The 144,179-nt window shown below is 40.1% G+C and overlaps 8 protein-coding genes, 1 non-coding gene and 1 pseudogene across 10 annotated transcripts; 6 read left to right on the forward strand and 4 right to left on the reverse strand.

The window, feature by feature from the left end:
- The first annotated feature begins 1,581 nt into the window (after positions 1–1,581).
- Positions 1,582–12,767, forward strand: shisal2a (shisa like 2A). The gene is made up of 3 exons (XM_006790512.2): positions 1,582–1,849; positions 8,112–8,248; positions 11,928–12,767. The coding sequence occupies exons 1-3, from the start codon at positions 1,668–1,670 to the stop codon at positions 12,113–12,115; spliced, it is 507 nt and encodes a 168-aa protein (XP_006790575.1). The 5' UTR covers positions 1,582–1,667; the 3' UTR covers positions 12,116–12,767.
- A 6,654-nt stretch (positions 12,768–19,421) lies between these two features.
- On the forward strand, positions 19,422–19,493 carry trnam-cau (transfer RNA methionine (anticodon CAU)). Its single transcript has one exon. It is a non-coding gene; the product is annotated as a tRNA-Met (tRNA).
- Positions 19,494–20,057: 564 nt separating this feature from the next.
- c23h19orf44 (chromosome 23 C19orf44 homolog) lies at positions 20,058–33,048 on the forward strand. Its single transcript, XM_006790513.3, has 10 exons — positions 20,058–20,526; positions 23,847–24,014; positions 24,145–24,266; positions 24,361–24,886; positions 25,328–25,694; positions 26,899–26,978; positions 29,497–29,968; positions 30,698–30,787; positions 31,666–31,832; positions 32,032–33,048. The coding sequence occupies exons 1-10, from the start codon at positions 20,407–20,409 to the stop codon at positions 32,119–32,121; spliced, it is 2,202 nt and encodes a 733-aa protein (XP_006790576.2). The 5' UTR covers positions 20,058–20,406; the 3' UTR covers positions 32,122–33,048.
- On the reverse strand, positions 33,011–40,002 carry akr1a1b (aldo-keto reductase family 1, member A1b (aldehyde reductase)). 2 transcript variants are annotated; one of them, XM_035907528.2, is made up of 9 exons: positions 39,863–40,002; positions 35,998–36,093; positions 35,564–35,683; positions 35,242–35,393; positions 34,764–34,959; positions 34,475–34,674; positions 34,041–34,113; positions 33,862–33,948; positions 33,011–33,313 (listed from the first exon to the last, which is right to left on the reverse strand). In XM_035907528.2, exons 2-9 carry the CDS (start codon positions 36,076–36,078, stop codon positions 33,248–33,250), a joined length of 975 nt encoding a protein of 324 aa, XP_035763421.2. In that variant the 5' UTR covers positions 36,079–36,093; positions 39,863–40,002; the 3' UTR covers positions 33,011–33,247. The 2 variants fall into 2 exon arrangements, with proteins under 2 accessions (XP_035763421.2, XP_006790577.2); XM_006790514.3 differs by having other exon boundaries at positions 39,728–39,863.
- Positions 40,003–40,985: 983 nt separating this feature from the next.
- On the forward strand, positions 40,986–53,036 carry uhmk1 (U2AF homology motif (UHM) kinase 1). The gene is made up of 9 exons (XM_006790515.3): positions 40,986–41,729; positions 42,323–42,452; positions 43,284–43,470; positions 44,260–44,457; positions 44,564–44,658; positions 44,737–44,813; positions 44,938–45,036; positions 45,171–45,259; positions 45,746–53,036. The coding sequence occupies exons 1-9, from the start codon at positions 41,429–41,431 to the stop codon at positions 45,890–45,892; spliced, it is 1,323 nt and encodes a 440-aa protein (XP_006790578.1). The 5' UTR covers positions 40,986–41,428; the 3' UTR covers positions 45,893–53,036.
- Positions 53,037–54,091: 1,055 nt separating this feature from the next.
- Positions 54,092–62,498, reverse strand: mep1ba (meprin A subunit beta a). The gene is made up of 15 exons (XM_006790517.3): positions 62,457–62,498; positions 62,289–62,316; positions 62,036–62,086; positions 61,901–61,944; positions 60,994–61,072; positions 60,787–60,904; positions 60,177–60,355; positions 59,800–60,018; positions 57,740–57,889; positions 56,041–56,256; positions 55,549–55,805; positions 55,021–55,231; positions 54,755–54,931; positions 54,312–54,568; positions 54,092–54,202 (listed from the first exon to the last, which is right to left on the reverse strand). The coding sequence occupies exons 1-15, from the start codon at positions 62,496–62,498 to the stop codon at positions 54,158–54,160; spliced, it is 2,073 nt and encodes a 690-aa protein (XP_006790580.2). The 3' UTR covers positions 54,092–54,157.
- Positions 62,499–65,359: 2,861 nt separating this feature from the next.
- On the forward strand, positions 65,360–66,172 carry LOC148096025 (uncharacterized). Its single transcript, XM_087836101.1, has one exon. The coding sequence runs from the start codon at positions 65,401–65,403 to the stop codon at positions 66,112–66,114; it is 714 nt and encodes a 237-aa protein (XP_087692227.1). The 5' UTR covers positions 65,360–65,400; the 3' UTR covers positions 66,115–66,172.
- An 11,001-nt stretch (positions 66,173–77,173) lies between these two features.
- LOC148096026 (uncharacterized) lies at positions 77,174–78,426 on the reverse strand. Its single transcript, XM_087836767.1, has 5 exons — positions 78,411–78,426; positions 78,226–78,307; positions 78,064–78,126; positions 77,902–77,964; positions 77,174–77,790 (listed from the first exon to the last, which is right to left on the reverse strand). Exons 1-5 carry the CDS (start codon positions 78,424–78,426, stop codon positions 77,262–77,264), a joined length of 753 nt encoding a protein of 250 aa, XP_087692893.1. The 3' UTR covers positions 77,174–77,261.
- A 17,197-nt stretch (positions 78,427–95,623) lies between these two features.
- LOC102779839 (neoverrucotoxin subunit beta pseudogene) lies at positions 95,624–105,114 on the forward strand (annotated as a pseudogene).
- Positions 105,115–125,005: 19,891 nt separating this feature from the next.
- Positions 125,006–142,975, reverse strand: LOC102781980 (sodium- and chloride-dependent GABA transporter 2-like). Its single transcript, XM_087835604.1, has 12 exons — positions 142,876–142,975; positions 142,649–142,736; positions 138,809–138,941; positions 138,567–138,701; positions 138,392–138,495; positions 138,171–138,295; positions 127,711–127,823; positions 127,497–127,634; positions 127,244–127,346; positions 125,658–125,758; positions 125,411–125,581; positions 125,006–125,147 (listed from the first exon to the last, which is right to left on the reverse strand). The coding sequence occupies exons 1-12, from the start codon at positions 142,973–142,975 to the stop codon at positions 125,079–125,081; spliced, it is 1,380 nt and encodes a 459-aa protein (XP_087691730.1). The 3' UTR covers positions 125,006–125,078.
- Positions 142,976–144,179: the final 1,204 nt, after the last annotated feature.

A 144,179-nucleotide genomic window follows, 5' to 3' on the forward strand; every position in this document is an offset into this window, starting at 1 on the left:
AATCAACTCAGGATGTAGAGTGGGACTGCAGTCCATTTTTTTTTCAAGTCATGGAGATTTTTATAAGGGATCCTCAGTGTGACAGAATGAACCAACATTTTAGTCATGGCACATACAGATCTGCTAAAATTTGAAAAGACAAAAAAAAGTGAGACAAAAGGCAGGTTCAAATATAACACATAGTAAAACAAGAGACCACTGGGAAGCAATGACGTAACAGTGACAATTTTGTATGGTGTGTTAAATCATCAGTTTTGTGGATTGTCAAGAAAAGAAAAGGTGACAGAGGTCATTGGAAATATGCCCAGACTGGTTGGAGCTGACAGAAAGTTAAGTTCACTTTACAAAAGTGCTGAACAGAAAAGGTTCTCCACATGCAAAATCCATCCAGTCTTGTGAAGAATGGGCTTAAAAAACAAAAGACCATGTAAGCCACAAACAGAAGCCTGAGTCTGCAGTGGGCAGAGGCCAAATAAAAATGGACATTAAAAGACTGCTGCAGATAGTAGGCTTGACAACACAGACAACAGCATCAATCCATGGACCAAACCCGCCCGGGGTCAACAATCCAGGCCGCTGATTGTGATGTGGGGAATATTTTTTTTTCTGCACACTTTGACGCCCCTTAATTGCAATGAATCGTGGTTTGAAGGGCACAGTCTCAGTGTTGTTGTAAACCATGTGCATCCTATTATGACCACAGTTTACCAGCTCATAATGGCTGCTTCCAGCTGGATAACACACCATGTCACACAAGTCAGCACTTCAGTTTTAAAATATTAAATGTTCAATACAATTTTTCATTATTAAAGGTGACTTTTATAATGATATCAATTTTAATAGCAGGAAATAAACTAGATGTATAATTATTTTATTTTTCTCTTTTTTGCCACATTTTTCAAGTAACCTATATTTGACAGCAGCATAATAAAACTGGAAATTCCATTTTTATTAAACCACCATAATATTTGTAGGGGCCCCCATATCTGCACGCCTATAAACAAAATTCTGGAGGCACCCCTGTAACCTTGGTCTCTTTAGCACTTTTACAGAAGAGATTTTGGTATCGTAGCGCCATCGTGCTTTACTTTCATGTTAAAATAATTAAACGATCGATTTAATTTGATTTAAAACGCTTTCACACGGCATTTCCAGACCAGGAAAGCCATAAGAAGGAGATTGGTCATGATTGCCACATCTTAAAGGTACGTTAATGCATTGTTTCCAATTCACCTAGCTCGCCACTGTGCTTATGGTCGCAGGGTGACAAGAGAAATGCATCTGGCACGTGCTTGGCGCACTTGATTGTCACCTGTGCCATGAGGGCAGAGCCCTCAGCTTTGAATTGTCTTTATATGTGGTCAACAGCTACCTGCTTCCTGAATGCATACTGCAACTTAATTAGGTAAATCTTTCCAAATTTATCATTTAGGTAATGTAGTTGATCATTAACATAGATTAGTTAAAGATATCGGGGATTGGATTATACGAATGCACTGTGTACCATGACGACAGGGTGGGGGAGATAGAGAGGGAGTGCGGTGCAGCTTCTGGATCACACTGTTTGACGGTGATGAGAAGTTGCGGCAGTGGGAAATGGACGGAATGAAACCGGGTTTTAATCACCGCGCATCTGGCTCTCCGAGTGCGCGCAGTTTACGTCTGACATGAGTTCGGACTGCGAAAGTTACTACACCGAAGAAAACGTGCTCGTGGAGAACTTCACGTGTCCGAAAGCGGACGGTGACACCACGGCACTCTACTGCTGCGGTTTCAGTGACTTGAAGTACTGCTGCGCTGACCCCAACAGCTTTTTCCCTTACGAATATGGATACATGTGGTGGTTGAGGTAAGAGCATGTAAACTCCTAAATCACTGATGAATTTTCAGATTTATAGATGGTACATGACACTGATGTAAATCAACATGTATCAGGCAATCTCCAGAGCGCAGTGAGAGCAGGAAGCATGCGATGCCAGTTTTCTGGCATCTCTTGGATTAAACAGAACCGCAGAGGGAAATATAAGGTAAACGCGTGCATGGGTTGAAAAGCGCAGAATCATTTAGTGTTCCTATTAGTGCTTTGTATTTAAGAGCCAACTTGATGACATTTTGCGTCTCGTGTCTGTTTAACTCCAATCATGGTAATTGGCTGTTATAATGAGAGACTATAGACTAGAGGGAGTTTTGAGACAGAGAACACGGGTAACCTTTAGAACAATTTAATAGCGCAGAGACGAATTTTAATGGATCTGAAGTTTTAACTGCAATACGGTGCAGAGGAAATTATGGAGGTGTACCACAAACAAGCAAGCAAATGATGGAAGATAAATTGATGACTTATGCGCTGCTCTCACGCATGCGCGCGCATACTGTATATTAATCATTTAAAGTAAATGAATTGAAACGGAAATCAGAAACACGAAAATAAAAATATAAGAAAAAAATATAAGTGTAAATGTTCAAATCTGATGTAACTTCTGAAACAGTAAATGAGAACTGTTGAGTTTGTTTGTTTGTTTGTTTGTTTGTTTTGTTTTGCTTTTTGTGCTCAGGGGCTCCTCTATGCTTGATGTTCAAGAGATATGGTTAAACCAAAATTTCCTGCAGGGTTATTATACATAATTGGATCATTTCTGCAATTTGTGTTATGACTCATAAGCCACAACATAAAATGGATGCTGACCCTGGAGGAAAACAGGGGCTTTGTGTCAACTGCAAGTTAAAACCAAGAGAGCATGACTGGCATGGCATGGTGGCCATGTTAAGTTGCCATAGGCAATTCAAGTTGTGGACAATTGTCAATTAAGCCCAAGCACCTAGACACTCTTGCAATGCCAGTAGGGGATGTAGAGGGGCTATGTTGTTATGTTTCAGTTTTCCTATTTTGGGTATTTAAGATTTGTGATTATGTTCTTATTTTGTTCTCAAAATTAATGTAACATATTTCAAAGCCCATTATTTTTCTATTTCCTTTTTTAAAATATTTGACAGTAAAATATTACATTATCCTCCATTGTTCGACAGTGGGGAGATTCCCATACCTAAACCTTGGAAAAGAACATCATCAAAAGAGAGTGCAACATCACCTATTCCGCACAAAAATCTCAGTAGCTGTGTATGTGTATGTGTAAAATCTATCCTTGCTTTCATGTCTGTGGGAGTTAAGGTCAGTGAAACTAGCCAACAGCGGATACCATATGGCTACTCTGCATCATTATATGTCATTATATGTAATAAGAATTTCAGTGAAACACTGGTGCTTTAACGCTTTTAAGCCACAGAGTATGCATTCATATCATCATGGAGGAAACAGAGAGCATAACTCACATACTCTGCTGCTCATATCTGAATCATTCTACCAACTCAAAGATCTAATGTTTAGGACATCTTGTTCCTTCCTTTGAGAATGTAGTAAATGTGCTTGTAGTCTTTAGTGTGGGGGAGAGAACAGAGAATAATAATCAGGCTTCTATTCTGTGATTTTTTTTTATTTATTTTTTTACTTCAAGTACATTCTATACTCTGGATTCTCAGACAGTAAAGTAAAATTTTAATTAGGAAAGATGGTGATTTTCATCAGTTCTCACATTCTTCCTGCATATACACTGCATATATACATATACTGGCATTTTCATGATGCTGCAATTAATTATGTAAAGTGTTAATGAACTATAAATGTTCTGCATAAACAGTGTTTCCAACTGAGAGGCACCTTTTCAGGTTTCGAGGGGCGCATCCAAAGATGTTTTTAAATACATGATTCAGTTGAAAAAGAAAAGTTTTGAGAAGAGGTGTCAAACGTAAGGCCTGGGGGCCAGAAAAAGCCTGGCCAAGATGCCCGCTGGACATCTTTGGAAAACGTGAAGGAGGGCATACATTTTTACCAATATTTTCATAAACTTTACAGCTTGTTCTGCTGACAAATACTTTCAATTTATACACACTAACAGTAATAAAGTAATAGATAAACAATTAACAAAAAACAATAGATACACATTGTGTATGTACAGTGTATTCAAATTGAAACAAATAAATAAAATATATAAATATTTACATAAATCATTTGCTTCAATAAATGAACTACCAGAACCTTTTCTCTACACATTGATTTCAGTTGAAGCCCAAAAAGTTGCACAGACAGATTAATTTTATCAACTACAACTGCACTTCGGTTTACTTCTTTTTCTTATATGGCGATGTCTCAGAGATTAAAGTGCAGTTAAACCTCCGTACACTGAGAGAAAGGGGAGTTTCCCTTTGATCTTAAGTCCAGCCCACCTAAGATCAAAGTGAGCTGTATGTGGGCCACAGTGCAAAATGAGTTTGACATCCTTGCTTTAGAGGCAGCTCTTTTTTGCTTTTTTAAAAAATTATTATTTCTATTTGACTCTGCATCAAAACCGGGTTTATCATGTGGATTTTGCATTAATACATTTTACATTAACATGGAAAATGCATCTCCCAAATATTAAATTAAATGTCACTGCCACCTTCCAGTGGTGATTTGCTGCTAGAGCCTGGTGGGTGGGCAACACGTGCAATCCCACACATTTTGTGAGTTCCTGCTACGCCGTTAACTAACATAAATAAAAACAAACTTAAAGGGGACATATGATGCTAATTTTCAACTCCACATTTTCATTCTTGCACTCTTGGGTTTGATGCTGCCTTTCCGTTCGACGTTTGTCTGCAATGAGCCATTTTAGCTCCTCCCCCCTTTAAGGCCTTACTCTGACTGGCTGCTACTAATAAACAGACAGTTTGGACAAAAGGTGGGTGAGGCTTCTATGGGTCGGCAGAGGTAAACATTAGAATCTTTCGGTTAATTATTTAATGCTCACTGACACGCTCTGCAGGGGTGGGGGCGGGGGGTAAGCCACAGAAGATCTGAAAAGGCTAGCTGTTTGTGGAGTGCTGTATTGAAACACATTAATGGAACGTTGGTAGGAAAATGTACAAAAGCAACAGGAAAGACCGCAGCCTTGAGAACTGTCAAGAAAAATCTATTCAAGAATTTGGGCAGGCTGATTAAATTTGGAAATCCTATGGAAATCCTAGAGTCTGGAGGAAAAGGCACTGAATCTAAGCTATTGAAGTCCAGCCATACATTTCCAGCCATTGCTGACCATGTTATTACTGTGCTTGTGCACGGCCAGCCAAGTAGCAGGACCTGAACGCTTTCAATTCTCTGTGGGGTATTGTTAAAAGGAAGATGAAAAACACCTGACTCATAAATGTAGACGAGCTGAAGGCTGGTACCTTATCAATTTAACCTGAGGTTCAGTAACACCTCAGAACTGCCACAAATAATTTGTGAAAAAGAACCCCAAGCAAAGTATTGTCTGTATAAATGCATATACATTTCTGATGTTGGACATTTTGGTCTTATGATCTTAAGGAATTATTCTAATAATTTAAGACATTGTATTTCTGATTTTCATGAGCTATAATGTCATATTTTCCATCAAAGTCAACGCCTCACAGCAGTTTTTACTGAAAAAACTTTAATTGTGAGGTCCAGACCTCAGTAACCTCATAACTGGTTTTAACCAGGGGCGACCATGGCGATTCGATTTAATTCGATTCGATTCACTTCGATGTGAATCTGGGAAATTTTGACAGTCAGAAATATTATAATTCAGATCAGTACATTTACATATTTTTGTATCTATAAAAAGGAAGCTGACACACGCAAGACTTTATCAAAGGTGTAAGCATCACAGCAGATGCCTTTGTGTCAAAGTAGCTGAGGATAAAACACAGAAAAACATGAAGGCAATTTTCCTGGCCTGGGATTTTATAAAAATATTCTGTAGTACATCAAAAACGAAAGAAAACCATTAATCAACACATGAACATTACCTCTGAAGTTACAGCGGTTTTATTAGAGACATGGCTTAGCGTTTTGCATTTTGCATAATTTTAAAAAGTTTAAATTTGTTCAATTTGTTGTTGCCGTATTGAACGGCAGAAATTAGGTTTTCTTTTCGGAAGTATATAAAACGGAAAAAAAAAGGGGGTTGGGCTCAGGGGGTTGGGAAGCGCATCTGTAACCGGAAGGTCGACAGTTCGATCCCTGGGCTCTGTGTTCTGGTCGTTGTGTCCTTGGGCAAGACACTTTACCCTACCGCCTACTGGTGTGAGCCTCACCTCTGTCAGTCTGCCCCAGGGCAGCTGTAGCTACAACTGTAGCTTGCCTCCACCAGTGTGTGAATGTGAGAGTGAATGAATAGTGGCATTGTAAAGCACTTTGGGTGCCTTGAAAAGTGCTATAGAAATCCAATCCATTATTATTAACCATGGTACTGATATCAACAGTGCTGTGAGGTTAAGTTTGAGATTCAGAGTCACTGCTTTATAGCGTGCATAAGCAGAGGCTACATTTATTCTGAATGAATGAATTTTTTTGCATTTGCTGTTTCTCAGAATTAGTCCTTTTTTCACTGTGCTTGTGCCTCATAATAGGTTCAGATTCGTTCAATAAGTCCTTACCTTAACAGAATGCATTAAGAAAAAGGCCAAAAAAAATAAAGGAAAAAAAGAAAATCACTCCATTCACTAAGAAAAACATCCTGTACTACTGGAAGTAGAGCACAAATAGAAAAGACAAAAGGGACCACATTGATTTACTTAAGGAGGATTGAAAAAAATTATGGGATAGTAGTAGTAGTCAGTAGTGTAAGTGTTATGAACCATAGTGTTGAAGCCAAATGATTCATTCATGCTACCTGAAGTCCACTGGAGTGCAAGATAAGAAGTCTAAAAATGTAAAACTCAGGGTCTTAGACCCTCAGTCATGACATGGGGAGGCTATTATTGGTTTTTCTATTCAGGTATGTTTCTATGGCATTGACAGTTGTTTGGGACCACTGTCACTCGGAAAAAACAAGCCATTAGCACTTAGATGCTCTCCAGATATTTTGATTCATGCTCAATCATCCAGGTAAGTAAATCCCAAACAACTGCCGAGGCTATTATTGGTTTTTCTATTCAGGTATGTTTCTATGGCATTGGCAGTTGTTTGGGACCATTGTCACACTGAAAAAACAAGCCATTAGCAGTTAGATGCTCTCCAGATATTTTGATGCATGTTCAATCATCCAGTTAGTAAATCCCAAAAGTTGATTCTGTTCATCTGGACGTAACGTTTTCAATGGGAAAAACATCCAAGTGACTTCTTCGGTCTCAGCTGACTGCAGGTTTCCCCAATCTTATAAATAGTCCAAACTGTACTGTTGAAAATGTTACATTCAGATGAACAGAGTCAACCATATGCTTTCCAGATAGTTTTGTATTGTGGATTTAAATCTAACAATTCTTTTCTGCATTCATAATTACATACATTTTTAAAACAATTTGCAAATATTCAAAACTGCCAAATTCTGAACCCACAGTTTGACACTTAACAAAACCGTAGCACACGTAGCATCAGTGCCTAATAATAATGATCTGCTGCCAGGTTGGTATGAGAACCGAATGAGCTGAAAATGAGGCTGAGGAGTCTACAGTGGTCCAAACTCAAATTTCTGACCTTCATGAGACTCCATCCAGGTGCTTAAAGCAAAACACCTGTATCCATATTTGTGCGAAAGTAAAATAGCAGGTGTTCAAAATGCAGTGAAAAGAAGCAGGGATGATTGTGAAGGTGTACCCGAAATGATTACTACAACAACTGTCTGCTTATTTAAAATATAAAAAAGAACAGACAGTGCTAAATTTCAAGCAGTGACTCTTGATAAGGTGTACACATACCAGACAAGCAGAAATTAATGATTTGTACTTTGTTGTAGGGGAGCTCCTAGTAAATGGTCCTTGTCCTCCTCTACATCTCAGCTTACTCAGTGTGCCAAGCGACATTAGTTTAGGAGTTTGTATTCTGTTTAACTTTCCTCACATATGAGCACAATGGCAACATTTGTAACCAGGACTGGCGAACAAAACAAGCAGTCTGGTAGTTTGTGTGAACTGGGTAACCATGGATGAGCCAAAATTGAAAGCCTGATGTTGTTCATCCTGTACATTTCTAGCCATCAGCTATATTGTTACCACTCTGAGCTACAGTAACCAGGAAGTGTCTTTCTGGCGTGTCTTTGTTCTGTGTCTTCTAGTCTCGGAGCCCTCATGGGTCTGTCAATAGCAGCTGTGGTTCTTCTCGCCTTCATCATCACTCTGTGTGTCCTCTGCTATCTGTTCATCACCACCAAACCCAGAGGTCTGGACAATGGACTGCCATTGCGAGCACCAGGTACAGAGTGAAACTTTCTGCTAACATATCAATAAAATACACAGAGTTAAGTAGAACTGGGCCTCTGACAAAGTCATAGCCAAAGGTGCTGAAATACGTCAATTAGTATCTTCTCTATTTATTATTAAAATAATGCTCATTTCTTGCCTTGCCTTGGTTTATGGCCAGTCTTTTTGTTTTATTGTAGACATTATTAATCTACTTGATGAGCAAGAAAAAATCCCAAAAGACTTCTGATGAACATATTCATAAGCACAAAAGTTATTACTACTCAACCCATGAGAGATGCTTTGCTTTGGATCGTTTCTTGATCTGGAAACAAAACCTTTTGCTTTTTTTCTTAATTACTGAAGCATTAAACTGTAGAATGCATCAGCCACAGAGTGTGGGTGGATGTTACAGTTGAATTTTCAAAAGTTTTATCTCAAATTTGTGACCTCTACAGTGTGCTACTCCAAAGAAGTATTTTGAATGAAAAACCAAGAACACGGCATTTAGGAATACTAAAAGAACCTGGTGTGATTTCCTTTCAAAAAAAACTTGAAAACCTTCTTTGACAAGACAGCCGAACTTTGTTGCTGAGCGAAGAGGCAGCCTTGTACTAGATAGAAATGTTCGTGTGTAGTATTTTCATTTCTGTTGCATTAAATTTGGTGGAGCTGTGCTTGAAATGTTTTAGAGCAGGTGTTTTTTAACCGCTATCTCCAATTCAGTTTTGATTTGGCTCAAGTTTGTGTTTGGGCAATTACAGGTTTTCTGTCTGGCTTTCTTTCCAAATGATTTTAAGTGTCAGTAAAACGGTTTCCATGTTGTGCCTCACAATTGTGGAGCTGTGACTGACTCAGGGAGGGTTTGGGTGGATATTTTGAAAGATAAGTCAGAGCTTCTTTTTTTTTTATTCATGTGGGCTGTTTGAGAAATGGCCACAGTATAATAACAGAAACAGCCTGGTACTGGTACAGTTTGTCATCACCTTTTTATTTGTGGGAGCAGACTTGTATGGAAAGTGGAAGTTGATGCAGTGACTACAGCTCTGCAGCTCTAGATTGCTTTTAAGTCTCACTGTGCACATTGTTTTGATTTTATTTCACTGCTGTCTTCAGCAATTTTTTTTTGAAGAGCTTGTGCTGTCCTTAATAAAGGTTCTGGTAAATCCATTTTTGTTATGTATGCAGGACCAGAAAACAGACAGTTAATTAATAATGACCTACATGTTCATTCCACTATTTATTAGACATAAAAACGAACTGAAAATAGAGTGAAGTTATTTTTTTCTTCTGTTCACATGCTTTATTAGACTTGCATGTTTTTGTGATGACTCAAGCTCATGTAGCTGGTGTTGTTATTGTAAATGTATTTGTTCAGCTTCAAGCATTCCCTTCATATTCAGGAAATATGCAAAAAATCTTCTGACCAAACAGTATATTGAAAAAAATTGGCATCATTCTGCTTCCAAGTTTGGAGACATGTTAATCAGTGTCTGTTGCGAATTAAAATATGCTGCTTAAACCAGATATCCATAATCACATGACTCACACTCCTCCATGCTTCAGGGTGGAAAATACACATGCAGGTATCAGGTTTTCACTAATCTAATATTTCTTTCCTGTCTTCCTTGGTCTTAGCACTTCTTTTCTACTTCTTGATAGTTTTGCATCTGTGTTTTTAGTTTCCTGAAATTTTCCAGATTAACTAATGTGCATGTATCTAATGTGCAAGCACTTATGGACTGTTTTTGTTTAAAATATGTCACACTTTTTCTTAAAAACTTTGTTTCCTGTGTGTTATTTCATAGTTTTTAATGTCTTTTGTTTTGTTCTACTCAAAATGAGTTGATATGTTCATTGTTGTTTCAACCCTGTTGTTGATTTGGCAGGTCTAAGATGCTTAGTTTGAACTTTTTGTGTGCATTATAGCAGTCCCTTTGAAGATTTAGTTGTGTGCGTGCTCAGATATTAAAGCGACCTGTCTCCAATCATATTTAAGGTCAGAAACTGAATTTGAACAAAGAACAATGGGGATGGAGTTCTGAATTTAAGAAAGAGACATGTTGTCATTCTAATCATTTGCTCCAAACAAAGCTTTAATTCCACAAGCAGACGCAAAGTGCACAAAGTGTGTAACCCCTGTCTCCTGTGCTGTTCGGCTTTGCCCATGCATATAAATGATTAAATATCTTTAATGTTGTTTTCACTCGAGTTGCCTCATTAGATTTCTGCACAGGTCTTCACAAACATCTACAACCTGCTCTTTCATTCACCCCGCTGTGGGGTTTGTTGCACCTGTTAGACACTGCTGTCATTATAATTGGTCGATGGAGTTTGGGAACATCGTGTAATTCCAATCTTCCACTTGAATGGAGGTCCAGTCTGCCAGAGTAATTGACAGCACTGGTGTGGGTGTGCAGGGCATTCAAAAAGTATATCAGAAACTCTGTCCGTCCACTCACTTTACACAGGTGGCATTGCAGTCAGAAAAAGGAATATTTGCATTTTATAGTGATATCTGTAGAGGCCGTATAACCTAACTCAGTCGGAAAGCTCAATTTAAGGCTTAACGTTTCAAACAAGATTAACATTATGGGGTGAGATGGGGGATTAAGATGTTCCCAATACTCTCTGGTAATTTATCATTAGCCAAGGTTGAAGTCCACAATTTGAAAAACAGCATGTGAAAACAGATTTCGTTCTTTATTTTCTGTGAATTTGTAACTTGAAGATGTCACACTATGTAAACTCTTTGAATTACTGTGGTTTAGTAACAGTGCAAAGAGATAAATAGTAACTTGTAACACATTTGTAAATGATCAAACTTCTAATTACAAATGCCACTGGGTTATCAAGAAACAGTCCACTGATCACAACTCACATAGTGTTGTTGTCTGGCTGACTCAACAGGTTACTCCCCAAGATATGTGTGCCTGTGCTGAGCAGGGGAATATCTGAGACAAAATAATGTGCTGTTTATTTGCAGTTTATGCGTCATCAAGTGTTCAGTTAGCCATATTTTTCTGACATAGCTGTGAGAGTGATTGTGGACAGTGAAGTTGCCAGTTTGACACACTGCGTTAACACACAACGATCTCTACAGCAGCTGGGTAGACCTGAGATGGCGTGGCCACGCCTGCAGCCTGTCTGCTTGGTGCATGTTGTACTGCGGATTGTGCATGTAACAAATAAAATTTGAAGTTAGGATAACAAACATGTCTTTGGTTGGCTTTTCACATGCTGTGTCACATAAATAGCAAAGAAAACACATGAATTTGCAATATCCAACAAAAAACTCCACTTCTGTGTAAAGTTTGAATGTTCTCCCTCCCATGTCGGGTAATCTGGCATGAATGCTGGGTTAATGGGTGATTCTGAAGACTGGTGATCTGTCCTGGGCATCTTGCTCTTTGTAGGCTCCAGCACCCTCATGACCCTAAATTGGATCACTTAGAAAACTGATGCTTAAATAAAGATTGTCTAAGTGATCATGCATTTTGGTCATTCTTGTTGACAGCCAGTATCCATGCAATATTATGGACAGTTACCTCATCATGCTGAAAGTGTGATCTTGTGTTAGTTTTTGTTTCCTCTGATTTCACTTTACAGATATCATCAGCGTTATCATAGTAAATGGTACTAAGTGGAACCACAAGCCTTATCTTTTCTTGTCCGTGAACTTCTTCTTCCAGGTTCTACATCTAGCCCACAAGCACCAGGGCCCAGTAACAGCAGTGTCCCACCTGGTCCCCAAGGCCTCAGGAAACATTTCCTGAGAGGCAGGCTGGACTGTGACAACCAACCCCCGGACCCTGACCGCCTTTTCCAACGTTGTTTCTTGGCTACGGTTACGTCTGTCAAAGTGGAGGGTCCTGCTTAGCCAGAGTTATTTCTTGGTGTTTCTTGGCCGCCTACCTGTCACCACTCCACTATAGTTTTCTGCATTATAACAATCCAGGCTGAGCTTAAGTTTGATCTCCACATCATTACATTTTGTCATGTTTGATTCAACAGAACACAAATGCAAACATTTCTGTTTGAGCCCTGAGACAAATTATTCCTGTTTTAGAAAAAGAACAAACTGAAAAAGTTTCAGCTGATTAAAAATGTAGCCAAAGATGCAAATGTGATTTTGATGACGTAACTTTTTGCATGTATTACTTTTAGTTTGAAGAGTCACAACTATTATGTGTTGCACTAAAACCCAGAAGTTATTGTTCCACTTAATCAACAGAGACAGCAAAACCTCTGACTGGAAATCATTATTTTGCTGCCTGTCCCAAAAGGCGTTATAGTCTGCTTGAAGGAATACAACTAAACAGTACAATTACAGGCTGCTACTTTATGGATAGTTGAATATTTATATGCTGGCAAATCACCAGCAGTGAGTATTCAAAAGAATATATTTACTGAAAAATGCTGATTGCACATTATTTAAAATCCACAGTTTGAAATGGCTTTAGGTGGATGAGCTTATTTCTAATACATTTCTTTAAATGATAAGTAACCCCAACATGGACCTTGAGGGGAGAAAACACAAACAAACTCATTGACTCATTTAAATAACGGGGGGTTTGGGGTGGGGGCGAGGGGCGCACTAAGTTTGCCCACATGCTGTGTGTTTGATTTATTTGAGCCATTTCTTCTCATTTAACACAGTGGCTCTAAACTCAGTGAGAAAGGAGACATTCAATAAAGAGAGGGCTTGAACTCTGAGTTAAAATGAACCCGAAGCATGTCACTGCTACCGAATCCTGTCTGCTTTTTTTTTTTTTTTTTTTTTTTACACATTTTAGACATTTTTTTTTATTTGTAAGTCCTTTTAAGCATGTGGCAGGTAACATTACTGGCTTTGTCAATCTCTTAAAATGTTTTTTGTCTTTCACACATGGGTTACTTTTATGCCAATTTCTCTCATGGAATGAATCTATGAATGAATCTAATGGACACATTACACTCATGACCCTGGCTATGAGAGCTAAAGTACATGTGCAATTCTTGCCAAACAGTATGTTCAAAAAACCTGTTGCACTTTTGCCAGTCAGCATTGTGTTTGTTTACTGTAGTGAAGCGTAACCATTACAACCACCACACTTTTGAAAATGTTGTTGTCCCCAGCATTGTCACTAAAGAATGGCCGGGTGCGTATATGTCTGAACAGTGCAGCAGCAATGGCTGCTCCTGCCACTCTCAATCAGGCTTTCATAAAGACAGAGCTCTTTGAAAGAAAAAAATATCATTTTTATTGCAAATGAGAAATTCCATTTTTTGTTTGGCCTTTTTCTCCTTTTTTGTTGAATGATAGTAGACCAAGTTTATTTAAAAATAGGATAAGACAAAGTTAAGTAATAAGAAATCCTAAATAAATGATAAAACAATGGCGACAAGAGAAAGAACCAAAGTGAGATGAAAATGACTGAAGGAAACATACAGACTAAATGCACAAAAAGGAAAGTGACAATAAGACACAGGTGAAGTGAATCAAGACAGCTGAAAGAGACGCAAATAATTTGCACAAAGAAACAAAGTACAGACAAAGAGAACTGCAGGACAACAAAGCGAAGAAAAACTAAGATGTAACAAAAACCAACAACCATGACAGATTAACATTTGTGATTTTAAAGGAAATGTCTACAACACTCCGAAGATCGATCACCAGTATCAGGTCAAATGTTCACTCTGGGGGCTACATTGGTTTGTTTTGTATGCATATATTTAGTGCTATTTAACAAGCCAAACTAAAACAGTTGGTGATCATTATTCTTTCTTAGCAACTACACCTTAGCGTTGTCATTGTGAGCATGTTACAGTAGTATTAGCACCTGTCTCACAACAATGCTGTGCCTTAAATTCAGGCTCACAGAGCTGTTAGCATGGCTGCAGCCTCTTACTTTGTGTTGTACAAGAAACTATAGCCATCCATGCAGACCTGAAATACTGGAGTATAAAGTAGGCACCATGCATGTGGTTGATACTGGCAGTCCAGCTCGAATGGCAGCAGTGTGTCTCTGGCAGCTGCCACTGCACAGCAGAGGAGAGCAAGGGTGTGTTAAAACTGCATTTAAAGCAGTCCAACTGTACATTGTGCTTTGTTCAGCAACCACCAAATGAAAAGAAAGCTACGGATTTTTCTTTTTTTTTATGTGCCTTTATGTTTGCTGTTTTTATTTGTTTTCAATCCAAAACATTTGAATTATGTGATTTGACTTTGTAATTTCAGTGTTTTTGAGTCAGCTGTAGGAATGAAAACTAGGTCTGGCCGCGTTTTAATCCATCAGTGTTGTTGTGCTTTGCTGAGTGTGAAAAGAATCTGGAGGAATTTCAAACCCACTTGTATATCTCCTGTTCACATTATGGAACAGTTTGTGTTTACTTTGCAAAGAAAGAAAGAAAGAAAGAAAAATAAATCAGCTTTATGTTGTAGTTGTGGGTTTTCATGTTAATGCAACTGCTCAGTTTATTTAATAAATGATAGATGTCAGGCTTATTAATGACCTCATTACAATAAATTGTTCTTATTGTTGAAATGTACTTACAGAAAAATGTTTGGCAGCTCAAGTGCCTATTACTGATAAATAAGTTATTAAAGATTATGAAGCTATATGTGTGTGTTTGTATGTGTGTGCATACTGTTTGTTGCTTTTATTACATAACTTTGAACTTACTACACTCTTTTTCAACATACTTTTTTTCAATGCTCATCGTGAATATTTTATAGTTTGAAGCATCGGAGCTGCTGTTGGAGTTTCACTGGTAATTTACTCCCTATTATAGGATGTTTTTATGAGTCATTCATATCAAACCACATGTCAGAAGAGAGCCCCGCTCTTTACATTTGCAACAGCACCATCAAGACTCCAAATGTCTTTCCAGCAAACTCTTAGTCCTCTGCAATCCAAGCGCATATTTTAGTAGCAGTTCATGGTTTCAAGTTATACCTAAATGTATGTGTATGAATATGAAATTTGTGCAAAACAGTTCAAATGTAGCCACAAATGTTTTTATTTTTAAAGCAGTCAAACTTGAGCCTCTTCATCCAGGCTTCAATGCAAAAGCCACACTACCATCTTCATCCTCTCTGTGTCTTACAAATACAACAATTCCGGCTCATTAGACCATTTTCACTGGTGTAGTGTTCACCTCATGGTGTTCCTTTTATTTATTTAATTTTATTTTGCCTGATTGCCACAGTCTATTCCAGACAATTAATGTTGATGTGTCTGCTGCTTATCTGCTTATCGACTCTTACCTGGGGTAAATTTAATTGGTGATTTCTGATGCTGGTAACTGAAATGAATTTATCCTCTTATCTACAGCAAAAACGGAAAAAGGGGGAAATTCAGATCTTTCTTTCCTGTAGTGATGTGAGAGCCAGTTTTATCACACTGTTTGATGATTTTTGGAACTACTTTTAAACAAACGTTCTTGAAATGGTTCAGACCTATTTACCTTTTGCTTACTTACCGTCTGATAGCAATCATGGTGCCATGAGTTTGGTGGTCTTACAAGACGGGCTATCATTTAGACTAATTTTCACGACCCACAACATCAATATATAAACATCTTATAGTTAAAATTCATTCTTGTAGGTTAGTCAAATAAGTGAAATCAAACAGGTGGTGAGCTAATCTGAGAGACCGGGACGATGGTAAAGAGCTGCAGCTCAAAGTAGTGAAAGCAAAAACTGAGTGAGCAGGTGTTACAAATCTTTTGAGTGATGCCTTACTTAATGGTAATTTTTAGTTTATATGTTTTAATATAAGGCATTACACAGCTTGTGCTTGTGCTTTGATCTTTTGGAGGCTTCCAGACAGTATGTGATGTTTAGCGGGGATGAAGGTTCAACACTGTCATAAGTGTGCAGTGTAGTTTCACTAGTGGAATGAAAAGTGTTGCACGTGGAAGGTGATGCAGCCAAAGAACTGCAGTGAATTTCTTTTGAGATCACAATAATTAAAAGATGTTTCATTTTGAGGCTGTTTAAAAACACTCAGAAAATGAAGTATTTCATTTTGGGTACAGCAGCTTGCCACTGAGGCAATACCCTCTAAGGTACTGCTGCTGTACACTTGACAGGTAGTGCTCATTTGTTCTCTTGTAATTTGAAGCTACCGTACTGAGACCAGTCTGAAGCCTAGTTGGTTTGGAACAGCACTTAGTATGTCAGATCCTTCACTCAGATACATAATTAGCACCAAATGTAGGGAGAGGAAGTAGGTGGCAGATCTGAAATGAGTCATAGTGTACTCTTGTTCCTGAGGCTTACTCCTGCAGGAAGCGCTAGTTTGATCATTTACGCCGACTGCAAAACTACCAAGGGAAAAGGTTTCATATTCACATTCATCTTCAATCTTATTTAAGTAATAGCATTAACCTGAAGTGTACTTAAGGTTCCATAAAAATGATCTTTCTGCTTATTTCTCGAACAGTGTAAAATTTCAGTCCGACGGGGAATTCAAATTAAACCCATCACTGGTTTCATTGTTTCGAAACAGATGAGCCAATTGTAGTGAATGATGACAACAAAATCTCAAGAAGTTGAAAGAGGCCTCTCCATGAAATTATATCGGTCTTGGAAGTGTACAGAGACACAATTTGAACTCACAGCACTTTAAATTTCCAGCCACACGCAGATGGTTAAGTAATACAATGATGATGAAAATAAACAATGAAATGTGAAATTCTGCTTAATCAAAAAGAAAGTAAAGGAAGCAATAACGCAGGACTGAGGAGCTGCTGTATCAGATATAGAATACGGATTCATAAAGACAGTATGGTGTGTGTAGGACTGAATGAACTTACTTTATAGTGCCATGGTGTAATTTGTAAATGACTTGTGGCAGGTCAGCACACTGGATGGATGGATGTGTGGGATGGCACTGCTCTCTGGCATAGCACTTATCCAATAAGTGGGTCTAATGAATTTAAGGAGAGGCATGAGTCATTTTAATAAATGTTCTCCTAGTAACATCACAATGAAACAAACAAAGGAAGAGATTTGGGTTGACAAAATGCTGGGGAGACTATTTTTGTGTTCTGACCAGACAGTCAGTACTGCTCTTTTTCAGTCCTTTCCAGTGCTATAGGTATCCCATCATTACAAATACTTTCCAACAGCAAGTTCTGTTTTGTCCTGATGACCATTCTTTGATTGAGGTTATAAAACGTGTGGCCTTTTAGACATAAGTAGTGACTTTGCTAACTGTTTTTTGTGGGTGTTTTTTATTTTTGAAATAAACTGGAATTAAAAAGCAAACGCAGGGTCCTTTTTTCCTCCAGTTTTTCACAGCTGAGTCAAGCATTGTTACAGACCTAGGGACAACCTCCACCTTCAAGACACCAGCACTCAGCAAACGTTGACCTCTCTAAGCCACACTTGCAAAAACTGCTTAGAAATAGTTTAAGGACCGAAGAACAAGAGGTGTTGACCTTACCTGAGCTCACCAGCAAATTATATGGCGACATTCAACTGCAATCCCAGCAGTTCACTTCAGTGCTATGTCACATAATTCCCTTCTAAACAGCTGGCAATTATAGGCTCATATAGGGTGTGATATTTTTAACTCTTTAAAACTCTTTCTACAATGCTGTTATGCTGTATCAGCAACCCACTTTAAAACCCAACTTTACCCCAGATCCTCCTTTTAATGTATGTACTCACTTCACTAAGGTCAAATCTGTCTTCACTCCTGCCTGATTTGCTCTGTTGTCTTGGTTCTATGAGCAAACAAAAGTAGACTCTATTATCCAGAAACAGCTGTGCTCTCTGTAAGTCTCTGAATAAACCATTTCCAAATATAGATCACTGCAGATCAGATATAAAATATAGTCTTCTGAGTGCAGAAGTGCTGACTGAAATCAAATTGATTTTATGTATATTGTGGATTCTTTTGGTACTGTAACAATATCTTGTCTCCTTTGTTGTCTAGCACTATCATCACGTCAGAAATTCAATTTGTCCAGTGATTTTGTTTATGACAAAATACCTGCAAAACAAATGACATTCCCATTTGTCTAATCTGTATGTTATCATGCTAGATTCACTGCTGGGACTATGCCCAGTCTCACAGAGCTGCTAGTGTGACTGAAAACCCTTTCTTTCTTTCTGCCTTTCTTTAAAATTATGGAACACCCCCATGATGTTGAAACTCAAAAACAAGATCGAAGGCTTGATTTGATCTTCCTCATGGGAAACAAAATGTCCTGAAGGGGATTCTATTTTGTCATTAAAGAATCAGCAGCCTGATACAATAACAGGTGATTTCTTAGCAAACAGGCTGATAATAAATAATGTTGACTGGGTGCAGAGCTAGCCTGGCACAAGGACATGAAAGAACAACATAAACTCAATAATACAGAACATCTCCAAGGCCGGGGCCATTGGTGACTCCAGCCCTGTGTGGGAACTACAGCATTTCCTGTCAGCTTATTGAAGACCAAGAATTGCTCAAATGAGGTTACTAATGTTACACACAGCTGCAAACACAGAACTCTAAGACACTCACTTTGCCAGTCACGGGTCTCTGAAGGATCCAAGCAGCTTTTAAGCTCTGTCACACCAGGCAACTGTGTGACTTTTATGCTGCCACAATCTGACACAGGGAGGAAAAAAGTGAAAAAGACAGACTGTGTTTATCTCCGGGATGTGAGAAGCCAGAAGAAGGCAAAAAAATAATGAAAAACCTGGAACATCTTAGTGTCATCTGCACTGAACCTCTGCAGGCAGCCAGATGCAGGTACTTCATATATCGATCTGTTTGTTTAGTTTATTTGCACAATTCAGCAGCATCTGTGAAGCTATTCCGAAATATTCATAGAAAAATGCGTACATTTAATTGAATTCATTTTAAATTGCCCCTTTGTCTCATAATACAAAAAAGATTATCTCAAAACTTCCGATAGTCGCCTCACAACATTTGAAAATAATTAGTAGAAACTCAATAAACACAAAGCAGTTGTTAACGATTTGTTTTGTCTTTGTCTTGCTGCTATTGATCGCTTGAAAACTCTGATATAAGAGCACGATGTAAAAAAATAAAATTAAATTCTATCTTTCATATTAGCAGCGAAAATATGTAATCATATATATAGACAGAGAGACTATATATTTTCTTAATTAACAGCAATTCAGATCACACAATATACTTCAGCCTGTTAATATTGCTTAATCGGATCGTCACCTCCGCAGCAGAGTGGCGCAGCGGAAGCGTGCTGGGCCCATAACCCAGAGGTCGATGGATCGAAACCATCCTCTGCTATCACATGTTTTAAAATCAGCTCATGTTCAATTTCGTGTAAAATTAAACATGCTCATCATAAAGACTCACATTTACCTGCTGGATCGCACAGGACCAGGGTTACCTACAGGCTGTTTAAGATATATTACTATTTCCATTTTGCATTTTCTTGCCATTCTACCATGATTTTTGTATTATTTGTGCAATTATAGAATAATAACTAAACTAGTTTAACTTACTATTATAACCAACAAAACAATACTAATGTGGAATGGGGGGAATGGAGGGAAATGGGCGCATGCTTGGACACAGGGGTATAAACAGAATAGATCGCAAATTACGAACCGACTTTGATCATGAATAAAACATAGCAGCCAAATAGCTTTAAATATAATTAAAGTAAACATAAAATAGCAAAGCTTAGATTTAATTTTGACTAAAGTACAGAGATAAAAATGGACTGAATGAAAAAAATAAAATAAAATAACGGTGCCCGTGTAGGACACGTACACGTAGCTTCTGTACTGAACTGTAGGTGGCGCTCCAAGGAGAACTTTCTTACTACCAAGAAGAAGAAGACGGAGGCAGAAGCTCTTCCATGGAAACAACAGACGCTTCCAACTCATACTCGTTTATGTTTACGTAGTAGGTGGGATATGGAAATAATGTAGTTTAATTGGGAACTCCTGAATGTTGCATAATTTATAATTAACTATACCGACAGGAAAGGCATCTAAATGACTCTATGTCGAATTTTCTTTGTGCAGTTTGAAATTTTAGCTTTAGCTACTTGCTAGTCAACAGTAGTCTCTCGTATGCAGGATAAATGGTGCCCAACATGGGTTAGCTACTGTGGAAATTGCGTACAAAACATGTGATATTACATATCGAACTGTATCAAGGAGCATTTTGCCAGAAAGTGGGTGTTTTAAAAATGTGGAAACTAGGCGGCCGAAACTCCGCTGTGGATCGAGCTCAGGCGTTGCTGTCCGCAAAGAGGAGCAATGGAGGAGACGCTCAGGGCTCCAGGCAAGAGTCCTCATCCAAAACACGGGTATGTACAGAGTTTTCTTTAGCTGTCGCCTCCCTCCCTTTTTAAGAGCTGTCTGTTCTTACACGGGAAAGTTACCTTGTCTGTGGTAAAATCAAATGTGAAATTCTTCAGCATCATAGTTAAAAGCGATGAAATAATTTAATTTGTTTTCTTGCGTTACGTTTGGTAACAATAATATCAGAATCTTTATTGTAACTTTACTCTGATGCAATGAAATTTTGCATATAAGATAAGATAACCTTTATTAGTCCCACACGTGGGAAATTTGTTTTGTCACAGCAGGAAGTGGACAGTGCAAAAGTTATATAGCAAAAATTAGAATACAATAAGAATAAAATACTGTACACAACTGTACAGAAGAGAATAAAATAAAATACTATATACAGTAGAATACATAGAATAAAATATACAATAGGATAAAAATAGAATATAAATGCTGTATACAACAGTAAAAATACAACTTTGTCAGAAAAAGAGTATTGCACTTAGTGTTATTGCACATGTGTGGGTGTGTGTGTTTGATCAGTTGGAGTCTTTGTTGTGGAGTCTGACAGCAGTGGGGAGGAAAGACCTGCGAAATCTCTCCGTCCCACATCATGGGTGCTGCAGCCTGCCATTGAAGGAGCTGCTCAGTGCTGTCAGAGTCTCCTGCATGGGGTGGGAGATGTTGCCCATCAGGGATGACAGCTTAGCCACCATTCTCCTGTCACTCACCACCTCCACTGGGTCCAGAGGACATCCTAGAACAGAGCTAGCCCTGCGGATCAGCCTGTTCAGTCTCTTCCTGTCCCCGGCAGAGATGTTGCCACCCCAGCAGACCACACCGTAAACGATAGCTGAGGCCACCACAGAGTCATAGAAGGTCTTCAGGAGTGGGCCCTTCACTCCAAACGACCTGAGTCTCCGCAGCAGGTACAGTCTGCTCTGCCCTTTCTTGTAGAGGGCTTCCGAATTATGAGTCCAGTCCAGTTTGTTGTCCAGATGAACACCAAGGTACCTGTAGCTACCACAGCCTCAATGTCCATACCTTGGATGTTCAGTGGTTGCAGTGGAGGATGTTTGTGCCTGCAGAGTCTACCACCAGCTCCTTGGTTTTACTGGTGTTGATCTGGAGGTAGTTCAGCTGGCACCAATCCACAAAGTCTTGGGTCAGTCCTCTGTACTCCTTGTCGTCCCCATCAGTGATGAGGCCGACTATTGCAGAGTCATCAGAGAACTTCTGCAGGAAGCACTGTTGGAGTTGTGGGAGAAGTCTGCAGTGTAGATGGTGAAGAGGAACAGAGCCAGAACCGTTCCCTGTGCCCCCCCCCCCCCCCCCCCCCCCCGTACTGCAGATATGAATAAACAAATAAGTTAAATCTAGATAAAAATGTATAATTTTAATGAAAATGATCAAATAGAGGTTTAAAAGTGGTTTTGCATTGCTGTTCACATCTCTGAGGGCAGTATGTATGTAAATTGCAGATTGTGGGGGTGTAGTTCTACTCCTTACCAGTGCTTTAATGGAGCAGAAAAATGGAGTGTCATAGAGGTTGTTTCTCAGCTTGTTGATACTAGTTTACAGCAGTGGTTTAAACAGGCTGTGAACACGGTGGGTGGTATTTTCACTCCTGGCCCTCATTCTCAGTTGACCGTTCTGCTGCTATTCAGGTCTAGGAGTTTTGTCCCACTGAGCTGTGCTTACCACGTGATGCAGGTCCTTCCTTTCAATAGCAACACTTCAATGTGACATTCTCAGTGGTGCTCTTGTAGAAATTTACCAGCAGATTTTCCATTTAAGCTTTCTAAAGAAGTATTTCTTGTGAGATACTATAAGTGCATTTGAGCTCTTTAAATAATTATTTGATTTGTGTAATTTTAAGTCTTTCATATTTTGATGGAATCTTTAATCTTTCCTAAAGACCAGCTTTATTCTATGTATGTATCTATCTATCTGTAAACAATGGATTATATAGTATTCATATTAAAGGTATGATGCCTTCTCACTCTGCCTGGATGGACGCTGCTGGTGAGGCACCTGCTGCTTCGGTAGCTGCTAAGTAGGACCTTTGAAGCCTACATTACACCCTCTTGCTGCCTGGGCAGGTAGGCGGAGGCTGGCGTGGTTTTATGAGGAAGCCAGAGGTCAAAAGCTTTACCCTGCTTCTTCTTCAGGTCGCTAACCTGCTGCATAGCAGTTAGTGCCTCCTCAAATGATCCCCTAGCTCGTGATGGCTTATACGGAGAATTCATAATGACCTTGTCTTGGCCAGGAAGGCTGGAGAGATTGAGCCTTGGGGTACCCTTATCCAGCTGGGGGCCCATGTCCTGAAACAGCTCAGCTTGGTAGGCTGAGAGCAGGATGACCACGTTCAGATTTTATATTGACTGCGCTTCTGATTTATAAACCTTTTGGTACATGGAGGCTGTGAAATACTCCATCTTACCTGGAAGGTTTGATCCCACCGACACAAGTGAACGTCTGTTTGGATAGAGATGAAATTCCACTGACTGCTCCACACTAAAAAATGAACCCCAAAATTTGAGGAAAATGTTTAGTAATGGCTCATCTTCTTTAGACACACTGGGACAGCAGTCATGAGCTGCTTGGTGGGTGCCTGGCGAGTGGGCAATATTTTTCTGTCTTACATATCCCTCTCCTCCCCCCTGATTGCCATACAGGCAATGCAGAGGGGATGGGGGTTTTTCTCCGAGATGGTCAAGGGAAAGTAGGGTGGGACACGACATCCTTAACCTTGCCGCCACTGGCGTTACCCTGAGAGGAGCCAATATCCATGATTACTAAAGGTTAGATTTGACAACTAGCAATAGCCGCAAACACAAACCACAAGCTACTTGTCTAGCTAGTTTTTTTAACATGCAGTTTGCAGCAACACAACAGCTGCTATTATAACAAGATATTTCCTTGACAAAAATATATAATTACATTGTAAAAGATGTTCCTGAAAACCAGTAAAACCCACATTCGGACTACCTTAATGGCTGTGTCAATAAACAGATTAATTAAATTATCCTGGTCCATGACTGCTGAGGAGCTCTTAGAGAATGAGAATGCTTGGTGTGGGGCCAGTTAAGGGGTCAGGGGACCCCGTATCCTTCAAGTGATTGGTCTGTCTTAGACAGATGTGGTGGTACTGGAGCTTCCATGACTGGTCATGCCAGAAGTTTCTTCCCAGTGAGATTCAGAGTGAGGTTTGATAGAGATGTCATTCAAGTCGTTGTGACTCTGAAGTATAATTCACATGTAGGAGCAGAATGAGGTGCTACAGTAATTAAATCTTAAAGCACTTCTTAGATAAATATAATCTGTTTCTTTGTAGGTTTCTGTAGGGGAATCTTTCAAACCCAGATCTGCTCCCCCCGAAACACACAAATTATTCTCAGATCTGAGCGACTTGTCCTCAGTCAGTTCAGCTCCTGAGTCTGGAGGGGATGTTAAAGCTACGGATGCTGAAAAGAACCATGGAAGAGAACTGGATTCAAACAAGGTAACTGCTAATTGTTGCTGTTGCTCAATAATGGAAGACTACACATTAGTGTTGTTGAACCCAGTAAATCCAACTTGACATGAATTGTATACGTTTTTAATAATTAATTAATTTATAATTTTTTGGTTAGGGTCTCAGGCCACAGAGCTCTCTGGGAGGAGGAAGCAGGTTTTTGAAGAAGGCTCCACCACCAACAAACAGCAGCCAGTCACCCGTCAACAGGGACCAAATGCACCCTGAATCTGAATCAAGGTAAGATTCAGCATATAAAAATTTGGTTATTAATTTGCACAAAGAATAAAACGTTTTCTGATGTGAGGTTACCTATTTTAATATCTCTGGTCAGAAATGCATCATCTTCACGGCGTGCCACTCAGACTGCATCCTTGACTAGACTGGCTGAAATTGAGAGTCGCATCCGGAGCCGCAAGCAGGCGCAGGAACAGGCAAGACAGGAGACAAAATCTGCCCTCATTCTGACTTCAGATTTGGGAGTGTCATCATCAGCACCAGCAAGAGTCACCCAAACCCCAGAGACATCTGTGCAACAGTCTGTACAGTCTAGCAGTGACCAGAGCCTGAGGGGAACCCGTTTCCTTAAGAAGAAAGCAGCTGGAGCTCTTGAAAACACTAATACATCTCTTACTATGGCTCCAAAAAGTGTAGGTGTTAGTGTGAGAGTCAGGTCCAGAGCAGCAGATCGTGTAGCATCTTCAGAGCGTTTGGAGACAAAGTCAGTTAAACTAACAAGTGGTGTCAGTCTGGAAAGTGATGAAGAAGACATGAAGAAACTGCTTGGAGACTCGCAGGACTCGACAGACTATAGCTTCTTAAGACCTGGGAGACCTTCCTCCATGAAAAAGTCAGATAAGGTACACTTGGGTGTTTTTTTTTGCTTGGTTCACTCTCATTACTTACAGCCTATAAACTGACAGCATCATTCTGATAGGCATGAAAACAGTTTTAATAAGAAAAAGAAACATTTTGAACCCAGTTTTAATAAAAGAAAAAGTTGTTTATTACAGGAAATTGGAAATTGTCTAAATTGAATGATTACGAAGGCAGAGCTAAATCATTTTAACATAATAGACAGACTTTTATGCATGACAGACTTTCATTGTGGAAATAATGACAAGCCACATTCACACAGTGGTTGTTAATCATGCCAGACATGTACGTGGTTAAGCCATCAGGCCGTTTTCCTGCAACCTGCACTTTAAGGGTTAGAGTGAAAACCTGATAACGTTTTCACTTTGATGGCTCAGAGACACCGTTTTATCAGCTCAAAGCAGCTGTGCTTTCTACTCATACAGGTATTCCCCAAAAGCAGTCATGAAGTTCACTCCACTCCACTTACTGCCGAAGTAATTACTTCACCACCCTCCAACACAGCACCACCTCGCTCCTCTGCTTCTTCTAACCGGAGTTCTCCTTTCCGATTCACTGGCCATGCCCAGGCCCGCTTCAGCCCCTCTGTGCTCTCTTCTTCTCCCTCTCCACCCCGTGTCTCCTCCCCACATCCTCCGGAAAGACCGGGCACCTCCTATAGGCCAGAAAGCCCACAGCGATCCCTGTCCTCCCTCTCAGGACACAGTGAAGTGCTCTCTCTGGACGAGCTTTTCCCTGTGGAGACGGGATCTGAACACCCACTCAGTGAGATGAGTTCAGTTTCTTCTGAAGGTGAGAGGTGCTCATCAAATGCATTTAGTCCTAGTGTTCAAGAGTTGATTGGACTCAGCTGTGTTCTTTGTGTTTAACTATTAATAGCAATCTAGGAGTGTGATGTATTGATCACTCCTAGGAAAGAGAGGGCAACATGGTGCTCATTCCTTTGTACATTAACGACTTTATATCTAAAATAAAATCACTAATGTCCAAACGAACATCTCAATACTGCTCGTATAAAAGAGAATTTTACAGTGTGGTCATTCTTCTGTTCAATAATGAAGTAATGTTATACTTGAAGAAAAATCACTAATGACAAAATGAACTCACAGGATGAATCTAATTTGTTTGGCAGTTCTTGGAAAGCTTTTCATGAAGGCAGAAAACAACATTTGTGCTTTCAGAGGGAAAAAGGGGAATAAAGCATGTATTATCAGTGTCTCGAGGACCTTTTTATTGTATCGAGCCACTGTGAGTTTTAACAAGCTGCTGCATTTGATAGTGGATTAGTTTAATAACAACAGGACAAGAATAGATTTTATCTTCTGATGCACAATGGCAAACACAGGTATTAGTTAAACCATTCATCTTTCAAGCATGTCCATATTTGCAGCATCATCATTCATTCCCTCAAAACAGACAGTTTTTTTAAAATTACTACAGTTTAACGTGCAAAGAATTAATTTAGTTTAGACTATCTGTGTTTTGGGATATTCTTTTTTAAAATTATATATGTATAGATAGTTCTTTTTTAACTATTCCTATGTAGTGAAGTGCTTTGTAAAAGTACAAATAATGTAATAGTTTGGTTTAATAACTGTGATCTAGTGTCCCTGTCATTACCACATGGGAGGTACAACTTCTAGGCCCAAAGACATTGATAATATTCGTAATAAATGTATCTTTACCAGTAATTGATACTGTTGGAGCAGTATGCTACTGGCAGTCATAGTGACCTGAGCTTTATTTCTAGTACCCTGACGTGCATTGTAATAGACTCCGATATGTCCCAGTTTGTCACATAAACCAGTGTTATGAGATTGTCTCAATTTACAAGTTAGCCTCTTTTAATATTCAGTTTTCAGTTTTTAATCATCAGGTGTTTTTAGTGTAGCCTTATGCATTGCACTGTTAGCAGCTATAAACTGAGTAACATGTTATAGTCGGCTACATGAATATACACTCTAAATTCTGTCATTGTGGTTTTATGTTTCTGCAGACTTCAAGATTAATGTGATGACACTGGATGACCTTGTACCTGCTCGCCTTGAATTTAATGCAGAAACGCCAAGAAAACAGGTGGGAAATGACAGGAATTAGTTCCAAACAAGTATAAAGTGAAGAAGAAAGGAGAAAGTTTTCCATTCAGTGTAGCATAATTTAAAGAGGACCTATTAGTCTCATTTATAGCACCATATTTGTATTCTTGAACTCTGCCAGAGTAGCTTTGCATGATTCAGAGTTCAAAATAATCCATATTTATCTTCGACTCATCATATCTGTGCCTTGGTGCAGCCCCCTCTGTTCATACTCAGTCTGAAAAAACCCATCCAACCAACTCTGCTCTGACTGGCTACCCCTCATAAACTCATGATTTGAGCAGCAGGTGGCTTGGGCTTCTTCCACACAGCTGTGTGCCAGAGATGACCATATTAGACTACACTTGAGTTTTTGGCCCGCATAGATGACTTGCACATATGACCTGACTAAACTTTGAGCATTTTTAAAATGAATGTTAGCCACTGTAATGGTAACTGCATGAAAGAAAAGAGCATAGCAGGTCCACTTTAAAGGAAATATTTGTTGAATTGCACTCATTATATCTATGAAAACATGTTATACACAAAGTCAAAACAAGCTTTGAAAACATCAAAATATCATCTTTTCAGGTATGGGGAAACAGGTGTGTTTTGGACCATAAGACATAATTGTTGCAGTTAAAATTATTATAATTCTGATTTCCTCATCAGCTCCAAATGGAACATCCAGGTGTTGGCTGCTAAATGCTTCACTATGATCCCTAGCTGTTGCTTACTTTGTGTGCTGTTGGGTTAGGACTGCTGCTGCCACAGACAAAGAGCAGCAATGATTACCAAAAGAATTTGGTTAAATAACATAAAATAAAAACAATGAGTTTAATGAGAAGGACTTCATTATAGACACTGAATTTGTTGTTTATATAACACGAATAGCTGGCCACCTAGGAAGCCACCAGCTAGAGTAGTGTCAAAGAAAAGGAAGAAATATTTTAAATTGCTTGTGATGTGATTTCACTGACTGCCTGATGTTCCTTACGGCATTAAATAGTGAGAAAGAAAGCACAAGAAGCTGTGACTCGGGTATTAATCACAGGTTCCTGATGTTATGTGCAAACATTATTCCACAGTGCACACACTAAATAAATCCTAATCAGAAAAAGATAATAACTATATGTATGCAAAGCTGTATCCTTGAGTCTGTGATAGTGATGAACGATAATCGACACCCTGAAGTTAATGTAACGCCACTGATATTAATGCTGGAGACTCTAAATTCTGTCCACAAGGACATTTTCTCCTTGGCGTGGTGCACTGAAATTTGCATTAATAACGAAACCAAAAAATCTTACATCATAAAACAGCCACGTGTTAAAGCCTCACATTAATAACCACAAGCATTAAAACACATGTGCAGTAATCTGGATATTTACATGTGATATCCTAGGGGATATGATTATAAGTTTGTTTTCTTTCATATCCTAAATATGATTCTTTCTCTGCTCTAAAATGGTCAAAAAAAGTTCTAAAGATTTATTAGAATAAACTAAATAGAAAAAAACTAAATAGAAATAGAAATTTTATTCCTCTGTGGCAGTGGAAAAATGAACCTTTGACTTAGTTTGAATTCTAAGAGGCCCACAGAAATGAGATGGTATAAATGTTGCTTCCTGGACTGAAGAGTGAGGCCAACACATTTTTTTCAGTTTTAAATAGACTGAGTATAACATTAGCATTTGTAACTTTTTTAACAACGCTATCCTATACAATAAACCTATATCATAAGATACATTTATATAGAGGGAATCAAACAGATTCACTCTATATTCTAGAAGTATCTGCTAATTAGTGCTAAATAACCGCACTAATTAGCTGTGCTAGAAAGTTCAGTCACCTACACTAGAGCACAAACTTCTTGTTGTGTTGTACCGCACACCAAGCCGTATTATTACCTGTATTATTATTAGTGGGGTGGCTGTAGCTCAGAGCAGGTAGAGCAGGTCATCCACCAATCAGGTTGGTGGTTCGATCCCTGGTTGCTGCAGTCTGCTTGCCAAGTATCCTTGGGCAAGATACTGAACCGCAATTTGAGTGGATGTGTGAATGTTAGATAGAAGAAGTTAGGCACAGAAAACATGCTGGTGTAAATGAGTTGATGAGACATGTTGTATAAAGTGCGCAAGTAGAAATGCTCCAAAAATACTAACAACACAAATACTGTTGAGTGGTCCAGTTTACAGACTTTAATTGAAGGAGGTGAACCAGCTGACAGCTGTTCTGCTGAGATATATACAGTGAATTATAGTTATCCTGTCTCAAGGAGATAAATGGGGTAGTAGTAATGCTCCTATTCTTGAGAGGATGAACTTACATTTTGAGATACTCTTCAGCTGGAGAAAGCAACTGTTTACTGCATTTTATCGTGTTTGTCAAATTTCCTTGCATGCAGGTGAAGGCTGAATGTTAGTATATGTATAATATTCTTCAGGGGACCCTTTGTCTGAGATCTCTAAATTCTCTGAAGGACTCCCTAGACTGATATCTTTGCTTTCATGAAACAGGGTTGCCCTGTTCCAGGATCTCCAGACAGAAAGCAGCAGCTACACGAGGAGGAACAGCAACAAGACCAGCTGCTGGATTACCAAAGTGACTTTGAGAGTGAGAGCAAAACAGAGCCAGATTACAGTGCCAGTCAAGTGTCAGAGGATCTGCAGAGAAATGGAGGTGAAGAGAAGATGGTGTCAGAAGTCAGAGATGGGGGTTTGGATTCAGACATGTTTGATGGGAGGACAGAAGATGATTATTCGAGAGCTTTCTCAGAAGCAAGTCATTCCTCCACCTCACGGACCTCAGATCGCAGTCACACTTCCAAGTCAAACAGCCAAGGCAGAAGTGAGGACTCCAGATCGTCATTATTACATGAGGGCCAGGCTTCATATCAACAGTCGAGGAGACGTACTTCAGCCAGAAAGGTTTTAAAAGAGACTGCAGTACAGACCCATTCTGGTCCACTGGCTTCAACATGGCCAACAGGTTTGTCTGCTACACATAGTATTTGTCTATCTAAGATGTGAGAGAGACCACCATTTCTCACCAAAATTCCTTTAAATCATCTTATTAAGTGAAAGGAGATCTTGTTTGTATGAAGGCGCTAATCCGAACCTTATCTTGCATTGTTCTTTGGATCTAAGAGAAATACTTATTTACTTTTTAAAACCCTGTAACTAAAATGCCAGAGTAAACTGATATGCCTGAAGCTGAATTAAAAAGTCCACAGAATCCACAAACTTCAGAGCATTTTAAAGGTCAGGCTCCGTGGCTTCAGGCATGTGCAGAGAACTAGGAATAATTTTGTGTTGTTGGACTTGAGTGAGCGAGATAAAGAGTGAACTTGGCTGTGCAATACTCTGTAGGTAGGTAGGAATTTTAAATTGGATCCTTAATGCAACAAGTGTCACGGGAGCAGCCATTTGGCATTTGCGTTGCCTGCGAGCACTGGAAGGCAGATTTAATGAGTGACGAAAGCAGTGAATTGCTGAAATCAGTACAAGTTAAGATGAATTCATGAGTGAATATCTGAAGCTTCTTTTCACAAACGAAGAGAAGCTTGAAAGCTGTTTCACGTTGGTGTTGATTGACAGGGACTAACATAAATGAGTCGATGATTATGTATGCCGATGTGAACCAGAGAGGTCCCTGTTTTCTGAGTGGGCAACTAGAACTTGTGTCTTATCGCATTGAGCTTTAATTTTCTTTTTTCAGATATTCCTGCTGTGGACCCTATGGTGAGCATGACCTACATAAATCCTTCTCCAGTGGTCACTCATACCCTCAATGCAGAAATGGTAGAAGGTGAGAACCAATAAAACTAAATAAAATAAAAAATAATAATAAAAAAAAACATTATATATTTTTTAACATATGTACTCTTCCCATGGTCGATGTTTAAAATTTTGCTCTTTCACGTGCTTTTTTACCCCTCAGCTGTAAAAGTCTGATTGGGTATTGTTGTCACCCTGCCAGGCGGGCAGGCATGCTGTAGGGGTTTTCAAACTGATACCATAGAATCACCTCCAAAAAATCTTCGATGAGTTTGAATCTCAGTGACATTGACCTCAAAGTCAAGGTCAGAGGTCAAGTTTTCAGAAAATCTTATGAATGCAATAACATGAGAACAAAGCGATGTAGTATTTTAAAATTCATACCATAGGTGTACCTACTGGGGTGTACTAATACATCAGGCCAATCATGCTCCTCATTGGTTAAAAAAAAAGTAATCATGATTTTCTCCAAAATGCTTCAAAAATAAGATTTTTGATGGCATTTTCCACATGATCTTGCTGACAGATTAACTAACAGACGGCTCTGAAAACACACTTTCACTGAGACTCTTCACTTTGTCAAGAAAACTAGAAAGTTGTCAAATTTTGGATTTGTCACACTGATAACAGAAAATCTTTTAAACCTGGATCCAGACGGTAATTCTCAGGGATTATCAGGGTTTATACAAGGATGATGGCAAATTTCAAGTGAGTCATACTGATGGCTGTGGTGGGGCCATTTTAAAAAAAATATGTATGAAGCTGTAGCGCCATCTATAGGTGATATACTGGGAGACAGTGCCTTCCAGATCAGTTAAATAGTTAACGACATTTTTTGTTACTGTCATTTAAACATTCATAAATATTTCAATTTAACCCTGCAATGTGTATCCCTTGGTTCTCAATCAGCAATCAGCACCTTCAATCCAGCTGTATTTGTTCTCAATGAACTGCTAAAACAGCAGCTTGCCATCACAAGGCGGTTCATTGAAAGCAACCGCCATCTGCACTCCAGCCTGGTGCAGAGTCTGGAACCACCAAACTACAGATATACCACTCTCGAGGACACCAAGAAGGTAAAGTATACTCACGCACTGGCTGTGAATAACACTTATCTGTAGCTTTTTGGCTCAGTAATGGAAATAACAGACATTTAAAGTGTACTCATTGTACTAATTTCCAGCTCATTATTTTTATTTTTCATCTCCACAAAAGTAATTGCAAAGCAATACTGGTCAAAGTGTGACTTAGTGAAACTTTCCCCTCTGTTTTCAGCTTATCCACATGCACAGATCTCCCAAACTGACAATGAAGGAAGCTTTAGAGGAGGTACTGCAGGAGATGAGAGAAGACCATTGTATGTGACCACTGTGATTGCAAGGACCAGAAGCTGGATCGTGTCTTTATTTTTAAAGACATTTTTATACACATTTAAAAACTTTCCCTCCTCAGTAGAAAATTACTTTATTATTCATAAAACACTGCATGGAATTTTATATCAAGTGTCAAAATCAAGAGCTGGCAGCCAAATCCATCACTTTAGGTTCTTAATACTGGAGTGGACATTATAAGGCTGTGGTCTGCTAATGTAAAGATGGGCACACCTCCACAGCACCTGCAGGTTAATGTAACTAACACAGAATGCAACAAAGTTGAAAGCTGATGCTGAAGGTAGATAAATTCATCAAAAGTGAGAGATTTAATAGCCTTAATAGTTATTTATATGCCAGAAGACAACTTCTGTTTTCAAAGAATGTAATTTTTGAATTCATACACCATCAGTGATTTGGAGTCATAGATGGAGAATGGAGGCATCAAAGTCACAGAATTTAAAAAAAAAAAAAAAAAAGGCATGGAGTTACAGCACATTTCTCAACATTAATTTTTATGTGGAGTTAGTTTCATGGCCTGCATTTTTAATGAAATTTAAGTTTCATTAGGATGCATTTGGTTTTAATGCTCACCCCGAACCATGGATGTCATATTCATGCTTGTGAAACAGGTTGTTGGGTGTATGTAAGCCTTCTTGTAGAACTGCACTCACAATTCACAAATTACTATTAATTACTTGACTGTATTATACAGACTTGTTTTTTTTTTTTGTTGCATGATTGAGGTGGTCATGTAGACCAGATGAAATGAATGGGTTTAAATGGACACACCAAACAGAATCTTAAAAGCACTTTCTTCTAAGATATAATATTAAAGAGACAGCTTAAGCCAATAATCATTCAGTGAAATAAACGCTTGCAAGGGAAGTAACAAAATGTTTATTAAAAAATTAACACATAATGTAGGGTGTTTTTACAGTTACCAGTTTTTCAATCTCAACCACCAATATTAACTTGAATTACTCTAACGGCAAGTGCAGATTTGAACAAAATCTAAAGACAAACTTCGATGGCAGGACCCAGGAACATTTATGATGTGATGTGGGAAGGTGTGTTGATGGGGTTGTTGAAGGCACAAATTCAGGCTGTAGTGTGAGTTGTCAATATGGGTCATTGAAAGGGTAGAAGGGATGTCCGGCATCCCTGGGAACACGCTTTCCTTCCACCTGCAGGAACAAAAGTTAAACACATTTAGCTTTTTTTGTTTGCATTTTGCAAGTTCATGTGTTAATTCTTGACATCAACTGCTTTTTCCTATTTAACCAAAACTGTCTGAAAATACGTATTCCACTATGGCTTAGCTAGTAAAAATCAACAACCATCTCCTTTGAATAAATACATTTTTTATTTTTTAAAAATGAGCCAACTTAATAATTCTTTAATGACTTTATTATATTCAATGAAGAGATGGAACATTTAATATTCATATAATGAACATTTTCCAAACAACAGGTTTCCAAATCACACATAAGAGCTCCATAATCCAATATAAACTAACTTCAACCCACCCCCAACTTCATAATCATAGGATAGGTATAGTATTTTTATTATTTTCAGCTCGTATTTACAAGATTTACACAAACATTGTGCACAGTGTTGCACTCATCACTTTGTTGTCTGCTCATCACTGCAGAGCTGATGTAGACAGTAAGAGCTACTTAGCGGTTATGTCCCAACATAAAGATTTATTAGAGTACTGATTAAGTCCACTTACTTCGATCATTGGTACGATGTAGCGCCAGCCTCTGGTCAGTGCTGCGATACTTTTCATTTCTTCTGCTTCAAGGGTAAAGTCGAACACCTGACAACATAACAAAACCCTTTACATACAACACAACATACCTCACTGTAGCTGGACCACAAAATGTAACATTTATTTAAATCTCACTTCACCTGTATGTTTTCTTTGATGCGGGACTCGGTCACACTCTTAGGGATTGTTACGACTCCACGTTGTGTCTGCCACCTGGAAATACAGGATTTGTGTTGATGTGAAGCTGCTGAAGGGTTTCGTCACCAAACCAGTGTGCATTTCTGCCCAGAGCATCAAGCACACAAGTTTTATACAAGTAGTATACTTCTTTTTTAGCTTTAGTTTGCTGTTTTAAAACTACAAATGTGAGTAAAGGTGCCATGCAGTACACAGTTTAGATGCATACTGAGCTACAGACTAACAAGCTGAATCTGGATGTGTTTTGGATGATATCATTTGAAATGTAAAATTGGAAACCTTAAGAAACAAAGAATGTAAAAAGGTCGAAGATAAACAGAGACAGTGTGATCTTTGCTAAAAAACTACTTTTAGATATTCTGATCTATAGATTTACCTCAGGAGAATCTGAGCTGGAGACTTTTTATATTTCTCTGCAAGGGAAGAGATCACAGGCTCCTCCAGCAGGATGGGTTCGTTCGGATGTTTCCAGGCTCGATCGGCAGACCCCAGTGGACTGTAGGCCGTCATCACCAGGCCCCGATCCCGACAGTGGGCCAGCAGTTCTACCTGGGCCAGATAGGGGTGGCACTCTACCTGTCCAGCAAAAATGAAGCAATACCAGGGTCACCTCCAGCATTTTACAAACACCTTTTATTACCATCAACATCACAAACATCCTGTACCTGAAGGACAGTTGGTTTGACACTGGCGACCGACAGGATGTCATCAATCTGCCTGCTGTTGAAGTTGGACAAGCCAATGGCTCGGACAAGACCCTTTCCCACCAGTTTCTCCATGGCAGACCAGGTCAGCTTGTAGTCTGTGTCATCATATAGCAAGGTGCCATCCTCCTTTCTGGGGAAAGTAACGTCTCCTCGTCTAGGAGCAAGCCAAGAAGGTCTTAAAATACAGGCTTGTTTATCAGTTTTAGCATCAACTAACTTTTAAGAAATGTCATAATTTTTTTATAAACTTTTTTTTAATGAAGTAGTATAGTTCTTGTCAAAATCGTTTTAAAATCTAACTATTAAGCTGTGGGCAGATTAACTTGGCATAAGATAAGATATACAATAATCCATCAGTTATCTTGATATAACAAAGGTGGTTTTGGGAACATAAGCTAACTGTCTCATTATTGGACCATGTGGAGGCTGAGCTCACTGAAAGGCGTAAGGCCAGTGGATGAGGTAGAGGTCCAGGTATTCAAGTTTCAAGTCCTTCAGGGTCTTCAGGAGGGCTGGCTCGACATCATCTGGATGGTGCTTGCTGTTCCACAGCTTGGATGTGATGAACACATCCTCTCTTCTTAGGGACTGGAGCACAGAACACGATAAATATGAATTCTTTGTTTTTTGTTTTTAAAGACAGTAGTAGACCAGAGTGGTCAGTAAAGTCTGACAGGTCTAGAATCAGTTGCTCTCAGGGGACACATTTTATGTGCGTTTTTACTGGAGCTTTGAACAGTTTGGTGAAGCAGTTCTACCTTTTCGGGTCCGAGCTTTTCCTGCAGGGCTTCTCCAATCTCAGCCTCATTGCCATAGATGGATGCACAGTCAATGTGGCGATACCCAGCTTCCAGTGCCCAAATAACTGCTTGTTTCACCTGTTAGAAATAAATATACAAGTTTCAGTAAGTACCCATACACATTCTTAATGTTTGTACCAAAAAATCTAAACTTAACATCTGAATCTGCTAAATTCTCAGACCAACAAGTAAAAAATAAATGGGCTGCAATTACCGGACATAAAACAATACTATATTTACTTTTACTTTTTTTTTGTATATTACTATACAAAAAAAGTGCAACTTTATTGTGTGACATTAATATGAAGGAAAGGGGTAAACGCAACGCCGTTTTATTTTATTAGAAAGTCTCAAATGGCTTAAAAACAGGAGGACAGAAGTGCAGTTTCTACCTTTCCAGGCTTACTCTTCCATGTTCCCAGTCCAATGAGGGGCATCTTGCGCCCTGTGTTAAGAACTGCAAAGTCATTCATGCCTCTCAGAAGCACCTTAAAAAGAAAAACAGAGTAAGAGCCAGTCAGTGAGACCTGCTCAACTCAGGTGGCTGTGGAAAAGTAGGAAGTGTACACCATTCGGTAGTTTTATACTGCATAAACTGAAGACAAAGACAAGGATGCACACAAACACAGGTCTTAGGAGAAACTGACAGCAAAGGAAATATATGACGGTGTAACAACAGTATGTCACAGTTTTCACAGTATAGCATTATTATTGATATTCTCAGGTAGAATGACCAATTAATGCTTTGAAAACAGAGTTCAAACCATTAATGAGTCCAGCAGGTACAGCTGGACAGATAAGATTCTTGATCCATATACTTATTGTAGTGAAGTAGATTCTGGGGTAGGATTTTACATGATGTCCACAAATGCACCACTGACATCCACACCTTCCCAGCCCACAATTAGCAGGCTTATAAGAGAACAGCTGCGCTTCACTATTAGAAGGAGGCATTTGGCAGTCTTGTCCATCCAAGGTGGCTGAGAGCAATAGGCAGTTAAGCGCTGCAGATCTCTCAAGGAAAGCCACTGAGTTTAGTATTGCCCTTTAGAGGGGTAAGTGGGACTCCTGTGTTCATCATAATGTGGCATAGTAGGGTGGACTTTGACAACTGTTTCCCTCTTTTGTTGCAGGTTTGCAATATACTGCTGCTGTCTTGTCACATGCTGTTTTGTTTGTTATGTGATGCTTTTATAACGAACAGTACTTTGGGGTGTAATTTTTTTATGTAGCTCTTTTATTAATGTGTGTAACGTTTTATGCTTTGTTTTATTGCTTTAGTGGAGGTGCGGCTGCTTGTTGAGGGGCTAGGCACGTGAGGTGGAATCCCCTTCCCGATGCATGCGAGTGTACACACCGGGCATAGGTAGATTGCACCATTTAGAGTTTAGTGTGAGTGAGGTCTGCAGTGAAATCACACGGGTGAGTAATTGGTGGCACCCTTGGGCACTCCTCCCTGTAGGTTGCCTCCTCAAGTGGCCGGTCTCCACTATTTTGTTTAGTTATTCTTTCATCATGCTGTGATTGTTTTAGGGTGGCATCGTGGTAGGGAGTCTGGTCATTTTAATCATCGTTTGTTAATAAAGTGTTTTAACTATTTTGCCGTCTCAACCCTGCTACCTTAGGTGCCTTTTTGATTTTATAATTTTATGTTTTTAGTAGTAGTACTTAATAAATTTTTGATTTGTAAACTTCCTTTGTCTCACCTCTGCTATTAATAACGAGTCTGTGGGCTTTGGTAGCCAGTGCAACACGTACATTGGCTAGAGAAATCTTTCCTGGGGTGTAACTCCCTCCCCCAGGTGGCGTTGTCAACATCTTAGTTACCGTCCCCGGTTATTCCTCCTCGCGACACCACATTATTATCCCAAACATTACAGTCAAACAAATGAATATAAATAACAGCTGAAGAACTGGTATAGCAACTGTCCAACCAGTAAAAGGAAGATCCAATTAAAGTCATATTGACTGACAAATACAAGGAGAGACTGTGCAAAGCCTTTAAGTGATATCAATATCAAAATTTAGCTTAGATTAAACAAAAGATCACATGATGAGAACGCAGCCAGAACACTAGAATTAAGTTTGTATACAGGAGTAAAAATATTAGCTTATGAAAAAGATTTCTGAATTGAAAGCTTGCACATCTTAAAGTATGACAATTTCCAAAGTTGTTTTTGCACCAAAGGGAAAAAAGAAAAGCTGAAAAGGAAGCATTAAAGGAAATGAAGGCTGCTGACTTGCATTTTCAACAGCTAGAGAGATGTGATCATTCCCCTCACTATATAAAAATTACAATACTTCAAATAAAAAGACCTGAAAGTTAAAAACTTGAGGATTTTTCTCAGTGTTGGATTTGAGATTCAACAGACAAAGAAATTTCTAAGTGCACTCACACAAACATTAATTATACAAAACCCATATATGCAAAATTGTTTCTCATCTAATTTTGAACACCATAGAAACACATCTGCTTTGATAATACCTACCATAGACGTGTATCAGTCAATAAGTAGTGCAAGCCCGGATGTGAATGAGCTCAGTGTGGCAGCGTGTAGAAGGAACTACATTCCTGTTGATCCAAGACACCTGTACCCGCCCTCTCTGACTCGCACCGCCTAACACAAACACTATCTGCTTGTTCCACGTTCCCATTCCTCTCAGACGTCTTCCACTGACGGCATAAATAGTAACTGCTTTCAGCTGCTTCTGTATTCACCAGATTTTCTTTGTCTTATGCAATTTCAAAGGGATTTGTGTCTCCTTCTGGGTGCCTGCTAAGGATGTTTCACTTGTTAGGCAAATGTGTAAACTACTACACTATGAAGCCACAAAGTAAAAAAAAAAAAAACCCTCCACATCAGTTCTGGTGGCTACTTGGTGCCTTTTGAGATTTTGAAGGCTTGATCACTAGATAGCAGAGGGTGGTGTAACTTTCCTCGGAAACAATTTATAGTCAGAATCTATAAATCATCTGTGAACTTCTTGGTTATCATCTATCTACTGACATCAGTAGCTTTCACTAACAGGCCCACACACTTTGTGGTTCCCACGTCAATGTCAGCTTTTAAGCACCTGATGCCTTTCTTTAAAAGCATTATAGAGAGACACATGACACTCTAAAAACTGAGCATTATTGATAGAAGTATGATCCCAGAGGGAAGGAGGGCAGTTTCTTTGTTTTGGCTGTTGAATGCATGCAGTTTTATATCCAAATGACCACTGAAATGGCTCCAAAAAAAGTGGTCACCTACAAGGTGCATGCTGCTTTTTGCCCTTTGAAATAGTTCTATCATTGGTTGCAGCATAACTGTTTTTTTTCCTTTCCCCCCCTTTGTTAATCATCTTGTGGGACCTCATGAGGCTCATCAGGTTGGGAACCTAAAACGTGCCTCCTTTGGCTGAAATCTCAGTTCAAAACAATCTTGTTTCTTGTTCAATGCCCTTGATTCATTTCTGCAACACCTTAGTAAATGCATTACAACTAGAAAATGACTTTTATGGTTTTAGAGCTATATTTTGCCCTGTTTCAGCAGGTCTGACGGCTCTTTTTGATGTTGTATGTTAAACTTGTTTTCCTTTTGCATTCTTTTTTAATTGCAGGAAAGGAAAGCGGTGTTAATTTGGTTTACAACTCGACTGACCAATCTGCAAAAACATCAATATTTTCCAGATCTTTCCAAAAATCCCTGAAAGTCAGCTGGTTTTCTGGAAAGTCACGCGCTCTGCCACACCTCAATACCACTGTCCTCGCGTTCACTGTCCTTCGACATCAAAAAAACTGCTGACCCCCCCGCCTCACACGTAACATATCTGCAAAAAAGGAGTGACGTTTGTATTATGTAGCAAATGTTAGCAAACAATGCTACACTTAGTAAAGAGGGAGCTACGGTTAGATAAAGTATTGTGGCTGTGTGGTCACTCGGTGGCTTCGCTTGTTGCTGAGATTGTCTTCAGGAAAAAAAATGAATGTAACAGCTGCTCGTTAAAAACAGCAGCCGCCACACTTTCTGTTGAAATAACAGCCGGCTGCTGTTGTAGCTTCTATTGAAGCCAACTCTCACATTCTCTCGCGTTACTCCCTTTAAAGTCGGTTTTTAGTAGAAGTCTGCACATACTCACCCTGCTTCCGAAACTGACACACAAACGACACAGCGTCTGCTTTAGGAGCTGACACTTCAGTGACTGCATGCTGTAAAATTATATAACGTGAATTCTCCTTCACGGCTCTGTGCTCACTTTGATTCGTCAACTTACTGTTTCAAGGTTTTAAAAGCTGCCGACTTCAGTCAACGACCTGTTCCGGTTGTCCTCCTGCAGCGTAGGACCACTGTGCAAAGAGTGCTGTTTTCTGCTAAATGTTCAAAAACACCACCTCATCTTGTTGACGTTTTCCTTTTCCGGTATGATAGTTCTTCCATTTCCGGGGAATCTAAAGGTAGTTCACAGAAAAATAATAATAATAACGTAAAAATGCAGAAACCGTGTAATAGAACGGGAAAAGGTCTACTCTGAAATAAAGTAAAAACTATTGGATAACGAAATTATCTTAAATTAAGGGCATTCAAATAGGTTACTAGCTTTAGTGGCTTACTTTGCAAACATATATCGGATATCAATCCCAATGTAATTTATCTAGAGAACAAAAGAAGCGATGTTCCATTTCAAATTTACGTCGTTTTTATAAATAATATATAAACAAAGGAATAAAGTCCTTCGGATGTCCCCAAGTATGTTATTATGTAGTGGGATATTTTATCAGTGATTTAAAAGAAAAATATGGGTTTCCCCATATGGGTTTTTCTTTCTTTTGGGGCATATGGGTGCCCCAAAAGACAAAACTGCTGTGGGCTCTGTGTGGACACATCCACCTGGGACGCAGGTGGGTCAAATGTGGGTTTGCCCTGCTCATACAGCCCCACAGTTCACCTGCTTTTCTTAGGCGTGATCAGGAGGGACAGGTTACACAGCCTTGTGAGTACATTCAAGAGACAGTTGAGGCTGAGCAATTTGGAGACAAAGTTAGAGAGTCAGAGGAGGGGTAGCTGATACAATGGACAGAGGATGTTAAATACTGAGCTGCCAGACAGGAGGAAAAGAAGACCTCAGAGGAGACCCGTGGAGGTATTTACACAGGACATACAGAGTGTTGGTGTGACAGAGGAGGATGTTAGGGATAGAGTGAAATAGAGGCAGATTTACCCTGTGATGACTCAAAAAAACGGTTAAATATTAGTTAAACTACGTTTTAGCTTATAGTTTAATTTTAGTTAACCATCATATATTTGTTTAATAATCTGAAATAGTGTAAGTACACTCCCTACCGGTAGGGGGCAAAGTGCTGAAAAATATGCACCACCAACAATGAAGGAGGGCGGTAGAAACGGAAGTAAGATCAATATCAACAACCTGAGTTTACAACTCAAGTCGAACTTCGCTGGAGTAGCGGATAACATTTCTGAAGTTATTGTTATAACTTCGTACGCTTTAATATTGTCCGGTGCATTATGGGGGAAGCTCCAGCCCGTTCGCTGTGGCGGCGGTTTATCTCTGTGCTCAAACTCAATGGCTAGTTTGGCGATAAGTTAGCTCACTTTCTGTCAGCTGACTGGCTTGAACTCACTTTGGCCGTCTCGGGTAGAAAACTGTCGTCTGATATGCTCGGATATTGCTTTCGGGTTAGTTTGAACACTGACATAGGCTTAGTCAGAGAGTGTGCTCGCTGCTGTTGACGCGTCCCGGTACAGTCGTCTTTGCAATGATCCTGCAGCTGCTGCCACCAGTCATCTAGCTGGCTCCTCTCCTCCTGTCCCCCCTCCCTTAATGGCTCACTGCGGCTCCTCCGAGCCCAGCGCAAAGGTACAGGCCCCGCACCCGGACAGCATCCTGCCCCCACAGGGCGGCGTAGACCAGAGCATGAAGCCGGTGCTGTTTGAGATCTTCGGCGAGCTTTGGACCGTCCAGTCGCGTCTCGGCCAGGGAGTCTCGGCCTCGGTGTACCGGGTCAGTTCGGGCAGAGCCACTGCAGCTGTGAAGGAGTTTCAAGCCGACACTCAGGGAGGAGATTACGGGTATCACAAGGAGAGGTCCGTGCTGGAAGACATCCAGGGACATAAAAACATCGGTAAAAGCCTTATTTCACTTGTGTAAAACTTTTGCTCTCATGTGGACCATTAAAACAGTTCCATAACAAACTACTTTTCTTTTCCTGTATGGAAGCACAACCTACCTAATCAGTCGTTTACAAAGCAGACGTAGAACAACCTTACATATCTGAAAAACTGCAATTTCAACAGTACATGTGTATACGAGAGCAGAGTGGATCTACAACAGCGGAAAAGCTTAATAGGAAGCATTTTCTAACCAATAAATGTCAAATGTATTAGAAAATCACTTCCTATTTTGCAGTATTTGCTTAGAAAACCCAGTCATCTGATTTGTCCCCACCCTAGTTTGTTTATTTCCTTTATAATAACTCATGAATCGTCATCTGGCCTTAAGTGGTTCTTAAAAGTTGTTGTGAAAGCTTAACTTCAGTGGATTGTAATAATCCATTTATGTCATGGGGATCATGTCTGTACAGATCAGCAAGATGGTCTTTCTGCTGGCATTGCACTGTTATTGACTGTTTTTGTTGAAAACCTCAATGAAGTTCTAAGTAATATAATTCTCACCATGTGTGTAACGATGCATTCTTTTCCCCCTTTTGTTTCTCAGTCACACTGTATGGAGTGTTTACCAACCACAGCTCTATGGGTGTGACCACACGCTGTCTTTTGCTGGAGCTCCTGGATGTCAGCGTGTCTGAGCTGCTGGTGAGGCGCAACAGTAGTACCCAAGGTGTAAGGTAAGTGAGGTGATATCACTATTGTGTGGAGTAGTGATTAAAAAAAGCCATAGCTCGTAGCCAGTATGGATGAAACTGTGAATAGATAGAATGCTGATTGGTTGGGGCACAAACAGGAATAGTTGTTCCACATATGACAGTAACCCCTGGTGACAGCTATCACATGTAGACAGTTGTCTGCAAAGCTCTACATAGGACCTAGGCACAACCAAGCCAATCCCATTACTCTGTCTATGGCAGATTCAAATCCTCACCATGTTTCATTTGCATTTTCCCCCATCCCGACACTGTCAATAGTCCCTGCAAATGACAAAATTTTATGATTTTGATTTGTACATGTCTACTTTTCAACTTAAACTGTCAAAAGTTTGTGGCATTTCTCATGGCAGTAGTTTCTATATTTACATTACAGACTTTTGCAACGTTATGCGTTAAATCTTTTATTACCGTCTAAATACATTGGACAGTAACATAGTTTACTTTTCCTAAAACATGAAGAGAAGGCTTCATGTTTTGCCATACTTGTGTCAAAACCTCATTCAAGCAGCACATAATGCCATCTGCTGGTCAAACAAACATGCTGCATGTATTGTGGCTGTACTACAACACAAAGTGACGTATTGTGGGATAGTTTGACAGCACTATTTATCAGTTGTTGGGAGTGAAGATTGTTCAGTTTTCCTTTTTTTCCAGATGTAATACTAGATTTTTAACAATATAAACAGCATCTGGATCAGTGATCATGTTATATAATAAATAATGTTAGATTTTGTTATTGCTAAGAGGATGTGAGCTACCTGTGTAACATCCTAGTTCAACATTTGTGTTTAGAGCCCAGCAGGGCCACTCCATGTGGCTTGTCCAGCACTGTGCCAGAGACATCCTCGAGGCACTCGCCTTCCTTCACAAAGAAGGCTACGTCCACGCAGACCTCAAACCACGCAACATCCTCTGGAGCGCTGATGACGAGTCCTTCAAGCTCATTGACTTTGGCCTCAGCTTCAAACAGGGAAACCAGGTGGGTTTTTGTTATTATTCTCAATATTTTAACCTCAACGATTTATTCCCTAACATTAAAAAAACATGATGCAATGACTGAAGTTAAAGATGTGTCTTTTTACAGGAGATTTGCTTTAACTTTAAATATTGTTCAACAGATTTTTTTAAAAAATCCAGAAAAAGGTGGATGTGGTGGAAGATACAGGTTCATTCAATAGTGAGTTTGGCACTGATTAGGTGGGTTTTGACCAGTTTGCGATGGCCACTAGTCTGTGGTTTCCTGCCGTTGTTGCAGGATGTCTGCAGGTGCAGATGAGACTAAAGAGAGGTCTAGGTGTTAGAAGACATGGATACCTCGGGAGACTTTGCGTGGCAGACTTAGGGCAGATGAAAGAAAGCTGACAGCCAGTAGCGGGCTGCTGAAAGCAGACCATGAGAGAGCCTGAGCAATTGGGAGATAAAGCAGCTGTTGTTATTCCAAGCTTCACCTTATGAAGGCATTGAGAGTTTTTCCTCTTATTGACAGAACTTCTTGACACAAGGCTCTCTGTTTGTCTTCTTGGTTGGAGCTGAACCAACTAGTGATTGAGTTTAAGCTTTTTTGAATCAGTCTGTATCAAATGCATTCAGAGCACACCATTTGAAAAGAAATAAATGCACTTAATAGAGATGACTAGAAAAAATGTTTTGTGCTCATTTTGTTTTTATGTTAGCTAAAGATAAAATAGTGTGTATTTAGATCTGAATGTTAATAAAAGAGGATCAGGGATAGCTCTGTTTGTGAAATTACGACATCCTTATCTTGCAGGATGTCAAGTACATCCAGACAGACGGGTACCGCGCACCGGAGGCTGAGCTTCAGAACAGCCTGGCTCAGGCGGGGGTGGAAATGGAGGGAGACTCGGGCTGCACGGCCGCCGTCGACCTGTGGAGCCTGGGCATCATCCTGCTGGAGATGTTCTCAGGAATCAAACTCAAAGACACCGTCCGCTCGCAAGAGTGGAAGGTATGGCAAAGCTCTCCAAGTTTTAAGCAAAGAAAAATCTAATAACACAGACCTTTGGTGCAATAGAAAGACATGAGCTTACACAGTATGGTTTTCTGCCCTGTAGGATAACAGCGCTGCCATTGTAGATCATGTCTTCGCCAACAACAGCCTGGCATGCCCTGCCATCCCCGTCTATCACCTCAGAGACCTTATTAAAAGGTAAAGAATCATCCACTAAACAGTGAAGTCTTATCATGATGGCTCTGGTTGTTGACTCATGTTACTGTGTGTCTGCAGCATGCTTGTCACTGATCCAAAACAAAGATGCTCAGCTGAAACTGCCCTGCTGAGCCCATTCTTCAGTATTCCCTTTGGTAAGTGTCAATATTTGAGCCATTCACCAAGATAAACACAACTCTCTGGTGTGTTATACTTAGGTGTGTGTGTGTGTGTGTGTGTGTGTGTGTGTGTGTGTGTGTGTGTGTGTGTGTGTAACAGCACCTCACATTGACGACCTGGTTCTGCTGCCTTCTCCTGTTCTGCGTCTGCTCAACCTAATCGATGACAGCCACCTGCACAATGAGGATGAATATGAAGGTACAACAGCATGATTTTTACTTTGTTTTTTTTTCCATATTTTTGTGTTGCTTCTATCCTTCACTGATTTCTCAAAGCTTTATTATTCCATCGCTTGCCTCAGTTAAGTAAAAATGTCGGATTGTCATTCCCAGATATCCTGGAGGACATGAAAGAGGAGTGCCAGAAGTACGGATCCGTGGTTTCTCTGCTCATCCCCAAGGAAAATCCAGGGAAAGGACAGGTGAGTTTTTTTGTCCTTCTAAAGGTGCTTTTTAAACTTTCCTTCTAAACAAATACAGCTTTTTCATACCTTTCAAATGAATTAAAATCTGAGAAGGTTTTAATCTTCCGTCATTTTACAGTTGCTGTATTTTATTAAGAGAAGCCTTGAAAGAAAACATTACAGTTCACACTTCCTTTGCTGCTGCAGGTTTATATTAAAACATGTTTATTTGCAGACTTTTCATCTCACTGTATATAAATGTATATCTATAAATGCCGTTCAGAAGATGGATTAATAATGCAGTCATTACAGCAGAAAATGATGACACGTTTATTTTAAATTTATTTACCTTTATTTTAGCATGAAGTCCCATTAAATCAGATGTTTTATAAAGGAAAATTGTTTGCAGCTCATTATCTAAATGAGTTGAAAGCATGTATTCAGCATAGCTGTAAAATACAAACAAATGCACCCACTAAATCTTCATTTCCCTTCTGTCCACAGGTGTTTGTGGAGTATGCCAACTCCAGCGACTGCAAAGAGGCTCAGAGGCTGCTGACAGGCCGCACCTTCGATGGAAAGTTTGTCGTGGCTACCTTCTACCCTCTGAGCGCCTATAAAAGAGGTTACCTCTATCAGACTGTCCAGTGAACTTTTAAATCCTCAATTTACACCTCAGCATAGTTTGCATGTTAAAAACACAACTGCAAAGGTCACCAATGAGTAGCTGCCCTGCAGTTTAAGCTCTCATGAGTGAGTGTAGTTCTCCATGCAGTTTTCTACAGCAAATCTGTGTTTCATGCAGAGTGCAAACTGAGCTGTGGTGAGCCTCCGCCTTCAGTCTGTGTGCTCTTTTTATCCATCCAGTGCTTTAATATATACTAGATCTGTCTCATTTAATATCTGTTAGCCAGAGGCCTGCGTTCCGGGGACTGCAGTGCCTGTTCGAGCTTCCGTATCACTTTCATTCACTCATAAAACCTCCCATCAGAGTTGCAAGATGGAAAATTACAGCTGCATTTAAAAACTTCTAAAGGACATCTCACTTGATAAATATATAGATAGAGACTTTATTTCATCAGCTTTATACAGAATGCTGCTAAAAACATGTAGCAGATGTTAAGTAGTAATTTAAAGGGAGTTTTATGCATCAAACTCAAAACTAATGACAAAAACACCCTGAAAATCACACCCCTTCAAAGTGAAAATTTACTGTGGTGAAAGCAATCTGTTAATATTGCCTATTTATATATCTTTTTAGGTTAAACATTTTAGACGAAATGACATGGTACCAGGGGAATATCCAGGTGTCTTATGCCTGTTTTCAGGGAGATATTGTTTGACTAATGCTTCCACTAGCTGGTAGTTTTCACTCACTAACTCACTGCCATTATCTGAGCAAGCCGAGGGGTCTCTGCACCCTATCCTGTAGCCTTATGCGTCGTAGCCTTTCATTTAAAGCCAATGTGCTCTATTATCTATTTTGATTATTTTCATTGTGTGTGAAACCCTTCAGAAAAACATGCGGTAAGCATAGTTGTTGTTGTTTTTTTTCACTGCAGCACACAAGCAAGAAAATTAAGAGATAAAACTGAAGAACTAGTAGGTAAATAAGCCTGTGAACAAAAATGGTTCCAGCAGAGGCGAAAATGTTTTCTAACTTCCTCTAACTTGAGCCAGTGATGTGTTCTGTTTACCTCGTAATTTTGTAGTTCGGAGCCAAAGCATTAACCAGATATTGGCTGCAGATGTGTGCAGTGGGACATTGGAGATTACCCTGAACAAGTGGTGTAAAGCCACTACCTGGATGATATTTGTAGCCTCTTTCATTAGGACTTTTTTTTAAGACAATCTTGAGTTGGTACAGTCCGTGTTGCTGTCATCACTGTTTTTAAATCTTGCACATTGTGGCTTTAAAGGCTGTGCAGTACTGTTGCAAGGTGAAGGCTAATGTACTAACTAGATAAGGTTTAATATATGACAAGCTTCCAGTGTGTTGGTGCATGATCCAGGTGATTGATTGTACACTGCCAGCCCAGTGTTGTAGCATCATCGTCCTGTGGTAGTACTTTTCATACTAAAGCCAGTTTCTTGAAATGCTGCTTTTTGCATGATGAGGGGAAAAAAAGAAATCAAAACAAAACATGTAGCCTTGAGATAAAGATTTCCTGGAGCCAACAAAGTTAATATTTTGCATCTTTTAGCAGCAGGTTTTGGTGTTTTTGCAGTGGAATGTGTTTTTTGTTTTCTTGGTTTTATTCTTTTCCATTACTGGGTTTATAGTAAACACCAAGACCGCTCTGAAAGTATTTTGGAACATCAGACAATTTCTACACAAGTGCCCTATGACATTCACAGGCTAGCTAACTAACCAAAATGCTGCTATGACAGCTGATTGTGCTACAGCTGCATGTGCTTATAGCTAAAGCCTTTGCTGATGCCTTATGAAATAACCTACTTCCAGCAGTTTTAGTGTCCACACAAATTAAAGTGGACTGTTACCAACAATAACCTGGAACAAATCATTTTTCTCTATTCCTTCATTAGTTGCTCACTGCTAATTTTTCTTCTTATAGCCTAAGTAGCTATTAATCAAAAGCTCGAAGCTACATTTGACAGTGCAGGTGTTAGCTGCGGTAAACACTAATGCTAATACTGCAAGATTCTAGAAGTGAAATTCCCGTTATATTCTTCATGTTGATTTTGATCGTGAGCTGTAATTTTGTAACCTTCTAAAGCAGACTGGCTACAGGCGACAACATTATGAAGCAGTGCTGTGTGCTCTTGTAGAAAGCAGATAGCAACCTTGTTTTAACAAAAAAAGCATTTTATTCATAGTAGAGTAAAATGGAAAAGAACTACTTCACCCACAATCATGACCCAAATCCTCAAATTCTGACTTGAATCCTTCTTGAAACGGAAAAGCCGCAAACAGTGATTCCAGGCAGGAACAAAGCCCTTTACTCTTTAGAACTTCTACTTTACTACATACGCAAACATCAACTACAAAATATATTGACAGCTATTATTTTACAACACTATGATGGTAAACACAATTAAATTCAAGAAGACTGAAAGTTGTTTCCTCTGGAATCTGGGGTGTGCAGTGCATTGTGGGATGTCTAGTTCCTTCTCCGTTAAAAGTAACTTATGCGCATATTATTGTACCTTTTGATTTTTTTCCCTTTATTGTTTTTAACCAAAGTAAATCTTTTTGTGTGTTTTTTTTTGTTTGTTTGTTTGTTTGTTTGTTTGTTTTTTATGATTCCCCTCGTAGCTGGTTGACTTGGTTTGAGGCTTAAAACTCTTTAACTTTCTGAACAACAACATGTAAAGTGCTTTGAGTGCTTAGAGTAGAAAAGCGCTATATGCAAACCACATCATCAGAGAAAATGAATGGGATATTCACTTCTAGAACCGGAGCTCTTAGAAACATGGGTGGTTACTGTTGAACTAGCAACAGCTAGCAACAAAACACCTTTGATTATATTAAACTGAACAAAGGTTTTTTGTTTTGTTTTTTTGCTCAAAGTTACCCTTACAGTTGACCCATTATGCTTTTCCTTGTTTTCTGCTGCTGAGGGCAGATTTCCATAATACATCTTGTGTTTTGTAAGGATTAGCTAGTCAGAAGAAATTTGGCTACAAGGGAGAGGAAACGATTTGTTTCAGACAGGGTGGACTGAAGAGTAAGGCTCAGTATGTGGTAAAAGGAGTTATTCTGAAGAGTGAAACATGCAAAGTCACTGTATTGGAGTCCAGTCATAATGATATTGAGCTGGCGTAATAAGTTTTCTTTAAAGTCTGGTGTGTGAAAAGCAGCAGCTGGGTATGCTGCTGAAACATAAAAATGTGATAGAAACCAGATGGTGACGTCGATGAGGAGAATACATTTATGCATTAATACTCTTTTTTTTTAAAAAAAAATATAATCCGATTTCATTTGGATTATACTTAAAATATAAACTGAAAGAGAAACAGCAGCGTTATCCTTGAAAAGGTCTAAAGATGTATTTTTCTACAAACTTTATGTTTTTGCCTGAAATGTGAATTCCAAAGTTGAGAGCATCTCTGTTGAGTTGAGAGCTGAGAGCATCGCTGCCCTGAAATCTTGATTTTTAAAACTTGATTCCTTCCAACCACTTTATGGTAAAGCCAGTTGTAGATCTGTGTCATGTAAGCACATTATGTAACAGTAAAACAGGGCTAAATAAAAAAACACCCCACATCTACTCACCCAGTCAGATTAATTAATTGGCTTACAACGTGTTACAAGGAGAGATTGAATATTGTGAATGAATTCCTTGTTTATGTGGAATATAGTAAGCTATTCTCCACCTAAAATGGGCTGTAAGGGTGGTTTCACTACTCATGAATACCGACTGGGGCCATCCACAGTTTCTTTTGGACTGCCAGCCACAACACACAATAAACCAGAGAAGCACAGAGACGAAGTTCAAGATGTTCGACTGAAAAAGAACAGAATATAACCAGCTTTTATATCGAGCGACTGCTTAACATGAATCCACACTGTTGTCGTTAAAGCGCTGCATCGTGGTTCGTTTCATATGTTTTTGTCGTATATAATCAGTTGAGTTGAGTTGTGGTTTTTACTGTTAGTAGTTTATAGTGAAAAGGGCAAAGCAGGTCTGTCTGTGGCTGCACCTTCAAAATGATAATGTGACCAGCTGGCTTTTATAAATGAATAGAAATACTCGTTGATTTTATGAAGCATTTGTTACCTGAATGTCTGAGTCCAGTGCTGCTCTTTATTTCACTGGAAGCATGAATATAAAAAGAAAATGCTTCCACAGAGCCGTGAGAGAGAGACGTGGGGGGAATCCTTTGGCAGTTTTAAATGTTTGAGTGGAATATTTATTCAGGTTGCAGTTTTTTTAAGGTGTTTGCTGATGGTGGTTTGAGATGGCTGATGGTTTTAATGTGTTTGCTATGATGCAGAAACAATGTTTTTTTTTTTTTAGTTTGTTTGTGATTTTCTTTATTCATTTAGGTAAACTTGCAGTGTGGAGCTTTGTCTCCCGTGTCTGGCAGTGGAAGTCATTTCAACACTGTTAACGCATGCTGACCATGATTGTTTTTACACACATCATCAGAAACTCTTCTTGGAAGTTTCCTAGTTTTTTTCCACTTTCCTCTACTCTCTCTGCATTACTCTGGTCGCTTAACTCTTCAGTTGTGGCAACCCAGTTATTGCTGGGTAGACATAAAACATGTTGCTACCAGTGCATCAAATTTAAAACTCGGGTACTCTATGAGCAATCATAAGCTTAATAAGCTTTGTGTTTAGAAAGACCTTGAATGTGTGCCACAGTCCAGCTTTACATTTTGAGATTGGGTAAAGTTTATTTAGATTTTTGTTTTTTAATATATTAGTTTAAAAAAAAAATTTCTTTGCTCAAGACAGAAAAGACGCTCAGCGCCGCCTCATGCTGCTGGCACTCGCAGAAACTCGAGCAACTGAAAACGTACGCTGGCCTGAAAGTAATCCACAGATGGTTGTCTGGCTGCATTTTTGAAACCCTGCAGATAGAAACTGCATTTATGTACTTTTATCACTCATAAGAGAGCAAAGTGTGAGCAAATCAGAATATCCACGGTAGTGTTACGCCTCCTGTTTACGCCCTCTGAGGCTTGTATCTCTATCTTGTCTCTGAGGCAGCTTCTCACTTAAGACTTAAATCCATTATTTTGTCTTGATAGACTTCTTAGGCACTCAGTTAAGGTTGTTGATTATAAATTTATTTTCTTCATTTACGTGACTGCTTGTTGCAGCACTAATGCACACTACTTTATGTGCGAATGCATTAGTGTTTGAAGTATCTGGTTCTCTGTGTGTGTTTGTGGCATTAGAGCTCCTTTGAGAATTTTATGATGTTGTTCAGCAGAGAAATTAAGAATATTAGGGTTCAGAGGTGGGCGATGATTTTCTTTGTCTTTCTTCCAGTTAGCTGTCCCACTTTTGACCTGCATTTGAGTGTGTGTGCAGAGGATTTTGATCCTTCTTCTTCCCCCTTTTTTCCAATTTAATCCTGCCTGCTCTTGTAGTCTTCCATCCTTCTTCCCAAATCCAATGCTGTGATTCAAACGTGGCTCATAAGTGCTTACTTTTCCAACTTTCTTTAAGTTGTAAAAAATGAGATTTGTTCTCTGCATATTCCATCTGCTTCACTTAAATTCTGGGTTTGTTTTCCTTGTAGCTGCTAGTGAATCAAGGTGCAGCTTTAAGTCAGTCCATTTTCTATATTTCTGCCATCAAAGATATATTTTTTCAGAGTGTACTTTATCTTCACTGCACATTTATTGTGCATCTGGATAGTGTCTTATATGTGTGCACACCTGTGTGGAGAATGAAATAGCAGTGAAAAAGTTAAAAGGCTTCTAGCTGTGTGCATGGCGTGATGTGTAATATGTGGTGGGACTATACTGCTCCATCAGCATGTGTGTGGTGATATGGCTCTATATACCAGTTTGCTTGCAAAGGCAATCGAAAAATCCTTTGAAATGACAAACAGGGAGTCAGTTTAGAGCTGAAGAGTGAGTGAATATGAAAAAGTGCCGCCAGCTGTTTAATCTTTAACACAACTGTTGAATGATGTCCTGTTATTGAAAGCACATTATCAAAGGAATATCTTGAAATTCTTTACAGCACAGCAGATAAAAGCTGAAGATTAGATCAAATATAAAGAACATCAGCTGCTTCATTTACAGAAAACATCAACTGACAGTGAAATGAGCGAGCTAAACGTGAGCAAGAACACTACAACAGTAGAAATGTCCTGTTGGTTCAGGTTTTTTTGCTGAATTTGAATTTAACATGCTGCATATTGACAAAGTGTTCAGAAAAGTGTTCTTCGTGTGAATAATTGTCATTTTTCTTTTTAAATCTTTTAAAGCTGCAGTAATTGATCTGATTTTTCAAGCTAGTAAATCCAAACAATAAGTCTACATGGGTTCAGGGGAAAAAAGCTCTGTGGAGCTGAGAAGACAGTCGCTCCCTATGACATCTTTCACGTTACCCTTTGTCATTTGACAACAAAGAAACTGATTAGTGCAGCTTTAAAAGTGTGTTTCTGCACAAACAGGTCCCAAAGTACTGACCTGAGTTTTCTTTTCTTTTTCTTTATAATATCTGACCAACTACTGTTGTAAAATCAGGTTTGGGTATCAATGCCGAGCAGGCAGCACAATCTCTGAGGGCTCAGAAATACCAAATCCAGACCGGAGTACCAGCTGAGTGAAACCAAATGATGTGAGAAGCGAGAGAACTTGCACAGTAATTATTGTCATTTCGAGTCCGAACAACTTTAAAAAAAAAAAGGTCTTTTAGTGTAATCATTTAAAGAGTCGAAAGACAATCCACAAGACAAATGTTGCCTTTTGTTTTTGGTTGAGGCCTTCCTGTTGATTTTATGTTTGAGAAGCAGTTTACTGAATGTTAAAGTTAGATGATCTTCCAGAGAGCAGTGGGTCCATTTGAAGCTCAAAACTGACTGATTGCTCATAAATCACAGCGATGTGAGGATTTCTGTCCTCAGTGATGAGTTCTTCTTACTGAATATCCCACTCGTCACTGAAAACAGATGATTGTTTTTGATTGTTACAGATCGTCTGCTTAGAGAAAGCACAATGTAAGAAGGTCACTGTATGCAAGATGCATGCAACACGTGTGAACCTGTGTGTGTTAATCCATTCTATAGAGCCTTCCAGATCACAGTAACCCATGGCACTCACTGTGTTTGAGTGTATCACAATAAAAACAATGCTTGACTTGAAACTGCAGTCTGTCTGGTGTTTCGGGACTCGGGATTTTCTCTCTTTTTCTCTCAGAAGCCTTAAAAAGACCTCTATATGTTCATTTAACAGTCAAAAATGAAAGATGGCTGTTATGTCCAGTATAAAGTAATATTTAATAAATTACATTACTGGGATAAAAAGTCAATTTGTGTCTTTTCTGCAGTTCATTCTGTCCAGTAATATTGAGTGGAATGCCTCTTAGTGGTTACTGTTGGAACTGCAGTCAGCAGGTATAGTGAGAAACCATCTCAGCATGGTTCAAACTCGGGAATTCCATTTACCAGATTGATGAGGTTTGGTTAGAGATCCTCTAAGGTCTTGTATATCAGTAATGAGGTAATTGCATTAAGAACTGAAGATGCCTCTTGGATAAGAGGTGAAAATCTTAAAAAAAAACCCAACAACTTGAAGTCCAGTTGCCTTTTTCTCAAGCTCTTAAGACTAAAGGTAATTGTGTCGTTAAACTTAAAATCCAGGTTATTCGCCTTTGAAAATCTAAAAACGAATGCTTTGATTCCCAAACCTTTTCCTGGGTTACTTTCCCCAAAAATATTTCTCCAACTCAATGAGAGGATCCAGAATAATTTAAGGTAAAAACGCATATCATCAGCAAATCTTTTGTGTAATTTATTTTGGTTTACGTAATTCCCTCATTCTAATTTCACTGATGCACCTCAGCCATCAGTGTTGGACATGTGTCCTGCGTTCTGCACTTACCACCTAAACCAAAGCATTTACAGTAGTGTAAACACAGGTAAAGTAAATTTTAGATGGGCATGCATAAATACGTACACATCGATGGTTATGGTTCAGAACCAGGGAAAAAAACACTGATAATCCCCTGATGTGTATCAGTTGTGTCCAACATTAAAAATAAATGACTAAACATCCTGACCTGATTCTCCCAGGAGTCTTGTGAAAACAGACAAGGTGGACAAGGAGGTGGACAAATGCTATAAAGACAAATGCTGTCAGATTTTATTTAATTCAAAGTCCGATGGCACTTGGTGACAATCTGATTAAACAATTGCTGAAATCACTGATTCACTCATAATGTAGTTTCTGTTCTGGCCACTGTCACATGTTTCCTTTGACTGCCCATCACGGTGTAGAGAAAGGAGATGATACATCTTTACTTGGTTGCTCCTGTATTAAAAAAGAAATTTAATGTGGATTTGATCAAATTATTTTTAGACTAATCAGCACAGAAGGGACACAACTGAAGATGTGCTGACTCTGTTTTACTCGTACTCACTTCCACGAATCCAGATATGTTGTGAATGATCACCCCCTCCTGCTGTCTCCTCATCTTACTCGTCCTCCAGGCTTTCCCCACAATCAGCATGGAAACCACCAGCATGAGTCCTGCCACTGATCCAGCGATAGCTATGACTACAGTGGTGTTATTGAAAGCTCCCTGTGGAGCTGCTTGATCTGCTGCCTTTATCAGTCTCTCATCACCATGGACGGCAGAGTCGGGCATAGGCTGCGGCTTCAACAAGTCCGATATATCTGAGGGAAGACAAGAAAACTATATTGTTGGGGTAGAAAGCTGTAAAATATGAACACATCTCAGAGCCAGGCAATTATGTTGGAGCCTCTCCAAAAATGGCAAGGCTAACCAAACAGGGGTGGGTCATAATATTTGTCTCAGAATTGTAATTCTGATCCAAACATTATTTTCCCATCTGTTGTCACCTTCCAGACTGAAGAGGAAGAAGGCGTCGTCTCCTTTGATGAAGTATCTGCTCCTCAGTCTGTCGTGGGTGATGAAGCTACTTGTTCCTAACCCTGGGCCTCGATAGTAATAACTGCCATCAGACTCAGTTATTTTAGAGCCCACAATCTTGGGATTATCCCAGAAGAACTCATTACCTGGAGAGAAAAAATGGAAACGCAACAGCTCACTGAAAACACGGAATGACTTGGCAAATAATTAGTTAACCTGTTGCCCCGCTTCCTACCATCAGAGGACATCTTCGCAGGGTCAGTTGTGATCATTCGGTTCATGTTCATGTGCTGCCTGATGTCGGACTGCTGATCCATCAAGGTCATGGTTACTTGGTGCCATGGACATGGCCACTTGAGATTGTCGTCATTGGGGCCTGAGGTCAGGTGGAAGTAGATGGCCATATACCCTGGATTGCTGCTTTGCCCATTTAGGTAAACACCTACCTGAAGAGGACAGGGCAATATGAAGTACTGAGCACTTTAAAGGTAGAGACGAGCACTTTGTAGCTACCACAGGGTTTCCACATTCATTACCTAATGTACACTGGTTCAAAAACCTTTTGTTTCTCTCCCATTTGAAAAAGACAGGCTCTAAAATAGTGACTAAATGTATTTGAACGTCATAAATAAAAAAAATAAAAAAACACAAATAGTGTTTTATTTATTATGGAGGACCGTACTTTGAAGTGTTTCCAGTTATTTTTAATGCAACAGAATTAAAAAGATATATGAATATTAAATACTAATTAATAGTAATTTACCTCGAAGGTGTAACCTGTTGGTGACACAAAGCGAGGGCTGCTCATTTTCTTTCCAGCTGGTGTGGTGGCCAGCAGCTCGTTGATGCCACGGATGTGCCAGATGTGATGAGGACACTTTGTGGATGACAGGTTAATGTCATCCAAAGAGAAACCTCCCTTTGATGGATTCATTCCCCTCACGCCCTCGAAAACCACTCGGGCCTTCTGTGTCACGTTCAGGTTGATGTTGTGCAGCTCCCAGGAGCCCATGACACCTCCTGCAAAGATGGAAGAACCGATGTTAACTCTTAATTTATCATTTATATCCAAACTTTAACACATCTGTGTATAAAGTTTTTCATTCATTTAAAACTCAATTTAATTGTTCTTTTTACAAATCTCGGTTAAATGTATTGATGCTTTCGCTAAATGTCACCAAATTCAGAACTTTCCAAATCACACCTTTAACAATAACCTTCACAATCACAACTCAGTCTGTATGTCATTTCTTACCTGAAATGCTGTGGAAGAGCTTCATTTTCCCATTGGGGTTGGCCTTGTCGTACTCTCTCACCCAGATGTTGAGAACATCATCGTCTGCCCCGGAGTTATAGAGGAAGAACTGCAGACACTGGGCTCCAGATTTGGGATAAAGCCAGCGACTCTCCAGAAAAGCACGCTCGCCAGGTTGTGCAGAGGCTGTGCTGAAGTGCATGAAGTAACCTTTCCCTGGACAGCAAAAATCAATGGTGATATTAAGTATCAACATTGTGATGTTACAGTAAATCTGATTGCCTGTGAAAGACAAATAATTGTTGAAATACTGTATTTCAAACAACTACAGATGCTTGATGCATCTCTCTTCTTTTTAAGACGACTTCTTTTTAGTGACTCAACATCTTGAGATATGCCAAATTATCAGCTAATTGAGAATCAACTTCTTGGTGCAAAAACATTATCTTATGCCTGTCAAACTGTGTTATCTTTAGTATTTTTCCTAGGTTTGACTAAAGAAACTGAAACAAATTATGTGTTTTTGTAACAGACTTCTAGTAACAAAGTGCCTACAGGTACAATTTAAATGGTTTCTTTGCTAAATTTTCTGTTTTGTGTAGACACAACACTAGTTCATCAAATTAGTTAAGTGCTTTTAACGCTTAAATGAATAATAGGTTAGTGGTTCAACAAACAACAAAGCATTCTGCTTACAATGGTCATGTAGAAGGACTGGACTGCAACTGAGTGAAAAAGCAGCCAATGACAAAAGAAAAACTTTGAAAGACCTTCAGAAACCATGAAAAATTATTGCTCAACACCACTTTAAAAATCACAAGATGGACTCAAATTTAGATTATTTGATATTATTATTTTGATTATGGAATCAAGATATAAAGAAATTAGGAGTGTCATGAGAATGTTGCCAAGTACTGTACAGACTAGGCAGTAGTACCTAGAGAGTACTACCTCAGTAGCAAGCAGTTACCTTAAAGGTACAATAAAGAACTTTATTTTCTGAATGTGTTAAATCTTTCACATTGAAAAACCTTCCAGATCTGTTTGTGAAGTCCTACAAACATTGGTCATTGCTTTCTCTTTATAACAACAGGATATAGGTTTGAAGATTCTTAGCAGGCATCGATTTGTATTCTCTTGATGTACCACTGGTATTAAAGCAGTGGGATACTGGGTTTGTATTTTTGTTGTTAGCACAGCAGTAGTTCAACTTAATGAATAGAAAACCAAATAAGGAATGATTCTCTCTTTTAGTGAGATCAGTATTGAAGCATTTTATCCTTGCCAAGTTTATCGTATAAACACTTGCAAGTTCTTTTTCTAACAAACTAAGCGTGTTTTTGCGAAAACAATAAATCCCTTTATCTTCATTCCAGTCTGAACTTTGCACAGGTCACTGCTGTAAATCACCTCGGCTCTCTTTGTTTTTCAGATACATGTAACCAAAGCAGTAGCTCCTAACTCAGATAAGAGCACACGGGTAATCATTCCTTGGAACTCTCAACATCTCTCCTCAGACATCCCCACCCTCCACAAACCAGAGCCCAGTTTTTGAAAGTGCACTAAATGTTTTTGTAGTGCAAACTATTTATTTAACTAAGGGAGAACTGTTGGGATTAAGAATCCCTTTGTGCATGGAAAGATCCTTCCATGAAGGCTTAGCATAATAACACACATTTTTGTTATTATTCATGGTTACCTTTGCATTGTCCCAAATTGGTGAAATCAGTCTGAGGTCCTCCAGCCACTGAAGCAAGCTGCTCCCACTTTGCATCGCCAGAGCCCTGAATCATCCCGCAGATGTTCTCCTCCTCAAAATTACAGCTGTCCACAAAGGTGGAAGACGTGGCTGTTGAGGGGAAGCAATCACACTTTCACTGCTCGATCTAGTCCTATGGACAGAACACTGCCATTTTCCCTCTTTACAAAAAATACGTTTTAACTTTGGGGGAAAAAGATGGCTAAAATTGAGAAATTAGCAAAAAGAAGAGGAAGCTGACACTTTTAATATAAGGTCTTTAAGGTTTATTGGTATAATTTTATAATCAATATATTCTAATTATATTATATCATAGTATAGACACAGAGAAGCTGCATTCAGCTTTTATGCTCCATATATCTGGAACAAACTTGCAGAAAGCCTCAGATCAGCTGAAACACTCAGTTTATTTAAATCCAGGTTGAAGACTCACCTGTTCTAAGCTGCGTTTGAATAAAGCACCAAATCCACACTTTTAAGCTTAAATTTCAAAACTTACATTTTAACTATTGATTTTATCTACTGTTCTGATTTTATCTACTGTTTTTTTAATCAATTTTAAATCATGCCTTTTATTGTTTTTGTTTTTTAATGTCTCTGTAAAGCACTTTGAATCACCTTGTTGTTGAATCGTGCTATATAAATAAACTTGCCTTGCCTAGTGTAATATTTTTATTTTATGGAAACTTGTTTTGCAAGAGTTATTGATGTGCTCCGCTCTCTTCAGCTGTGTTATCACAGATCCAAGTTTTATTGGGCTGCATTGAAGTCTGTTAAAAAGAAACAAAGTGCTGATAAAGAGCCTGACAACTAAGTTGTGATAATGCAGATAAACAGCAAGAGTACAACCATCCACATGTGGCTATATTATGATATCATACTACAAAAAGCTTCTAGGTCTAGAAAACAACTCGCAGACTTCCAGAGCTCCTGTGTGTTGACCTGAACACAGGAAACAAATCGGCACTTGGGCCGATCACCTGTGCCTTACATAACACTGTACAGTGTAGCGTGAGGAAAGTTAATCTGTTGATTAAACTATGGTTTACTATTAAACTATGAAGACTGATTATAGTTTATTGTCCAAGATTATCAGTGTATAATCTCATCATTTTCTGCCAGACAGACTTTAATCTGTGCAACACTGCTTGGTTATCACTGATTCAATTTATTGTTTGTTCAAAGTGCCATCAGTCACTGTAGATTCAATATACGTGTAGAATTTATGGCTACTGTTTTACAACAACACCCATGATGTGTTATGAATTTAAATATTGTTTCCCATCTTCATGCTTCTTCCCATCTTGATGTTCAGCTGATGATGACTTAAGAAAAATAGGAGGATATGAAAATGCTGAAAATGAGCTAGATTAGCTTTCTCTGCACACTGAACACAAAGAGCAAATGTTTCTTTCATGCTTTGTTTCATGATCTGTGCTTAGACATCTTTAGAGTTGCTACTTGGAATCTCATGTTTTTGCTTTAGTATATAACACATGAAGTGAAAGGAGATTTTCAGTTCTGTTTGTCTGCTACACTATGTACAAATTACCACATTAATTTTGCAGAACTTGGTGTTTGGGTTGAGTATGGGTAAATTTTAAATTTCCTTGCCATAATTGTCTAAATTGTTGGAAAATGTTCAAAGAGTCACCACAAACAACAACCTCTTAAAATATTTTCAGTTTTCGCTCCATTTAATACAATAATAATCTATTTCAGGTGATTTTATCTAGTCCAACATGTTAGCTTAGCATGCTAATCCACATTAGAGTGACTAAAGAGATTTTTATTGCATGACACGATTAGTATTTCGTTTGGTTAAACAGTTCTAAGAAAAAAAAGGCCATTAACACTTAATTAATGACATTAATACTTCATTAGCACTCACTAGTTTTTGTGGCGTGGAATGTTTTCTTCTGTACCTTTGAATATTCTGTACAGTTTCTGCATTTCTTGTACTATATGTGATTCATTTCTGACAAGTTGTCATGACTCACTGCAGTTGTAGAGGCGGTTGAGCTTAGTTAGGTCACTAGAACTGAACCCCATTCTCTGGCCAATCACATTCATGAAGTGGGGGATCTTTGTGACGATGGTCGGCTCTGAGCCGATGTTGAAGGCCGTCTTGCTGTAGTGCATCACAGAACCATAGTCATAGGGAACCCCCAGTGCGCTGGACACTGTGTCATCATATGTGTTGAAGTTGTGCTCTTTACCTGAGGAATACCAGGGAGAAATTACCCTTATTTGACACAATATTTCAGTTGTCTGTCATTATTCTGACAACAGGGATTTAAGAGAAACACAAATTCCTAATGGTTGTATAATCTAATTCTAGATTAAATGAGGTGTAATTCACACTTGTCACTCTTACCGGACTGAATCTGATTCCAAATGATGTCGACGTAGTCGTCACGGTCAGCTCTGGACTGCTCGTGCCAGAAGCCGAGAGCATGCAGGAACTCATGTTCAACTGTTCCCAGCCTATCACAGTTGCTACCAATGGAAAGCTGCTGCTTCCCCACATGCCGGTTGCCAACAGAGGAGAAGCATCTGTAGAGGAAGAAATCTGGATGTACAAATCTCTAAACACACAGATCTCCAGTCTCCAAGGCTCAACTCACAAACTGCGTGACTATTAGCAGAAGGCAAACAGGTAATACAATTAAAGCTACCACTAATAATGTAATTTATCACTTAATTATTATCTTTTTTTTTATATTTTGTAATCGATTTCATTTACCAGTTACTGGTTATGTCAAGTGTTATGAATTATGTTTATTAATGAATATATTTTGTATCATAAACCATAGTAATATATATATATATATATATATATATATATATATATATATATATATATATATATATATATATATATTAATATATTATAACCATATTTATAAGGAATGGTCATGGGAATGATTACCAAATGTTATTGTAGTTTCTTTAACAAGCCACCAGATGGTTGAAGGCTGACTCACCCATTGCCTTTAAAAACAGAGATATAGTTCTCCTCTCCTTTCCACGGCGAGAAATCGATGCAGGTCTTCAGTCTGTACTGATCAAAAGCCTTCAGGATCACTCCCTTTGCATTCATCTCTACAAAGTGTAAAATAAAATAGAGAAGCATAATGATTTGGTGCATAGAGTCATAAGTGCTGTGAATGAGAGTTTCCAGAATGTCTTACCCAGGCTGTCCTCTAAGTAGTAGGGGATGATTGTTGGCCAGCGATACTGATCACCTATGATGGAGTTTCTGTCGGATGTCTAAAGGGAAACATGAATACTGACATCAATAGAAGGAGATGTTAAAATAGTTAAAAAAAAAATGCATAAAATATGGTGGGAATATATAATAATATATTTAATATAGTCTTTTAATTTGTTCTAGAAAAATTGTAACTTTCTGTCAACAATGAAAAAAAAAATTTTTTTCTTGCTCCTTTAATTGCACAAGCCCTTAAAAACTTAAATAAACAGTTGTAGGTGAGGAATATATTTCTCATCTTCAGTTTTAAGTGAGTAAGATACACATAAAAATGGGCTTTTTGCACACCAACACCAGAGTTCAGAATCCAAAGTGACCAAATATAACATCCACAACTGAGGCTAAAATGAGTCCACAAAGCAAAAACACTAGAATCCAGTCCGGGGTAAACAGGCAGGAAATGGTACAACATGACAAAGTACTGAGCGCAGACATAAACCATAAATACACAGAAGATGACAACGGACCTGGAAACAGAAATAAAAGAAAACACAGCTTGCAACAACCAAGGTCACAAGACAGGAAATTTTATTAAAATGTAAACACAAGAAACAAATGACTATCAAAATAAAACAGGAAGCGACTAAAAAGGAAATCTCTATCATCTTGGACAAAGATTTGGCAAGATACAGGAAGACATTAGGAACGCTAGACTAATTAAAACACAAACAATCAAAATTCGAAATAATCCAAAACACTAACAGAAACAAGATTACAAAGATGGTAAAAACTCCAGACTTAACACAGTGGCACTACTAAAATATAGAAAAACCCAAAAGAAATAAAAATATAAAACTCAGGATTTTCATGACAAAGGATAAACTCACTTTTTCCTGAATAATATCTCCTTCCAACAGGTCCAGCCCAGCCGCTAAAGGGAAAAAAATAAAATTATTTCACCGACTCCTCAGAGAGAGACATTATCAAGCAAAATGAAACAAGAACAGTGAACGAGAACAAACCTTCATTGATGTTAATGATGTCCCAGTCATGGCCTTCGTCAACATCAATTTCTGCAGGTAAGGAATCAGTGATAATAAAATAAAAGGCCTGGGAACTCTAATAACATGAACACAGAATTGGCTGAAAATGGTTGTTTTACTAAAGCATTAATATTCAGACAAGAGTAATACAAAGAAGTATATGGAACAGTGACATTATAAGTCCAACATTCCTCCAGTAACATCACCACCTAAAACATATTGTTTAGCTCACCTGTATCACTGGTTAGTTTGGCTGCTGTCTGTAAAGTAAATTAGAAGGCACAACAATCAATCAACAGAGAAGACTTTAATGTTATCCACGTGAAACTGAATGGACTCAAATCCTGCCTGGAAATGTAATAGATACTTTCATTGTATCCACATGAAGAGGTTCTCTTACCAAACCCAGAGCAAACAGCAGAATGATCCACCTGAGCTTCATGGTTCCAGCTGCAGGGCGATGCTCTCTGAAGGTCTGCTGTGTCTCAACTAAAGCTGTTAACCTGTTTTTGTGCTGAAGAATCTCACGATCATTTTATGACTCAGGTTGTTAAAGATTGTGTGGTTACATAATTCATTATTAATTCCATCCATCCATTTTCTACTGCTTATCTGAGTTCAACTCATGGCGTCAGGAATCCAAACACTTATCTGGTGTTGTTGGAGCGACAGTAAATAACAGGTTTGAATTTTTGAAGTTTAGAAGCACAGGAGAGACTCACAGATGCAGATGCGGCTTTACCTTGGAGAGACAGTGACACAGATTTAAGATAAGATAAGACTTTATTGATCCCACGACGGGGAAATGTTTGCATTACCTCAGCTCAGGTACAGATATCAGAAGGAAATACAAAAATACAAATAAGTACAACCAATGAAAAAAAGTAAGATAATACACTATATACAACAGTGGCATACACAGTTTGTGATTATGTATATGGTTGGAAATATACAAGACATAAACTATATAGCTTAACATAACTATTGTACCACTACTATTCCTATGTATAGACATGTACACACATGTATGCACTAAATATACATATGTATACATATACGTACATACATACCTGCACATGGAAGGTCCATTATGCATGAAATGGTGACCATGGATGTTCACAGTGTCCAGTGAGTCATGACATCGTGATTGAGGAGTCTAACTGCTGTTGGGATGAATGATCACACCAGTTTGTCAATCCTGCTCGTGTCCCTGTCCGTGCATCCACTCCCTCAGCAGGTCACTGCATAGAAAAGGGCAGATGCTACCACCGTGTCATAGAATGTCCTTAATAGAGTCCCGCAGACTCCGAAGGACCTCAGTCTCCTCAGCAGGTGGAGTCGACTCTGGCCCTTCTTATACAGGATGTCTGTATTTGCAGTCCAGTCCAGTTTATTGTTGAGGTGAACACCCAGGTACTTGTAAGAGTCCACTATCTCGATGTCTTTTCCTTGGATGTTCACCGGTGTTGTGGGGGGTGACTTCCTCCTGAAGTCTATGATCATCTCCTTTGTCTTGCCGGCGTTGATTTGGAGTGCGTTGGTCTCACACCAGCCAACAAAGTCACTGATGATCCCCTGTATTCCTGATCATTGCCATCTGATACGCATCCAATGATGGCTGTATCATCTGAGAACTTCTGTAGATGGTCCAAATTATAACTGAAGTCTGAAGTGTAAAGGCTGAACAGGAATGGTGAGAGAACCATGACCTGTGGTGCCCCCGTGCTGCAGATTACCACCTCGGACACACAGTCATGGAGCCTCACATACTGTGGTCTGTTGGTAAGGTAGTCGAGGGTCCATGCAGTCAGCTGTTTGCCTACTCTGGCTCCCTCCAGCTTCCCTCTAAGCTGCTATTTCTGCTATTTACATAGCAGAAATCTTCTACATTTTTTGCGCCTCCATGTTTCACTATGAGATGGCGGTCGACAATATTCCTCACTTCCAGGGCCCGTCTGATCCGGAGAGATACAGTGTTTTCATGCGACCACAAAATGTGCATCTAATTCTAAATTTCTCTCTACAGTCCACTTCATAATATCTGAAAAAGACTAAGTGTATATTCTTGTTATTTTGTGGATTTGCAAGTGTGCAACATCCATAAATGTCAACTTTTTTCAATGGCCTTCATACTGAGTTTAACGGTGTGGTGGAAGATTTCTTTTCTCATGTGTTAATCACATATTTAATCATATCACATTAGTTATAGTAATATTACTTTCTCACTTTACTGTAGTAAGAGCACTCCTGTCACTAGTTTGCATGCATGTGGAATGTTAACACAGTGAGGCCATTGTAATGGGAGATATTGAACAGATAGTGGGACTCCTTCTCCTTATCAGGGATGTAAATCCTTAGGTGACGGCCAAGCAGAAAACAACGTCATAATTCTCTCTGTGAGGGAGGGGGTATAGCGCCCCCATGAGAGGGGCCAACATATAAGAGTTTGTGGAATGTTCTTTGTATGTGTCTCTGTATATAAGATGTAAGGGCGGCGGCCACAATTCAGAGATGGTCCAAGTGTTTCACTGGGAAGCTCTCTCCACATTGCAATGTGTTTATTAAACCCACTTCAAATCAAGCTCACTAGGTGTGTTGCAGGTTATTGTTAAATTTTCCACAACACCTGAAATGCTGTTTTATACAAATTACTTTTAGGCCAATTTAGAAGCTCATATCCAGCTCTATATTTTTGTTCTTGGACTCTTCTGTAGTGATTTTGCATCATTCACAGTTTTTTCCCTCACAGTTTATCCTTTTACTCTACCTTTAATCAACTCTCTTCTTTCTCTGTATCTATGAAGCGCCTTGAGGCGACTTTTGTTGTGATTTGGCGCTATATAAATAAAATTGAATTGAATTGAATTGAATTGGAAGCCCTCCCCAAACAGATGGCTGTGGGTGCTGTTGGTGGGCGTGGCTTCTGTTTTCAGAACTCATACTCTGTGCCTGAAAAATGGGTGTTTGGAGATGTCTGAAGCCTGAACTTAAATTACATGTACAATCAGTTTATCTGCAACCTAAAAACAGAAAACACATAAGTAGTAATATACTGGCACTTTTTTTGCCCCCCCCCCCCCCCCCCCCACCCCGTTTGGCCGGATTTGTGCGTGTGCGCATGCGTGTTCAGGGGTGCTCGGCGCATGCGCGTTCAGGTGTGAAAACACACCCTCTGGGCGGTAACGACTCCTCCTAGTGGGATGGCTTAGGTTATATAGGTATAAAAGTGATCCTTTCACATTCTAAGAGCATCACCGCCACGGCCTAAGGAGCACAGACACATCGCGCTAAGGACCCCACTGACTCATCGACCTAAGGAGCACAGAATACCATCTGTATCAACCATGACACCCAGCCAGGACATCGCCCATGCCACAGGCGTTCTAGGTATGTCTACAGGAGTATGCAGCCGGGGTCCTCAACGTAAAAAGCAACGCTGTGAAAATGCCGTAGATGGGACTGTATTTAAGTTAGAATATCGCGGCGCTGAAGGGTATGTGTATACCATTAAATATACCGAAGGGACAGTTGTGCTTGGTGTAGATTGTGGCGAGGGATTGTTTTGGGGGGAACCCCAAAGCATCTCTACCAAAAACTGGAAGCTCTTCCGGACCGTAGTGTGTGCGGACCTGGACAATGTGGGCTTCCCAGAGGTGCTGTATGTTTCCCAGTGGAACAGTGCACTTGAGCTTTACAGGGTTGAGGCTGATCGTTTCAATCGCAACCCTGAAGACTTTATTTTTCTCAGTGTATGTGATGACAGGGATAGTCTTATTGCTTCCAGAGGGCTTGAAAACTGGAGGTTAAATCCTTACCCTCTAAACCTTGAAGAGCGCACAAGATGGTTTAAGGACTTGTTTTTTATACAGTGGTGCGACTGGAGAGGTTTGTCGCGTCTGTTTAGCCAGATTGACGACGCGATCAAGAGGGACAGACTCAACACTGCGTACGAGAGTATTAGAAAACGCCTTGTTTTTGACGATCTGGCGAGTTGTCCGAAGACTGGTTTGCCTGCTACCCTGTGCAAACCTAAAATCATAAGACCTTCCGACAACTAAACAATAAACTGGTAGGTTTAATGTGAGGGGTGTGTGTGGGGTTGTGTGTGTATCTATGTGACAAATTAAGAGCTTGTGGTTTTCATTTTACAGAGAATGACACGCCGTCGTGGGACCTGTCAGAGTCACCATCAATAGGGCTGCTAATCCCGACCCCCCAGACTCCACCACCCTCACCATCATGCTCGCAGGACCCCCTCATATCAGACCTGTGGGAGGAAACTGTAATCGACATCAAACTCGCAACTCTCCACCTGTTGATGTTGGCGCTGAATGAGTTTCTACAAGAGACATGTTACGGATGCCAAATAGGCCACCCCAGTCAGGTGCAACACAGCTGCTTGCAGGAATTGTCTGAGTATTTCTTCGACACCTACTATGACGATGTGATGATAAGGCTCAAGACTGACCGATTCATCCCAGCCATCCGGCTGTTTGTACGCTCAAACACCACAGATGGGACTGGAACACAAATCCGCAGAGTTGCAGAACACCTCATGTGTGAACTGAGATCAGAGCGAAATATAGTATGCGCCATTAATGACAACATTGTGGACCTGCTAGAAGCAAGTACTTGCGCCCGACGTGTTAAACCAGCCATGCTCCGCATGATTGGAAACTACTGGGGTGGGAGACACCTGGTTTAATGTGTGCTGTTCAAGTATCCATTGTCTGTGATTGTGTCTGTGTGAAAATTAAATAAAAAGACGTGTTAACACCAACTTCTTAGTCATTTGTGGTTTGCACAGTCATGGAAAGCACATTGCATAAAATATATCATGATCCAGCCCATCCTGCGGGGTTGGCCAGTTTAAATAAGCTACGTATAGCGGCAGGGGAGGCATCAGGTGTAACACCTCCAATATCTCAGGTCAAACATTATTTAGAACAAGACGACACTTACACACTCCATAAACCTGTGAGGATCCATTTCCCCAGAAATAGAGTATTGGTGACAGGGATCGACAAACAGTTTCAAGCCGATCTGGTTGACATGTGTGAATATGTGGCAGATAATGATAATGTGAGATATCTGCTAACATGTATAGATGTATTCTCAAAATACGCATGGGTTAGATGCCTAACAAACAAGACAGCGAATGTTGTATCAGCTGCTTTTGAGGATATACTTAGTGAGGGTAGGATCCCTGTGAAACTACAAACAGATGAAGGCAAAGAGTTTTATAATACAACCTTTAAACAGCTAATGAAGCGATATAATATCAAGCATTTCTCAACAGCTAGCGAGGTTAAATGCAGTATTGTCGAGAGATTCAATCGTAGCTTCAAGGGTAGAATGTGGAAGTACTTAACATCAGCCAACTCCCGGAGATATGTAGATGTCATACCAGATCTCACACAAGCATATAACAATGCTTATCACAGATCTATCCAAATGGCTCCGGCAGAGGTGAATAAGAATAATGAGAAGTTGGTCTTTAACGCGCTGTACAAAACGAGGCCTCAGAGGGAACTGCGCTTTAAATTTAATATTGGCGACACTGTACGAATATCAAAACTGAGAGGAAAGTTTCGAAAAGGATACGAGCAGACCTACACCGATGAGATTTTCACAGTCAAGGAACGTATAGGGAGACAGCCCCCAGTGTACAGACTAGCGGATCTAGCAGGAGAGGTATTGAAAGGGTCATTTTATGAGCCTGAGATACAACGTGTGGTTGTTGATGAAAACAAAACATTTAAAATTGAAAACATATTGGCTAGAAAAAAAGTGGGTCGGAAAAAGCATGTGCTAGTGAAATGGCTAGGATGGCCCGACAGCTTTAATTCGTGGATTCCAGAAAAAGACATCGTTGAGGCGTAATTAACTCAGATGACACAGCTCTACACACATTCATTCAACACTGAGCATAGACGGAGAAAGCATGAATAAAAAGAACAACAACAATGCAGGCTTCTATGTAAGCCTCTTCTCGAATGCTTCGGCGCATGTTTACCCGGGTAATAAGATATCTAATTTTAGAACAAAGCTAGCAAAACCTATTGTTTTGGATCAGCCGTATGAGGTTGCTGTTATAGAGATACAGTACCCACGCATATGGATGTCTTTTCCACAATCAGATTCGCAAGTGGAAATTCATGACCCAGTCAAAGATGGAATCATCGCCGTAACCATGATCGAACTGTCTGTGGGTCATTATGCATCTGTGGAACAGATAATAAAAGAATTTAATTTTAAATGTCAGCAGTACCAAACCACTGGAGACCTTAAAATGCAATACAACACAGTTACTAACCATGCCTGTGTTATGGGACCTAGGGGCACTATTCTCACATTTAGAGGGAGACTGGCGGAAATCCTAGGATTCGAAACAGGAGAGCCGTTTGTACTTCATTATAAAAACACATATGCCCCGCACCCCGCAGACATATACGGGGGAAAATATAACATCTTTATTTATGCAGATATCGTTGATTACCAGCTTGTGGGTGACGCCCACGCGAGGCTATTAAGAGCTATAAATATCACGGACGATGACCGCCGCTTGCCTATTCTACAATTTGACAGCCCACACTACACACCTGTGTCAAAGACATTGATCGACGACATAGAAATTGATTTGAAAGACGATCGAAATCAACACATACCCTTTTTATACGGCAAGGTGTTTGTCAAGTTACACTTCCGACCGATAACCCACCATTTCTGAAAAAAAAGGATGGCCGTCTACAACACTGATGACTCAAAATATGTAAAATACTACTTATCACAGGCAGGTGGAGAGCTCGGAGGGTATGTTGGGACCAGTACGCAATATGGGTCAGGGCTGGGTGGGTTGTTCCGCAGCTTGTTTAGATTTGCTGTACCACTGTTTAAAAAAGGAGTTAGCATAGTCAAACCACACCTAAAAACAGCCGCATCGGGCATAGTGTCTGATGTCATAACCAACATAACCAGACCCTCAACCACTAAGCAGGACGGTAGCGGATTGTATGTGTATACGCCCAGACCATCTAAGACCCCACCCCCAGGGCAGCCGTTGTCTAAAAAGCGTAAAACCACAAAACCTAGCAAGAGAGCTAGCAAACGGACACTGCCACGCAGAGTGAAAAGACCCAGAACCAGTCGTTCAAAAACTGCAGCGTTTGACATATTCTAAATGGCACTGTTACACAGTCATTCTGGAGAATGTGTAAAAACAGAGCTGGACCTGTTTACTGTTCCCTACACACAGACTAGCATTGAGAAAAGTACATTTATCGAAATCCCACCTGTATCTGCAATCACTGATGGAGGGCCGATCGAGTTTTACATCTCATCGTCCGGTGAAGATTACCTGGATCTAAATGACTCATATATCTACACACGTGTGAGAATCACAAACGCTGATGGCTCAAACCTGGCTAGGGACGCTAATGTAGGATTTATTAATTATCCTGGATGCAGCATATTTAGTCAAGTTGATGTTAATTTGGGAGACCGACTCATTAGTCAATCATCCAACACATATCCATACAGAGGTGTGATAGAATGTCTTATCAATTATAATAAGGACACTTTAGACACACAGTTCAGCACCGGGTTATTCTGTAAGGATACATCATCACACATGAATGACACATCTATAGAAGGAGAGAACCAGGGCCTGGTGACCAGAGGTGGCTACACAGCAAATAGCAGTATTGTTGAATTGATTGCACCAGTACATGCAGACCTGTTTTTTCAAGAAAAACTGTTACTTAATGGAATCGACCTGTCACTGAAATTTGTGCGCTCTAAAGACGAATTTGCTCTCATGACAGCGGATGCCAATGCATACAGAGTTAAAATTGTCTCAGCCAGTCTCTTTGTCAAGAAAGTTAGTGTATCACCGACCGTCAGACTTGCACACAGCAAGGCATTGCACCATGCAAACGCAAAATACACGGTAGACAGAGTGTCTTTAAAGACCTTCTCCATACCTGCAGGGGCTAGAATATCAACAAATGACAATTTATTTATGGGTAGGATACCTAAATTTGTGATCATTGCATTTATAGACAATGAAGCATACACTGGCTCATACCAGCGTAATCCATTTCATTTTGAAAACTGTGATATAGAATTTATGTCTTTATATGCTGATAGTCAGGCTTATCCTGCTAAACCATTCCAGCCAAATTTCCAGAGAAAACACTATACCAGAGAATTTTACCAGCTGATACAAACCACAGGAAGACATTTAAAGGACAGATCCTTAGCTATTACACGTGCTGACTTTGGTAACGGCTACACTTTATTCTGTTTCAATCTGGAAGCTGACGAAGGACATTCAGGGAATGTGTCGTTAATTAAAACTGGGAACGTGAGATTGGAAACCCGTTTCAGAAATCCACTACCCCGTACAGTGAACCTCTTGTGTTATTCAGTATTTGATTCAGTCATTGAAATATCTAACATGAGACAGGTGCTCTTGGACTACTATTGAGACAAAAATGGTCATGAACACTATAGAACTATCAGCCGTGATCGGCAGCATTATCAATAAAAACACACATTTCCTAGGTGTGTTAGCCTATGATCAGCTAACCACTGAACGGCTTCAAAGACTCCCTGCTATGGGTATTGTAAACACCCACCCTTCTACGATGCCCGGGGAACATTGGCTTGCTGTTTATATTTCGAGAGACAGACGCGGTTATTTTTTTGATAGTTTTGGTCACTCGTTAGACAGTTTTCCCCCAGCAATAAAGATGTTTCTTCTAAAAAACTGTTCCACTGTTTTATATTCAGGAAAACAAGTGCAGAACGACTTCTCCATCACATGCGGTCAACATTGTGTATTTTTTTTATATCATGTGCAAAATGGTGTATCTTATGAGCGTCTGCTTAACATGTATGGGTCTGATTTAATTTGTAATGATGCTATGGTGTGTCGATTTGTCAACAACATACAACCTGTTGCTGTATGCAGTGATTACGTGTGTGTGCAATGCGGATACTGACATGTACTAATGAGAATAATAAAAACAACATGAGAGCATGATAATCGAGTCAATGGTATTTATTATCAAATCTCGTATATAAATATATAGATTTACAACATACATTGTTTAAACATAAATAAAAGAAATCAAACATTAACCAGTAATAAAAAAGAAAAACATATATTTAACAGTAATAAAGACATAATATATTTAACAGTAATAAAATAAAACAAAACAAAACAATTTAGCAGCAATAAGTGAAAAAAAAACATTACAGTAGAAAAACACCAAACAGCAAATATTTTTAGCAGAAAAACAATTTCAGGTGCAATAAGAAAAAACCTGAATTCAAAAATCCAACCACTCTACAGGACCCCCCTTTAATTTGTTTTTTTTATTCTTTATTTTTTTTAGTGTACTATGTCGCAGCGGTCCACCAGGGGTGATCTTTTTTGGTGTGTGTTTTAAAAAACCAGGGTCTTCAGACAGTGTGTGATCGGTTTTATACATGGCGACGGTCTTACGTATGCCTGTGTTAGATATGGCTGATAATGGTACGTTTAAATCTGAGACAGCTTTTAAAAACTCTGTCCAGCCGATAGGTCTCAAACCCTCAGAGGGTGTGTGTGTGGTTGTGACGCCTTTAATTAGATCATAAATGTGTGAACCAGGGATGGTGTGTTTATCAACAACAATTTCGCCTTTGTCGTTGTAAGAGATCAAGTGTGGCGAACGGCTCACCGCTGATAGAATAAGTTCTGCATTCCTCCTACTCCTTTTTAGGTATGTGTGTTAAAACATTCTCCGCAACAAGATTCCTCACCCCCTGCATCACCATGAACAGGCGATGTGTCCGCCGATTGTTCAGGTAATGATAAAGACAATACATTCTTTTCACGGGCACCTTGTCTCACAAGGGTAAGGTATCTTTGGAGAATATCGCTGTATTTTTTAGCCTTCTCATACACATCTATGTCAGAATCTTGTAACACTTGTAACATCTCCTTGTCCAACTCGTTCTGAGACTGTTGTCTGATGCTGCCTGTTTGCTGCTGCTGCTGCTGTTGCTTTATTAAGTCCAACTGGTGTTGGGGTACCAAAAACATCTTTTGTACATGTTCCATTTTCACCTGTTTGCTATCAGACTGGTTATGAAAGGGATTGCAGCCCCTAATAGCGGTAGTAAAAACCCTCCAGATTGGTTGATTGTCTTTCTCTTTTTCAAAGTTTTTATTTTTTTGTCTGCAATCAGTCTGATTATTGATTTTTTCTTTTTCAGCTGTTTGTACTGCTGATTGGTCAGTGGAATGTTACCATGCAATACATTAAAGGCTATCTCACACAGCGCATTGATAAAATCTAAGTTTGAATTACTAATAATAACTCTGCGTAGAGTAGGAGGAGCCCTGTATATCATCTCCAACAGAGACAGATTCCTCCGCATGCGTGATGACATCCTTTCACCTCTTTGCTGATTTTTGTTTTGGAATGTAAACAACCGGACGCTCTGATAGTAAATTTGTTCTGAGTCTTAAATAGTCCGGGGTCTTAGCTTTATAGTCTATTAAAAGATACCCGTATGTTGTGGATGTGGCATCATTAAACGCTTCTATAAAATATTTAGTATTACCCGGAAACATTTGCCTACCTAAAAGCATAACCTGATATTTATCTCTCGGATTTTTAAACAATATTAGATAGTTAGTGTTCAAGGAAATGGTTCTACTGGATTTTCCTTGAATAAACAAATTCTGAACTAGATATATACAACTCAAATTCCTATGATGCACATACTTTGTGAACACATTTTGTACTTCTAAATTGTTAGCTGCATCGTTCATTACATCGTCTATAATTAACAAATTGTTCTTTTCTGCAGGGAGAAGGGTGTCATCAGCAAGAGATTCGGGTATACCGTTAACAAAGTTTATGTCTCTTATCTTAAGAAGCTGGTCATATAATGGCTGCCAGCATGAGTATATATATACAATATTGTCAATGCTGCATGATATAATCCTGGAAGAATTTTCAATTATGCTTTTAACAAAAAAAGTCTTCCCACAGTTACTGGGACCGCTGACCACCATACTGAACGGGTGCTGCAACCGGGCGTCAAACCCCTGTTCTAATTTAAAATCCATAAGGTACGGTTGTATAGTCTGGGAGCACACGGCGCTTATTGTAAACAACTTTAACTTTTTTCACAATGGTTTTATTCTTCAAATGAAGATTCTTTTTATCGCGTCTGATGCTATCAGACACGGCAACTAGGTGTGCGTCTGATGTCTGATTGGTTACAAACTTGTGGACTAAACCTTTCAAGGAGTCGTGGGTGACAACTTTCGAGTTTAATGCATTCAGTGTCACGCCTTTACATTTGACCTGGGTCTTGCCCAGCGATGTGTGATACGCGTAGCCCGCGTTTGGCCCTCCGGAAACAAATTCCGCTATGTAATCCTCCACACCACCCTCTCCACAGTCTAATTCACTTGTGAGATCCCCCAGAAACGGACCTAGAGGAGGCATCCACTCGCCAGGGCGTGCCGTGAAAATGACACTGTCCGTGTCACAATACAGCACGCGCTGCTGCAAGTTGTCTAGCAAATCATACAGCATGAGTCTGGCGTGTGCAGTGGTCATGGCCCCGACAAAGACATTAACGTCCTTCACACGGGAAGCTCTACCATCAGCATGCCGCCACTGCACCATTGCGACGTCGTCAGAGATGAAACAAAACTGACGCACGTCGTACTGGTCGCTAAACATTAGCTGGCTAAATCTGGAAGGGTCTGTAATGAGCTCAGATGATACCATATTTGACCTCATGCTGAAACGACCCCATAACGAGTTTAGCAACAGCTTGTTACAGTTACGAACAGCTTTATTTACACAAATCTTGGATGGGTCTAGCATTATTCCCTCCTTCTCATAATACTCGTCTATGTACTTCTTCTGTTCGTCAGGTGTCTTGATGTGTTCAGGATACCCCGAGGCCTCCTGTTTGAGTTTTAGGAAGGCTTTCACATAGTCTTTAAACAATGTATCGGTCTTATTGGGGAAATGCCACACCTCATCAATAGCAAGAACCTTGTATCCCTTCTCAACAGCTTTTTCAAGCTCAAATGAGACCCAAGTGCCTTTCAACACCCGCTCACTGTCCCTGTGCCCACATGCAGTATGCTGGTTTTGGTCTTCAGCACACATGCTGCAGAGCGGAAACATCAGTTTTCCGTGGCACCTGTAGGGAAGGACGGGGTGAAAAAGACCCTTAGGGGGGAGCACTGTGCATTTAACAAAGCCAAAATAATTTTCTAGCTTGTCAAAGTTGGTGTAAATGACTTGAGGGTGTCCTACAGGATAGTCTTTTTTAGACTGTACTGTGGGATAGAGACTGGTGAAGTCATAGTAAAATATTTTTTCATCACAACCAGTCTTGTGGTACAGCTTTATAGCATTTGTGCGACCTCCAAAAAGGGCGTCTCGGGGATTCATGCGTTCTGGCTTTCTGTATGTGTGCATGAAAGCCACAACTGCAGGGTCTGTCTGCTTCAAGGCAGCCCATTCACATTCCCACATCACTATTACGCTCACACTGTGTTGTGATCTCAGTGCATCAACTTTGTCACAAAACATGCGATGCAGCAGTCCATAGGATGCTTTGCTGACAGGATTAACTTCACTCTCGGGGTAACATTTAACACAGCCGTGGTGAAAACATCCTGCAAATTCATAAGCTGTATTACTTGTGGGGTCAAAACCGTCCACAAAATACGGTCCAACCCTCTGTTCGCCTCCTCTGAGAGCATGTTTTACCACTTTGTTGGTGGTGTGGGACACGTATTGAAGCCATTCGATAGAGACGTTAGAAAACGTCTTATTCTGCTCAACGTATGCCCCGTCATACGTGAGAGCGAGCGTGTCTCTAGGCAGAAACAGCGTTTTATACACACCCATACTAAATGCAGCCAAGGTGGTATACATGAATGGATCAACTTGTGTACAACCCAGTAACGTGTCACGATAAATGCTGCATGCTTTACGCAGGACATCAACATCGTTAACACAGTAACGCCTGAGTTCAGCCTGAAAATCAAAGGGATTCTGTGAGGCAACCTGGTACCATTCCATGAATCGCACCTTATCGCTTTCAGACATGTGCTCATAGCCGTAGAAGGAGGGGTCTGGGTACGGGCCCACATAATGCTCATTATCCCTCGTATTAAACCTGTGTGGGAAATGGCCCTTCTGCAGGTCTTGAAAACCTAAAGCAGAGGGTATTTTGGCAAGGCCCATGGGCAAAAAGCTGAACGAATCAATCCATTGCTGGTCATAGTCCCTGTCATACATCAAAATCACACGGCTGCCGCTCATTATGACACTAGGTGTTATGCACTGTCTGACAAAGTACTCGAGGAGTATGTAGTTGTCAAAGCCAGATGCATTATGTGCTATGAACGTGTACCCACGAAACCTTGGGCGTCTGTAATGTTGCACAAACGCCTCCACACACTTTAATGTGTTAAATGTGAACTTATTGCCCTTCAGATCAGACGCACACACAAAGTTAGCCTCGTGTTTACCGTTGTGGTACCTAGTCTCGAAATCATATAAAATGTATTTATCGCTAGGCTTCTGTTTTTCAACAGGCTGTATGAAACACTGATGGTCGGAGTCTCCGGGTAATTTAGGCTCGCGGCAGTGCTCGCATCTAGGCTGGGCACATCTGTGTGGCGATTTCTTGGATTCTCTATATGTGGTGCCACAGTGCATGCAATGTTTCATATTATCACAGGGGATCATGTTGTGTTTTAATTCAGGTAATTTGTGTTGCTGGTAACAGTGTTGTGATTTGCAGATGCGGTTACAGTCGCTGCATTTCACTGTGGGACCCCTGTGGTGTTGACAGAGTGTATAACATGTGTTACATCTATGTTTACAGCTATGGTGTAATGCTGTATTATATGTACTGTAACAGAAATTACACACATAGGATGCACCAAGAAAAGCGGTTGGGTTTAAAATCATGTGGTAATGTTGATTATGGAGATACATCATCAACGTGTTTGTGTTTGGCTCTTCATGTGTGAAAAAACATTCCAGGCGTTTACGCCCTTCTGTGTGGTAATAGATTACAATCTTAATGTTGAAGTGCTTCTCAAATTTACTGACATCGGTGAATGATACTTGCTGTGTGTCGCATAGACCTACTTCAGCATGCATCCGTTTAGCTGTAGCGAGTTTTTCTAGCTCAGAGGCTGATGAGTTTAATGAATGTGCTATACATAGGGAGAAGCACAAATTGTTGTGTGTGTTGTTTGGTGTGTATAAATGTCTGCCTTTCTTTGAGAGAATCTCATCATAAGGGATTTGTGCCAGTCTTAAGCGAGCCCCACCACTACTGTTCTGAGCTACCGTGACAATAAACTCTAATTCATCATCACCGATAGATTCATCATTACTCTGCATAACTTGTGCAATTCGATCGAGAAACAGCTCTGGATCATACCGATCATCAGCGTTTAAAACAGCCTGAACATCTGAAGCCAGCGAGGGGCCACGCAGGACCACGTTTAGAACACTGCCCTGTTGAGATCCAGCCACAGCTCGGTCTACCACATTGGCTAAGCACTCGCGCACTCGCTCAGGTACTTGTTCTGGATGATCAAGACTTATACCCCTAAAATCAAGGCGCTCACGCAATTCGCGAGCATTAAAATTAGGTATCTCTCTAATGTGTGGCTGGGAGCGCCTGCCAGATCCAGATTGCACAACGGGCTCAATCACGATAGTATCACTTTGTGAGAAATTTACAATGACTGAGGGGGTGTGTGGTGTTGCAGTGGTGCCCGGACACGCATGTGTGTCTGTAGTACTAGTAGAAGCGGTAACAGACTCAATAACACCAGCAGCAGCAGCAATACGGTTAGCATCAGTAACAACAGTGGTCCGAGCAACACCTGATGTACTATCACTATTATTAACAACAACAATAGCCCCATCGGCAATAGCAGGCGTAGGAACAGTCTGACGAGGATGTGTATCAGATGAGGCTGATGCAGGCACACTATTAAGTCTAGCTATAATATTGTCTAATTTGTTATCTGTTTCTTCAGCCCACTGCATAAAAGTCTCTAAGTCAAAACATCTAACAGGAGTGGAGGTTCCGTTATTATGCTTAAATAATTTATTTGGAGGGTCCATGGTCTGGATTTTAAAAGTCAGGGACTTGAAATTTTGCTGCAGATGATGTCTAATGTACTACACACTTTTTTTATGAATTTGATAAACTGTTGCCTTTGTATCTGTGCTTCTTGGTGGTATTGATTGAGTCTAGCTTCAATCAAACATAATTTATCAGCTAATGAAGCTATATGACTCTGTTCAGCAGGCTGAGCGTCTGAAACCTTCATGTAAGCATCATACGCCGCTGATATTTGAGAGTCTGTTATACCGTCGTCTTCAAAATCTATGTGTGAATCAATGCTATTTCTGACACATTCTGGTGTGGTGGGTATATGAACAAGATCGAAATCTGATATACTGTACTCAAAAACATCAGAGAAATCACGAGGCAAGCACTCACTCGGGGGTGTTGCAGGTCCGCTGATGAAGATCACTTCTGATTCTCCACTGTTGCACAAAGCTCCAGGTTTTTGTTGTTCTGGGAGGTCGATACTGTTTAAACATTCCAAAAACGTCTGGAGTACGGTGTCCTGATCATTATGAGGAGGGGTACTGTGCTGCAGTCTGTGAAGATAGATATGTGTTAAAACATTTATACATGTACCCATTTCAAACAGAATAAGCGTGTCTCCCTCTCCATCTCTTTTTATCTAATTTATATATACCTATGCTTACCTTGTAGTGTGCGTTATTCCCGACGGCCCTGGTTCTCCGCACATAAGGTTCTCTGGCTTGGCTCTGTATGTGTAAAACGGTCGGTTTTAGAACATTTGGAATTGTTTAAACCCATTTGCTGTTTTTTAAAATACACAATTATACACCCCGTTGTATACATACCTTTTGTAAGGATGGGCTCTGTGGTCACGGTGTCTGAATGTTTTCCTGCTCAGTTTGTTAACCCTGGAACAAATCAAAGAAAAACTCTGTTATTATATAATTTAAAACAATCGCAAGCTTAAAACATACATACGATTAAAAATCGCGTAATTCTGTACACACCTTGTGCCTGTTAGAGAAGTTGTACCATCTGTAAAAGCTCCCGTTTCTAAAGAAAAGGGTGCTGTGCTGTTCTCCCGAACTCCTAAAAATTAAGCTTTTGTTTTAGGAAAAAGATCGTTTGAATATCCTATAATATGTTAACATAACACTTTTAAAAATACAATAATAGGTTTTGTTTTACTTACCGTTTAAGATGTCCATGTTATAAAGAACGATGATAGTTTTGATGATCTCAAAGAAAGTGGTGTTGTCGCGACGAATGCAGAGTTCACCCTGAGCATAGCATAGGTCTCAGTTAAATACCTTCTCCAGGAACAATGCCAGTACACAACTGTTTCACACCTTAAGGTTCACACTCCCTTGCTACTTCCCAGAGTCCTCCAATAGATGAATGTGGGGTCCTCTGACGTTCCTGTTTCCCGCCAACAACCTTACTACATCCCCCCCTACCATTTGCCTAGGTGGCTTTGTCTCATTCTTAGTTCAACATTGCGAAATCCCGATTTTTAAATAAAATGATCGCATCAACCCTGGAAAGAAACCCAGTAGATGTGTGAAAAAACTAGTTAACACTAGAATTACTGAGCCTTTTTTTCCCTGCTGCAGTCCCTACTACTAGATTTACTAGCCTGCGCAGATTTGCGTAAATTCCCCCCCCGACCCTAACACCTCTTGGCACCCCGCTGAGATTTTCACAGGTCTTCAGCTCCATTGTTCTCCTGCTTTTGTTGTGCAAAGACACCCTCCCCCAACCCCCAACCATGAGAGATTCAGGTCTTTCCTTCCCTGCAAGGCTACTTTCCTTCCTTACTTGCAGCGTACAATACACCATGGTAGTTCTTGTCAATCCTTGTCACTACATTGCATGCCTGCCCATAAACACATATACACAGAGTTGTACATATATTTATATAGCCACACCTTACATATTATGCATAAAGTCTAGTTATACACACACACACACACACACACATCTATATCTATATATATCTATATATATCTATATATCTATATCTATATCTCTAATATATATATATATATGTATATATATGTATATATATGTATATATATATCTATATATATATAGATATATATATATATGTATGTATGTATGTATAAATATATATATATATATATATATATATATATATATATCTGTATATATATATCTGTATATATATATATATACATATATATACATATATATACATATATATATATATATTAGAGATATAGATATAGATATATAGATATATATATGTAGATATAGATGTGTGTGTGTGTGTATACATACACCAATATTTTTGAATACACGTATCCATATTTATGTTTCCAGATTGTTTGTATAGTGCACTTTCTATACCGTGCTCTTTGTACAGTTTTTATTTAGCTGCTTTTGTCTTGCACTGTCCACTTTTTTGCAATGACAATGCAGATTTTCCACTTGTGGGACAAATAAATGCAGATTTGCTGTGTGTGTGTGTGTGTGTGTGTGTTTGTGCAACATTGGCATTTGTTTACTCAGATCCAAGGCAGGCAAAACCTCTGTGTTACAACCTACATAGAAAAGACACACATTCACAATATATGGGTACACAAGTCTTTTTTATTTCAAAGTATTTCCGACTTTACAGCGTTTGCAGACCCAGTGTCCATCATCCCTGCATTTGGCACAAGTGAATTTCTGACATGTTGCACAGGTAAACCTGCTGCGATTCCTGTTGCAGCTCTCTTGCACCTGGCACTGCGTTGTCTTTACAGTCCCTGGCACAGCAGCTGCAGCAGCTTCAGCAGCCTGCCTCTGTGCTAATATTTCCTTGAGGTGCATGAATCAGCAACGAAGTTGCTGAGCTAGAAGACTCAGAAACAATCTTCTTTTGCCTGTCCACCCTGTACATGCCTTGTACAAAATGTAGGCATTCACCGCCGCCAGGTCCAGCATATTGTAGAAAGCCGCTACTGGCCACCTGCGTGTTGCTGCTCTTACGGAATACATCCGTGCCATTTGGTCCAACACGTCTACACCACACTGTAAAAGCAGAGAGAGAGTCATGAGTATATGTTTTTTTCTATAGGCCTGTATAGCACACATCAGAAAACATTGTAGCACTGGTTTAAAATTGTACACACATTCACATACCTTCATGTGGTTATAGTCTGCTATCGTGTTGGGTTTCCTCTTTCTGTCGTCACCGATCGTCACGTCTTGGTGCATGGAACTTAGAACACACACAGTCTTGTTTTTTTAGGTGCATAAATTGTCAAGGAGACACCGCCACCTCTAAGCACTGAAGTGGAGAATACCTCTCGCTTTGCAGTATCTTTTGCAAGTTGAGGAAGTTCACGCCGGACTTTATTCACCGTGCCCAGTAACGTTGTTTTGCGCTGCAGCAGTCTGTGCGACAGTGACAGTGAAGTAAAGAAATTGTCCGTTGTGACGTTTCTCCCATCATCCAAAAACGGCTCCATCAGTTTCATGACCACGTTCTCTGCCAGCCTCTCTGCCTTCTGACGACTGGGGTCCTTTCCCAAGTAAGGAGATGCACTGCAGACATATTTGGTGTCCAAATCCGTGGCCATCCAGAACTTGATCCCAAATTTGTCTGGCTTGGTTGCAATATACTGTGTGAATGGACAACGAACCTTGGTAGGGAACAGCTGTTCATCTATGGTCATGTGTTCTCCTGGAGTGAAACTCTTAGCACAGTTCTCGTTGAAGCGTGTCCAGATGTCTGAGATCGCCGCAAATTTGTCTGTTTTCACCCGTTCTGCCCGCGTGTCCCTGTCATCAAATCGAAGGTGTTGCATAATTGAAATGAATCTATCTCGGGGCATTGTCTCTTTGATTACTGACACCAGAAATCCTCCTGACCAGCAATCCACAATGGCACCAACAGGACACATGATTGCTCTTACAAACAGGATTGAAATGAATGCCATCAGTTCATGAACTGACAAATTCCAGTCCGGCTCGGTTCTGCGGGCTTGATGTACCGTGCACTCTCTGATGGTCTGCAGCATTCCCACGTCTAACAGGCAAAGGAAGCTTTGGAGCACACTTGTAATCTTACGTTGTCAGAAGATAAACAAATAGAGAATGGTAAATTTACATGAACTTCACTCTAAATGGGTTTATATAACCCATATGTAATATGGCAATGAGGTGTGAATGTGGGTCTTTTATATTTGCAGGTCAGTCAATGTGTGGGATATTTTGTATAGATACGGCAGGCATTTCTGAAAGTTGTAACACAGAGGTTTGGCCTGACTTGATTCTGAGCAACTCAGAGTAAACAAATGCAAATGTGCCAGGCCTCAAGGATAATGGGTGGTTTGCACAACAAAAGCTGGAGGAGAAACGAGCTGACGACCTGTGAAAATCTCAGCAGGGGTGATTAACACCTCGGGACTTGCACCAGAAAATAAAAAAGCCAGTAATTCTAGGGGGAGTTGGGTTTAGGGAAGTTACGCAAATTTGCGCAGGTTAGTAAACCTAGTGTTAAATTAAAACTAGGGGGATTGATTAAATAAAACGCTTGTGAACATGCCGACATTACCCATTCAGAAGAAATTCCCACTTGTGCCGTTTTTAAAATAAATTGCATGCATCGCAGCAAGCTGAGATATTGTCAGATTTATAAAATTAGTCTGACATGAAGTAGCCTCAGTACACACCTGTTTCACACCTTAAGGTTAACACTCCCTTGCTACTTCCCAGAGTTCTCGAAGAGACAAAAGACACCTGCTCTGGAGGTCCTGTTTCCCGCCAACAACCTTACTACACCCCCCCCTACCATTTGTCTAGGTGCGAAGGGGTGGGAGGTGTGGGGTGGTGGGGGGTGGGGGGCAAAAAAAGTGCCATTGTATTACTACTCACATATAAGATGATATTACTGCAATTATTGACATTTTCAGAGTATTATGGAGGTGTGTACTCAGTTTTTTCATGTACTTAATCAGCACACTTTCATATACTGATTATATTTGTGTTGGATACAGTGATCTGTGATGGTGAATGGAATCCAGACTTAAACAGGGCCTATGAAACTGTTATAAGGTGCCATCTTAATGTTATAATTAACACAGTAAACAAATGCCAAATATTTAGGTGTAATAAGTGGTTTGAACTGATGGTTTTATAAAGGCCATATGGCTCATATATGTGGATACAGTGACCAAAATAAATTAATAAATAACAATCTTTATTAAACAGTCACCACTTCTTTTTGACAGGCAACTTGTGTTTATTTGGTAGTACAATCATTTATGCAACAAAATGTTAGAAAGAAAATGTAAAACCAAGTTGTTTGTAGTATAACATGTGAAGCTGTGACTCCTCTATATTAAGCCCAGCAGTCCTAATTAGGAGGCTGTAAAGGATTACCACCAGTTTACCCTCTGCTCTAAAGTCAAAAAGAGTGAGATTAATGTGCTGTATTTGGTAAGCAAGCTCGGTGATTTAAAATAGATAAAAGATGTTCGGTTAATGGTTGATGAAGTTAATTGATAACCTTTCTGTTTACCATCATTCCTCTTAATTCCAGCTGGTTTCAGTTTATTTTAGTTTAACGACCATTTCCCATCTTTCCTCCCACAGAATCATTAAAAACACATTTCAAAACTCACTTTACTTAACACTGTATAGCTGAATCAGTTCAACCTGATATGAAAAAGGAAAAAACAAAATCTCTCAGACATACTATATAACTTGCAAAATACCTGACTTATTGTGCAGAAAGAATTCTGGTTTTACATAAGTGTGGCTTTAAAAAAATGACTGTCTGGGTTTGATTGTTTGCTAAAAGTAGATTTTTAAAAGACAAACATTCTGCAAACCCAGAAATTCTGACATATTTGTTACTCCTCAGCTGTGAATAAATGAACATCAGACTCAAAATCTGCAAAAATTGTAAAATACCAAAGGCTTGAAGTGGTTTCAGAGTCATCAGCTGACTGAGGGAGCGATAAGAGACAAAAAAAAAAAAATTAAAAAAAATTAAAGCTGCAAGCAGCGTTAAGAGGGCCCTGAGCTACGCCCAACACCTACACCCAGCATTTCTAATCTGATGTCACATTCATGGAATTCATACGTAGAACCACCAGCTAAAATTTCATCTCGTTCAATGATGATTATAGTCTTCTCACTAGGTGGCGCTCTAACCATTACTGACAAATCGCATATCAAATATTTTTGAGCTTGACTCTCGACTCATGCCTGTGAAGTTTGGGAGAGACGGGACATTGTGTTTTTGAGTGACAGCAGATTACTGCTTTTTGGCGAGTGATTTGAAACTCCACGTGCCACCATGACCACTCCATTTCCCTGAACGTAAAAATCTTCGCAATTTAACATCACAAAGGTCTTTAGATTCCATAAACTGGAGATCAGGTCGTTCTGATGAAATCCCTGGGAGGAGTTTGTCAAAGTACGAGGCCTGATAAGAGTTGAAAATGATGCCAAAATTACACATTAATTTTAAAATGGCTGACTTCCTGTTGGATTTGGAATATTGCTCCAAGAGACTTTTTTGCACATTTTGATATCTTACATAAGCTTACCAGGCGTGGAAATGGCAAAATTAGAGCCAAAATGTCAACTTCACTTCCAAATGGCGGACTTCCTGTTGGGTTTGCGTCAATGGGCCCATTGACCTTTTTTTAGAGTCTGCTTGATACATATGCGTGCCAGATTTCATACATGTAGCTGAAACTATGTGTTCGTAGGGCTTCATTTAACAAGGCATAGGTGGCGCTCCAGAGCCATTTTCCAATGCTCATATGTAAAACCATTAAAATACAAAAATTTTCACCAGACCTGACACATGTGCAAAATTTCATGAGTTTTTGAGCATGTTTAGGCCCTCAAAAAGGCACTTGTCTTGCCTGAATAATGATAAGAAGAAATGGAGCAGATAGAATAGGGCCTTCGCACTCTCAGTGCTCGGGCCCTAATAAACAATAAAAACAAAGGTGAATCAAATAGACCAACAAGGCAAGGCCAGGATGGTCCATTTGGTAAAGTAAACCCGTTGGCCTTTAGACAATAATTCTGATGGCAAAAGAACCAAACGCGACAGGCGGGAAAAAAAAGAAAGAAAAGAAAAGAAGAGCTTTTTTAAAAACTCAGACTAAGGTCTTATTTCGATAGCCAGAGTTTGTTGAAGCTGTTTCCTGGAGCAGGACCCTGAACAATTAGAAAAAGCAGATTTAAAAACACTTCATGTCATCTGTGCTCATTAAACTGACATCATGCAGTTCATCTTCTCAGCAGCAGAGGGCCACAAATCACCATCAATGAAGAGTTCAAGGAGATGTTAGTGACATCAGAGCTGTACGTACTGATCTGATCAGTATGGAAGGTCAGGTTTCTGTGATTGGATCAGTTTTAAAAGCAGCTGTTTTTATAGAATGACACAAACATGAGAGATGCTGAATGTCTTTAATATATGATACACTGAGTACAATTGGATGTCCACTTATTCAGCCATGATGGATCACATGACCTCAGCTGCCACATGTGGCATACCTGCTGCTTCCAGGCATTGCCAGGCTCAGGAATTCCCATTTTGATTGGCTGGTCTTTTGGACTGGGCCTTGTAATGACTGAAGGATGCTTTTACAGCACTGCTTCAGTTTATTCCGCACACATTCAGAGAGAGCCACACACTGTAACATCATTAGAAAATCTCAGTAAAAACACCACCTCTGCTTCAAGGACTAAATCAAACAGGCACCAGTTTTCAGCTCTGTGTGTGCTCTACTTTTTTCTACTTTCAACAGAAAATATGATTTATTACATTCAGGGATATCATCCTCACTGTCAGACGTTTATTTCTACACACAGTGTATGAGTAGAAATAAAGAAAATATTGATCCTATAAAAAGGAAAGCTAGAAAAACACATTGACTGATTCCAGGCCATTGATTTTCCTGTTTGATTTCCACTGACGCTTCTATTGTGTGTCTGTCAAATTCAACAGGACGTGTGCAGGTTCACCATGAGCCAAACTCCAGACTGACAGTGAAACATCAGGCCAGTGTTAGAAGATAAAGTTCAGGAAAGTTTCTTTATGGTTCAGAAGAAGTTCAGCAGAGGAAGACTTAAAGATGTGCATATATATATATATATGTATATATATATATGTATATATATATATATATATATATATATACACATACATACATACATATATATGTATATGTGTATATATATATATATATATATACACATATACATATATATGTATGTATGTATATGTGTATATATATATATATATATATATATATATATATATATATATATATATATATATATATATATATATATATATATATATATATATATATATATATTAATATATTAGAACCATATTTATAAGGAATGGTCATGGGAATGATTACCAAATGTTATTGTAGTTTCTTTAACAAGCCACCAGGTGGTTGAAGGCTGACTCATCCATTTTACTTCAGCAGCACAGAAAGCATCTGAAGGTGAGCTTAAAAAAATAATTGCAGGCTACATTGTGGAAGAGATGCACAATGTAGCATCTCTTCCACAATCATCACGTACTGTGATGATGTGCTACGTGACCGCTAGTGACACAGCTATGTTAGCATAATATAAACAAGCTAACTTTTTTTCCACTCGATAAAAGTTAACGTGAGTGTTCTCGGTGGTCAGGAACAAATGTAATCGCATGGCAGGATGCTGTAAAAGGACCAAACTTCAGCCAGGAGAACAACTGAGATAATCCATCCACAATACGAGGTTAGTCATTCATATACTGCTGCATGGGCTGGGCTGTAGTTACATCCTAAGGTTTTAAAAACTGAGCTTAAATAAATGATTAGCGGTAATAAAAGCCGAGGGAGGTCAACAGTGATCACTGACTGTTTTAGGAGCTTTTTGAGATTAAATAGAAGAAAATACAAAACATTAAACATGTTAACGACACAAAAGCCATATTAAACGCAGACTACTTTAGGCCCGGAAGTAGGATTTGTCACGTCATCACTTAACGACCGGATAGAAAGCCAGACATGAAGTAAAGCAGACTTTCCCAAAGTGTGGGGCCCGCCCCCTAGGGGGAGCACAGAGCCATTGCAGGGGGGGGGGGGGGGGGGATGAAAAGGAAAAAACAAAACAAAAAAGTTCACAAACACTTGTTGTAATGACTAACTACTCCTGACATTTTGGAGACGTTAGCTCTTTATACAGCAAAGTTACAGCAGGATATAAATAACATCAGGCTGATCCTGCCACGATTTGTTCCCCCGGTTCACATCATGGACAAACAGCATCCAACAGTTGTTTATGTTTTTGAACCCATTTTGCAGAGGGATTGAAAAATGTATTGATAGCAATGTTGAATATTATTACACAGGAAAAAAAACAACTAATTATAATTATACATGTAAAATAATTATTTTACATGTAGTTACATGTAGTGACGCCTCTGCCTTTCTAAATAGAGGGACAATAGCTGCGTGTGTATATGTAAACATGTAAAACCTGAAGATAGTCAGATTAACAGTATTTTGTCTCTATCTGCTATTCTGCAATTCATCTCATGTAAACAATAACGTGACGCACAGCGTGACGTGAAAAAAAGGCACATACCTTTGACGTTGCGTGATGAACTCTGTAATCCTCGTCCACACATAAACGCAAAAAAGGAGTTTTAAAAAATCTCAGTTTTTGGTGATTCCAAACGCCGTTTACGTGTGGACGAAACAGCTGCGTTTTCGACTTATTGTAAAAGAGTTAGTAGTTTATTTTCTTACTACCTGTAATTTATTGCAGATTACTTGTATTTGCTTAATTGTTTACTAAATGTTTGAGGTGTGAAATAAACCGCAATGGAGCAAAATATGGGTGTATGTGGTTGGAGGATGTGTTCGTGTGTGCGTGTGCACATGCGCGCGCGAGGGGGGCGCAAACATTTTTCTTGTAAAACAAAGGGGGGCCCAGCAAAAAAAGTTTGGGAACCACTGAAGTAAAGTAAGAGAGATATTTGTCTGTGGTAATCTGATCATATAATATGTCTTGTTTTGATTTTACAGATTGCTTACAGCTGCTGCTTTGCCAAGTGAATTCCTTATACCCACGTGTTTCCTTTCCCTTTCCCTTTAATGATGCGTTTACATAATGGGAGCAGAAGCCGGAAGAATGCACTCCCCCTATAAACAACGATAAAACAGTAAGTTCTTTCTAAAGGTTTTGCTTGAACTTGCTTGAACTTGCTTGTACGTGCGCTTTTATACTAATTAAACACACCTTTGAAAACTTATAGTACATATACTTATAGTACTTTGCAGTGATTTTATACGGGGTGGGATGCTATTGCTATTGCTAGTGCAATTTCCAGCCTACGTGCTTTGACCTACGTGCTGCCTCTTCGCTGATTTTCCTGTTTCACAAAAACAACAAATAGATGGAGGAATGGAGGAAATGAAGGCTTGTGAAATGGGTCTAACTCGTCTGCCGTTTTTGTCGGCAAAATTATCCACACACACCGCCGTGCTATGAAGTCTGGGATATGTTGGGACATGAAGGATACTGTTAAATCCTCCAATTCTTTTGATCTTTGGGCTGAAGGAAGGACAATACTCGGCGTATAAATGCTCAATCAACAATTATTTTATTACACACAATTCAACACTTTTGAGCATAAACCATCCGGATGGGGACACAGCAAATCTCCAAATGGTGGCGGGTTACTCAACCTCTTATAGCCTCTGTTGGCCCCCACCTAGTCGTAAAAACCTAAGTGACGGCCTGTTTTGTCTCCTCCTGATGAGATGGGGCAGAAAACCTCTTTGGTATGCTCTCTTCTCTTCTAATCAGACAAATAAGGCCATGACTCTCTGAAAACAGTATTTCTTATAACTCAGCAGTATAGTGCATCATAAAACAATATCATTCATTCACAATAAATCAGCAGTCTAATGTAATACAAATCAGTTTAATAAATCTAATAGTTATCACCTCTTCAGGAGAATAATGCAAACTAAAACTCTTAATAATCTCACAATCTTTAATTAGGGGTATAACATGGCATAAGATAATATAATAATCTCACAATTCTATGAATATGATCGCACATTAGTTTTTAGTGCCTCTCTGTATTCATGTGCATCTCCGCCACGTTTGTTCTTGGGGTTTTTTGGAATTATGTTTGAAGAGAAGCAGCAGAGGATACAAACTCACCAAGTTTCACAGAGTACGTTTGCTCTGCCAAATAAGATCTGAACCACTGCAGTGCGATACTCCTAACACTCACTAACTGCTCTAAACAGGAAATTAAAATTTTCGGATCCACAGTATCAAAGGCAGCAGTTAGGGGGAGGGATAGCTCAGTAGGTAGAGTGGTGGCCCCATGACCAGAAGGCCAGGGGTTCGAATCCACTGAACGACTACCCTGGGGTACCCCTGAGCAAGATACCGTCCCTACACAGCCATTGGGCGCTTGCTCCCTGGGCGCCCAATGGCTGCCCAGTGCCCACTGCTTCACTTAGTGAATGGGTTAAATGCAGAGAGGAATTTCCCCATGGGGAAAATATTTTTATTATTATTAAATCTAAAAGCACGATAATAACACAGTCACCTGAGTCAGTTGCTAAAAACAGATCATTAAAAACTCTTAAAAGGGCACATTCTGTACTATGTAAAGCTTTAAAACCAGATTGAAAAACTTCTAGAATACAGTGTTCTTCTAAAAAGGACATTACAAACATACAAGTTTCATTTATATAATTTTTCAAGGGATCTTATATCTGTTTCACTCATACAAGTTTCACACAAGACAGATACAAACTTTATAAGATTTAAAAATGTCTTTTCCATATGGGACACCAGAGAACTCCCAACACCCGACGAGTAACATACCAACGATTTGTCACGTCCTGAGGCATCCCATGGGAAAGCAAAACATAACCTTCCGCGTTCCTATGATATGCCCCCAATTGTAGATGGAGTCCCATAGAATGTAGTTGTAGATAATATTACATCTGTAAGATGATTATGAGTATTTTTTTCTCTAATGGTTAAAATTTTATTTCTAAAGAAATTAGTATAGCGCTTTACTTAGTCCCTAAGGACCCCAAAGCACTTTACACTACATTCAGTCATTCACCCATTCACACGCTGGTGATGTCAAACTATATTGTAGCCACAGCTGCCCTGGGGCGCACTGACAGAGGCAAGTGACAGTATACAGAAGTAAAATTATTAACAAGACAGTCTGGGACAGAGCAACAAGCTTTAGTTAGACTCTCTTTCTACTTTTGAATCATGTCTTAAAACCTGTCTGTTCAGAACTACGTACCCTTCATAATTATTTGGTCCTAGTCTACTGTTACTTTGATTAGTTTTATAGCTGTGACTGTATACACTAACTTTATTTAACGTTTCTGTTTTTATTTTGCTGTACTAGTTTAAGGTGACCTTGAGAGTCACCTTACACCTAGGCACTTTAGCTTGAGCCTGCCCTCTGATCCTCCTTGTTAAAGATAGGAACCACCATGCTAGTTTTATGATCACTGAACTCTTCTCACACCCAAATATTTGCATCGGCCACAGCAAAAGCTGTAGTTTGCTTGGCCTGCCAGTACCTATCAGTTACCTATGGAGCCCCAGAGGCAACTGACAGTCTGTGTGATTTATGTTTCCTAGTGTAGTTTCTACCGATCTTGAGTTTAGCTGTATTCCAGTTTAGGTTGTCTTGTGTGTTATATGCTCCCCTTTTATGTCATTGTTTCCTCTTTGTGCCCTTTCTTCAATATCTCCCAGTTAAGTCAGTCTTGTCTTCATTTTGTTTGCCAGTTTGTCTCCCCAGACATTGCTCTTGCTCTTGTTGACTACTTCATAGTTTATGTACCTGAAAAAAATAACTCCTTGCAGCATTTTTGAGCATTTTATTTTCTTTAAAAAATCTGGTTAATTTGATTGGCTGTGCTACAGCTCACGCACACATACGTACGGAGCAAGGGCATAGATTTGGCATGGATGGAAGGGACATGTCCCCACCAATATCCAGCGATAATTGAATTGTCCCTGTCATGATATGAGTGAACAGTTGTTGTTTAAGGTGCAGTTCATGTGGAAGCCACCGGAGAGACCACAAAAGCTCAAATCAAGCAAACGAATCAAGCAAATGTATGAGGAGGATCACAATGCTCAAGTCTCTGCACATGAAAGTAAAGACGTAGATGCAGTGAGACATAAGCAGACATGAAAAAAGACAGACAAAGTAAGATGAAACCGAACGACAAAGACCAAGCAAGCACATTTAATTGCAAACGATGTGGAACTAAGCATGTATCACGCCAATGCCCTACTTATGGCAAACAGTGCAAGAACTGTGGGAAAATGAATCACTTTGCCAGAATGTGTTGATCGAGAAAAGTGCACACTGTCGCCGATGAAGCCACGGATCAGCAGGCAAGTCTGTTCATTGAAGCAGTAAAGAAAATGCCTACACCAGAGTGCAAAAAAGATGTGGAGCGATTTCTGGGTGTGGTGACATACACAGGTGTGGTGTGTCTGTGTGTTCATTCCAAACATTTCACAACACACAGAGCCATTACGCTGTGTGTTGTGACATGTTTGGAATGAACACAAAGACACACCACACCTCTGGGTGTGGTGTGTCTGTGTGTTCATTCCAAACATGTCACAAAAATGTCACTCCCACAGAGTTTCCAAGTTTCCCACCCAAAACTGCGAGTGGACGTATTGTTTCCAAGCCCAGAAGGCTTATTGAGGAATAAAATGACCATTATGTTTTGAGTATATGCTTTGAGTTAAAAAAAAAAAAATGGGAAGAAAAAATATGTTCACTAGAGAGAAATGTGAGTATGCCAAGAAGCATTTTTTTCTCCCTTTCTTTTTTTTCCACTGGTCATGGGCCTTGAGTGGTGTTGTGAGTTACTTTGTTGTTTGCCCCTGTTGTTGAAAAAAAAAGGAGGGGGGGGGGGGGGGATGTCATGATATGAGTGAACAGTTGTTGTTTAAGGTGCGGTTCATGTGGAAGCCACCGGAGGGTGGTGTAGAGATATAATAAAAAAAGTGATGGCTAAAACCTAAGACGGTGTCATGTCTGCTCCCTGAAGTAATATCGTAACAGTCCCCACCAATAATTTGATCTCTTCCAGTAAAGAAAAACAAACACGATAGAAAGAAAAAAAAAACGATCTGTCAGCGTCTCATTCACCCAGCGGTGCAGAAAGACTTAAATTACGTTCTCTACTGGAGTCCTACGTCATGTGACAAATATGGCCAACGTGATTGGCTGTGCCTTCCGGGGAGCTCTGTTTAGTTTTAGCAGCGGCAATTCTGCGCTGCGAGGACCTGCAAGGAGGAGAGGAGGATGGCAGTAAAAAGGAAGAACCTGGATATAAGAAAGTATTTTTCAAAGAAATCTGTAAGTCACTTAAAGCCAAGTTAACACATAAAATGTGTCCGTCACAATAACGTTACAGGCTATGATACGCGATGCATGCCAACCCTTCCGATTTTTCCGGGAGAATCCCGAATTTCTCCCGTTTTTCCACCCAGACAACAAAATTGACAAACCATATCCCAGATTGGCCCAGCCAATTCCAGTTTCCAACAATGGCTACTGCTACTGCAGCCACTTAACTTAACATTACTCTTATTACTCTTGCTGGGTTACAAAATAAACTTTTAACATATTTTCAGGTGAGAATGTAGCTGTGTAAACTTCAAATATCTGAGCCGATGAGAACAGCAAACTCCCAGCACATCGTTTTAGGCTTTGGCCCACATTAGTCTAAAATTAACAGGGCTCGCAAAATCGCTAGCCCGACGTCCAGGGGCTAGCGCTTTTTCCAGTCGGGCTACCAAAATCTATCTCTGCCCTGCCCGTCGGCCTATCGTAGGAAGGAAAAATATATGTTAATGCTTTTGCATTCTTTCAGAAATGTAGCTGGGTAATTATGTCATTGGCATCGGTGAGCCAGAATTTGCGTTTTTTGCTTTCACTTTGCAATCGCGCGAACTGTGTATAGAGAGCGACAGTACTGATTGGTAAGTGACGATAATTTGCGCACCAATTCCTCTGATATTGTCTTATCAGTCGTTAGCTTACTATGCAAACATGACAAGTGAAATCTCCGGCAGCAAGCTTAAACATATGAGAGGTTGATCTCGCAGAGAATCGCTGAGCGTTACGTGAGTGCGTGTGTAAAAGCAGCAGGATATATATTTTAGTTCTGCTGAGCCAAATAAGACAGGTCAGGGTGAAGAAGTGACAGCCAAAGAAAAACTTACCACAAAACGGAAAAGTTATGACAAATCAGACTATAAGGCAAAAAGAAAGTGCAGCTTTATAGTTTCATGGACAAAGGAATTTCTGTGGCTGCAATATGACGAGCTATATAACCAGGGCTGCACATAAGTGGTCCGCAGGTGCGCATTTGCTGTCAAAATAAAAAGAGCGCACAAGATAAGAAGTGTGTTTGCGTAAATAATATTTTCTGGAGGAGGACAGACATTTGTTTAGAACTTTTAAAGATGTTGAAGAAGCTCCTTTAAACAATTACTTTGGTGTGCGCGTTGCAACTTCTTATCTGGTGTGTGTCTTTTATTTTGACAGCGAATGCGTGCACCCGTGTAAATAACATAATGTTCTGCCGGGTGTGTTGTTGGTTTTTCCTCGATTTCTGAGTCGACAAGCGCCTTTGTTACTGGGAACAGTAATTTTAAGAAAGGCCCCCATTAGAACCCATGAGAAATGCAAGAAATGCATTACTGCTCAGTCTGCAATATCTTTCCCGGAACAAACACCAATTGCAAATAACATACTAAAAATAAACCTGAAAAATCAGTTTAGAACAGTGTACTATGTTGCAAAGAGTAAACTACCACTGGCAAAATTTAGCAGTCTTGGCAAACTTAAAAAAAAAGCAAATGGCCTAGATCTTTGTTCCACTTGCCTCTTACCTGTGACTTCAGTGGAAATTTCAAATTCAGGATCTGACACAGACTGATTCATGTCCTACACAGTTCTTACAAGTTCATAGAAATTTCTGTTTAATTAGAACCAAGTATTTGAGTTGATGATTATAATTTTTATACAATGTTGTAATTTGTGTTTCAACAATTTTTTGATTAATGTTTTGTTTCCATTACAATATTATACTTTAATGTATAATATTGTAAAGGAAACAAAACAGGAAACAAAACATCAATCAAAAAATTTCTCTTTTTTATTCGGGCTACTTAAATTTATTTTGGGCTACCAGAAACTGAAGAGTCCCTGCCCAAAGGGCTACCAGGGATTTTGAAATTTTGCGAGCCCTGAAATTGTATGTAACCATGAATAATGTGTTGCCATGTCCACCAGGAGAGACTGGACAGTATAGATGTAAAACAAATATTCCAGCAGTTTATCTCAGTTAACGAGAGAAGGCATGTGTTTGGCTCCTTCACATAGTGGACATTGAGTTGTTGTGTGGGACATCAGTAGTCCATGTCTGTTGCTGTAGTTCATGTTTAGAATAAAAAATCCCAGCTCACTGATTTGATCGGGGCAGTAGTGCCTAAAATATTGCATAATCTTTCTGAGAGATCTTTTACTTTGTGGTAATCTTAGATGAGTGTTTTATGGACAAAAAACACCAGGTCATTCAGTGTTCCCTTAGTGCTAATGTGATATTGGTGTAGTATAACTGAAGTAATGTTGTTATGTCCTTAAAATCATATTCTTTTATTGTCATGACTGTGTTTGAAGCTATTTTTATTTTTGTAGGATACCTTTACCTGAAGTAAACTTAAGTCTAAAATACTTAGTCAGTCATTTGTTTAATAGTAATTTAACATTATATAATTCACATATAAAACTATGAATTGTGATTTTGAATGTTTTAAAAGCATGTAGAATAGCATATGTAGGCAAGTATATTTCTCCTTTTTTTTTTTTTTTTATCAAGAAGCAAAGATGAAAAGGAAAACAAAAAAGAAACACGGAAGGGTTCGGTGGTTGAATCATCCGTCCCCACCAATGCCAAAACCAAATCTACGCCCTTGGTACGGAGTGTGGTTTGAATAAATGAATGAATGAATTGAATTAATGGGGCACACTTTCTATATAATATGCATGTTAAACTTTAGATTTGGGGTGAAATATCAAGTCTTTTCAAGTAAACCGGTTCAATTCGAATTCAAGTACCGGGTCATTGGTGTAAAAGTCCAAGTCAAGTCACAATCTTAGAACATTTTTTTCAAGTCAAGTCTAAAGTCATAAAATTAATGACTCGAGTCTGACACGAGTCCAAGTCATGTGACTCGTGTCATCACCTCTGCCACTTCCTGCTTTGTATTGACACCCCTTGTCTCATGTGCATTTTGTTCAGTTTGCTTCTCCTCTGTCATTATGTTTAATTTATTCCTGCTCTGCTCCCTTGTGTTTTCACTTTCCTTATTACCCATTGTTTATATACAATACATACAATATACAGATTGTATATATACAATGTCTCAGTGTTCCCTTGTCCCTCGGTGGAGCCCCTGCTCAACTCTCCTCGCGTTTCCCAGGTTTTGTGGTTTCCTAGTGTTTTTCCCATTTAGGTTATTGTTGCATTCATTTTTTGTGAAGTGAAGACACCACATCTTTGGCATAACAAAGCTACTATGACAGCATAAAAAATTTACAAATAAAGACAGCCAAGACAAACACAGAGGAGCTGGAGGGGCCAAGCCAAAATCCGACACATCTTGCTTTGCTACTAATAAAGGCAGCCAGATGCCAAGAAAATTGCAGCTTCAAATCCTGAGATTACTACGATGCACAAAGCCCTCCAAAATGACAAGATAGTGATTTAAAGAGGGGCGTGTGTTTATGGTACCAAGACCTTAATTTCAATTTAAACTCAAATACCAAGATTTTTCTTCATTGCTTTTTTAAAAAAAAAATATTTAAAATATTTTTAATTGTATTTTACTTTTATTGAGATTTGAAAGTTTAATGCTTAAATTTTTATGGAATATATATTTTTTAAATAATTATATTTTAATTTGTAAGGGAATCTGTGTGTCAAATTCCCTTACAAAAAGAACTAGTCCACTTCCTTCTATGTCTCATGTGGTGAGTGGGCAGAGTATCTGTTTATAATATGTCCTTGGATGGAGGGTTGTGGGGCTAGGTAGAGCAAAGAACAAAGAGCAACATACATCAGCCTGGGTACATCAGGTGGAACTACTGTTAGTAAACTCAGTGTTTAGTTTTATTTAACCTTATTTTATTTATTGTTTTTCATTTTTTAAATGTTTTTCATAGATTTATTTGCAGTATCTTGCTTTGCTGTGTTTACATCTCGTTTCTCATTGTTCTTCTTTAAACCCATGTGTCTGGATGTTTTAATTCATATAGGAGCCATGGCCTCAGATATTATGGAGGTGGCTGCTCTGGGTCGACCTTTCACTTTAGGGATGCTCTACGATGCCCGGAGAGACAGACTTATCCCAGGTAAGATGTGACTTGTGATTTGTTGTGGTTCAAACTGCCACCAACCCAGATTTTGTTTTTTGTTAGTTTTTTTTGTGTGTTGATTTCAGGAGGGGGTACATTGCATTCACAGTTGTTGATTGAAAAACTGCGATTTAAGAAAGTCAACACAGTAAATTACTATAATGAATATGATAAATATGTTCAACAGATTTTTTTTCATTTTATTCATCAGCACAAAGCAAAAACAAACATAATCACATACATTTAAAGTCATTTTTAAATTACAGTTACTAAAATGCAGTGCGGTCGCATTACTATTTTTCAACAAACAGACGGTTGAAGCTGTGTTCAGCTTACCGCATCTTATATCAGTTGCACAGAAGTAGCTGACTAAGTAAGTAATCTGGACGCTACAGCTTTAAGCAGCTGCGCGCACTCCCATGGACGGCAGTCACTTTCTGGTACACAAATCACATTTTGGCACAACCCCCTTGAGCTAGGGGGAAAACAATTGCATGCGTGCTGCTGTTTGACTGAGGAAGAATATAGTAGTCGTGGTAAGCCAATCACATAACCACTTCAAGATGACAAAGCAACAAGGTGATATTTACCAGTTTTTAAATTGTGTTGATAGGCCACGTAAAACCAGAGTCATGATAAACAATTAATACACCTGTTTTTTCCTCAATATTTTCATCACGTTTGCTAAGGACAACGCTAGCAAGCACTCTCTGCTTATGACCAAAAAATTAAAAAAACAAAAAAACACCCGTTCGTGTTGGTGGAAAAATGCACCATGTCGATTGTTGGTTGTTTAGGGAAGAGGGGGAAGTTTTAGGAGTGACGGTGAGAGAGAGGGTGAGAGAAAGAGAGAGAGAGAGAAAGCAGAAAAAGAGAGAGAGCAAGTTTTGAGATGTTGAGAGATTTGTGACGTTTAGCGTGTTTAGAGTGTGTAGTTCATGTGTTGTCTTGTGTAATTAGTGTGTAGTGTTGTGGATAGTTTTGTGTTGTGTGTCAGAACAATGATGTTACTGCTGTCTCCAGGTAGAAAACAGGAGTGATACACCTGCTGCTGTCAGACCTGCAGATAGGACTGGGCGATATATCGCCCAGTCCTATCTGCAGGGTTTTTAAATATAGTTTTTAAATATATCGATATATTTTTATATGAGATGTGACAATATCGTTTATATCGATATAGACTATGTTACATTAAAATTATACTTGCGGAACTTCAAGTTTGCCTCTCTTTCGTCTACTTTTGTCTCTACGCTGCGTTACTCCGCCTCGCCTCTCCTTCACTGAAAACAACTCCCCCTCCCCCATCGCTTCACCTGCAGGCAACGGCAGCTGTCACAGAGGAGCTGGTCGGTAAAAAGAAAACATTTGGAGATTACCATAACTGCATTAACGGGGCAAATCTCTATTAACGAGTTACTGCGATCACCCTGTGCGTGGGGCTGGACGGCGTCAACGTGTTAACAAGCTAACCGGGCTAACGCGTTGACACCTAGAATCCTTTCATTTTCTCAAAAAATGACAGCGCGCCTTATGTATGAATTCTGGATACTGACCGCAAACCGATTTTATGTGGTACACGGCGCTCAAAAACCTTTCAAAAATGTTTTGGTACGACTTTGGTAAGCTACAAAGCTGCACCGCTTGATGGATTGTTGGAGTATTACGGCTATCGGGGAGCTTCGCGGAGTGATATGTACTCTGCTTCAACGTAATATTACCGTATTGTGTGTGTATAAGGACCACAAATAGCACCTGTTCAGAGACACGGTTACAAAGAGGATTTCAAACTCCAGGCTGTCAGTCACGCAGTAGAAGTTGGGAAATCTGTCTGTCTTTGTTATTATGCTCAGCGTCTGTTAGTTTACATTTTGACTGCACAATTGTGAGCTTTTTGTTATGCACAAAAACAGCATTGTTTTATTTTATTTATGGAGCATTATTATTTAATAAATGCTGATAATTTATTTCTGAGTAATTATTTCTTGTACATCTACGCTGTATGTTAATAAAAGTGTGTGACATCTGGGACACAGCTTTGACTAAGAACTCTCTTTTTGTTCTTACTTTATGGCTTTAAAAAATATTGAGATATACGTCATATGTCGCCATCCAGCTAAAGAATATCGAGATATGAATCTTGGGTCATGTCGCCCAGTCCTACCTGCAGGTATCAGGCTGTGATGTTCTCCTTTATAGTGGACAGACATTTTTTTTTTTTTTTGGAGTGGCACAAATAATTTGTGTGGCATCTTATTGAATGCAGAACACCTGATGGTTATATAAATAGTTTGAAATGGTTATAAAAAAGAGTAACAGGTAAATGGCTGCAAATAACTTGTTGTTTGCAAAACTTGTGCATATGACTTTAAAATTCACAATTTATACTTGCATTTAAGGTTATGAAATATGATTCAATGAACATGTTTGTGGTTGTTACAGTGATATTATCATTTTTCTACTTGGATTTTATGTTTTTTGTCTGATTTTAGATCAATTGTGTTAATACAGTGTGGGGATCATATCATTGTATATCATTTTATATCATGTTGATTCTTTTTTATCTTTTTTATTAAGCTTTGAGCAGTGGCATTTGATTAAACATTTATTCCATTTATTAAACATACAGTTTTGATCATGATATTACACACATTGCATTTGTGCTCATAATAGAGTTAAGCATACAGTCTAATGAAGGTTGAAAGCTTCGTTCAGCGTTATGTCTGAACTGATATATTGGTGAAATGACTTGAATGCTGTGAATGAAGTATAATTTCTAGGGTAAAGGTGAAAAACATCTTGCTTTGACTGTGCTTGGCAACTAGCACTACAGGAAACATCTGGGGGGGCCAGACAACTATATAGGGAAAAATGCTGTTAAACACAGAAACTTGTTGAACTGTCATTAATTATAACCTATATATGTGATGTTTTGTCTAACGCGAGAAGGGGCGTTAACCCTGACATAATAAAACCATGCTGAAAGTATGTTTTGATAGGAGATCGGTGTTGGCAATCTAAAGCTGTGTATCTTTCCACACATGTGTTTAATAAAATCATTGTTTTGACGTACTTGGACCAGAGGTCGTTTGTCTCTCACCTCAATCACGAATCAGGACAACAGTATGTCAAAATGAAAACATAACTGTAAATTCAGACACGTGAGGTTGTGCTGTAAAGAATGATACCAAAAAAGGCAAAGTAAATAGTTTTTAAAGGTGAAAAGAAGAGGGAAAATTAAAAGTAACGCAATAGTTACTTTTCAAGTAATTAATTACTTTTAGAATCTGGTAACTCAGTTATTAACTCAGTTGCTTTTTTGAAGAAGTAACTAGTAACTATAATTAATTACTTTTTCAAAGTAACTTGCCCAACACTGCTCCCTGGTGAATTTGATGTGTTGGTCCACGGAATTAATGTAATCCGTGAATTGTGGTACGTCCTGAGATTTGATTTTCACCCAGGTGTCATCTACATACCTGAATCATTGACTTGGTGGTGTTCACTCTTTTCCACTTCTTCCACATACAAATTGGCCACGATGGGTGAAACTGGGGAACCCATGGCACACCCATGTTTCCACCTGTAAAACTGACCCTTGTATGTAAAGTAGGTGGAATGAAGACACAGTTCCAAAAGCAAACACACTTGGTCCATGCTGAGCGCTGTCCTGTTGCTGAGGTTGGGGTCATCTTGTAAACTCTTACGAACTACCTCCGATGCTTCCGTGACTGGGATGCAAACAAAGAGAGATGTAATATCGTACAAGACTGTGCCATTGTCCTAATGGTTTTGATAGATCTGCCTGTATTTTATTGGAAAAATATTTAAGGAATTTGTATTTCATTTTAACAACTTTGTGGATCTCATGTTTTAAAGGTGTGAAGCTGTGGGATGACAGCAGTCAAGAAGAAAGAACAGAAGAGCAGGACCAGCCTAGTACTTACTTGAATGTCATTAAATCTGATTCTTTTGAATCCAAGTCCTCTCTGCTGGATGTTGATTCTTCCATGAAGCTCAGTGTCCTGTCTGGAATGGTTAAAGTTGGAGGATCAGCCAGGTACCTGCTTAATAAGAAGAAGTTTCAACATCACACTTCACTACAAAGCTACCACCAAATTCAAACAGCTGACACTGAATCCTCAGAAAATCAAGAACATTAAACTAACAGATAATGTGAGGAGTTCGGCAACACATGTAGTCACAGGAATCCTTTATGGAACAAATGCTTTTGTTGTGTTTGACAGTAAGAAGTTGGGTGCTAGCAACATTCAGGACACCCAGGCTAGTATGGAAACTGTGATAAACAACATCCCCTCATTTAATGTTGATGGGAAAGTTGACATCAAGCTGAGTGATGAAGACAAAGCTGTGACTGATCAATTCACCTGCCAATTCTATGGAGACTTCATTCTTGAAAGCAACCCTGTAACATTTGAAGATGCAGTGAAGACAGTCAGCCAACTTCCAAAACTACTGGGAGAAAACAAAGATAATGGTGTCCCACTGAAGGTCACACTGATGCCACTGAAGGATTTGCATCTCAAAGCCAAGGTGAGGATTGAAGAGATCAATCCTGGACTTGTTAGAAAGGCTGAAGATATCCTACAGGATCTCCATAATGTGGAAATAAGATGCAATGATCTGCTGGAGGACAAAGTGGTGAGAAGCTTTCCACAGATACAAGAAAAGTTGATCAGATTCAAGAAGCTCTGCGAGTATTACAGATCTTCACTCCAGCAGACAATGGCTGAGAAACTTCTCTCCATCAGGGCAGGTAAAGAGGATACACAGAAATTAGTGAAAGTGTTTGATGACAGAGACAAGTCACCTTTCAGTCAGGAGAGATTAACCAAGTGGATTGAATATCAAGAGAAAGAAATCAACAACATCAGCTGCATTCTAAACATTCTGCAAGGAATAAAGATCATCTCAGATCAGTCCAAGCTTGACAGAGAGGTGTTTAATTCAGAAAAGGAAGTTCTCTGCTTTGCTTTCACCTCCCTGAAATACACTCCATATCTGCAGAACATGTCTGACTACTTGGATAAAATGAAACTGGACAGTGGTAACACTACACCTGCCAAGGATCATTGGTATTTCTCTGATGATGTAAGAGCCAAAATGATTAAAAAAGCAAAACTTCTGAAGGATAGCAGCAGATTTTATTGCCTTGTAGCAGCCATTGGAAAGGACAAATACAAAGGAGCAAGTATCTACCACTACAGGAACACTGGCCTGGTCACTGCTGATTTCTCGGGGCCTGATATCAATGATGTGGAAACTGTGAGGGACAGAAGTGATCTGATGTGGTGTAAGTACTTTCACACTTTTTCTTCTCCCTTCTGCCAAAGAATGGTTTAAAAAATTTTCCTCAACAGCGTGATTGGTTACAACTTTAACTGGTCACAGGATCAATTTTGGGATGTTGATATCTATCTGAAACTGTGAAAGAAAGACCAATGGTAGTAAAAAATCAATAACTGACTTTCCCTTTTGTCACTTTGGGGTTAATTCAATTTAAGTTTAAGTAGGCTAAGACCCTACAATAATACAACATTGCAAACCCCTATAATCAGGTGACTCCACTGAGCATGTGCAACAGTGGGAAAGAAAAACTCCCTGTTAAGAGGAAAAAACCTCCAGCAGAACCAGGCTCGGGGAGGGGCGGCCATCTCCCACAACCGGGTGAGGGGAGGGGAGAAAGACAGGCCAAAAGACATGCTGTGGAAGAGAGCCAGAAATTAATGATAACCAATAATTAAATGCAGAGAGGTCTATTAACACATAGAGGGTGAAGAAGAATCACCCAGTGCATCATGGGAATCCCCCAGCAGCCTACACCTATAGCACCATAATTAAGGGAGGATTCCTAGTCACCTGGTCCAGCCCTAACTATATGCTTTAGCAAAAAGGAAAGTTTGAAGCCTAATCTTGAAAGTAGAGATAGTGTCTGTCTCCTGAATCCAAACTGGAAGCTGGTTCCACAGAAGACGGGCCTGAAAACTGAAGGCTCTCCCTCTCATTCTACTTTTGAATACATTGCTTTTACAACAAGTAAAGGCAAAGTTATTAACATGATAATCGGCCTCTGTTGGAGTAGTGTTCTAGCAGAAAAAGAAAATGTTGCAATTTATTACATTTGCCTGCAGGTCAGTGTTTGAACTAATTTTTCTAAACTTCAGTGTGATTTAGAGGTGCAGCTAACATTTCCTGTCAGACAAATGTGTAAAATTTACTTCTATAGCTCAAAATAAACAAGTATTAATTTTCAATAATTTGTTTCCATCTTTAATCTTTTAATGTTTGTCAAAAAAAACATTAAAAAATACAATTATTTAAAAAATAGAAAATTATATCAGAAAGTAAATGCAGCTGGTTCTCCATGTATGTAAACACAGAACCTCTCCACTCAGCATGACACCCGCCATGAAAAGTTTTTAAGACTGACAGATTGAATACATGTTGGTTGTATTTAATAAAAAATATTTTATATTTGTCATTTTTGCTCCTTCCAGACCTCCACAGTTAAAGAGGACCATCCCATGTTTTCGCATAAGGTGCAGTGATAAAAAGTATGAATTGTAATCAAAGGCAGTAAACTGTGAAGCAGAGTTTTTAAGGTGGAGAAACATGCATATAAAATTAAATCCATCATCATAATTAAAATTAGAACTCCAGTTTGTACAAAGATCTTAATGACTAGCAGGAGAGAATCGTGATCTTCCCTTCAGTTCTCCTGAAAGTATTTCTTCATTGGATCAGAGATTACGAATAAGCTGAGTGTTAGGGTTATATTTTTGAATTGTCATTTGTACTTACAAACATATAATCATATATGCTTAGAGGTATATAATCGATTGTATAATGATAGAAGGTCTGATCCTTAGTAGTCTGCAAAGGAGTACGTTCACTCCTTTTTCTGAGTGTTCTGGCATACCACACATATCCTAAGGTCATGAAAGAGGTCGTACCATCTCTTTCTGATAATATGGTATGGTAAACACTAGGGGTGCAACGATACACAAAATTCACGGTTCGGTTCGGTTCGATACTTTGATGTCATGGTTCGATATTTTTTCGATAGAAAAAAATGTTCATGTCTTTTTAATTTGTCATGTATTAAAATTATAAATATATATTTTAACTCAAAAGTACAGTTTTTAAATTTAATGTTGCTGAAACAACAAAGTAATAAAAAAAATCTATCTGATCGAGAAATCACTCATCTTTGGAAAAGAGAGTTTATTACAGAGAAATGTCTCTTTCCAAAATAAAAGCTATACTATACGCTTCTTCTGGGGTATATTCTCAGCAGCATATTAAACATATCAGGTCCCCATAAGGAGAATCACGTGCTAACGGCTGTCTAAATGACTCGGGTAAAGTTTGTAGCATGCGTGCTTGTTGTTTTTGTCTGCTTCCACTTGTCTTTGCACGAGGATGATGTCGGCGTAAATGTGCAGTCATATTCATTGTGTTCCCACTAGTGCTGTCAGCGTTAATCTCGTTAAAATGACATTAACGCCATAACGCGGCAAATCTCCATTAACGACTACCGCGGATCACCCCGTGCGTGGGGCTTGACGGCGTCAACACGTTAACAAGCTAACTGCTCTAACAGACTTTTTCCCACCAATTGAGCATTGCCTGGCACATCTGACATACTGTTTTACTTTTGTCCATGACGCTCTTACCATCAAGGTCATGAAAACCAAGATAGTTCCAAACGCCAGATCTGAATGAGGGTGGGGGAGGTTCAATTTGGGGCAGCTTGAGGCAGTTGCCATGTTGCAACGAGCTTAGCTTCTGTCTTGCTAGCTTGCGCTCAGTGGATCTGCACTCGACAGTGCAGCCTAGGCAGAGTAGTCGAACGCAGATCCACTGAGCACTCAACACAGACAGCATCGTCAGAAGAAAAGTTGATAAAATAAATTACAAATGATGTATTGTTCGATACATATGCGTACCGAACCAAAAGCACTGTATCAACAGTTCAATATCGATACGAGTATTGTTGCACCCCTAGTAAACACATCTGTATCTGTTTAAGTATAAGAGCCTTGTGTTTAGATAAACTGCAGGACTCCTGTTGTGGAAGTTTTCCACTTAAATAAAGCCTGCAGACGAGCGGTGAGCGGTAGCTAACATTCTTTAATCAACGCACACAAAGAACATACAACCAAGCTTGATGAAGTCCCTGCATGACCGCGGGACAGACGGTCAGCAGAGTCTCTCTGAGCCTAGCATGGCTCTCAGTTAAATACCTTCTTCAGGAACAAAAGGCAGTACACAGCTGTTTCACACCTTAAGGTTCACACTCCCCTGCTACTTCCCAGAGTCCTCGAAGAGACAAAAGACTGGTCCTCTGGAGTTCCTGTTTCCCCCAACATCCTTACTACACTCCCCAGCGCCAACAGGTTTGAGGAGCCTTCACAGGGTCACCCTTTGACACACACACACATAGCTACACGTACACACAGACTGGTACTCTTTGTCCTCATGTATGCCTGTTTAAGACGTCATATGTTAATGAACCTGTATATATTCATGTAATCACAATAAAGAGCAGTGCTACCGAAAGAGCAGGGCTGACCGAGAGTGACTGGGGTTCAAGCGGTTGGAACAGGCTTGGTCTCAGTAGTCTCCCTCGTGCACAAGATCACACAAGGAGCTCTGGTGTTGTGTGTGTTGCTTTTGCCAGTGTAGTGGATTGTCTTGGTTGTTCCAGCAATAGGTTTGTGCCTAGATAAACCTATCACTGAGGTTTGAGGACAGAGATTAAGGAGGAGTCACTGACATCGTCATCAATAATGAATTTGATCAGTTCTCGTTCTCTCCATCAGATGCCTGTGACCTCACCCTGGATCCAAACACAGCACACTGTGAACTCGTTCTGTCTGAAGGAAAGAAGAAGGTGAAAAGAGGAAAGACACAGTTATATCCTGACCTTCCTGAGAGATTCAGTAAGTTACCTCAGGTTTTGTGCAGAGAGAAGCTGAATGGGCGCCATTACTGGGAGGTACAATTGAGTGCTTCCTGGCTTGCTGTTGTTTCTGTAGGCGTTTGCTACAGCCAACTTGAAAGGAAAGGAAACAGTGACTTGTGCAAGCTTGGGTATAATGAAAAATCCTGGAGTTGTAGTTGCAGGTATCTTCTAGGCCTTTGGTACTTTGTAGTACATAATGGCTTAAAAATATTCAAACTCCCTAAGGGCTGTCCCAAACTTGGAGTGTTTCTGGACTGGCATGCAGGAACTCTGTCCTACTATGTCGTCTCATGTGACAAACTGACACACATGTACACTTTCAGAACCAAATTCTCTGAACCTCTTCACCCAGGATTCAGACTCTGGACTTTGTTTACAATCTCTGATGGAGATTCAGTTTTGTTGATGTAGCATGTGAGTGCCATTTAGAAATGTAAAAACACAGTGTGAGCATACAGCAGTTTGTCATTGAGAAAATTAGGCCCCTAAAAACATATTTAGTTTTTCTATTATTTAGAGACAATCATGTAATTTAAAAGTATTCAGTGATATGGTTCGGAAGTCTTAGTATTTTAGACTCTGAATTAATGTTTATTGTTACACACCTCACGTTTGTTATCCTTTAGTTTGTTGTTTAGAGTCCTCTTATGGTTTTAGGTTCATGGATAGGTTTTCTTGCCTCTATTTTTTGTTTTGTATTTTTTTCCCCTGTTGTTTCTATTTTTGTTTAATTTCTGCTTAATGCCAGAACCCTATATTATAAAGTGAGTTATCTGTTACAGGTTTCACTTACCCTGACATTGGAGATCAAGATAAACGGTCACACGAAGCTGGTTATCACCTCACAAAGTGAGCCCAGTGTCCACCCCTTTAATGTATCAGATGTAGTTATTTTTATTTATATTTATAATAACTGTACAGTACTCTCTGTATATAGTAACCATTGTCCTTAATGTAAATATGTAAGAAAAATTGTGTATGTTTCTGTTCTGTGTCCTGTGTACTGTTTGTTTGTATATGTGTCTTTTTGGCTGCTGTTACAACCAAATTTCCCCTTGTGGGACAATTAAAGGATCATTCTTTTCTATTCTATTCTAATAAGTTTGTGGTACCAGCTAATTTAGCTAATGCAAATACTGGTGTGCCTTTCCAAAAGCCTGCGTCAGGTATGTCTTTATCCACACCTCACCAGGTCAGGTCAATTGGCAGCTCCTTCAGTGGCAGGCTGCAGCACCCACAATGTGGGACTGAGAGATTTCGCATGTCTTCTTCCTACTGCTGTCAGACTCCACAACAAAGACTTTGCAGCTGACCAAACACACACATCCAAACATGTGTAATAGCACAAAGTGCAATTCTATTTTTCTGACAACATTGTATTTTATTTTGTTGTATATGGTATATGTATATGGTATCTTATTTATTCAATTCTATTGTGTACAGCAGCGGTCCCCAACCCCTGGGCCATGGACCGGTACCGGTCAGTGAGTCGTTTGGTACCGGGCCGCGAGAGTGAGACTCGGGTGTGAAATGTATGGTTTTCAGGGTTTTTAGCAGTTTTTAGCGTTATTTTGTTATCGTTTTTTTTTTTTTTTTTTTTCGTTAACTCGGTTTTCCTTGGTCTTTTCAGGTGTGTTATGAATAAATCTTCTTTTTTCAGTACCGGTACTAATTTCATTTTGTTGTATTTATCTGCGACACCTTAAAGGCCGGTCCGTGAAAATATTGTCGGGCACAAACCGGTCCGTGGCGCAAAAAAGGTTGGGGACCGCTGGTGTACAGTATCTTATTACTATTCTATTCCAGTGGTTTTTTGTTCTTAATTTTTGCTCTGACACTTTGCACTGTCCACTTTCTGCTGCAACAAAACAGCCCCTAGTCCCACATGTGGGACTAGGGGCTGCTGAGGGGCACAACATGAATCAATAGTGTGATTTAGTGCAAAGAGCAGTAAAATAAATAACAACTTTGCATTTTATACAGCATTATTACAGCTTTACAATTCCACTAATCATTCACTCTCACATTCACACACTGGTGGAGGCAAGCTACAGTTGTAGCCATAGCTGCCTGGGGCAGACTGACAGAAGCGAGGCTGCTATCTCGCGCCATCAGTCCCTCTGGTGAAGTAGGTGAAGTGTCTTGCCCAAGGACACAACGGCCAAGAGAGACAGAGCAGGGGATTGAACCGGCAGCCTTCTGGTTACAAGAAGAGCTTCCCAACCCCCTGAACCACAGTCGCCCACATTCCAATGCTCCTGTTTATTTCTAAAGGTTGTGAGATCACTATATTATCTTATGCTACGTTATACCTTTAATTAAAGATTGTGAAATCATTATGTAGTTTTAGGTTGCATTATACTCACAACTTAGAAGAAGGTGACAACTATTAGATTTATTAGACTGATTTGTATTACATTAGACTGCTGATTTATTGTGAATGAATTACATTGTTTATGGTCCTTTATACTGCTGATTTATAAAGAGAATACAGTTTGCAGAGAATCATGGGCTTATTTGTGTGATTAGAAATAACAGAACATACTGCACAGGAAGCCAAGGTGATAGAAAGAATGTGGATGTTTAGGTTTTATGACTTTGGAGTGGGGGTTAAACCTATAAGAATGTGAGAAACAATCAGACATTTTGAGATCTGGCGGACACCCTCCTGTCCACATCTCCTGTCCGGATGTTTATGCTCAAAGTGTTGTATGGAATAAAGAGATTGTTGATTGAACATTTATACACCGAGTGTTGTTCTTCTTTCAGCCCAAAGATCAAAGAATTGGGATATTTAACACTGTACATTAGGGTCCTAATACATTTAAATATAAAAGCTTTATGAAGGAGATCTGGAAATAGCAAATTAAAGTGAAACTAATTTGATTGGGAATCAGGGGTAGGCAACTCCGGGCCTCAAGTGCCGGTGTCCTGGAGGTTTTAGATGTGTCCATGATCCATCACAGCTGATTTAAAGGGCTAAATGACTCCTCAGCATTTCTTGAAGTTCTCCAGAGGCCTGGTAATGAACTAATCATCTGATTCAGGTGTGTTAACCCAGGGTGCGATCTAAAACCTGCAGGACACCGGCACTTGAGGCCTGGAGTTGCCTACCCCTGGATAGGTGTTCTTGGTGTGTGTTATAGCAGTTGCAATTCCAGCAGCATAAAAAACTGAGCAGCAGATTAGAATGAAGTATTCAAATATTTATACATTTCCTAAATTACCAAATGAATACATGGAAATTTATGTGACAATGTGACAACAAGTTTGTGCTTCCTTCAGGGATGTTAGTAAATTGTGGCTTAACAAGAAGTTGCACATATAGAATATATTCCCCTTAATATATGCTGTAAATAAAAGAATCAGTGAAAACTATCATGGCTGTGGGAAGGCAGGCAGGAAATGGCAGACCCAAAAGCAGGACTCACGGAGGCAGACGTAAAGTCAAAACACACAGCTTTATTGTTGGATAGCAACCGAACAGAAAAACTAAACTGAGAATACAAAACAAACTAAACAGGTGGGCGAGCTAGCAAACCGAACACACAGTGTAAAATGAGGGACGACGCAACACTGAACTAAGAGAGGCTCTGACATAAAAACACAGAAGGCTAATGAAGAACGTAGAAGCAGACAGGCAACACAGCTGATACTGAACAATGGGCTGGGAGGTCAGTTCTTTGATCTGCAAATAGTCATGGCCATTGTTTAGCCCATTGTTCCTTCAGTGGTGATAGTTTCAGTCATTATGCAAATGCACTGATTAAAAGGTTGGGGAAAGCTGCAGTCAGCTGAGACTGAAGAAGTCACCTAGATCAGTGACAAATTGTTTCTCCCACTGAAAATGTCCAGATGAACAGAATCAACCTTTTAGATCCATTTATTTAAAAAAAACAAACAAAAAAACCCTAAAAGGTAAAACACATACCTGGGTTAGGAAGCACTAATGCTGGGACACCAAAGGATAATCAGAGACAGCAACTATACCCTTTGAACTGGACATGTGTGTGCTTAATAAACTGGAAAATTACAGCAGGATATTCCTATCCTCGGTCAGAAGGCACAGGTGACTTATATGATGAAAGAGAGGGTCCACAGCAATAATAATTTGGGTTTCTTTAATCCAAAACATCTTCAGAAGTGAATTCGTGTGAGTATATGTATGTGTGTGGTTCTGTAAAATAACAGAAATTACAATTAGCAAACAATTAAAGTCAACCAAACTGGTCTAAATAATACAGAAAGGGTTGAACAGAAAAATCTAATTCGAAAATTACTAAACACCACCCCCTGGTGGACACAAATGGGCACAGGGATAGACTCCATCTTTACTTTGGGCAGCTCAGTTCACAAGGGTGGCGCCATTTTGGTCAACATGAGTAACTACAGTGTCTCATAGCGACATAAACCACTGGCAAACTCTATACAAGCATCACACAACATACAGGGGTGAGTATAGGATGAGTTACAACCATAGAACAAACAAATGCAAGGCACTTACTTATCATTCACGCACACGCAGGACACATGTTCAGTACAACAGCCCAACTCCACCAGCGCTATCACGGTGAACCAGCGCAAAACTCAGGATGGGAAGAATGGACCATCTTAGCAGTAGTTAGAGGGGGTGCGTGGAACAGTCTATATACACAAATCACAGGGTTTTTATACACCCCTTCCTTCCCTTTCCTAGAGTTTTGTTGCTTTTGTCTCATATGAACACAGCACAAGTTACCATGGCAATATACCCTCGTAAGAAGCAAAGCAACTTTGCAGTACAGAAAACAAGGGAATAAACTTGACGTTACCTGAATTTGCCATTATCCTTTGTTGTAGTGCAGGACTCTACACTTTACTATTCCCAGGGTGTTTGAATTCTTTTATATTTTGTATCTTCAATTTGTATCAAAACTTTAGAATTCTTAGTCTTAATGCTTAATTTCTTAATTCTTTAGTTACTTTCTATACCGGTTTCAGTGTGGTGTTTAGAGTTGATACCCATATTCGATTCTTGGCTTTAGTTTAGTGTCACCTTGTTGTTGTGACTTGCTTTTAGTTTTATATCCTCCATGTGACAATACCAGATTTAGTTCAGTTGTGTAATTTCTCCAAGTGTCACCACTCAACCCTCATTAGCCTTATGTGTATAAAGACTAGCACTCTCCCTTTGTCAGTCTGTGTTCTTTGCCTGTTTATGTATTTATGACTTCTGGATTCATCCATTCATTCCCTGTTTTGGATTTTGAGTTTCTTGCACTTCCGCACTCAACTCCTTAAAGCTGTTTTTGTGTTCTTCAAGTCTGCTTTACGTTTCCTGCATTTAGAGACTTTGTGGCACACCACAACATTCAAATCATACTTCTATCAAGCACAACCTGAATTATAGTGATGTGCGGATCGATCCTGAAATATCGATTCCTCCGATACCAATCATTTATGTTCTAGAATCGATTCTCACATTAAAATATTGATATTTTAGTAATTTAGGGTAAATTTGTAGTTCATCATTAACAGGAACACAGTGGAAAGAAACTATAACATTGGATTGTCTACATTCGAAGGAACTACTTCCTCTTCCGCCTTTCATAGTCATGTGCGAAATACGGCTGTATAAATGTCTCGCAGTCCCTTGGCGCGCGCACTCACAACAATGGCTGAGCGGACGTATTTTACCTCCACAAACAGCTGAGATGTGGTTTGCGATACATATGGCAAAAAAGTGAGGTGTTGTGGCTATACTTGCCAACCTTGAGACCTCAGAATTAGGGAGACATTCAAAAGGGCTGTTGGGGGGGGGGTGATAAATACATTTACATACAGTACGTTAAATGTCACCGTTATTATTGGCCGGCCCGGAAGCAGCGGGGGTGTCCAAATTCAGAGGCTGCTTCCACCTGAGGACCCGGCCTTTGCGGTCTAAAGAAAGCCGGGTAGTATGTCACGAACTCCCTCGGTGGAGTGAAACTCTGCCGTCTGCTCCTTGCTATCTAAAATATAACAGGGCGCTGGCGTAAACTCTCCACCGTCTCACACTTTGTTTAATTTGTTTTCTGTTTGACGTTTATTCAGCTGTGTGAAAACCCCGGAGTAACCCTACCGAGGGATTAATAAAGTTACATTTAATTTAATCTAATCTAGTAACTTTAATCTCAGCCAAACCGATTTACTCACGAACAAATAAAACACTGAAAAAGCCAAACAATAACATTTTTAAGTTATCAAGGTAACTTATATACAGTGGCGGTCCTAGCCCATTTGGCGCCCCGGGCGAACACTCCCTCTGGCGCCCCCCCCCCCCCTCCCCCCCCACACACACACACACATAAAACATATTTAGGATTATACATTAACATGAAACTGTTGTCGGAACCATACTGAATTTTGCCAGAGAAACACACACAGACACACACATATGAAGAGAGAGAGAGTATGCATTGATGCATTGTATGCAAACGGCTACCAAACAGCCATCATAATTCCTCATACAATGAGAACAGGACAAATCAACAATTAACAATGACTAATTAATATTAAAATCTGTAACATAATGTATTGTATGTATTGTTTGGAGTTTAGTCTGTTACAGTTGCTATTTTTACCATTTCTTCTTGGAGCAACTGTAATTCACATAATTTCCTTAGGGATTAATAAAGTGTTTTGATTCTGATTCTGATTGTTTCAGGATGACCTGCCATTATCCAATGACACATCTGCTTACCTGCATCTTTTGCTCGTTTCTCTTCCTCTTTTCTCTTTTTTCTAAACTGAGGACCTGATGGCTTTGAACTTTTCTTGTCCATCTTGGTTTTAATTTTGCACTCCAGTATGAACACAAATCCCCCAACTCGAGGATCACCACAACATAACCTAACACACCTACACCTTAGTTCACAGATTCACTTTGTCTAGGGTTTATTTCTGAGATTTCACACAACCCAGGATTCAAATCATGAATACATAATGGGCTTGGATTTACAACATTGTGAACGAAATGTCCTCTATTTGGAAGCAGCCAGCCCCCCTCCCCTTTCGAAGGGCTGTGTGTGAGACATTAAATCAGGGGCGATTTTAGCCCAGTTTTGGAGGTGCTTCAGCACCCCCAAAATGAATCAAAGCACCCCCAAAGATGTCTTAATTTTTTTGAAAATATTTGCTGTTTGTGGGACACACTACTAAAAGTATAAAAAGCATACAGTACTTAGTTGAGATGGAACATTTTAACAACAAAAGTATAGATAACCCCTCCCCCCTCCCAAAATGGTTTGTTCCAGCTCGGCTCTCTCCTACTCGCTCTAGCGCTGTTGCTGCCAGAGCGATGGTGGCTGAGACCACCTTTTTTTAGTATTTTATTTGTTCCTGAGTAAATCGGTTAGGCTGAGATTAAAGTTATAGTTTTTACACAGCTGAATAAACGTCAAGCAGACAACTGATTATCAGAAGTGTGAGATGCTCGAGAATATACTCCGGTGTCCCGTTATATTTTAGATAACAATGAGTTTATTAAACTTCACCGAAACAATCTGCAAATTTCATTCAAATTTAATAAACTATCATCTTGTCTTTATTTTTAGTTAGCACATACCTTAAACACTTAGAGCTGTAAGCTAATGATAGTTATATGAGAGCAGATGCATGCTGGTGCAATAAGCTGTACGTTGTACAGCCAATGGATGCATGATCTGATTAGTCGACTAATTGCAAAAATAATCGGTGACTAGTCGACTATCAAAATAATTGTTTGTGGCAGCCCTAGTTGAAAACGTGTTTTCCGACGATGTTTGCTCTGTAGTAAAATTAGCGATATTTGACTGCCCTGTTGATCTCATTGAAATGTATACAGCCTATTTAAAATCTAAAACTTAACATTGTCCATAGCCTGCTGTTGTTACCACTGTCCTGTTTGAAATGTAATGAGAGAAACTGGTTATTTTGCCATATGTGCATGTGCCGATATTGAACCCAAGGTACTAACTAGCTAACTGACTGGATGCCCATTAACCTTATAACTCCTGTTGTGTGTGTGTGTGTGTGTGTGTGTGTGTGTGTGTGTGTGTGTGTGTGTGTGTGTGTGTGTACAGATTGTCAGTCCAAAGAGGGAGAGAGGAAAGAGGGGAACATGAGGACAAAGTACAAGATCAGGAAGTACCAGGTAAGAAAACAGACAGGGAGTACTAACAGGCAAAACAGGAACTGTTAAACTGGCAAAGAAAAAGAAAGACAAACAACTCATACAATCTGGAAGTTGTGTTCTCCCTATATTAAAGCTGATATACAGAATCTGCAAAACAAACTGGGTTGTCAGCCCTGGCACTGCATTACCATATTGAGCTTCAGTCAGAGGAAGTCACGGTTGCCAAAGACTTTATAAAGCTCAAGAGTGAGGCTGGTGCCATTCAAGATATGTTAACATTGTACAATCTTCTGGATAATCAGATCTTCCCCAAACTGAAAACTGTTATTCAGGTTGCCCTAACAAACCCAGTTAGCAGCTGTAGCTGTGAAAGGTCTTTTAGTGTCTTGAGTCAGCTCCATACCTGGCTGAGAAGGACCATGGGTCAAAGCAGACTCCAGCACCTGGCTGTGATGTCAGTTGAGAAAGAGATGCATGAGAGACTTGACCACCAAAATGTGATAGACAGATTTACCAACCTCAAGGTGAGGCGACATAGGTTAAAAGAAAAGAAAAAATCTGCAGAGCCATAGTAGTATCTGCAGTAAAGATCTTTTCATACATTGTATACATTGTACCAAAGGCCAAGTGTCTCCATTTTCTAATAATATTTTGTATATTTCAAGGACTCTTCTATTTTTGGAGTGTATTTTTTATGTATCTGTATTGTATTATACATACACTTTAGAAGTGAATCTCTGTCCAAAAAATGCACACAGTTTACTTTTTACTCACTATGAGCATCATTTATCATTTTTCCCCAGTAATTAAGGTTAGGATGTGTATTTTTTTTTTTTAATTCCAATCCATTCTTCTTTGACAGCATTTTAATAACCTTGATCAGATTTGATGGTTTTGTTACAGACTTTTCAAAAAAGTGTTTTGCTATTCTTTCAAAAATGTGGGGATTAAATTAGTTAAAATGTACAAAACAGTGATGTCATGTTTTGTGACGAGGACCCAGGCACAGAGAGACTTGATGAATTTAAGAAACTTATGATTTAATAAAGAAATTTGCAGACTTGCACAGAGAGGGTAAAATTATGATGACTGATAATGGAGATGAAGACAACAGACGATGAGGACAGGGAGGAACAGGAGTTTAAATGCACCAAGGAGGCAGTCAGAGAGAACTCGGGACAACTGAAGGCATTTAGGGATGCAGGGACTGACAGAGACGGGGAAGAAGTCTCATTGTGATGAGAAAAGTTTACCTTGCCTGGATGGGCAGCTCTCTGGGTGCTCAGCACCCCCAAAGCTCTGATCCTAGAATCGCCCCTGCATTAAATCATCAAACTGTAAATTATAAATTTTAAATTGTTATTGATCCCTTTACCCCGAGTCCTAAAGTGTATATTTATTTTCTTACTCTTCTTATATTTATTGTTTGTTTACTTTCACTGCTGTAACTGGAGCCTCGTCGTCTCGTCTCTCTATATACTGGACTGTATGTAGCGGAGATGACAATAAAATTTACTTTGACTTCAGCAGCAAGCAGGCGCACCGAGGGCTCTCGCGCTCACTTTTCTTGTATAGAATTTCGAATTTCAAATTATAAGTCTGTATCATGATGTCTGGTGTTTTCGTGTTTGTTGTTTTGTTTTTATTTTGTTTTATTTTGCGAGTTGGTTATTAGATGCTGCTCAAACCAGCCAGAGAATCCCCCGCCGCCCCGCCCTTTCCTCCCTGTGCCGCAAGCAGCAGGCGCACCTCGCAAACGGAGGGCGCGCTTACTCCCAGCAAATGGGCGATAGAAAACCGATCGGTGCCTATGCCATTCCCAGTAAGCGCTGGCTGATGTCGGGGCAGCATGAGTACGAGCAATTTTTTTTTTTTTTTTGCTGATGTCCGTGATGCCGCCCCCCACCACGATGCCGCCCCGGGCAACCGCCCGTGTCGCCCGTATCTAAAACCGCTACTGCTTATATATCATGTTTAACCCGAGTAGTGAAAGACCGCGGGGGTTTGAAAACGATGTGTCGGTCGGCTCAGATATTTGAAGTTTACACAGCTACATTCTCACCTGAAAATATGTTAAAAGTTTTTTTGCGACCCAAAAAGAGAAATAAGAGTAATATCAAAACTTTTCAATTTTGTTGCCCAGGTGGAAAATCGGGAGAAATTCGGGAGATTTTTGGGAGGGGCACTGAAATTCGGGATTCTCCCAGAAAAATCAGGAGGGTTGGCATGTATGGTTGTGGCAACATCACTAACCTTGTCAAACACCTCAGAGTAAATCATATCACAGAATATGACGAGCGTATGTTGAGACAAACTGAAGAGGAGAGGGACAGGTGCTGCTAGGGCGAGACAGACGTCTCTCACGGAGTCCTTTAGTGATGCAGGCAGGCAAGGTGTTCAAATAGCGCACAACTTCAGATTTTTAATTTCTATATTTCTATAACTCTGCATTATTAAGTGATAAGAACAAGTAATCTGATGTCCTGTAATCATTATGACGCTATAATTTGAGATACAATAAATAAAATAAGTTTTTGTACAAAGTATCGGTATCGGATCAGTATCGTCGATACCACCCTGAATATTACTTGGTGTCGGATCGGAAAGGAAATCAATGGTATCGCACATCACTACTGAATTATCCATCCATCCATTCTCTTCCACTTATGTGTGACAGGGTAATTGGAGCCTATCCCAGCTGACATATGGCAAGAGGCAGGGTACAGTCTGGACGTGTCACTAGTCTGTCGCAGGGCTAACACAGACAGACAACCATTCACACTCACATTAACACCTAATGGCAATTTATATTGTCCTATTAACCTAACCCCTCTAATTGCATGTCTTTGGATGTTGACCTAAATTATATGTTGAAAATATTTTTATTTGTTTATTTATTTTATTTTATATAGTTCACATAAATAAAAATTTCAGTTTACACAAGGAGAAACCACAACATTAAAGCAAATCAATTAAATTAAAGAAAGTGTTTAATGTTGTTTTGCTTCATTTTTTAATAATGAGATGCTACACAGCAAAGATTTTAGAGCCTCAGCTGCTTTGTAGTAATGTTTCTTTTCTTATGATTATGGGTTATGATTTGTTAAGAATGTACCTTATCTTTGTATTATTTGTGGATCTAAAAATTATTTGTTGTTTTCATTTTGACTTTGATTATGTGATTGGTTAGACAATGGTTATTCAATTTTTACATTTACTGTTTTTATAATAAATGCTTCATTTGTTATTGATAATTTGATGATCAGAGTTTTGACTTCACGATTGGTCACAGCCGAGCCTCCTCGTCCTCCTTGCTCCCTCTACATCCTTGTCACACTCCTTGCTAGAGTACGCTTAGGTTTGCAGATAGTGGGTTTTGCGAAAACCGCCGTCGGTGAGGACATCGAGCTCTCCGTTGCTCCTCGTCCTCCTTGCTCCTTCTCCATCGTTCTCCTGCGCCTCGCTAGTGAAAGAGTAGCTTCTTGGCCTGCCTATTACGCGAACACCGCCCTCCGTTTATGCTCCTCGCTAGTATATGCTTAGGTCTGTGGAGGGCCGGTTTCGCGAACACCCCCTTCGGTGAGGACCTCGGGCTCTCCATTGCTCCTCGTCCTCCTTGCTCCTTCTCTACCGTTGTCATGCGCCTCGCTAGTGAAAGAGAAGCTGTTTGGCCTTCCTATTACGCGAACACCGCCCTCCAGTTGGACCTCGGGCTCTCCATGCCTCCTCGTCCTCCTTGCTCCCTCTTCATCGCTCTCATGCTCCTCGCTAGTGAAAGAGAAGCTGTTTGGCCTGCCTATTACGCGAACACCGCCCTCCAGTTGGACCTCGGGCTCTCCGTTGCTCCTCATTCTCCTTGCTCCCTCTACATCGTTCTCAAGTGCCTCGCTAGTGAAAGAGCAGCCGTTTGGCCTGCCCATTATGTGAACACGGCCCTCCGTTTATGCTCTTCGCGAGCGTACGCTTACGTCTGCGGATGGCCGGTTTTGCGAACACCGCCCTCTAGTTGGACCTCGGGCTCTCCGTTGCTCCTCGTACTCCTTACTCCCTCTACATCGTTCTCAAGCGCCTCGCTAGTGAAAGAGCAGCTGCTTGGCCTGCCTATTATGTGAACACCGCCCTCCAGTTGGACCTGGGACTCTCCATGCCCCTCGTCCTTCTCGCTCCCTCTCCTTCGTTCTCATCTGCCTCGCTAGTGAAAGAGCAGCTGTGTGGCCTGCCTATTACGCGAACACCGCCCTCCGTTTGGACTTCAGACACTCCTTGCCTCCTCCTCATCCTTGCTCCCTCTACATCGTTCTCAAGAGCCTCGCTAGCGTACACTTAGGTCTGCGGAGAACGGGTTACCTGAACACAGCCTTCCGTTTAGACCTCGGACCCTCAGTGTCTCCTCATCCTCCTTTCCCTTTTTTAAAACATTTTCCTCGCTCTCACGCGCCTCGCTGGCGAGCCCTTAGCTTTGGGGAGGGTGGGTTTCGCGAACACCACCGTCTGTGAGGAACCCAGTACCTCCTACACAGACACACACACACACACACAGACACATATACAGGAGGCAGTGAGGAGTAGAAGGAGGTTGTTGCTACGCCTGCGTTGCGAAACCAGGGCTCATTGTGTGTGCGCCCGGAGCAGCTACGGGGGAAACACATGGGAAAACCGACCAGTTTGGGGCCATGGTTTATTCAACGTGTATTTTCAGTGTGGTTTAACTTGCTAATCTGATCTGAAATACTTTCCTTGAATGTGCCTTAATTTCACCTCTTTTTTCTTTCTTCTTTTCTTAGCTTACTAAAAATGTTGGCGACATTCGGATCCAGGGATGTGTGCTGCTTGTGCTACTGGCGTTATGTGGGCAAACTGCTCGCTGTCAACATCGATACAAAGGTAAAGTGCAATCCCAGGGTTGTGTGCTGCTTGTGGTACTCGCTTTATGTGGACAAACTGCTTGCTGTCAACATCAATACAAAGATAACAAAAGAATAGCCTAGTGTAACGTAGTGTTTTATGTTTTTTTTTTTTCTAGAATGATTCAAATGTTACCATCATTTCCCCAACCCCACAGGCTCTGCGACCCGTGAAGAACTGAGACGCCTTCTGGTCGGTAAAACAGGATCGGGAAAGAGTGCATCCGGAAACACCATCCTGGGGGATGCCAACGCTTTCAAAGAAGACGTTTCGCCTGAGTCTGTCACCGACGGCTGTCTCAGAAAAGAGGCAGAGGGCGAAGACGGAAAAAATATCGCTGTGATCGACACTCTGGGGCTGTCTTTTGGATGAAATAGTGAAATGGTGGATTTCAATGGAGAAAACCACTACACCAACGAGATGTATAATATCTGTGTTTCTTGTCGCTGGACCGTTGCCGACCCGCATTCCCTGGACCAACCCCTGTGTTTCCTGAGTGATTGAGTGTGCGAGGAGTGGAGTACGTCATCGTGTTTTCTGTGGAGTGTGGAGAGGAGCGTAAGGAGTGGACGGAGTGCGTGTGGACTTTCAGCGTCTTTTCCCTTTGTGTGTGGACCCCCGGAGCCCGGCTTCCCCCCTCACCTCTGTAAATAGATCACCTGGTGTGCTGTAATAAAGATTCTTGTGTTTCCCAACTCAGAGCCTGCGCGTGTGTCCGTTCTGTCCCGCTGTGACACTTGGAGGATGACTTTTACGCTGAACAATATTACAGCATCAGGAAAAGACTCCTCACGCCTCGTTTCATTCCTTTCATTCAACATCTCCTGATCATGTATTCACAGCCACCGGAGGCGCTGTACAGCACCGAGCACCTGAAACACGGACAATTTGTTGATATTGTAATCAAAAATACAGCCCCGGGGGGGGGGGGGGGTTAAAAACGCACCCCCCCTATTGCGCATGTCCCTAAATGGTATGGCCTTCCAGATTGCCTCAGTTGTATCGTGAGTGTAATTTCAAATAAAATAAAATAAAACTCAGAAGCGTCTGTGTGTTGTATTCTTCTTTTTCTTCTTCTTCTTCTTATTATTATCATTATTGTGATTATGCTGCATTTTCATGTACTGGGGTGTCAATGACCCCCACGCTGCCACAGCAGCTTCTGTGCGTGGCCCCCAAGTGCTACGTTTTCTTTCCCGATCCCCTGACGAACCCATTAGAATCGCTCTGGGGCACTCTTCGACCCCAAATGATTGTTCTGTTTTTTTCATTTTCATTCACCTGTCTCTACTGAGGGTGGGGTACTTTGGGACCCCCGGGGTCTGGGGCTGCCCCGAAGGCGAGCACAAGGGTTAACAGCGGCCTCCCATGGACAAACGTGATAGAGCCTGCCTGAAACTAGGAGAAAAATTGAAACGGGAGTGGCATTCAGGGAGGGAAACGTGGGTGTATGGGGCGCGGGAGCCAACCCTGATGCGCGGCCTGTGAAATACTACCCAGGGGTACTCTGGGACCCTGGGGTTCGGAGCTGCCCCGACGGGGAGCACGAGGGTTAAAAGTCAATTCAGGATTTAATTAATCAATATCGCTTTATTCAAGCTACTCACCTCCCTCTTACAACTGCACTTTCAACTGGACCACGGCCGATCAGAGAGGTCCCGCCCCTGACTATCTCTGATTGGTTTAGTCCACGATAGGGGCATAATGTGTGTCTGTTGTTGACCACACGGAGAGTTGCAGAGATTTTTTTTTTTTTGTTACCCGAACAGAATATTTTTTTTTAGTTGCACCACTGAAAACTTTGGTCGCATTTGCGACCAAATTGGTCGCGCTCTAGAGCACTGTACAAAGTAAAACAGGAAACTCAAACTGTTTTACAAACACAAACTCAGGGACACAAACGGAGCAAGGGGGAACACAGGTAGGAACAATAAAACACTAAACTCCAGAATCAAAGCCTAAGAACTAATACAAAATCAGAATCTGAGGGTACAACGCGACAATGAGCAAGGGCAAACACAGGGCTAATATACACAGAGACGTAATCAGGGAATGGAAAACAGGAGGGAGAAATTATACTAACGAGACAGGGGAGCAGTAAAACTGAACACACTGACAACAGACTGGGACTATCAAAATAAAACAGGAAACATAAAACAGATCACAAAGACGCAGACTTAACACTAAACTAAATCTGCAATAATATCAATAATCAAAACAGTATCACTAAATAATCAGAACATAAATCATAATTCAGAAAAAAACATCAAAACCTAAGAAACAGAAAGAGCTGGGTCAAACTGATCCAGAACCGTGACAAATTCATTATTATCAGTATGTCCTAAAAACTCCCTGAAAAGCCTTCAGTTAATCCAAAATGCTGCAGCAAGAGTACTGACAGGGACTAGAAAGAGAGAGCATATTTATCCTATATTGGCTTCCTTTCATTGGCTTCCTGTTAAATCCAGAATTGAATTCAAAATCCTGCTCCTAACATACAAGGTCGTAAATAATCAGGCCCCATCTTATCTTAATGACCTTATAGTACCATATCACCCTATTAGAGCACTTCGCTCTCGCACTGCAGGCTCACTTGTTGTTCCTAGAGTATTTAAAAGTAGAATGGGAAGGCAGCCTTCAGTTTTCAGGCCCCTCTTCTGTGGTACCAGCTTCCAGTTTGGATTCGGGAGACAGACATTATCTCTACTTTTAAGATTAGGCTTAAAACTTTCCTTTTTGCTAAAGCATATAGTTAGGGTTGGACCAGGTGACCCTGAATCCTCCCTTAGTTATGCTGCAATAAGCATAGGCTGTTGGAGGATTCCCATGATGCACTGAATATTTCTTCTTCAGTCACCTTTCTCACTCACTATGTGTTAATAGACTTCTCTGCATTGAATCATACTTGTTATTAATCTCCCACTGTCTTCCTAGTGTCGCCAAAGTGCTTGCTCATAGGGGGGTTGTTGGCTTTTTTCTCTGTTCGTATTATTGTAGGGTATACCTTACAATATAAAGCACCTTGAGGCTGCTGGGTTTGTGCTTCCACAGGCCCCGCTAGTTTAGAAATGTATTCCTCATGAAGAAAGCAAGACAGAACATCTTCAACCGGTCTTTTACTTGCTAGCGAGGGAAGGCTGGTTGGAACCAGGCTCTTGGAGCTTAACGCTCCTCACCTGTCTCCGACCAACTCCTTCAAAGAGCAGCCCTCCTCGTAGCCTTTTATTCTCATAACAGTTACAGTTTACACAACACAAGCACCTCCCCTCGTAAAACCCCCCTATAGTTACAAAAGACAAGGCACTGTGTGTGTGTCTCTGTGTGCGTGACTTCCTGATCACAACTGTTTTAACAACATCCTTGGTCAAAAGAGGGTAATCTCTCCTACACCCAATATATGGCTCAATTTCTCTATTGGTTCACCATGCACAAAACAGGTGAAGCCATAAAAGGGCAGGAAGTTTACCAAACAACAAACAGAACCTTCACATGGGATGTGTCTGTGATAAAACACTAGAGCCTCCCCCACAACCTCGACAGGCTGGGGAGGGGGACAAAGGAATGTCTTTGATCACACAGTTTGAAACAATGTAGAGATGGTAAGCATAAAAATGACAACATTTAACAATTCACTTTAATAGAGGAAAGTTTGGGTAAGTTTGTAGGTCCGTCATATGCAGTGTTGGGGAGTAACGGAATACATGTACCGCCGTTACGTATTTCAAATACAAAATATGAGTAACTGTATTCTGTTACAGTTACCGTTTAAAAAGGTGGTATTTAGAATACAGTTACTTTGTTGAAATAAATGGATTACACGGTGGTACTTTCCTGTTTCATATTGTGGCGGGTCAGGACTGTTTGGGTTTTGTTTGACAGCTACGTTCTGTTGTTCCAGGCGGCAGCGTTGCGGTTACCATGGTTACAGGGTGACGCTCTCTCTCTGCGTGTTTCCTGGGTGAGAGAGCGCCTTTTTGTTGTTGTTGTGCTAAGCTAATAGGCAGAATGCTACAGGTATAGCTCTAAAGAATGTAGCATCATAGGCAGTGTAGTCCGTGCTGCAGGGAGAATAGACTGCCATACACGTTATGTGTCTGTGAGCGAGGGAGGGAGAAAAAGGAAAAGTACGAGCTGTCATCGAGCAAAAACGGGAGCTGGAAGCATGTAAATATAATAATAACCACTGCAGCCAAGAAGAGTGCCTGACGAGCCCAGTTGTAAGTAAGCTATTAAGACTCGGCTGTACACCGTGTTCGTGTTTTCCTCCAAAAACAATAAGTTCCGTTGGAGCAGCCTTTCAACGCCTCTCTTTGTCTCTCGCAAGCAAAGTTGACCCAGACAACAAGGTAAAGCTATTTTTCGGCTACGAGCCCGACACAGAACCCACCGTATTAGCCAGAGGTCCCTTTACTACGGTCGGAGCCGCGGGCCTTCAGTAACAGTAATAAATCACAGCAATAGTACATTCACGTAGTTGTAAACAGCATGATAATATATTAAGTAATCCAAAGTATTCAGAATACGTTACTCTCATTGAGTAACGGAACGGAATACGTTACAGAATATATTTTGGGACATGTATTCTGTATTCTGTAATGGAATACATTTTAAAAGTAACCTTCCCAACACTGGTCATATGTAGCCATAACAGTGAACACCATCCCCGCAAATACCACAGCCATGGAAGCACATTCATTTTCATTCCACTTGTCACATGTACACCACTTTGTATTGGTCTTTCACGTGGAATTCCAATAAAATTGATTCATGTTTGTGGCTGTAATGTGACAAAATGTGGGAAAGTTCAAGGGGGCCGAATACTTTTGCAAGCCACTGTACATCATATCAAGAAGGGCCTGAGTAAATCTCGTTATCTCAGCTGGACATTTGTCAAAGCTGAGAAGTCACCTAAAGAAAGCTCCAGGCGATCCAGAAGACAAGAAGGACCACTGCTGCTTAAGTAAAAACTCTCAGTGATCCCTTGTGTGTCAGGAGTATTGGAACCGGTCAGACACATTTTCTCTAAACACTGCATCTCTGTGACTTTCAAACCCCAAAACACGCTGTTCCAAAAATTGGTCCACCCCAAGGATCCCCTGGCACAAAAAGTAATATAGTGTACGCTGGTCAATGTACGTAGAAAATATGTACTTGATAGGCTATACGTTATAGATAATTGCTCAAAGATGGCAAAGGTGTTCTCAATGTATAGTTCCCTTATGCTACCTATACCTCTGATTTGTCAGGCCTCAAATTTAGTATCCAACAAAGATGGTATAAAAATGTGGTTATTACTTATTGGAGAATAGGCAAAAATATTTTGAATGCCCAAGCATTTAATGTGCAGAGATTGACTGATGATTATATTCCTCTTCACATTGTTAACTATAGTCAGGATGCACATAGTAAGGCAGGGAGAGAATGTGGCCTACTTGTATTAAATTAAATCGGGAGACACGTTGGGGTGAGCCATTTCAGTTTTTTAACCACAGAGAAGTGGCATTTAAGTTGGCAGCCTGGTAGTATGAGTGGAGGTTCAACAGAGACAGTCCACCAAACTTTTTTGGTCTTTCTAGAAATTCTCTTTGTGCACTGGGCTTTTTGTTCCGTATAAATGGGGAGATAAAATGATTAAATATTTTAAAAAAGGATACTGGTATAAAGACAGAAAATCTGACAAACGATCCCTGTTGGAATGGTCTGTGTCCTTGCTGGTAATCTTAGGCCTTAGTCACCAGCACCTTCTTGTGGCCATGAAAAACTGATGGCTGCAGAGTGACTTTACTGAATGTTTTTGAGGTGCGGAACCAATTATAGACAGCTGATTATCAACGTGGCGTTGATTAGTTCATTATTGGAAGTCCAGGAAGACCACAATATGTGAATTTTTAACATTGTGTGTCTGACAAGAAGATCAGCAACACGGACACCACAAGGGACCGTCCTCTCCCCTTTATCTTCACCCTCTACACCACAGACTTTAGCCACTGCACAGAGACCTGCCATCTTCAGAGGTTTTCTGATGATACTGCTGTGGTTGGATGCATCAGTGAGGGTGATGAGACAGAGTACCGGGCTGTGGTTGACTCCTTTGTCATGTTGTGTGAGCAGAATCATCTGTAGCTCAACATGACAAAGACCAAAGAATTGATTGTGGACTTCAGGAGGACCAGGAAACCCTTGACCCCTGTTTCAATCCAGGGGGTTGATGTGAACATTGTGGAGAACTATAAACACCTCGGAGTACACATACTGGGCAGGGTTAAAAACACTTGTACATCATTGCAAGGCCATTGCACAGGTCGGAATGAAATGAGAGATATTATTAGAAGACTGGTGTAACTGGATGGCTTAAAGTTGTGGGTGCAGTGCCAAAACTTGGTCTTTTGACTAATATTCTTATTCTAGGATTATTTGGGGGGGGGGGGGGGTTATTGATATGGAGCACCCCTTCTCTCCCCATGTTTTCTCAGCAGTGTGCACACAGAGCATTCATGTTTATTGCATGTATTTCTCTTGATAGGTGCCATTACATGACATGTCTGTCAAAATACAATTATCAATTGTGTTGATGTTAAGGTTAAATTAACTTGTGGAATATTCCCAGGTTTGCGCTTTTCTCTACAGACACTCAAAGTAAAAATTAACAATACAAACATATCAGAAATAATTCTCTGTCCACTTAGTGCGATGTTTAATATGATATCAAAATGCAATAGCATTTTCATTTTTAATGACTCAGATCTGTAACACAAACATAAGTGTTCTTCTCCACTGGCTCAACAGCAGTTGTGGCATCAGTTGCAAAGGCAGATCACATTATTGTGGAGGAATTTTGGTCCACTTTTCTTTACAACATTGCCTCAGTTCATTGACATTTGCAGACATCTGTTTATGGGCAGCTGTCTTATATTTTTGCTACATTAATTCAGTTGGGTTGATATCAGGACTTTGTCCAGGCCATTGTAACACTTTGATTCTTTTATTTTTCAGCTTTCAGCTGGAGATTTCCTGGTGTGCTTGAGATCACTCTCCTTTTGCATGAATCAGCATGTGCCAGGAAGAGGAATCATCATCTCTCCACCACTTGACAGTTGGTATGAGGTGTGTGTGCTGCTACATTGTTTGTTTTTCTCTGAATTCTCCACTCTCCACTTTGAGCTCCTCTGTCTAAAAACAACAACTAAAATGTGTACAAAAGTGGAAAAAGGAGAAAGAATGTAAAGGAAAACAGAGAAAGTGACATTATTTTCAGCTCCAACTTGTAGGTGTTTTTGGGATCAGATTACATTTTGTATCAGTTGTGTGTGTACTACTGCTACTGTTCTCTGATGATCTATAACTCAGTTTCCCTCTCTTGGGTCTCTAAATTTTCGAGATTAGGCTGGCACAGATGCTGGAAACGCTACAAAATGGAGAAATATTTGGTCATTATTTAAAACTTTTATAACAATTCTAAAAAGCTATTATCATTATAATAATTTCTATTGTGTTAAAAATTACCCAGTAAACATGAAAACCATACATTTTTATTTAACTATATATTTAATGTTAAAACACAAATAAAGCCTATTCATTTCTTTCTAAGTGAACAAGCTTTCAAATTCAGAAATGGGTAAAATAATTATTTCCCACACTGTATTTAATCTTATACCACAATCATCCCACCTGACTTAGGGTCCCAGTCCCAGTGCCCAACCTATACAGGGCCCATCCTGGAACAAGCAGGATGGAGGAGAGGGCCAGTATCCACCCCAGCACATATGCCCAGGATGGGTAGATGTACCACCGATTAAAGGTCAGAGGCTGGTACTCGATTAAAGAACATATAAAAGAGCCCTGAGAAATCAAAAGGAGATGGTTTAGTTGTTGTAGAATTTTGTGTTAACATCTTAGCATTTAAATCCCAACTCACCAGTGAGACCAGTGGTGTGAGGTAGAGCCAGCAGAGTTTAAAGAAGTAGTTGGCTCGTGTTCCTGTCATGTCCTTTATTATGTCATATAACTTATCTACCCCTTAATAGGAGAAGAAACAAAATAAACAACGTATAAAGATCACACTTGGTGTCAATGGAACTCAAAATGTGGTCATAAATATTTTGTACTTGTAAATCAGTTTCATATGTGTAAAAAAGATTTGTATGTGTAATAAGAATTTGTGTGTGCATAAAAAAGATTTGTATGTGTAAAAAAGATTTGTGTGTGGACTTAGCCAAAAAAAACCCTGCAAGTTACAAGTACGAATTTTGACCCTACTTTTCTTCCTTTCATCTGATTGGTCAATGTCATGTCAATCACAAATGTAACAATCCAATCAGAGAACAGATGGGTTTGGCTGTCTGAGGGGCGCCTTTTTGAACTGCAGGTCCTTGAAGGGTAATACAGTTTGAAGCTGGAGGATCTCTATATAAATATCCGATAGCAGCTAGGTCCCCTAACTTTCAGCAGCTGTTGAAAGGATAAAGTTGTGGTATATCAGTGGTTAGAAATACCATTATTACTTTAGGATTAGTTTAACACAAAGTCAGGGCTGACCCGGGACCATTGCTGTGAGTCACAGTGCGCAGCATAAAGGTCCTTTCACATCGGACGCAGGATGTGCTGCTAATGCTAACTGCTAACTAAAAGCAAAGGATCCAGAATTTGTTGCGCTGGCTGCTGGGCTCTGTGGGTTTTTGCAGCAGCTCTACTTGTACTAGATGCACCTGCTCCTTGTCTTTTCTATCTCTGACTTTATGTCCTCTACAAGAGTTTCTGTTTTTTTGCTAGTTCTTCAAATGTTCAATAAAAACATCTATGCTAATTCATAACGAAGAAAGCTTTGTAATGAAGACTGTCATTTCCAAAACACTGCCCGCCCCCACCCCGCGGTCCGCAGCACTGTTGAAAAGGCTGTGGAAGTCCCTATATTAAACACGTAGACCTTTTTTTGGCTAAGTCCACACACAAATCTCTTTTACACATACACAAATCTCTTTCACGCATACACAAATCTCTTTCACGCACACACAAATCTCTTTTACGCACACACAAATCTTTTTTACGCACACACAAATCTCTTTTACGCACACACAAATCTTTTTTACGCACACACAAATCTCTTTTACGCACACACAAATCTCTTTTACGCACACACAAATCTTTTTTACACACACACAAATCTTTTTTACACATACAAATCTTTTTTACGCACACACAAATCTTTTTTACACATACAAATCTTTTTTACGCACACACAAATTCTTTTTACACATACAAAACTGATTTACAAGTACAAAATATTTATGACACATTTTGAGCCCATAGGAACGCTGTGGATGTATTTTTTTTACATAAAGGTTAAATGACAGCCAAAAGAGTCATAATTAGTCATGTAAAGACTCCATTATAATGTCCTCACAAGTGTCTGCAAGATTTGCTTCTATATATGAGAACATTTCCCTGATCATGTCATCATTACGACATCATTAGTGTGAGATATAAAAAGAAGAGCACACCTACCAAATATCCAACCCAGTGCCAGAGTTTCAAACACACATAGAAAGAGGATGCAGGCTCCATTACAAGCATAGTAGTCAAACAACTGGAACACAAACACCCCTCCCTAGAGACAATGTCACAGATATTTATTTTGTATGCATTTAGTTTTGTTACTAAAATCTGAAAATTAGGATATGTAATATTTAATATTTTCTTTCAGACCCACACATACATTTCCAAAACATTTTTTGGCAGTGATACATTACATACAAACCTCAGAAACCATGACAACCTGAGAGAAGAAACATATCAGGCAGAAGAGAAGGAGAAAAATCTCCCTTCGGCCGGTCCTGCGCAACACTTTGGGAAACATATCAGTGAAGGACGTCATCACCGCCTCCATGGTAACAAACTGTGCAGAATGGACAAAACACACTGAGTAAATTTCAAAGCATAAATGCAATGTTCCAAAGCTGTGTGTGTCTTACTTGTGTATCCAGACCCAAGAGAATGAGCATAACAAAGAAACAGATGGACCACAGTTGAGGTAGGGGCATCATGGCTACAGCCTGAGGGTATGCAATGAACGCCAGGCCTGGACCTGAAACACAACATGACTGAACACTAAGCTCCTTCTAGACAAAACATGCAAGCCAGAGTCTAATGTTTGTGTTTTAGTTTGTACAGGTTGTACCATGTAATATGACAGCGGGAAGGCACAAAATTAAACATTTACCTGTGTGTGCTCATGTTGACTTAGGGCAGTGGTTCCCAAACTTTTTTTGCTGGGCCCCCCTTTTTGTAAATATTCGCCCCCCCCTCACAAGCACATTCTCCAACCACACACACCCATATTTTGCTCCATTATTATTTCACACCTCAAACATTTAGTAAACAATTAAGCAAATACAAGTAATCTGCAGGTAGTAAGAATAAACGACTAACTCTTTTATGCTGCGTCCACACGTACACGGGTGATTTTGAAAATGCAGCCGTTTCGTCTACACGTAAACGGCGTTTGGAATCACCGAAAACGGAGATTTTTTAAAACTCCTTTTTTGGGTTTACATGTGGACAAGGAATACAGAGTTTGTCACGCAACGTTAAAGGTATGTGCCTTTTTCCACGTCACGCTGTGCGCCACGTTATTGTTTACATGAGATGAATTTACATGCTTACATACACATGCAGTTACTGTACCTTTATTTAGAAAGGCAGAGGCGTCACGGTGTAATTATTTTACATGTAGTTGTTATTTTTTTCCTGTGTAATAATATTCAACATTTCTATCAATACATTTTTCAAAAAATGCCTCTCTGTGCAAAATGGGTTTAAACACATGAACAACTGTGGGATACTGTTTGTCCGTGATTTGAAGAACCCAGCCCTCTCGACGCAGGGGAAACCAATTATGCAGGGAGACCTACCTTGGCACTTGTGCAGGTGAAACCAAAGGGAAGATATGCTTCACCATATTTTCTAGTCTTTGGCTTAGAATGAAATTGGTTTGGAAACATATTCAGCTATGCTTCATCTCCTGCTTTGCATTTGTGTGGGCGCCCTGTGCTAGCAGTGTCCAAGCGTTGTTTTGTTTTTTCCCTTTTCATGCCGTGCCATTTGGGGGGCGCGGCATGAAAAGGGAAGGACATGAAAGGGAAGGGAAGGACATGAAAATGTCCTTCAGTATCAGCACAGATACTGAAGGACCCGTCCCATCCCGGCAACAAACTGTTCCAACTTCTGCAATCCGGTAGATGGTTCCGCATCATTCAGTCAAGGACAGAGAGACTCAAGAGGAGCTTCTATCCCCAAGCCATCCGGGCCTATGTACAACGAAAAGGGACCCCAGACCTGCTCAAAAATATCTTCTCTCCCTTTAATTCTATACGTAACCTGTTCATATAATGCCATCTTGGACATTTGTTCAGACCATTCCCTGAAACAATAGGGGCTAGATGACTTCCAGCGCCTAAGTATTATCCTGCATCCTGTTATGAAAGCCAGACGCATCCATAGTCCCTGTCTTCTAGAGAGGATACTGTTGTCAGGTAACAGACCCAGGACACACAAATCTGGAGACTTAGAACAATTAAGAAGATTAAAAATATCTTTCACCAAGTTAATGATCCCGTCCCACAAATAATCATTTTTCCGGCATGCATACAACATATGAACTAGGGTCCCAGCTTCCTCCTGACATTTCCAGCAGGTGTCACTGTCAGCAAGCTTCAACCTGACTAATTTACTGGAAGTCCAGTAATTTCTGTGAAGCAACTTGTATTGGATAAGCTGAGACTGTGCTTCAGGTGAGCAAACATACCATGATGAAACCAGCTTCTTCCAACTATCCTCTGAAATCTGAATTCCCAGATCCTTCGCCCAGCACTGCCTAAGCCCCTCCAAATTGGGAGAGTGTGCCTCTCTGTAGATCCTGTAGAATTTGGATGCCCTGATTCTACTGATACCCAGAGCTGCAAACACCTCCTGAATACTAGATGGAGGGTCTGGGTTATTATTCAAAATGGCTTTAATACAGTGTCTAACTTGAAAAAACCTCCAAATTTCCCTTGCATCCAGATTAAATTCTTGTCTGATTTCCGCAAATGATTTCATGCCAGTCTGCCCAAATAAATCCCCCACCTGATTCATACCTGCCCTAGCCCAGCCCTCCCACCTGACCGGTTTCTTACCAATTAATATATATGTATGTGTGTTTGTCACTATGTAATTATTATTGCCTGTTACCTGTGGTAACGCAATTTATAATTAATATATATTCTGTATTCTGTTATGAAGGTTCTATTTGTTGTTGTGAGCTGCCATTGAGATGCTTGCATGTGCCCGGGGTTGTTGACGGTTTGTTTGGTTGCAACGATGGGCGTAGCTGTGGGAAGCTTATTGTTTTTTGTTGATGAGTGAGTATAGGGGTGGGATTTAATAAGTTTTCTTCGTCCTACTCCTTTTCAGGTAATTTTTGTTTTTTGTTTTGTGCACTTTATATTTAATATATGTATTTTTGTTGTGCCTGAAATGAACAAATAAAATGAAATTAATGAAAAAAAAATATTTTCTTATTATACCAGATAGAGGCTCTAGAGGTAAGATAGGGGCTAGTGTTGATAAATTGGTGACCTCTAAACCAGGTCTCTTGTATGAAACCCAATACTGGATCTTTAGACGGTACTGGTCTTCCCCTCTGAGTGAGGAAGGCGTCTAAAGACGAGGGAGCCACAAGACTTCCCTCAATCGCAACCCACGGCTTCTCCGTAGGGGAGTTATTTATCTTAACTAACTGAGAGAGAGAGAAAGCATAATGATACCAGACCATCTTGGACAATGCCAACCCGCCACTGTCCTTAGCAGCATATTATTTGGACCGATTAAAAGATGACTTTTTGCCTGCCCACACAAAACCCTCCACACATGTATTATAAAGCTTTAGCAAGTTATGTGGGACTGCTATAGGTAACATATGGAGAAAGTACTGGAATTTAGGAGTAATAATCATCTTCACCAGGTTAATTCAGCCCAGAAGGGACAGATTTATTTTGACCCAATTCTGCAAAAGCGGACGAATGTTTTGAATCACTGGGGAGATATTTACTTGCATTATGTTATCTAAACCAGGGGTCAATTTAATCCCCAAGTAGGTCAAACCCTCGGGCATCCACTTGAACTGCCATGAGCTCCTAATGGCTGGAGGACACAGTTTAGAAATGGGCATAGCTTCGGACTTAGACCAATTTATGGTGTAGCCAGAAATTGCAGAGAAAGAATCAATAATTGAGGAGATTGCAGGAACCGCCTATTCTGGGTAACTTGATATCAATAAAATTTCATCTGCATACAAAAAAGTTTTATGTTCTTCTTGACCCATATCCACCCCTCTGATCTGCTTACATTCACGTAGTGCAATAGCCAGAGGCTCCAAAAACAGGGCGAAAATGAGAGGTGGTAAGGCTGAACCTTGTCTAGTGCCCCGACTTAATGAAAAGGAGGGTGACATTATCCCATTGGTAGTAACTGTAGCCATTGGATCTGTGTATACCACCTGAATCCACTGCCTGAAAAAAGGACCAAAACCGAATCTCTTCAACGTATAAAACAGAAAGGGATACTCAACTTTATCAAAGGCCTTCTCTGCATCTAAGGAGAAGGCGACGACGGGATCTAAATTATTCCTGCTCTTCCAGAATATATGCAATATCCTATGTAAGTTATCTGCAGAACTTCTGTTTTTCACAAAACCGACCTGATCCCTATGCACCAAGCAAGGAAGAACCTTCTCAAGCCTCAAAGCTAGTATCTTGGTCTTTTCGTCCACGTTGATTAATGAAATTGGATGGGAATTCCCACAATGCTGTGGGTCTTTCCCTTTTTTGTCTAATAACGTGAACACTGCCGATTGTATACTAAGTGGTAATCTCCCCCTTTGAAACGCGTCTTGATACACAGACAGTAGTCTTGGAGCTAATTTACTCACAAACACCTTATAAAACTCTGATGGAAATCCATCATTGCCTGGAGATTTACCCAATCTAAGGCTACCAAATTGCCTGCTTAACTTCAGCTAGTGTGATCTTACCTTCTAATACAGTTCTTTGGTCTTTGGACACGCTGGGAATTTTAATAGAAGAAAAGAAATCTGACAACATCTGTTCCTCCATTGGAAGTGTAAAGCTCCTGATAGAATTTAGTAAAAGCATCATTAATTTCTTTTTTACTGGTGGTCAACTTATTATTATTACTACTATCAAAAATAGATGGTATAAGGTTGCTAGATTTTATCTGCTTAACCCTGTGTGCCAACATTTTACCTGTTCTCTCCCCTTGTTCAAAATACTTTTGATTTAGGCAAAACATTGCATATTCAGCTTTTTTCTGCAGTATGCTGTTCATCTCAAATTTAAATTTAATTAATTTGTTCCATAATTCCCTCTCTGGGTGCAGCATGTGCTGTTTTTCGAGCTCCTTGATATCCTGTTCCAGCTCCATCAGCTTGTCCCTCTCAGCTTTTTTAATCAAGGAGCTATACTGGATAAGGCGCCCCCTCAGGTAGGCCTTTAAAGCATCCAACATCGTCAACAGAGCCCACATTGCACACCCAAAACTCCTTCATCATTTCCCTTATACATTCCCAATGACCCTCATTCTTCAATAATGAGTTATTCAGACGACACCTAGGTGACGGTTTAATATTATCATTACCAGAAAGAACAAGGTCAATGGGAGCATGATCCGTTACAGCAATATTACCAATGGAGGACCCAATAGTTTGACTCATCAGAGAGCGAGACATCAGAAATTAATCTATCCTAGAGTAGGTTGAGTGAGCACCTACTCTAGGACCTTTATCTATATCTGATTCTTTTAACTTTGTCCAATACGTCTCTGGTCCAACCCATTTAAAAGGCCATGCCTTGGACCTTGTCTTTTCCTTGGACCTCAACATTGGCAATGTGTTTGTTGAGGATCTACATTTGAGTGATCACAACTGTGTATTTTTTAAACTCAATTTTAGCTCTAAACAAACCCCTGTGAAGTTAAAAACTCATAGACACATAACAACTGAGACTACTGCTGAGAGGTCCTTGAGTCCTTGGGTTGTGAACCTTTTTAATGTTTCTCTTCAGACTGGGGTGTTCCCCAGCTTTTTTAAACAGGCCATTCTGGAACCAAGGCTCAAAAAACCCAATCTGGATCCAACACTACTTCGACATTTTAGAAACTCCCAAACTCCCATTTATGCCAAAACTCTTTGAGAAGGCAGTTGCTGTCCACTTTACAGCATACTTGGAGAAACACAACATCTTTGACCGTTTTCAATCTGGGTTCCGTAAATTGCATTTCACTGAGAAAGCACTACTAACGGTGTGTTCACACCGAACGCGATGGACGCGAATAGAGCGTCAGGTTTACATGTAAAGTCAATGGAAAAGCGCGATGACACGCGATTGCGGGTCCTGCGAAAATTCGGAAGCAGATTTGCGTCGCGAAAATGCCAAAACGCGTGAAACACGTGTCAGTGTAGCGCGTCTGGCACGTTTGACTCGCAAATAAAACCACGCACGTGAGTTTTTGTGTTGCATTTTGTGCATACGCGCATTTCGCGTCTACCGCTCGAGTTGGAAAAATCTGAACTCCAGCGTCAAATCGCGCCACGACAACCAATCAGGAGCCTGGTGACGTGGCTCTGACCTAGGTCAAAGGGGCAGATCCAGCCAAAGCCCTTCATACTTCATTCAGTATGGAGGAAAAGCTCGTCAGTGCCGTGGCCCAGAGCTATATGATGCTAGCTACTACTTCTATTGAGACAGGAATAAAAAGGACCTAGCTTGGAGACGCATAAGTGAGGAGATCGGGCAACCTGGTAAGTTCATTCCTTCTTTTTAATTTTCAGACTGACCCGATGAAGCCGCGCAAAAGCTAGCAAGCCCGCCTACTGTCCAGCTATTTTCCCACTGATGTACAAATACCTTTCCGCTAACAAGATAATGCGTTTATTCAGAGGACATCTGCAGGAGAAAGTGGAAGAGCCTCAGGGACACTTATAATAAGGAGAAGAAGACAGAGAAGGAGAAGAGGAGTGGGTCTGCAGCAGGATCGGGGAGAAGATGGAAGTTCTTTGCGGTCATGGGGTTTCTGGACCCCTTCCTCACCCCGCGGGAGACAAGTGGTAATATGGTGCGGACCGTGGAGAACTTCTCCCCCGAGGACCAGGGACAGCCCAAAGAGGCAGCAGGGGAGTGTCAGTCAGAAGGTATGTTTGCAATGAATTAATGTAGGCAGTTAATTTATGCGTGTTGTCATACAGGAATATATTTTGTTTATTAATAAATATACGGTATACGGTAGTCCCGCTGTTCATCCGTCACTGCCTCGGCTTTTCGCTGATTTTTTTTTTTATTGCACCGTACAGCTTTCAACGATGCGCATTGCATTCTGCAGCCCAAATGACAAATCTCCTCCGTGTCGTGTCTCCTGCGCTTGCCAAACTTATCATGTTTGGTTTTGATAACCATCACGTCCAATAGAAAAAAACAGCACAAAAACACTCATAACTATGACCCTCATTCGGAAATAGACACCTGCACCGGGAGCAAAAAAGGCGCACAAAAGTGGCGCCGCAGACGGAGAAAAAGCGCGGCTTAATACTTTTACGTTTTAAAATCGACAAAGGTTTGCACTTTGAGAATCAACTTGTGAGAACTGTGACTACTGTTCATGTGCTGCAATAAATGAGAGACCACTGTGTATAATAATAAGTATATAAGTATATATAAGTATATAATAATATAATATTCTCTATGACTATTGTCTTCAACCTGTTAACATTTAATATTGTCTTGATAGAGTCAAGTAATCATGCAGCAGAGTCCTCCCCTGTCTCTTCTCCTGGCTCCCCAGTCCCTGGTCCCTGAGCTCCTGCTGCTGCACCCACAGGTATGAACATCAAGCACTGATAGCTTTTTACTTGCTTGAATTCCCTTGTGATCACCTTTACTAAATATCTACAACCAATCTGTTTATATCCTGTTTTTTTCAATTTTGAAAATGAAAATCTAGTATCAATCTAGTATCGGCTCGGGTTTCAGTCCTGAATATCACGGCACAAGCAGGATTCACTGCACTGTTAATGTTAGCTATGTTATATTGCTGCCTCTGTTCAGTGGTGTCGAGCCAAACGGACTTTAACGTGTGTTTGAACGAGCTGACGGTTCACTTGTTAAGCTGAAAGAAAGATGTTTTAATCACAGGAGTCACACATGTGTCCACTGTACCATCTGGGAACTCTTCTTGTTTAGCACTCGTAATAACACAAACACTAAATCCTCCTTCTCTGGTGCTGTTTTGTAGCAGTGTATACACCTGTGTATACACCTGTCACCTGTCTGAACCTGCACTCTCTCTCTGTTTCTTTCTCTCTGATTGTGGAATAAAAGTATGAACATTTATTTATAAGTTACACTTGTGTTTGAATCCTGCAGCTTATCACACATTTGACTTCCATGTGTCACAACTGCAAGTGTCCAGAGTGAGGACAAACAGAGGGACCCACTGCTGCACATCACCTGTGAGGCTTTGCACCCCTGATGATCCACCAGGACAAACTCAGCAGTGTGTGAGGAAGAGGAGGAGGAAGAGCCAGCAGCAGCTGACAGATGGAGAGAATAGACAGACTGTTCCCTGTTTGTGAAGGACTACTAGGAAAGTTTAACATAACTAATTGTCTGTCCTGAATCAGTCTTATTAGGTAATGTTCAAATAATTTTATCATTCCAGTGTTTGCAGTGTGGGAGAAAGTACTCAGGGCCTTCAAGTTACACACTATGAAAGGCAGCAACAAGTTTAATATTCAAAAACCTAAAGTATGTATCAGCAGCAGAATGGAGCTAAAAATAAATGTTTGTTTCAGTTCTATGAAGCTTTGAGTATTTTGGATTAGTAGCACTGCTGTGTTTGTTGCATCATATTGCTGTAATTGTTTATATGCTTTATATATTCTGAGGTAAGTTGATCTATAGTGTTAAATCATATTCTATAATGATGTTATGTGTTTGGATACTTTCTGCCCAGTTTGACCCATTTAACAGAAGTCAGCCTGTTTAAGGCTCTGATATCTATTCTGTTATGACTTAAAGCAGTTATGACATGGTCTGATTTTCTCACCCAATAAAGGAATATTTAATATATCAGTCTACTCTTCATTCTATCAGAAACAGTTATCACAGCTCGTACATTTGCTTCTTCCACACATATATAAGCATTGAGCCAAATTTAGTAATGCCAACATATTAAAAGAACAATATTTGTCTCTTATATATAATACATCTATATATACACTGTCACAGATACTTGTCTTTAAGTGAAGATTTAAGGTGATAGGAAATATAAATAAATGCAACTTGAATCTTTACTGAAGCTCAGTGTTTGGCAGAGTTCATGTTCACTGCTGTAATAACTAATAATGATTAATATAATATTGGCCATATTATATTTACATTACCAAAGTGAGATGACTTTAGTCTCATGAACAACATTAGCTAATTGTTATTTACTAGCTAATCTTAAATGACTGTTCAGTACAAAAATGAAGCCCAACAATCATGTTTTACAGTCCTGTGGTCTCAGCCTCAGATACTTATCAAATCACACAAAGCTCATGTAGAAACAAATGTACAAAATATGTTCTCCTTCATTTCTGTCAAACAAAGCTGTATGAAACGTTTCCAGCTGTTAGTATCATGGTTGCTAGGCAACCTGGGCAGCGCAACAGAGGCTAGACCTCCCCATTTCACAAGCCTACAAGCCTCGCACTTCCGGCCTCAGCGGTCTTTGAGTAGGCGGCCCTTGAGGACCGTTAAGGCGTACTTTAAGGCTGCAGACCCTGAATTGGGAAACAGTCCCTGAATTGGGATACAGCCATACATACATGTTTTGGTTCGTGCAACTGGTCTGTCCGGTTATTGTCTCCCCAGAAATATTTCCGTTGTCTTTTTTCCTATTTCCGTTGTGCTTTGTGTGCTTTTGCAGCGTTTTTCTTTTTGCAGCGTTTTTCTTTTTGCAGCATTTTTCTTTTTGCAAGTGTTTTCTGAAATTGCAGTCCGTTTGCCCTCTCAGGGCCACCGTAGAATAGTGCTTTTTTTCCAATTATTTTTTAAAAGTCAGGTCAAGGCTCCAAAAGCCCAAAGGCGATATAACAGTTTTTGTTTGCTACATGGATCATTTTAGTTCCGCAGGGTGTCTTTCCTTTTATTATATTTCTTTAAGAGTTCAAAATGTGTTAATTACATAAATAAAATGTAATTTTCTCTGTAGCACTTCATGGATTTAAGCAACACACCTCAGTTGTTTACACAAAGCATAAAGGTAAAAAGCAATATATACAGTGTTATCTTCATTTTAGATGTCAAAAAGTATTTGCGGCTCCCAGTGTTTTCTTTTGTGTGGAAACCGGGTCCAAATGGCTCTTTGGGTCTTAAAGGTTGCTGACCCCTGGATTAGGTATAAGCCTAATAATAGACAGTGTTGGTCAAGTTACTTGAAAAAAGTAATCAGTAACTAATTACTGATTACTTCCCCCGAAAAGTAATCCCGTTACTTTACTGATTACTTATTTTCTAGTTAGTTACTTAGTTACTTTTTAAAAACATAATTTACAATCTGAATAGGTGATAAAGCAATAGATCTTTCAGCCCAATTCTACTTTCTGGCTAATCCATCATATAAAATGTAATCAAATGGAAAAAGTCTCCTTTTATAATTTGTGTTATTATATATTTAAACAATTAATTATTGTTTTAATCTTTTAACTTTATGCATCAAGCAAAAATTTAAGGTTTGCCCTGGTGTAGGTGTGCCGCAGCGGACAGTGGAAGAATCCACAAGTTTCTCTGTGAACTTCCCATTCCGTGGCAGTGTACTCGGTGCTTGCTCGGAGGTTTAGGGGTTTTTTCGCTGTAGAAAGAAGTTTTCTTCCCACGCAGTGAACAGCGGACGCTAATGTTTTTGTCACTTTTTACGGAATCAAACTCAAAGTAAGGTCAGTACTTCCACGCTTTAAATGCTGCATGGTTATACTCTCTCCCGCACTCGATATATTATCCATTGTTGATCTGCACACAGCTGTTGCCACAAATGTCGCACTCGCTCACGTCATTGTCATGAGACACTCACAAAAAAAACCCCACGGTTTTAGTAATGCAGTAACGCAGCGTGCTTACGGGAAAGTAACAGTAATCTAATTACCTTTTTTGCAATAGTAATCCCTTACTTTACTCGATACTTGAAAAAAGTAATCGGATTACATGAAATGCTAATAAGCAAAAAAATCATTCAATATAGTTTATTATTATTCTTCAAGATGAAGTGTAAAACTTCAAATAAAGTGTTGAAGTTATGTAAAAATGTTTCCAGAAGGATGTGATTGCATGTTTGTGATATATACCTGACTCGGCCACTTCTGCAATAGGAACACCTTGCTTATGAGCCATGAATCCCAGCACTGAGAACACAGCAAAACCAGCTACAACACTGGTACCACTGTTCAGCAAACACAGCATCAAAGAGTCTCTGGAAATCACAAAAACAAAGTGCAATGTGAAGTCACGGCATTTAGTAATATGGGGATTTTAATACTGAAACTATCCGCATTAATGATCAGCATACTTATAGCAGTTGTTGTTGTAGTTGTTGTAGCTTCCCAGCACAGCTAGGGTACCCAGTCCGATACTGTAGGAGAAGAAGATCTGACTCGCAGCATCCATCCACACCTGTTCCAACAAAGCAACAGTATTACACTTGTCCACCTGCATTAGACACCATTAGAGATTGGAGCTCGTACCTGAGGGTCTATTAGTCGTGAGGGTTCAGGCAGAAGATAAAACATCACTCCTTCTAATGCTCCAGGAAGAGAGAGGCCACGAATCAAAAGAATTAACAACATTACATAGGGGAAGGTAGCTGTGACATATACCACCTGTGGGAAAAAGCAAAATTTGAGGGCATTAAAATGTTTACTTAATATGTACCATATAAATCTCCTGAATATTGTTATTGACCACAATTCTGCAGCTATACAAACACCTTTCCTGTAGACCTGACTCCTTTCCAGATACAAAAGTAGCAGATGATCCACATAGCGATGAGGCAAAACAGCAACTCCCATCGGATGCTACCTATTAGCTCAATGCCCCCTGAGATCGCCAGCACTCGTCGTCTAGAAGTCAATTAAATGCAGAAGTTAAATTTTGTGTGTGTGTGTGTGTGTGTGTATACAGTGTTGGGAAAGTTACTTTTAAAATGTATTCCACTACAGATTACAGAATACATGCCCCAAAATGTATTTTGTAACGTATTCCGTTATGTTACTCAATGAGAGTAACGTATTCTGAATACTTTGGATTACTTAATATATTAACAAGCTTTTTACAAATACATTCTTTAGGGCTATGCCTGCCCGAAAAGACCACCATGTAATCCCTTTATTTCAACAAAGTAACTGTATCCTGAATACCACCTTTTTAAATAGTAACTGTAACGAAATACAGTTACTCATATTTAGTATTTTAAACATGTAACACCGGTACATGTCTTCCGTTACTCCCCAGCACTGTGTATGTATTAGGGGTGCAACGATACACAAAATTCATGGTTCGGTTCGGTTCGATACTTTGGTGTCACGGTTCGATATTTTTTCGATACAAAAAAATGTTCATGCCTTTTTAATTTGTCATTTATTAAATTTTCACGGGACATTCTGCACCACATCTCTGTGCGTTCATCATTTGTTTGAAGCCAGCTCACCTCCTGCAACCACTTTTCCGAGAATACGCGCTTCTTTTGTGGTTCGGACTCCTTCTGACATTTCTTTGGAGGTGGAGGAACATCACAGTAATTGCTTAAAGGAGCTTCTTCGACATCTTTAAGAGTTCTAAACAAATGTCTGTCCTCCTCCAGAAAATCTTATGTACGCAAACACGCGTTGCAACTTCTTATCTTGTGCGCATTTTTTATTTTGACAGCGAATGCGCACCTGCGGACCACTTATGTGCAGCCTTGGATATTTAGCTCGTCATATTGCAGCCACAGAAATTCTTTTGTCCATGAAACCATAAAGCTGCACTTTCTTTTTGCCTTATAGTCTGATTTGTCATAACCTTTCCGTTTTGTGGTAAGCTTTTCTTTGGCTGTCACTTCTTCACCCTGACCTGTCTTATTTGGCTCAGCAGAACTAAAATATATATCCTGCTGCTTTTACACACGCACTCACATAACGCTCAGCGATTCTCTGCGCGATCAACCTCTCACATGTTTAAGCTTGCTGCGGGAGATTTCACTTGTCATGTTTGCATAGTAAGCTAACGATTGATAAGACTATGTCAGAGGAATTGGTGCGCAAATTATCATCACTCACCAATCAGTACTGTCGCTCTCTATACTAGTGATGGGATTTCCGGCTCTTTTTAGAGATCCGGCTCTTTCGGTTCGGCTCACTAAAAAGAGCCGGCTCTTTCGGCTCCGAACCGGCTCTTCAGGTTGTTTTGTTGCTTTAATTAATTTATTATTAACAATAATATTAAATTATGCACAAAAGGAATTACTAACGTTAAAAAAGTGGTTTTATTTATATATGTTTATATATAAATATATGCGGTGGCCCCTAGAGACAAAACACGTACAAACTCCAAAACACATTTCTAGCATGAACTGAACTTCCAAAGCAGAGCTACTAGATCACTGAAATTACACAATTGAAAGCATGTTTGTGTATTTATACACAGGCACTCATATATATTCAAATAATTTAAAAACAATGTTCATTTACCTGTTACTACCACACACCAAATCCGGTCGTTGGTACTTGCTGGCTTGTGTAGCCACTAGGTAACAAAAGCTCAACACTGCGCCTACCATCCTGAAGCACTTCTGTTGACTTTTGTACGTGTTTTGAGTTTTTATGTGCTTCTGAGTTTTTACGTGCTTCGGAGTTTGTACGTGTTTTTACATGTTTTGGAGTTTTTACGTGCTTCGGAGTTTGTATGTGTTTTTACGTGTTTTGGAGTTTGTACGTGCTTCAGAGTTCGTACGTGATTTGAAGTTTGTATGTGCTTTGTCTGTAGGGGCCACCGTAAATATACTTTTATTTATTCACGCCACATAAAATGTAATAAATAAATCATATAATACAAAAATCAACTATTCACATTTCAACTTTTAACTATTTAAATTTTCAGCTTTTTCCTTTTACAAATTTAAAGTGAAACGACACAAAACACTGCAAACCACAACACAATTAAATATAAATTAAAATATGAAAACAAAAATAACATGCATATTCTCTGTCATATGGGCCCGCATGAATAAACTTTCTGAATCCTTTAACATCTGCAACTGAAAATAGTTGTGGATGATTACTATACCTTTCTAATGTGACGTTGTTGTCCCTGGCAAAAGTTTTGCGAGATCACGAGTTAGTTTTGCGAGATCTCGCAAAAGTCCATCTTAATTTTTTTTTCTCCCATGTCCCCTGCGGGGCTCCGTACGCGAGAGAGAGGCTGAGAGAAAGGAAAAAAAAAAACACGTGACGGCTCGCGATAAGGAGCCGGCTCGCGTCGTTCACGTCAAAGAGTCGGCTCTAAGAGCCATTTTGTTTGCGAACTACCCATCACTACTCTATACACAGTTCGCGCGATTGCAAAGTGAAAGCAAAAAACAAGTGCAAATTCAAAAGCGATTTCAATATGTCACATATTGACAGTGGCTCACCGATGCCAATGACATAATTACCCAGCTACATTTCCGAAAGAATGCAAAAGCATTGACATATATTTTTCCTTCCTACGATAGGCCGACGGGCAGGGCAGAGATAGATTTTGGTAGCCCGACTGCAAAAATCGCTATCCCCGATTTTTGCAGTCGGGACGTCGGGCTAGCGATTTTGCGAGCCCTGTATCTGATTGAGGAATCACTCATCTTTGGAAAAGAGAGTTTATTACAGAGAAATGGCTCTTTCCAAAATAAAAGCTATACTATACGCTTCTTCTGGGCTATATTCTCAGCAGCATATTAAACATATCAGGTCCCCATAAGGAGAATCATGTGCTAACGGCTGTCTAAATGACTCGGGTAAAGTTTGTAGCATGCGTGCTTGTTGTTTTTGTCTGCTTCCACTTGTCTTTGCACTAGGATGATGTCAGAGTAAATGTGCAGTCATATTCGTTGTGTTCCCACTAGTGCTGTCAGCGTTAATCTCGTTGAAATGACGTTAACGCCACAACACGGCAAATCTCCGTTAACGAGCTACCGCGGATCGCCCCGTGCGTGGGGCTGGACGGCCAACACGTTAACGAGCTAACTGCGCTAACACACTAGTTCCCACCCATGTAATTGAGCATTGCTGGCACATCCAACATACTGTTTTACTTTTGTCCATGACGCGCTTACCTTCAGGGTCATACGTCACATGAAAACCAAAATAGTTCCAAACGCCAGATCTGAATGAGAGTAGGGGAGGTTCAATTTGCCATGTTGCAAGGAGAGCTTAACTTCTGTCTCACTAGCTTGCCCTGCACTCAGTGAATCTGCGTTCGACTACTCCGCCTAGGCTGCACTGTCGAGCGCAGATCCACTGAACGCTCAACACAGACAGCATCGTCAGAAGGAAAGTTGATAAAATAAATTAAAAATTTTGTATTGTTCGATACATATGCCATATACATATACCGAACCGAAAGCACTGTATCGAACGGTTCAATATTGATACGAGTATCGTTGCACCCCTAATATGTATGTATATATAATATATATGTATATATATGTGTGTATATCTATCTATCTATCTCTGTGTGTGTGTGTGTATATATATATATATATATATATATATATGTAAAACTTGGTATGTTCAGTTAATCTACATAGACATACTCCCAAAATTCAGTGGCTGCTGAAGTCCAGTTAGTCTGGTTGGTCCAGTGAGGAGTTTCATTTTTTGTTGAAAAGTCTACACAGTCATCTGAAAGGATGGTGGGAAAAATGGCCAGACAATAGTTTAAACTACCCAAAAGTTATGACTCTGAGACAAAGATGGAAAACCTATATAAGTACCATAAACCAAAGAAATATTAGCATGCTATACAATCTTTGCATTTTACCTGTGTTCCAGTAGTTGTTGCAAGAGGCCCAGGGGAGCTGAGAGCTGAAGGAGAACACGAGGTAGAGCAAAGCCCAGGACAGAATAATGATGTAGGTCATACAGGTGTAGAAGAGGATTAGTTGTCCACCATAGCCAATGCCTGAAAGGCCACATTTATAGGCAATTTACATATGACTCAGACTTTTTGTTGTTTCCTTTCTTTCTGATTTTCACTTTCACCAGTTCCTTTTGACCATGACTAAATGTGTAACTGCAGTGAGCTGCTACCATAATGCTCTGATTAAATATTTGTATTAACGAGCATTAAATATCAATATTGAATATTTGTCCATCCATCCATCCATCTTCATCCGCTTTATCCGGGGCCGGGTCGCGGGGGCAGCAGCCTAAGCAAAGAGGCCCAGACCTCCCTCTCCCCAGCCACCTCCTCCAGCTCATCCGGGGGAACACCAAGGCGTTCCCAGGCCAGCCGAGAGATATAATCTCTCCAGCGTGTCCTGGGTCTGCCCCGGGGCCTCCTCCCGGTGGGACATGCCTGGAACACCTCACCCAGGAGGCGCCCAGGGGGCATCCTTGTCAGATGCCCAAACCACCTCAGCTGGCTCCTTTCGATGTGGAGCAGCAGCGGCTCTACTCTGAGCCCCTCCCGGATGGCCGAACTTCTCACCCTATCTCTAAGGGAGATGCCAGCCACCCTTCGGAGGAAGCTCATTTCCGCCGCTTGTATCCGCGATCTCGTCCTTTCGGTCACTACCCACAGCTTGTGGCCATAGGTGAGGGTAGGGACGTAGATCGACCGGTAAATTGAGAGCTTCGCTTTTACACTCAGCTCCCTCTTCACCACGACGGACCGGTGTAGCGTCTGCATTACTGCAGCTGCAGCCCCAATCCGTCTGTCGATCTCCGGCTCCCTTCTCCCATCACTCGCGAACAAGACCCCGAGATACTTGAACTCCTCCACTTGGGGCAGGACCTCATCCCCGACCCGGAGTGGGCACTCCACCCTTTTCCGGCTGAGAACCATGGCCTCAGATTTGGAGGTGCTGATCCTCATTCCCGCTGCTTCACACTCGGCTGCGAACCGCTCCAGTGCGAGCTGGAGGCCCTCACCCGATGAAGCCAACAGAACCATATCATCCGCAAAAATCAGAGATGAGATCCTGAGGCCACCAAAGCGAAAGCCCTCCGCCACTTGGCTGCGCCTAGAAATCCTGTCCATAAAAATTATGAACAGAACCGGTGACAAAGGGCAGCCCTGGCGGAGCCCATCACCCACCGGGAACGAGTCCGACTTATTGCCGG

This window comes from Neolamprologus brichardi, chromosome 23 (genome assembly GCF_056152115.1).
Source record: "Neolamprologus brichardi isolate AB-2024 chromosome 23, ASM5615211v1, whole genome shotgun sequence".
NCBI classification, from domain to species: domain Eukaryota; kingdom Metazoa; phylum Chordata; class Actinopteri; order Cichliformes; family Cichlidae; genus Neolamprologus; species Neolamprologus brichardi.

Coding starts and splice junctions, on each gene's coding strand:
- c23h19orf44 (XM_006790513.3), top strand. CDS start 20,407: ATGTGGAAACTAGGCGGCCGAAACTCCGCTGTGGATCGAGCTCAGGCG. Junction 24,887..25,327: donor CCATGAAAAAGTCAGATAAG/GTACACTTGGGT, acceptor CTACTCATACAG/GTATTCCCCAAAAGCAGTCA. Junction 31,833..32,031: donor CTCTCGAGGACACCAAGAAG/GTAAAGTATACT, acceptor CTCTGTTTTCAG/CTTATCCACATGCACAGATC.
- shisal2a (XM_006790512.2), top strand. CDS start 1,668: ATGAGTTCGGACTGCGAAAGTTACTACACCGAAGAAAACGTGCTCGTG. Junction 1,850..8,111: donor GGATACATGTGGTGGTTGAG/GTAAGAGCATGT, acceptor TGTGTCTTCTAG/TCTCGGAGCCCTCATGGGTC. Junction 8,249..11,927: donor ACTGCCATTGCGAGCACCAG/GTACAGAGTGAA, acceptor TTCTTCTTCCAG/GTTCTACATCTAGCCCACAA.
- uhmk1 (XM_006790515.3), top strand. CDS start 41,429: ATGGCTCACTGCGGCTCCTCCGAGCCCAGCGCAAAGGTACAGGCCCCG. Junction 44,814..44,937: donor ATTCTTCAGTATTCCCTTTG/GTAAGTGTCAAT, acceptor TGTGTGTAACAG/CACCTCACATTGACGACCTG. Junction 45,260..45,745: donor AAAATCCAGGGAAAGGACAG/GTGAGTTTTTTT, acceptor TTCTGTCCACAG/GTGTTTGTGGAGTATGCCAA.
- akr1a1b (XM_006790514.3), bottom strand. CDS start 39,796: ATGCAGTCACTGAAGTGTCAGCTCCTAAAGCAGACGCTGTGTCGTTTG. Junction 34,675..34,763: donor TCAAACCAACTGTCCTTCAG/GTACAGGATGTT, acceptor TTTGCTGGACAG/GTAGAGTGCCACCCCTATCT. Junction 34,114..34,474: donor CCAGCTCAGATTCTCCTGAG/GTAAATCTATAG, acceptor CTGTATTTCCAG/GTGGCAGACACAACGTGGAG.
- LOC148096026 (XM_087836767.1), bottom strand. Junction 78,127..78,225: donor ACTTCTCTAACAGGCACAAG/GTGTGTACAGAA, acceptor GATTTGTTCCAG/GGTTAACAAACTGAGCAGGA. Junction 77,791..77,901: donor GGAATAACGCACACTACAAG/GTAAGCATAGGT, acceptor CTATCTTCACAG/ACTGCAGCACAGTACCCCTC.
- LOC102781980 (XM_087835604.1), bottom strand. CDS start 142,975: ATGACCTACATCATTATTCTGTCCTGGGCTTTGCTCTACCTCGTGTTC. Junction 142,737..142,875: donor CAACAACTACTGGAACACAG/GTAAAATGCAAA, acceptor CCATCCTTTCAG/ATGACTGTGTAGACTTTTCA. Junction 138,942..142,648: donor GCAGCCACTGAATTTTGGGA/GTATGTCTATGT, acceptor ATTGACTTCTAG/ACGACGAGTGCTGGCGATCT.
- mep1ba (XM_006790517.3), bottom strand. CDS start 62,498: ATGAAGCTCAGGTGGATCATTCTGCTGTTTGCTCTGGGTTTG. Junction 60,019..60,176: donor TTGGAATCAGATTCAGTCCG/GTAAGAGTGACA, acceptor GGTATTCCTCAG/GTAAAGAGCACAACTTCAAC. Junction 54,203..54,311: donor ACATATCTGGATTCGTGGAA/GTGAGTACGAGT, acceptor TTTTTAATACAG/GAGCAACCAAGTAAAGATGT.
- LOC148096025 (XM_087836101.1), top strand. CDS start 65,401: ATGACACCCAGCCAGGACATCGCCCATGCCACAGGCGTTCTAGGTATG.